General features: G+C 57.0%; 5 protein-coding genes and 1 long non-coding RNA gene across 12 annotated transcripts in view; 3 read left to right on the top strand and 3 right to left on the bottom strand.

The window, feature by feature from the left end:
* The window catches only part of IL11RA (interleukin 11 receptor subunit alpha), a 23,730-nt gene extending 969 nt beyond the window's left edge, over positions 1-22,761 (top strand). Inside the window, exons 2-13 of one of the 2 annotated variants that reach the window (XM_075078567.1) lie at positions 17,427-17,526; positions 17,867-17,927; positions 18,046-18,212; positions 18,402-18,516; positions 19,394-19,426; positions 19,827-19,990; positions 20,129-20,292; positions 20,408-20,549; positions 21,024-21,119; positions 21,314-21,413; positions 22,085-22,167; positions 22,273-22,761. In XM_075078567.1, the coding sequence (XP_074934668.1) occupies positions 17,427-17,526; positions 17,867-17,927; positions 18,046-18,212; positions 18,402-18,516; positions 19,394-19,426; positions 19,827-19,990; positions 20,129-20,292; positions 20,408-20,549; positions 21,024-21,119; positions 21,314-21,413; positions 22,085-22,167; positions 22,273-22,289 (1,242 nt within the window). In that variant the 3' untranslated portion in view covers positions 22,290-22,761. Of the gene's footprint in view, positions 1-17,426; positions 17,527-17,866; positions 17,928-18,045; positions 18,213-18,401; positions 18,517-19,393; positions 19,427-19,826; positions 19,991-20,128; positions 20,293-20,407; positions 20,550-21,023; positions 21,120-21,313; positions 21,414-22,084; positions 22,168-22,269 lie in introns of both variants that reach the window. The other variant, XM_075078566.1, reaches the window with a different exon arrangement.
* A 21,210-nt stretch (positions 22,762-43,971) lies between these two features.
* Positions 43,972-47,272, bottom strand: LOC142049991 (C-C motif chemokine 19-like). The gene is made up of 4 exons (XM_075078270.1): positions 47,096-47,272; positions 45,818-45,941; positions 45,385-45,481; positions 43,972-44,854 (listed from the first exon to the last, which is right to left on the bottom strand). Exons 1-4 carry the CDS (start codon positions 47,151-47,153, stop codon positions 44,834-44,836), a joined length of 300 nt encoding a protein of 99 aa, XP_074934371.1. The 5' UTR covers positions 47,154-47,272; the 3' UTR covers positions 43,972-44,833.
* Positions 47,273-55,113: 7,841 nt separating this feature from the next.
* LOC142050221 (C-C motif chemokine 21-like) lies at positions 55,114-60,327 on the bottom strand. Of its 2 annotated transcripts, none has more exons than XM_075078658.1 (4): positions 57,003-60,327; positions 56,264-56,384; positions 55,965-56,145; positions 55,114-55,650 (listed from the first exon to the last, which is right to left on the bottom strand). In XM_075078658.1, the coding sequence occupies exons 1-3, from the start codon at positions 57,067-57,069 to the stop codon at positions 55,980-55,982; spliced, it is 354 nt and encodes a 117-aa protein (XP_074934759.1). In that variant the 5' UTR covers positions 57,070-60,327; the 3' UTR covers positions 55,114-55,650; positions 55,965-55,979. The 2 variants fall into 2 exon arrangements, with proteins under 2 accessions (XP_074934759.1, XP_074934760.1); XM_075078659.1 differs by having other exon boundaries at positions 55,114-55,645.
* A 7,481-nt stretch (positions 60,328-67,808) lies between these two features.
* Positions 67,809-85,395, bottom strand: LOC142050222 (uncharacterized). Its single transcript, XR_012657959.1, has 3 exons — positions 85,241-85,395; positions 78,509-78,669; positions 67,809-77,885 (listed from the first exon to the last, which is right to left on the bottom strand). It is a non-coding gene; the product is annotated as an uncharacterized LOC142050222 (long non-coding RNA).
* A 6,805-nt stretch (positions 85,396-92,200) lies between these two features.
* On the top strand, positions 92,201-105,568 carry PHF24 (PHD finger protein 24). The gene is made up of 8 exons (XM_075079081.1): positions 92,201-92,620; positions 97,607-97,979; positions 98,899-99,084; positions 99,554-99,632; positions 99,722-99,924; positions 102,973-103,139; positions 103,366-103,467; positions 103,584-105,568. The coding sequence occupies exons 2-8, from the start codon at positions 97,611-97,613 to the stop codon at positions 103,678-103,680; spliced, it is 1,203 nt and encodes a 400-aa protein (XP_074935182.1). The 5' UTR covers positions 92,201-92,620; positions 97,607-97,610; the 3' UTR covers positions 103,681-105,568.
* Positions 105,569-121,993: 16,425 nt separating this feature from the next.
* On the top strand, positions 121,994-137,447 carry DNAJB5 (DnaJ heat shock protein family (Hsp40) member B5). 5 transcript variants are annotated; one of them, XM_075078694.1, is made up of 4 exons: positions 121,994-122,069; positions 128,177-128,421; positions 130,497-131,095; positions 135,418-137,447. In XM_075078694.1, the coding sequence occupies exons 2-4, from the start codon at positions 128,211-128,213 to the stop codon at positions 135,649-135,651; spliced, it is 1,044 nt and encodes a 347-aa protein (XP_074934795.1). In that variant the 5' UTR covers positions 121,994-122,069; positions 128,177-128,210; the 3' UTR covers positions 135,652-137,447. The 5 variants fall into 5 exon arrangements, with proteins under 5 accessions (XP_074934795.1, XP_074934798.1, XP_074934794.1 ...); XM_075078697.1 differs by having other exon boundaries at positions 122,031-122,181; XM_075078693.1 differs by lacking the exon at positions 121,994-122,069 and adding an exon at positions 123,673-123,843.
* Positions 137,448-138,466: the final 1,019 nt, after the last annotated feature.

Here is a 138,466-nt window from a genome sequence, read left to right as displayed (position 1 = left end):
GTCTCCATGGGGAGAAACTCAGAGCTGCAGCAACTCTCGGACGCGTTGCTGTGCCCAAACGAATGTTGGCATAGCCGGTGCCGAGCGCCCAGTGCTGGCTGAGCACCTTGGGTGCCGGGAGGTGCCCGCTCCTTGCAGGCTGCAGCCACGTCTGGCTGCTGCGTTTGCAGGAGGAGGTGGGGTGTTTGCACTCTGCCTCTGTTTATAGGAGGGCAGGTCATGGCGTGGCTACGTACAGGGCTGCACGGAGCCCACGGCATCCCAGCCTGGTGCGGGGCAGAGGAGCCTCACAGGGAGCTGTGAGCGGTGGAGGCCGAGCTGGTGGGGCTCCTAGGGCAGGGATGGGGACCGAACATAGCCACAGTGTCCCCCCAGCACCCACACACCCTCTGCACCACTGACCTGGCCCTTTTTGGGGGAAGTGAAAGGGGCCACGTCTCCTCCCCAGAGACCTGTGAACTGATCTTGGCAGCTGAAGTGGCATGGAGCCAGTTGTACACAGGGCTGCATGTCGCCAGTGGTGGGTGGATGGGGGAAGTGGGGTGCAGCAGGATGGTTGGGGAGGGGTCCCTGGGCCAAAACTCTGGGGGATGCAACTGAAGACAGAGGCTGCCTGCAGGAAGCTGGGGGAAGAGCAGCTCTGGTTTTGCCTTGCCTCCTGCTCCGTGAACTTCAGTCTTTTGGGAACCTTGCAGGGAGGGGAAAACTTGATTATATCTGATAAGCCACTTTTTCCCCATCCCAGAGAGCTGTCCTGGTGGCGGGGGGAGGAGGATGCTTAGCCGAGTGTGGGCCCTGTTTGTGAAGGATGAATGAATGACTCATGGTGCAGCGAGTCTCCCTGCTGTCTTCATCGTGGCAGCAGCAGTGGTTCCCTTTTGCAGCTGCTGGGTTTATCAGAGGCTATCATGCTGGGTGGGCACCCAGGCAGCCCACACCTGCATCCCCTAGCCTACAGGTACCCTGCCTTCCCTGCTGTTCTCCCCCAGCTTGCCTGGACCATCCTGAGTGGGAAAACCCCCAGTGGATGGCGATGGTGTGTAGCACCCTCACCTGCCATGAACTAGCTGAGCACTCACTTCAGACCCTCTCTTTCTGCTCCGCTCTTGTTCAAAGGCATCTCTGGACTCTTCCTGCTCACACAGGGTTCAACCTCCCTCTGGTTTCCTGCTGAATACGTTCCTGGAGAGCTTATTCCCCTGTGGGTTCATGCCAACATTGTGCTTTTAGTTCAAGACCTCTTCTCCCTCTCCTGTGTTTACCCAGCTGTATTTATAGCTTCCTTCTTAGGTTAAACAAGGCGAAGGATTCTTGCCTCCTCTTATCCCATGGGTTTGGCTCTGGAGGAAAACCCCTCGCAAGATGCTTCCCACAGGAGGGGGCAGGTGCCGGCATGTGGCTCTGCTTTCCTCTCTTTGGAAAATTTCGGCACCTCTCCCAGCTTGTTTCCCCTCTTCTTGTTCAGGCATGGGAGAGGGTGGCTCTTCCCCTGCCAGAGATTTAACCAAGGATGGAGCTTGGATGGGACAGGAGCTCTGCCCTACGGGTGGTGCGCTGGGGCCTCACTGGCATTTGGGATGCTGATACAAAGCCAGCATGAGGAATTAGCCCTGGGATGTCTGAAGTGACTCACTGAGATGTTTAGAGAGCTTTTGGTTTTTCTAAGTGTTCCTGTGGTTGCAACAGCATCGCATGTGTGAAGATCACCAAATCCCTCCAGCCGGGGTTGTAGTTACTTTGCAACCCAAGTTACTACCAGCAAATCTCTGTGCACCTCCTGATGATGGTTTTCTCCTCCCATCTGGGCTCTGAAGGTGGAGGAGGGTGCAGATGCCTTGCAGTTGTAGTTGAGTCGTCTTCTTCTACAGCCAGATTCCCATGGACCATTTCCATGGAAGAAGGAAAATTCCTCTGGAAATTAAAAGCAGGTTTGCAGTGTCAGGATCAGCATGTTAATAGGAATTATCTCTTGAGTCTGGCTGCTTCCCAGGCCTCTGAGTCACCCTGGCACGGGAGTGGGATGGGGTAAGCTTCAGGTTTTTTTGGATGGTCACAGCACCCACAGTCCCTGGAGCATGTGCCAGGCTCTCTGGTACAGGTGGAGGGCTGGGCTAAAAGATACAATTCTTCCTTCTGTCCAGTGGTATGAGTCTGGGACATGGAGAAAAACCCTGGCAAACATCTCCTCCTCCTCTGGTGTTTGGGGTGGGGGATGTCCAAACAAGTGTGTCAAGACCTGATTCGCCTTTGTCCTCCAGGACCATGCACTGTGGTCACATCTGACCAGTGCTTAAGCCTTGCCTCTTGCCCTGCAGCTTGCTCCAGCGGGGATTGGTCCTTGCTGAAAAAGCTTATGAGGAAGTTCCAGAAGGGTCTGGCCAGGGGGAGGTCACATCTGCTGATGCCCTGCTTGTACATGTTTCATGAAGCGAAACAGTCCTCTTCTTTTGGAGAGGACAAGCAGGCTGGAGGAACCTCGGGTGAGACCTGGCGTGGTCGTACATGGGGCTGGCCCATGCAGGTGGTAATGGCCAGGGTACTGCAGGTAAGACCATGCATCAAGCAGGAAAGGGGAGGATGCTGAAAGCATTTTGGAAATCAACCCAGGGCTCCCCAGAGACTGCTCGGCTCTGCTCCCCTCCTCAATACAGAGATGGCTGAAATAGAAACAGCCTAATAAAAATGGTTACAGATCCGCAGAGATTGCCTTATAGGGAGAGGTGGTGGAAAAGTTTAGGGCTCCTCCACCTAATGAAATCCTGATGGTGGAAAGAAGGTCGTTTGGGCATCTTCTGGTTTACCCCACCTCTTAAAGTGAAAACAAGGGATGCCAAGCCTTGTTGAAAAGCCAACACTGGAGACACACTGAGGGGAAGAGAGGGTGGGAGAAGCTGCCAGCTTTGGGGGAGCCTCATGTCTGCAGCAGCTTGGAGACAGTCTTCTGACTATGGCAGAAAGGGACTGTCCCCAGGTGCCATCCCACCTTGGGGAGCCCCAAATGGGGCTCAGGGCTGCTGCCTACCATCCTGCTGGCAGCCTGCAGGGGTGCAGATGTCCCTACAGGAGAGCATGTGGGAGGCTATGGGGCACGGCATGGCTCGAGCGCGTCCCTGCAGGCTGGTGCGGCGATGCCCATCCAGCTGTTTCCTTCACCTTCCTGTGCTTTCATCAGCCCGTTCCTTTGGGTTTTAAAATGCTGCATGCTTCCTCCTGGACAGACTGATAGCTGCAGCTAGAGCCAGGGACCTCACCAGCACCTCTTTGATGAAGGTCGGCATGGGCATCAGTGCCTCTTGAATTCAATAACACCGTGAAAGGCGAAATTCAGCCCTCGCCTTTCTGCAAAAGTAGCTAGGAAAAACGAAAAAGTGCTGTCATGTCCACTGTGGGCCAGCCCAGCACCGTGCCAGTGTTGCAACAGAGCTCCTGACAACTGTGCTGCAACAGCCCCGCGAAGGTCTCCAGGGATGGCTTGGCCGCAGTGGCCCAGCTTGGCTTTGTAAAAGCTGCTGTCACGCAGGGTGCCCGGGCCAGCTGGCATCTCCCCAGACTTTCTTGCAGGGCCAGGGCCAGCCCCCAGCCCCTGGGGAAATCTGCAGGAGCCTTTCCTTTGCTTTCCATGAGTTTTGCCCAGGGCCTCAAGGATTAGGAGTTGCTGGTGGACCCAACCAGCTATTGCTCCATCCTTGTCTTGCAAGGGCCAACACGCAGCCCTGGGGGGTTCCTCGGTGTTTTGGCTGCTTTTGATTTTTTTTTAGGTCCTGCGAGGCTCCCAGGGGGCTGTTTTGTAGTTCCTTTGAGGCTGGTCCACTCCATCCTGGCTTTGAGTTTTGCAGCTTTATGGCTGGAGTGTGGCTGCACCCAGGGAAGCATCCCTTTTCCATCAGCATCCCTGATCCTGCACCCAGCTCTGTTCCTCCTCTCCGGCCAGGGCTGTGCCCAGCATCCTTGTACCCCCAGCACCCAAAAAACAATTTGGTGCCTCAGGCTCCCTGTCTGCTGTGTTGCCCCCATGCAGCACAGGGGGCAGGTAGTGCAGGAGCAGGACGCGGCCCTCCTGGGTGCCTGTGACTGCACGGGGAGCAGCCAGAGTGAACTCTGGAGGGCCCAATCTCTGGGAGCATCCTGTTGGCCCAGCTCTTTGTCTGCTGCACATCCCCATCCCTCCTTCCCAAATGGAGGCTGCAGATATGCACCAGGCTCTCTGGGAGCTCCGACAGCCAGGAGGTATGCCCAGAGATGCCTTGGAGGGCTCCACTTGTCCAGGGAGGCACTGAGGTTTGGACTTGGAGCAGTCCGGGAGGAGGATGCTGAGATGCCTGTGCTCGGATGGAGGGGCAGCAGTGCATGTACTGCGCCTGGGATAGGTTAAGGACGTAAGCAAGGCAAGGTCTGTGGGGAAGGTCATCTTGGTTTTCAGCCCTGGGGTGCAGCTGGAAGGGCGAGAGGGGTGCTGGGGCAGCATATCCTGCTGCATCCCCAGCTGATGTCCCCATGAGATGTGTCCCCATCAGGGTGGTTAATAGTGAGCAGGTCCAGCCATGCATGGAGGATTTTCTTCCTCCAGTGCCTGAAAAGGTCCTCGATGTTTTTTTTTCACTTATTTTCACCATCTACCAAGGGCAGAAGGATAGTGCAGCAGCATTTAACCCTCCTGGGGCACACAGGACTTCAGCAGTGCTGCCGGCGATGTGGCTGCTGGCATCTCCATCAGCAGAGGCATTTCGGGGATGGTAGTGGAAGCCTCTCCACCATCCCTAGTTGCAACCAGAGGAGGGTGGAGCTGAGCCGGAGGCAGCTTTTGTGGCCAGCTCTATGAATTTCTAATTACCAGCCTGCCTTGCCACCATGTGAGAGGTTCCTGCACCTAATTTTTGGTGAAACAATCCATTTTTTTCAGTGATTTAATAGCGTGGGCAGGCTGCTTGCCGATGGAGAGCCAGCAGCCGGCACCAAGGAGCCTGTGTGCCGGGCTGTGGGCTGTAACCACCTTCCCCGGGCGACGCAGGAATGCTGACCTAATATAAAAGACATTTAAAGAGGAGTTTTGGACAGCAGCTCGGCTCGGATTCGGCTCACACGCACGGCTGCTGGCTGCAGTGGGGTCTTTCCATGCCCCGGCCAGTCCCAGAGACTAGCACAGGCAGATGGGACATCCCCGATGGGATGGTGCCCCAGTGGGCACCAGGGCAAGGACCCCTCTCGGCTGGACTTGGGTACAGCAGCTGCTTTATTTTCTGGAAAAAAAGGCTGCTTTTGGGAGGTCGTCGCAAGTTGTGAGCTGAGGCTGGGTTCAGCACCCGGCTGCGGCTCTCCCAGGGCTGGAAAAGCCGTGGCGTTTTGCTCTGACATTTTCCAAATGAGATGTTTTGATTTTTTTTTTTCATTTTATTTTATTCCCCGCCCCAAGGTAATGTTTGGAAGCCAAATTTAGCTCGATTTAACTCAAACCATTTTAAAAAAGTAAAACCACTGAAAACTAAACAAGGCCTATCATTTAGAACAAAATGTTTTGGTTTTTATTTTCCTTTTGGCATGAAAGACAAACTTTTTTTTCCATTTTCCTCCTGACCTACAAACAATTTTTTTTTTTTTTTTTTTTTGTTCCTCCTGGTTGTTCCCAAGACCGCGTTGTGCACCACGGCCAGGGGACAGGCAAGCCTCAGTGCTGTTCCCAGTGGGACGGGGGTCCTGGGCCGGATGCTTCCCCTTGGAGGCCAGCGTGGTTTTGCAAAGGCAAGCAGGAGCTGCTCTGCCTGCTGCCAGCACTGACTCAGCAGGAGCTCCTTGTGGAAAAGGGAGGCCCCTGGGGGTGGGATTTGGGATTTGGGTCTGTCCCAGCTCTGCTGGGATGATATGAGCCCCCGGGGCTGAGCCCTGCTGGTACCTGGGCTGGGCAGGGCTGTTCCACGGGTGCTGTGCCCTGCTGCTGGGTATCCCTGCCAGAAAGGGCGAGCTCTTGCATTGCCTTCTCTCCTTGTTTATTCAGGTTTAAAATTAATCTGACCTTCTCCCGCTCAGGCTTGTGCAAACACGGCGTGTCCCTGAGCGGGGAGCTCCTGCCAGACCAAGGGAAGCCTTGTCTGTCCCCAGCCTGTGCTGTCGCTGTCCTTTCTGGGTGAGGCTCCCCACCAGGACTGGGGTGTCTGCTCTCTCTGTCGGTGTGCCATCCCCCTCCCAGCAAAGGCACCTCTGGCCATAAATCAGGGTACGGTTAATCCTCCGGTGCAAACTGCCAGGAGGCTGGGCATCCGGATCTGGCATCTCTGGGCTGGGAAGTGGTGGCTGCAATGCCTCCATCCCCAGGCAGAAGCCCACACGCCAGAGCCAGCGGCTGTTCCCCCAGCCTTGACCCTATCTGTCGCCTGTCAACCCAGGCCTGCATCCTCCATCCTTTGCCAAATCTCAGCTCTCTGCTCTGCCTCACCCTGACCGGGCTGTTGGCCAGGCAGGAGTCGCAGAAGAAATGTTGGGGAGCAGCACCGGGGCTAGTCCTGGTGCAGAAGTGAACGCCCGGCTCATCCACCACCTGATTTTATTTTATTCCCCTCTCAGTGCCTCGCTGCATACCGCAGCCGTGCTTTTTATAGCCCCCAGCTGCAGCCTCGGCACGCTCCTGGCCAGCTCCCCACTGCGGCCCCGCTCGCTTGGTGCCAGCAGCCCCAGCCGGGGTGGGGACGGATGCTGTCCCTGGGGTCCCTGCAGCGGTTCAGCAAGAGGAGAGTGCGGGCTGCAGAGGAAGGCAGATAATTAAACCCTAACCCGGAGCCACGCTCCCGTGCCGGCAGAGGCGTTTAAAGAGCTGCATTAGTCACCCCCGTTGCAGCCGGCGCGTGCTGCGTGCCAGGTCGGAGGCAAGCGGCGGTGTCCCATCCCTTACCGTCCCTTCTGGTGCTGCCCAGGGGTATTTCCAGTCCGCAGGAGCTGCCAGCTCCTTCCATTAAATGTGGCCAGTTTGCTTCACTGTAGGAGGTGTCAGTGGTCCCCTCTCCACCCCCAGTTCCCCACCCCAGGCTCTGGCAGAGTTGCACTGCTATGAGAGAGGTTAGAGGGAGGTCAGAGGTTCCTGCCTGCTCCCCGGGAGCACTTTTACGAGCGCCTGGGGCTTGCTGCTGTGTTTCCACATCCCGCAGCCGTTTCTGTGGCTGGGGTGCTGCTATGGGGTCCGGAATGAGGAGGAGGAGGAGGAGATGAGATGTGCGGTTCTGCTGCAGGCTGTGTGCCTGCGAGAATCCCTCTGTTGGGATATGGGGATTGAAGAGCAGGGACGGGCAGCCAGCAGGCAGGGAGTGAGCATCCTAGCTAGGAAGCAGCGGGGGGGGGGCCGGCGGCTCCCTCCCCATGCTTTCTCCAGACGTGATTTCACCGCCACGAGGAGGGAGCACAGCCAAGGGATGGGCCCTGCTCGCCCCGACAGCACCCGGCTCGCTTGCCGGGGCGTTAGTCATTTGGGCCATGGCTGGGGACAGGGTGTGCCTGGGGTCCTCACAAATCAAGGGGTCGGGGGGCTCGGTGAGCCTGCACTTTTGGGATGCTTCCAGGGAGAAGAGGGAGGGATGGGGGCAGGGATGGATGGGGGGCTTCTGGGCTCGCAGCCCACTGTCCTCTCCTTGATGCCCTGGGGAGGAGGCAGAGGCCAGCAGTGAAGCCAGATGTGCACTGGCATCTCTGGCTGAGCAGGTGGGGCCAGGATGGGGCCACCTGTGCATGGCTGACGCCTGCGGCTGCTCCCTAACCTCCTGGTGTGACTTTTTGGAGCTGGGCATGGCAGCATGGAGGCAGAGGAGATGCTGCAGGGAGGCAGTGTCCCACTTCAGGGATGTATTTGGGGAGAAGTCCTGAGGAGAGGACTTCTGCAGAGGTTTGCAGGTCCCTGGGGATGGGGGGGATCCCAAGGTGTCAGGGAGCCACAAGGGACCCTGCCATGTCCCCTTGCTCTCTACAGGCACCAGGGGTGTTGGGTGCCCAGGGCTAATTTTAAACCTCAGCCGAAACACCATCCGGCTTGTTCTGCCTCTGGCAGGGAGGGAGGGAGAGGCCAGGCAGTGAAATACCAGTGGTGGTACCATGTGGCTGCTGCCAAGCAGCTGGTGCCAGGCAGCCTTGCCTGCATGCAGGCAGGGCAGTGGACAGAGGAAGGCAGCGAGCTGCGGGGGCGTGGAGGAAGGGATGTGCAGGGGTGCGTTTTCCAGAAGTGCCAGCTGTAATTTTAACCCAGCGCGGGTGGCTGGAGTGGGGGGCCTCCTAAATCTATTCCTACCCAAAGGAGCTGGGCTTCACCCCGTGAGGGCTGGGGTCTTGCTGGCAGCACCCCAGTCTTTGGGTGAGCCAGAGGTGGCCTGGGGGGCTGCGGGAAAGGGGAGCTGCTCATGCTGCCGGCCAGGTGCCGAGCATGCCGGGAGAGGGGAAAGCCTCTGAGACTCGTTCTGAAACAAGGCTGCCCTTTTATTCTCCTTTACGACTGCATTTTAATATCCACAAACACCCCTCCCTCCCCGGGCTGCTGCCAGCAGAGCCTGTGTTGCCTGCTCTTGGTCTGCTGAGAAACCCTGGCCAAATCCTGGGCCCCAGCACGGGGGAGAGGATTATTTTCCCCCCTTGTTTTTTTTAATATATGTTTTCTATAGCTCTAATTAGACAGGCTTGAGCTCCAGCCAAGCCAAACACACCTGGGGGAGCCTCGCCTTACAGACCCCATCTGCTGTGTCGGGGGTTCTGCTCCCCGCACAGCCGCTGCCTGGCCCCTTTATAGGAGAGGGGTCTGCTTTGGGGGGGGGAGGTAGGACCGCTCCCATGCCAAGCCACTGAGCAGCCTCCATGGGGGAGGAGAGCCCAGCAAGACAGCACAGGGAAATGGTGCAGAGGCAGCGGGGGCGCTCGGCAAAGCCCTGTCCCATGGCAAGAGCCCCGTCCAGCTTGGTGTTGAGGCACCTCGCCCCCTGCCACCAGTGCTGCTGTGGTAGCATAGGGCTCTGCACCCACCGGGGCAGTATGCTGTGGGAGGTGGGGTACAACGGGTGCCAGAGAGGTTTTGCTCTGCTGGGTTGAGCATGAGTGCATCAAGGCGTTGCAGCCTCCAAAATCTGCATGTGCCCAGGGAGGGAGGATGTGTGTCCGGGTATGTGTCGCGCTGTGGGACCACCTACCTGGTGACACCCACCCAGGGAGTTTTGGGAAAGCGAGCAGGGGACATAAATGTGCCAGTCCACCACAATGGCTTGCACTGACTGTCAAATCCATGCTGGGCTGAACTTCGGGTGCTTCTTCCCGTGACTGCTGGCTTTCTTGTGGGGCTTTTCAGCTGTGCTTTTATCCCTCTGGTTGTTTCAGGGGCCACTCTGAAGCCCCCATTGCTGGGAGGCTGAGGGGTCTGGTAGGTCCTACCTCACTTTTGTGCTTAGCTGGAGCCAAGGGAACTCTTGGGGGTCTCTGCTTGCCCACACTGGAGTCCCACATCTTCTGGGACAGGGGTGCCACACCCTGACGGTGTGAGGTGGGCCAGGGAGGACCAGCACCCTTGGGTGGCATCCATTGCCACAGCTCATCCTGGAGGACATTTCCTCACCCCTTCCACACACTGTCTCCCAGGGATGTGCAGGGGACAGCACTGTGCCTCCCGCTCCATCCCCACGGGTGGGTGCTGCACACAGTCCCCTCCTGCTCCGTCTGCCCAACGGGTGCGCAGGCAGCACTGAGCAGGCAGCACTGCAAACTACCCTCCCAGTGCCCAGGGTCTCACTGACCGCTCCGAGGAGGAGTTCCAGCAGCCACTACATCCTCCATCCCCTCGGCTGGTGGGGCAGAGATGTCTGCAAAGGGAAATACCAAGTGCTTTGGGATGCACCCTTCCGCTACACCCAAGCCCTTTGCACCATCATCACCATCTTGGGTCAATAATAACTGTAGTGGCAACTTAGAATATAAAAAGCAGGATTGAGCCTCATGAGGACCTGCTGGCTCCCCTCAGGTAATGGGCTGGACTGGGTGGGGGGTTGTTGTACAGGTTGGGACGTACCTGTGTGCCAGGCAAGTGTGCCAGGCTGGGGGGTTTCCCTGTGCATGTGAAGATTTGGGGGCATGGCAGCTGCTGGTCCTTGGTGCCTCCAGCTGTGCAGAGGGCAGCTTGAGTGTTTCACGAAGGATTTTGGAGTTGCCTTGGCCTCCAGTCAGAGCAGGCTGCAAAGGGAACATTTCGAAATTCTTTTGGACGAGGAAAATTCCACAGGCAGCACCCCTCCGGAGAAAGTTTGGGATGGCTGAAATGTTTGGAGTGAGAGGCTGCTTGCTTTTGTTTACTCTGAACTATAATGTTGGAGGTGGGGGGGGGAACCCCAAAAGGAAAAAAAGAGACAATAGGAGCCTGTAAACAGAGCTGGCCCCGAGCAGGGCTGGGGCGTCTCTCCAGCACTGTGGAAGGAGATGTGTCAGTATGCTCACTGTGTTGCCCTGCTTTCCCCCCCAGCTCGGATACATTCACACTTAATCTTTCAGAATTTGGTTGGGTTTTTTCCCCCAGCAGAAAATGAGCCAGTGGGTGTTTTTCCAACCTTCTCAACTCAGGCAGGGCACAGGCCCCATCCCCTGGCCCTGTGCCGCAGGCCCCAGCTTTGGCGGTGGGCTTCTGCCCCAGCTTTTCCCCACGTCTTGCCACTTCTTTACATCTCCTTTTGGCTTGGGGGCTGCCATCTGATTGACCTGACATGAGGCGTGGGCACAGATGCTGCTGCAGTGAAGTGTTTCCCCAAACTCCATTCCTGACATGCGCCTCACACCCTGCGGCATCCCCTGGGCTTCACCCCCTAAGCAGAGCAGGCAGGGTTGCCTCCAAGCTTGGAGAAGACAAGCCGTGGTTATCCCACCAGATGTCAGAGCCTGGCACCAGCATCCCCACTTCACAGATTGCCGAGTGTCTGCAACAGCCATCCTACCCCAAAGCAGGCAGAGTGCCAGCGGGGTGCAAAGGGTTAATGGGCTACCTTTTGGTGGTGGCTTTATTTGACTGCCCAGGTGGCCCTTAATGACACCTGAAATCCCTCTCCTGGCCCAAAAAGGATTTTGTTTTGCAAAAGGAGTGACAGCAAATTGCTAGCTGGGGGAGCGTTTGTGCCGCAGCACGGTGAGCTGTTTATTTTGGCCCTGCCGCCCTGCAGCGTTTTGGCTGACCCGGGCACCTTCGTGCCTCAGGGATGGAGCTGAGCCCAATGGCTCCCAGGCACAGCAGCACTGGGAGGGATGGGGGGAGCACCAGGCAGGGGGATGCTGTGGGGCCCCTCTCCTGCCTGGGGTTCCCAGCTCCAGGCTGGAGTTCTTTGGGAGCATCAGAAGCAGTTCAGCTTGCACGAGGTGCTCACATATATGTACATGCTCATATATATACGTATGTGCCCTACATATAAGGATGCATATGCTCTTCTATCAGCTCCAGGGCCAGCTTATGGGGGAGTTTGTTCCGGGGGATGCAGATGCTGCTGGGGGGATGCAATGCTGGGGTGCAGGCTGGTAAACAGCTGCCTCATCATGCTCGGAGCTGCGTGTGCACTGAAACCTCTGCCAGGCTGGGCTGAGTCCAGGAGCAGAAAAATATCCCAAATCCTAAAACATTCCTGGGACAGGAAAAGCCTTTCCCACCCTGCTTTAATCACAGGGTGGCCCATCTCCCTGCTGGCAGGTCCCACCCCTGTCCCTGGATCTGGCACTGTGCCCATCCCTGTACTGCGACCCTGTGCCGAAGACAGTAGGGATGCAGCCCCCCCATGACCCCATACCTCCATCCTAAAAATAATTTCCCAGCTGTAAAGAAACCCACTGGTGCAACAGCTACAGTGCTGGTGGGTTTCTTTACAGCCGGGAGATTATTTTTAGGAACTTCTCCGGCGCGTGGCTTCACGGGGGAAGCGTGGGGATGGGGGTGGAGTTGGGGGGGCCCTTCTCTCCCCCCTCCAAAAGCAGCGCTGCCAGCTGGCGTGGTGTCGGGGCTGCTGGCTGCTAACAGAGCCCTCGCTGTTTTGGCCCTTGCTGATGCCTCTGGTTACAATCGGGAGCCAGAGACTTCTCCTTCCCCTGGGATGGAGCAGGGGAGGGCGGAAATCAAGGCGTTGGGGTGGGAGTTTCCCAGCCAGGGTAAGAGCAGAGTCTGACCTCCACGAAACGACCAGCATGCCAAGGTGTGTGGTGGCCTGCCAGCCCTCCAGCACTGCCTCCTGCTAGCAGCTGCCAGCCCCACAGAGGAGAGGTGACCCTCAGGATTTGGGGTGGGGGGGAGTTGGGCTTGGCTTTGGACACCAGTGGGGCTGTGGTCAGCCAGGCATTGGCATTGCCAGAGGATGTTGGGGGGTGGTTGGTCTGGGTTGGATGGAGATGTGCATTGTACCAGGCTGAGCAGATGAACTGGTTCATTGGGCAGCACTGGGGTTAACCCTGTGTTTGGGCTGAGCGGGGTTAACCCCACTCCTGTGCCTCATTGGGTTTAGCCCCACATTTGGACTGTGTAACCCCATGATTGGGCTATGCTGGGTTTAACCCCACATTTGGGCTGAGCTGGGGTTAACCCCACTTCTGGGCTGCATTGGGTTTAGCCCCACATTTGGACTGTGCTGGAGTTAATGCTGGGTTTGGGCTGAGCTGGAGTGTAATGCCAGGTTTGGGCTGAACTGGGGTTAACCCCACTCCTGAGCTGTGCTGAATTTTGGACTGCATAACCCCAGGTTTGGACTGTGCTGGGGGTAACCCCACGTTTTGGCTGGGCTGGGTTTAACCCACTGCTGAGCTGAGCTGGATTTAACCATGCACTTGGACTGCACTGGAATTAAACCCAAGTTTGGACTGCCCTGAGTTAAGCCCCACACTGGGACTGTTCTGGGTTTAGCCCCACGTTCGGGCTGCATGCAGGACTTATTGGACTGCATTGGCCTCACAAGGAAAGGCTGCAACTGGTTTTACTTGTTTTACTGGGGTAATTCCAGTGTGCTGGGTTGCAGTGGCTGCAGTTGTGCATGTGTGTGTGCTGGCTCAGCTCAGCCTGGGGCCCATGGGTGCTTAGCACCCCACTGAAGCAGTGCAGAGGAAAGCAGCCCTTTTTGAGGTCCCCAAGGCCCCGGAGGGGCTGGGGACAGCAAGTGGGGCCCTCCCCTTGGCCTCAGGGAGCATCATCCCAGCAATGCCCAAGGTGGGCAAGGAGTTGCCCCTGGGTGCTGCTGGTGGTCCTGGGGACTGTGCATGGCCCCAGTGGCCTTGGAGGTGGTGGGGGACATGCTTCCCTCTCTGCCAGCACCCATTTCTGGGCTTTCTCCAGGGACCCAGCGACTGGGAGGGTGCCAGTGGCATTTAGGGGACACGGGTGGCTGGTTGCCAGGGACCATGCCGGCAGCAGGGTTGATGCTCTCCCCACCCCAAAGGTGCATGTTGATGCAATGATGATGATGGAGGTCACCAATGCTGCAGGGGTGGGATGCTGCTGTGTTTCTGGGAAGATCAGCATCCAAGGGGACGGACTCAGGCCACACCGCAGCTCCTCAGAGCGGGGCACAGTGCTTCTGCAGGGCTTCCAGGAGGAGAGGGGGTTAGTGGGGTGCTGTGCTCCCAACCCTACAGGTAAGCAAGAGGAGGGGAATTCCTGCTGCTTCAAAACGCCACAGCCATTGGCCATGGGACGTGTTTCCCACAGCAGGCACTGTCAGAGGAGGGTCTGGGGTGCGGGGCCAGGGATGCTCCCCCCACTGAGGGGTGGGAGTACAGTGTGATGCCATCTTTAGGGTGTTAGAGCTGGCCAGTGTCAGGCATCGCCCGTTGCAGACTGGCTTTTTGCAGGTGGGTGACTCTGGAAGTGCCCAGCATGCGGCGGGCAGAACTGCCAAGTGCTCTTGGGTTGCTTTATTTTCCACATCTCTATTGCAACAATGCTGCCCTGAACCACCCTGGGGAGAAGTTAGGAGGCACCCCAGCTTTCTGTGTTCAGTGGAGAGCAGCCCATGTCTCCCCACTGCCATTTTCAGCCCTGCAGTACAGCATTGTGTGCTTTTGTGTCCCCCCTGCCACCCTTGGCCCTGCATGTGGCTCATTCTCTTTGAAGAGCGACTTCAAATGAAGCAAAGCAAAAAAAAAAAAAATCCTCCAAAACCCACTGTCTTTCAAAGCACCAAGTGCAATGGAAAGTTGGCCTCCCCCAGGAATCTATGCTGGGCTTTGCCAGGCCACGGCGGGGCATGGTACAGAGTGGCTGTGCTGCAGGGACTGTCACACCCCACGTGGGCATTGGTGCTGGTGCACATGGCCGTGATTTTGGGGGATGTTTTGAGTTGCAAAGTTTCAGTTTGGACGCGGGAAGGAGCTCACAGCAGGATTTCTCCCTGCAGCTCCCAAAGAACTTTTGGATGAGCTAAAATGCCCAGGGGAAACAGCAGGGTGGGTGCAGAATGGAGAGTGGCACCTTGTGTTTGTGGCTTGCATCTGTGAGTGACATGCATAGCCTGGTCACCCTGGCCATGCTGGTGATAAGAACATCCCATGCCAAGAGAGCAGAGTCTGGCATCGCTGCGCTGTCTGCAGGGGCCAAGCCACAGCCCCGGGATGGGATGGGTCCCTCTGCCCCAGCCATGGCCTTGGGAGGTCACCCAGCCCCAGGCGAGCAGCAGACTCCTCTTGGGCCAGGATTAGCATGTGGGGAGGAAAAAAAGCTCCAATTGTTCCCTCTGTCCCGGCTCGGCTCCAGGACCACTGTGTCGGGACTCCCTGTCCCCAGCCTGTGTCACCACCGATACAAACATAGAGGGATGCTGTCTCCGCCTGTGTGCCCGTCCACGGGGGTGCAGAGCTGCTAAGGGAGGTGGCCTGGCAACATGCACACGTGTGCATTCATTTGCACGCCTGTTTTCCTCTTGGCGAGGAAGTTTGGTTACAGACAGTAAGGGGATCCTTTCTGGGCAGGCTGTTTTGCAGCACTGCCTGGCCCAGAGTGCCTGGCTCCTGGCCATGCCGCTGCACCCAGGGCGGGCGAGGGCTCTGGGTCTTCCCCCACTCTGCGGCTCCTTCCCCTTTTGTTTGTGGCCTTCGGGCAGGCAAGGAAGGGCTTGCCCTGTTTCTTCTCTCTGCAGTGATGCTTGGTCGTGGCTCGGTTTTGGCAATGCTCAGGCACAGGTCATTTACTAAGCCAGTGTGTGTGTCTGGGGGGGCTCGGTGCTGCCTTCCCCCATGCTGTGCTGGCAGAGCAGGGCAGCTGCCCAAAAAAGCAGGGGAGCTTATTGGTTGCTGGGGTGAGGATGGGGAGCGCTGGGGGGGGGCCCTGGGACAGAGGGTGCTGAAGGGAGGATGCAGCTGGGGACAGGATCTTCAGAGATGCCCTCTGCCACCACATAGGTGTCTGGGGTGCCTCTGGGTCTGTTGGCAATACCACCCACAGTCAGGCCAGCTTACACCGTTCCCTGGGGACATTAGCAGCAACTAGCTGCAAATGATGCCATGCCCCCAGCTTGTCCCTTGTCCATGCCATTCAGCATTGTGCCAGCAAGGTCATTTTTCCAGACTAGTCTTGAACCAGACAGTGTCCCTGAGACCTAGCAAACTCATGTCAGCAGTGAGCCAGTGCCAGGAATATATACCCCTGCCACAGAGTGGCACAGTGGGTGATGAGTGCAGCAGCTTTGTCTTCACCCTCCACAGCGTTTGCATGACAACCCAGGGCGGTTCGGAGAAGAAATGATTTTATTTTATAACTATTTGTCTCTCTCCACACTAACACACTCTCCCTTCTCCCTGACCCCCCCCAGCACCATCCTCTTAACTCTAGCCCATGTGGTATTTGGAGTTATTTTTGGTTGCTGCTTTTAAGTGTATTTTAAGGGTTTTTTTTTTCCATCACCAAAATATTTTACTTTTAAGCCGAATGTTCCCAGTTACTTACCGGCATATTTTTGGCAGAGACCTTTAACTGATGTTTCTTGGGAATGTTTCTATGGGTGGTTTAGTAGGAAAAGCTTATGACAGTCTCATGAAATTATTTATGTTTGGGGCTTGCATTTGAGGCTGCCTGGCGTGTTCAGGAGAGGCTTGATGCAGGGTGCCACACGCCTTACCTGCTGGGCTCGCTGGATTGCAGCAGCACATCACTCTTGTTTCCTTTGCCACGCAGCTTGGTCTGCAGCCATAGGCACCTGCCTGCTGGAGAGGAACTGGCAGCTGCTCTGGGGTGCCTTTGCAGGGCTGGAGCATCCCTCCCTGGACCTCCTCGCCTGTTGAACCAGAGTGACTCAGTGGCACAGATTTACCCCCACAAGCTGCAGCCTGTGCTTGAGGCTTGCAGGAGCTCACTGCCTCCTGTGCCCCAGCCCCTGCCTGTAGCCTGGAGCAGAGCCCAACAATATGTGTGTAAATAAACAGGCCTGCCCAATCATGAGGGCTGGGCAGGGGGGGTCTTTCAGGAAGAAATGGTTTAGCTGTCTCTGCCTGCTGGCGACAGGTGGGGCTGATAGGAACAAGTGTGACACTGCTGATATGGATGGTATGAGTGATGCTGGCTGGCATGGACAGGGTGACGCTGGCTGGGTAGGACAGGATGACCCTGGCTGATATGTGCAGAAGAATGTAGGCTGGGGTGGACACCTCGGGGTGATGCTGGCTGGGATGAACGGGGTGATGCTGGCTGGGATGGACAGGGTGATGCTGGCTGTGCTATGGTAGGGAAACCCCGGTCTGTGGCTGGGGTTGACCCATGGAGAGTTGGGTGCACACCCCTGACTCGGCATCCCCTGTGCTTCTTGCCTGAGACCCACTGGTGATCTCTGAATGGGAGGAAGGGATTTCAGGACTATTCTCCTGGGTCAAGAGACACCCAAATGACCCAGAAGGGCACAGTCCTGCATGGGCCAGCCCTGCAGTGGGTGCAGGGATGGGCAGTGATACGGGACCCCAGTCAGCCCCACTCTCGGTACAGTCTGAGCTCTCACAGGCCTACTATTCCTGGCTGTGTGAGCCTGTTCAGATCTCACTGCTGTCTCCTGACATGTAAATACAGGCCAGAATTTCTCCTCAGTCCCTTCCCACTCCAGCTGCACCAGTGCAGGTCTCTGGACCACCCCAGGTCTGGGCGCCAGCCAGGGCTCCCAGCACAAGACTGCAATGGCAAAGAGCCCTTAATTCCACCAACCCACGCATGCCTGAGCTCCTGGTCAGTGTTTGCCCTTTGCGCCCCACCTCCAGGCACAGGAACTCTTTAGCAGCCAGGGACCAGCGGCTGTGACAATGGCACAGACCCTGCCAGCTGTCCCGGCTGGGGTCCTGGCAGTATGGTCCCCATGCTGTCCACAGCAGGATGGGGCGAGACATGAGGGAGATGCGGGGTCCATGGTCCTGCAGGGATGCTCTGGGCTGTGGACCCTGCTGGCTGCCCTGCTGCAGGGGTTAACACTCTCTCCATCCCGCTCTGCCTCCTCCAGATGCGCAGTTCCATCCCAGGCCTGGGCAGGGTGATGGTGTTCCTTGCGGCAGCCTTGGCATCAGCCTCCCTCACGGTCCCTGAGGGCTGGGGAGAGGAAGGTGAGCCCCCCTTCCAAGCCCCTCACACAGCCCCCCATGACCCAGGCATGGGGACCCTGGGAACACCCCATTCCCCCCAGGTAGGCACAGACCTACCAGAGTCAGGGCACAGACAAAATGCAACCCCACGGTGATGGGTGTCCTCTGGCCTATTGCTCAGCCCCAACTGGGACCAGTCCATCCCAGTCCCCCATGGTGGTACCTGCATGAAGCAAGACCTCACAGCCAGTGTCCAGCTCCCCAGGGGGTACAGGCCCAGGTTGCCCATCTCTTCCCCCAGCCTTTGCATGAGGTGGCACGGGGTGCTAACACCCAACTGGGGATGTGTGTGTCCCTCCAGGTGTTCAGTATGGACAGGTGGGGACAGAGGTCACCCTTTCATGCACCGGTACCCATGCCAGGTAGGTGTTTTCCATGCACACTGGGGGATTTATCTGATGGGATGGTTTACAGGGTGGGCCTGGGGTGACTCTGCCGTCCCTGTCCTCTAACGCCTCCTGCCCGGTCTCTCCTCCCCAGCTCTCCAGTGCAATGGAGGCGGGCGGGTGCTGCGGCACTGCCAGAGGGCTCGGCCATCAGGCAGGGAGCCCTGGTGCTGCCGCACGCCAGCTTGGCCACCGCAGGAACCTACAGCTGCCACAGCGAGGACGGTGACCTCCTGCATGCAGTGTCCCTGCGGCTGGGGTGTGAGTAGTGTGTCCACGGGCTCGAGTATGGGGGGGTGGGCAGCCCCACCAGGATGGGCCAGCCGTGCCCACACCCCTGGCAGGTGCTTGCCAAGAGGGAACTTTGCAGTGGCATGAGGGTCCCTGCATGCCAGCTGGGCTGTGGGACCAGGGACCCCTCGCTGACCGTTGCTTCCCCCTGGACCCCAGACCTGCCGGGAGTCCCCTTTGTGTCCTGCAGAGCATCCGACTATGAGAATTTTTCCTGCTCCTGGACCTCCAGTGTGGAGACCTTCCTCCCCACCAGATACATCACGACCTACAGGTGAGGTATCCCCACAGGGCACGGGCTGGGGGCTTTATGCAGTGAGGCCCAGGTCCTGAACAAGTCCTGCTGGCCAGCTGGCCCATGCCCTGGTTTCACCTCCTGCCCCAAGGACCATGCTGCACACTGGAGCAGGTCATGTTTTGGGGTGAGCAGCACACCAAGCATTTGCTTGCTCCAAGGGGGGCCCCCCAGCAGTGTTGAGGGCAACACAGGGTCCCACCCTGCCAATGGCTCTGTCAGCACCAGAGGGTCTATAAAAGAGAAGCAGGTCATCTGCAAGCCACTGAGTGCTTCAGCATGCTTCAGGATGAAAGGAGCCCCGACAGCACTGCTGCTTCTAATTATCCCAACAGGCCAAATTAGCGGGCTGCTTTGAAGTCAGCCAGAGCCCATAAAGCACAGCTCTGCTGAAAGCTGCAGGAAAGGGGGACTGGGGGCTCATCAGGGAGGGGCCCGTGTGGAGCAACGGGAGTTTGGTGGGAAGCAAGGAGATTTGGATGCCGTAGGGTGAGGGCAAAGTCAGGTGCTGGAGAGCTGTTTCTATCAGCTTCTCTGCACCTTTGCTGCGGCTGCATGGTGAAACCCTGGGTGGACAAGGGGGGTTTTCTGGGAAGGACCCTCCTGGACACCCCACTGTCTTGTTCCCGTGGGACCCCTGGATCCTGCTGCCAGGCTACTCACTGGCAGGGCTGGGTATGGCGTTAACTCCATCCCCCGTTCCATGCCACCCATGTGCATCAATGCAGGAATGGGGTGCAGCAGAGCAGCCCCCCCAGGACTGGTGCAAAGACCCCTGTCCCTCTGGGTTATGGTTGGGTTGGCTTCATGCTGTCCCCTCATCCTCACTGTCTGCTTTTCCATCTCTTCATGTCAGGAAGAAGTCACTGACAGGTGAAGAGAAGCGGAGGTAGGACTGGCTCCCACCCTGGTCCTGTGCCCTGGGAACTGGCCCCCATCCCATAGTCTCTGCTGCTGTCCTGAGTGGGGTCTCCAAGACCAGGGCTGGTCGTCCCCATGGGGGAACCAGCTACCCAAGCCTGGGAGATGGCCTTGTCCCAGGGAGGGACCTTCCCAGGAGGGACTGTGGGGCTGGGATGGGGGTCACTTCAGTCACTCTCGGAGGGACATGCCAGGCTCTGGAGGGGTGAGGGCAGCTGCCCGGACCCTTCCTGAGCAGTAACAGGGTCTGCCTCCTCCACTGGGCTCTTGGGTTGGGGATGTCTCCACATGACACCACCTTGGTAGCACTGGGAAACTATGCATGGCAGGCAGCAGGGACATGTCACCACCTGCCTCCCTGTCTGCAGGAACAAGAATGGGCATGTGGGGCCGTGCCTGCAGGATCCATCCCGTCCTGGCACTTGCACAGTTCATGGGTCAGAGTTCTGGAGTTCCTACCGCCTGAACATCACTGAGGTGAACCCACTAGGCTCCAGCTTCCGCCTCCTCGACGTCACCATGCAGGCCATCAGTGAGTCCCGTCTGTCTGTCTGTCCATCCCTGTGTCTGTCTATCCCTGGGCATCCATTCTCAGGTGGCAGCAGGGAGCCCAGAACCCCTCTGCACAGCAGTGTGGTGTGACGAGGGCTCCCTGTCCTCTCCTGCGCAGTTAAGCCGGACCCTCCAGAGGGCTTGGTGGTGGAGCCCATCCCCCTGGCACCACGGCGGCTCCATGTGAGCTGGAAGTACCCCTCCTCCTGGCCCAAGGAGCCCCACTTCCAGCTCAGGTTTCGACTCCAGTACCGGCCCATCATCCACCGCTCCTGGTCTGTGGTAAGCAGTGGGCAAAGGAAGGCAAAGCCAACGTGGGAGCAGGGTGGGCACGGGGCCAGGGAGGGTAGCAAGGGGTGCACCCTCCTGCCCCACAGCTCCCCTCTCCCCGGTGCAGGTGGAGACAGTGAACCTCTCTGAGGTGATCACAGATGCCTTTGCTGGGCTGGAGCATGTCGTCCAAGTCAGTGCCAAGGATTTCCTGGATGCGGGGAACTGGAGCGAGTGGAGTGCCGAGGCCCGGGCGACACCAGTCAGAGGTGCGAGGGGGACAGGCTAAAGCCCCCAACATCCCTAACAGGTTGCACCATCCCTCCCCAAAGCCCCTCCAGGACCCTGGGCTGCCCCTCCCCAGCCCCTTCCCCATGCCACCCATTCCCCCAGATATCACACAGAGCAAGCCCCGGCTCCTGGGGTTCCTTAAAGTAGACACAAAATGCTGGTCCTGGGCACCATCCAAAAACTGGCCTCACGGTGAGAGGCAGCACTGCAAGGAGTCAAAGCATCTCCCAGTCTCATGGCAGGCTGCAGCTGTGCTGCTGCCACTTGGGGATTGCCCCCCACAGCCTCAGGGCAGAGTGGGGCTCCCATAGCACCAGAAGCACCCTGGGGGCATCCTTGGGCTCATGGGACCCGTGGGGCACAGGAGCACCCTTCTTTGTTCCTCTCTGTGGCTCCCTGGGGTGCTGGCCATGATTTTGGATGACTGATTCCCATCCCCTCTGTCCTTCCAGACCCAGCCACCACGGTGAGTGAAGAAACCACTACAGATGCCAGCCTTGAGAGCGTGGCTGAGGAGCCCTCCCAGGCTCCCAACCCTGAGCCCATCAGTGAGTAGAGCTGGAGGTGGCAGGCAGGAGTGGGGACGGCCCACAGGCAGCTACCTGCCTGGGCAGCTTGGCTGAGGGTTATGGGAAGGGTCTCTTCCCCATGCCCCTGTGTGTCTGGGATGCTGGGGTGCCTAGGAGCTTGCAGTAGGGTCCCCCTTTGGCATCCCTTGTCTGTGACAGTCTCTCTGTCCCAGACCGCAGCGATCCCCTGGAGAAGATGGCCATCCTGGTGTCCCTTGGGATCTTTGCCTTCTTCGTACTGGCTGCTGTTCTCGTCATCACCATCCTCATCTGGTAAGTTGGGTTCTGAGAGGAAGGGGTCTGTGTGATTGCTGTCCCCATCCCACTCTGGCCCCTGAACCCCAAGCATGGGGTGCCCCATGTTCCTCCAGCCTTTCTCTGGGATCCCTGCCCGAACAGACGTGATGCCAGCCCCTTAAGATGGTTCATGCTCCCCTTGCCCCCCTGACATTTCAGTGCTTCTTCCCAGCACAGCCCACTGGCTGCAGCACTGCCCAGCCTGCCTAGGGACTTTCTGATGAGCCCACATCTACAGAACCTTTCTCTGTATCCCCCAAAGACACTGATGCTACTAACATCACCCCAAAGCCTCCTGCCTTCCTGGGGACTCTCCTGCTCCATGGTCAGTGCAGAGACCCCTGCATATGTCTTTGTTCCGTGGGGGTCCTGCCCCTGGGCACTGCCCACTGGTCCTGTCCCCAGGTCCCCACATCCTGCCACTGCTGGGCGCTCCCTGCCATGCCGTGGCTCTGCTGTCTGTCCCTGTCCCCAGCCCAGCCCTGTCCGCTCTCATGACCAGCTCCTGCTGTAGCCCTGGAGCTGACCCGCTGGAGCAGCTGGGCAGAGCTGGATGGGGATGCAGAGCGGGGATCGGCAGGGATGTAGGCAGTCCCAGTGCCTGGGGGGCTGCTCAGGGTCCTCAGCCACTGCTGCTCTGTTCCCAGGTTCCGGGTGAGGAAACACAGCAAGGACGAGACCAAACCCCACAACTTCTTGGTTGCTGCCACCCACTTGAAGACGCTGCCGAGTGAGTTGGGGCACAGGGGGGTGACGGGGGGATGCAGGGGAGGGAGTGCAGGGGGAGCAGGTCAGTCAGGTCACCCTTCTGACCCCCTGCCCTCTCTCTCAGCAGAGGCTCAGATCCTGTAGTGAGCCCTGGCCGACCCCTGCTCCTGCTTGCCCACGCGTGGGACTTGATGCCACCTGGGTCACCCCATGGCCGTGGACATTGCCGGAACCCCCACACCCTGGGGGTGCAGGATGGACCTTAAGGAGAGAAGCTCTGCTCCCAGAAGCTTTGGGATGCCCATGCCCACCAGGAGCCACTGGAGGCACCTTGGACTCAGGGCAACGGGCAGCCCTGCTGCTGGGCGCTGCTGAACATATGGGGATGAAACACTGAGCCAGTCCCACTTCACTGCCTAGTGTCGAGCGGGACCATGGGTGCAGGCTCCCAGGGGTGTCGGGCATCAGTGAGCAGGGGGTGCTGAGCCCTGCCCGTCATCCCAACACCAGCCACCAGCAGGCAGAAGGGACAACCCCCCGTCCCTCTGCCCCTCACCCCCGTGCTGTGGCTGAACGGAGCAGTGACACCAATAAAGGGGATAGTATTGGCACTGCCCAGGCAAGGCCCTCTTGCAGATGGTGCTGGGCCAAGGGAGAGGTGAGTGGCACCGGGTGAGATGCCAGCTTGGGGATGGTCCTTTCAGGAGGTGCACGGGAAGCAGGGCTGGTCCCCAAACAGGTCAGCCCACTCCCCAGGAGCCTGGAGGGCCTGAGATGCAGACAGCTGCCTGGGATATCTCCCCTGCCCTCACCAGCCTGGCAGCAGGGACAGGACCCTCTGCACAGCCCCCCTCACTCGGCATGTGGCCCTCTCCCCGCGCCTCAACCCAGCCCCTCTAATGGCTTCCATCTGTTGGCACCTCCCGACCCCAGCGCTCAGCGCCAGCAGCCCAATGAGATCCAGATGGGGCTGGGTGGAAATTCAGGCAGCAGCAGCGTGGGGAGCATGGGGAGCAGAGCCAGCATGGGGCGGGACCCTGTGTCTGCCCTGCTGCAGAGATATGTCACTCCCGGCTGGGCCCCAGGGCTGCCCTTGAACCCAGGGTGCAGAGGGAGCCTGGAGCAGGGGTACTTCACAAAAGGGACCTCATGGGGATTGGGATGGAGGTGACTGGGGCAGGGCTGTGCCTTTTGCAGTAGCTTGTGTGCCCATGGACCCCTCTGCCCTCACTGGGTGCCCCTGCACTCCCACCCCGGGTGCAGGGGCGTGGGTGCTGCCCGTGCCAGTGCTTGGCTTTGCAGGGTCCCAGCCCCTCACTGCATCTGGTGAGCACAGTTGCCCTGGATGGGGGAGATGGGGGTCAGCTCTCAATCTACAGTGTGCTGCTGGGGTGGCACCATCCTTGGACAGGAGCAGGGATCTCCATGGAGCAAGTAAGGCAAGTCACCAGGCTGGGGAGGTATAAAGGGCCAGATCTTGCCTGGGGTTTTGGGCCCAACAGCCACATGCGATCTCACAGGTGCATCCCAGAATGTGCCAGCTCCAGCTGTGTTATGCTGCCATCACCTTGCTGGACTCTGTTCTCCATCATCCAACCCAGCCAGCACCCTTTCTGATGTGTTACAGCTGCCCTTATCTCCCCTTGGTCCCCAGCATGGCATGGGCAGCCCTTTCCACTTAAAAATCTGCTACGACCACCAGATCCCACTCCCCTGCCACTATGGGGGAGAATCAGGGCTGTGGTTGTCCATAGGATGCCATTGAACATGGATGATGTCCATCCCATTGCTGTGGATCCAGTGTTTGCAAACAGCTCAGTGGTTTCCAGACGCCTGGTGCTGGTTTAGAGGCTGACACCTGCTCGAGGCGCAGGTGCACAATGGCCAGAAAATGGGAGAGCGTGTGAACTGGCAGCTCTGGTCCCCATATCCTGCCTGCTTATAAACTTCAGAAAGTTCAGGCATGTTCCAAATAGAAGGGGGTTGTTTCTGGCCAGGGGGAGCAGAGACCACCGGAGCCTCACACATCCACAAGGGGAGGTGTGCCTGCATTGTGCAGGCAAGCTCAGGTGGGTATATGAGAAATGACTGGCAGAGGGGACCCATAGCTCTGTTGTCCCCATGTGCCAAGCCCCGTGTCCCCTTCCTTAGCTGGGGCTTGCCTGGCCAGGCAGTAGGGATACCCAGTTCTGGTGACCAGCGCTGCTTGAGGGCAGGAGATGCATATCTGGTCTTCATCACCACATCCTGCTGCCCATGGCCTTGGAGGGTGACCCCTTTGCTCTCTGATGGAAGCTTTAGAGACAGGATCTGACACCCATTTGGCAGCTGGAGAGACCAAGAGCAGGTGAGAGGTCTGCACACCACCATAAGTCCTGCCTGCCCACACTGGGTGTTGAGATGCCCCATGGCTCAGGTTGCTGCCGCAGCAGCCCGTAAATGTGACACATGGGCATTGGGGACCCCACAGAGGCAGCAAGTTCTGTGCTTGGTGGGGCGGCTAAAGATGCTTAGTGCTGGGTGGTGCTCTCCCAGCTTCCCAGGAGAAGGATGCCCTGGCACTGGACATGGGCGAACAGGGCTTTTCACTGGACCAGTGAAGATACAAGTAGAGGGCTGGGCTGAGCAGCAATCTGGGATAAAGGAGAGGGCTCTAGATGCCAAAGTCAACTTTGCCTTCAAGCCATGGAGAAGAAAAACAGGAAAAGACCAGGAGAGCAGTCCCAGTGCCGGCACCTCCCTGTCCCACCACGGGGCCAGGGCACTTCCTCCAGGCTTCAGGCTCTTCGGAAGCTTGCATAGCCACTGAACGAGCAGGAGGCTTCCTGCTGCAGGCTGGAGCTCTGCCTGGACGCACCCTGTCCAGAGTAGGCAGAGGCGTTTCCAGACTTGCCTTGCTGCCATATCCCACCCTCCCGTGGGCAGATGCTGTGCCAAGATTGCTGCGGGAGCTGGTACAAGCCAGGCCTGAGGATGCTGAGGCTGTGCCAGGTAGAGGCAGCCTGTGGGCTGCATCCATGAGGAGCAGGGATGGATCTAGCTCCCTGGCATGGGGTGGGAACCAGCCCAAACCCAGCAGGACAAACATGCAGGACAACATGGCCCCAGTCCTGCTGGGGGCACAAAATTTCCAGCAGGCAATGCCACATGCCAAGGAAGGTCCCCAGCGCTGACATGCAGACAGGCTCATGTCCATGCTCCATGTGTCGATCCTGTGCAGGTTGGCCCCATCCATAACATCTCTCAGGAAGGGGCTGGGGTGCACCAGCTGCCTAGCTGTGTGCACGGCTTGTTTGGGAAAGCAGTAGCCTGGGCCAAAGCCATTGTGGCAGGGCACCAGTTGCGGACAGTTGTGCAGTGGTGCCTGGGCTTCTGGACTGCATAGACCCTGCCAGATATCTGGGCTGGCCCTCAGGCCCCAGCCTCCACCTCTCCCTGCCTCGTTGCCAGGATCAGCCCTCATTTTGCAGGGGAGGAGGCAGGTTGCATAGGACTGTGAAGTAAAACAGTCTCAACTTACCTCTCATGGCTGCTCCTGCTTCCTTCTCTGCCACATCCTGAGCCAAGGAAAGAAGTAAAAGCAGCCCCAGCAGACCGTTGCAGCCATAGAGGCAAGGGAGAAAGGAAATGGTACGTATATGACCAGTGATTCAGGGAAGGATGCATAGACTGAGGGAAGGAGCCATGCAGATGTATAGATGGATGCATGGATCAGTTGGCAGAGGGAGGAAGGGATGGATATACTGGTAGATGCATGGATGAATGGATGGATAGGCAGTTTGGACACTGAAATACCATCCTAAGCATCAAATATGCTCATTATGTAGGGGCTGCCTTGTGAAGATGGCTGGGAGGCCAAGTGTGTAAGGCTGGCAAAGGGAGGCCCATGGGCAGAGCAAGGATGGAGTTTGGGAACAAGTCCCAGGTGTGACCCATGCACCCAGTTCCCATGGAAGTGGCATCACAGCTGACATGAGGAAACAAGTGTCTGAATTGTTACTGGTGCAGGTCCCGAGAGCATAAGGGGAGAGCTTGGGGCCTCTCCGGAGACATTGCATCCATCTCAGGAGCTGCTTCTATCACATTCTGTCTGGGCACTGGGAGTGGAGGAGCAGCAGGGACCCTGCCCCAGGGACACAGTGAATTCAAATGCAAATACTTTAAAAACACAGTGCTGAGCATTCACCCTGCCCTAGCTTTCATTTCACCTGCATGTGGGATATCTCTGCCTGGGGTCTTGCTAAAGGGTCCAAGTGCTCAGTCCACTGGAGATCCCTGAGATCACCCATACTCTGAGTCACCTGCCCCCCTTTCTAGTTGCCACAGGCCTGCAAACTCCTTTCCCATCACCAGCCCTTTCCTGAAAGACAGAAGGGGAGACCACACCTGCCAGACCAGATATGCTGGCATGCAGACATGTGGAGAGGGGAGAGGCCTGAGACATCTCTTCTTCCATTCTAGGCTTCTCCCTGCAGGAATAGGTTGTTTCTTTCTTTTCTAGCTGGGGCTGGTGCCCTCCCTGCCTCCAGGAAGCTTTTGGTCTTTCATGGCCAGGAAACACCAAGCACGTGGCCGCAGAGATGCTGGGAAACTAAGGCCAGCTGCTAAGGCCAGCACTGCTGCTCATGATGCTCTCAGGAAATGGCTGCTCCCTCCTCAAAGCAGCAGCAGCTCTTCAGATGAACTCACTGAGTCCAGGACTTACCCACAAGCTTTTTTGGCACTGCATACTGTTGTCCAAGCAAGAGTTCCCAGTGTTTCATGTGCCTGCAATGAAGTGTGGTGGTACTGATGGACACAGGCAGTCATATTGCTTTTCACAGCACTGCCCACTGCATATTCCTTGTGTACTGCATATCTTCTCTGCTGTGCAGTGTGAGGATCATATCTCCTCCATGCTGCCATGTCACTTGCTCAGAGGAGATATGATCCTCCCTTCCCCATGGCAGAAACTCCATCTTCTCCTCCAGCTGCCTCCAGAGCTGCAGGGACCGAAACAGAGCAGGAGGCACTTTGGGAGCTGCCCTGGGGATGGGCTCTCCTCCCATCTGCTGCACTTTGTGGTCCCCTGTGTCCACTGCCACATCAGCTGCTTCATCTGCAGGGACACACCAAGCAAAGCCAGGTTATGGACAGCGTGGTCCAGCCCTACACAAGAGCTCCTCAGCCAGCTGGGTGACTCCAGTGCTCCCCGGGTTTCCAGGATTGCATGGAGCAGGTGCTGAGCAGACAGACAGCCCCCTACTGCAGGGCCTTTCTCTGCATCCTGGAAATGATGGCCCAGAGTTAAATGTGACTCTGGGAGTCTCATGTGGCTTTGCAGGGTTATAACACCCGGGGTCCTCCCAGCATACAAACAACACTCAGCCTTTGCTCCACACTGGGAGATCCATCCACCAGACATGAGATCCACATACATGCTGGGCCCTGGCATAGTCATCTCTGCTGATGGATGTCAAGGTGTAGGGTACTAAAAGTGCCAGGTCTGAGCTACACCTGGGATCTCCTGGAGGATGCTGACTGATCCCCAGGAGGATCTGCTGACCTAGAGGGCATTGATTCCCAAGGGAATGTTGACCTGGTAGGCACCAATACTCAAGAAGATGCTGACCTGGAAGGCACTGATGCTGGGGATGATGCTGACCTGGAAGGGCACTGATTGCCAGATCAATTTTGGGGATGCCAACCTGGAAGGCACTGACCCCAAAGAGGATGCTGACCTGGAAGACAGTGATGGCCAGGAGGATGCCAACCTGGAAGGCACCAATCCCCAGGGGGCTGCAAACCTGAAGGGCACTGATCCCCCTCCCCACTGATGCTGGGCACTTGCTCAGCCAGGAACTGCTCTAAGGGCTTGGGCTGGGGATCCACACTCGGACAGACATCCGTGGCTGGCTGCAAAAAGCCGGGTGAGCTGCCTGCAGGAAGCTGATCCAGCACCACTTCTCCCAGTTTAGATTCTCCCCAGAGCTCCCTGCTGGGGCTGGAAGCTGCTTCCCAGCTATGGGCTGGGGGATTGTGGCCTCCAAGTCCTGCCGAAACAACCCATCCTTCTGCAGGCAAGAGAGATGCCCAGAGCCTATTTTCCCACTAGATGGCAAACATCGCCTTCAAAACAGCCTTTCAAGGAATTACTGCCTCCCCTGTGAGAGGAGGCTGAGAAAACCCTTCCTCAGGGCAAAGCCTTGAGGGCCAAGGGCCTGATGCTGCTTGGGAGCAGGGCTGAGGGCGGCAGGGACTCCTGGCGTGCTCCTCATCTTGTTTTTCCTGTCATTTCTTAAATCGTTGTCCTTTCCCACCTGTCTGGTTTCTTCCCAGTCCTGGAAGACCCATCCTTCACCCTGTGCTGGTGGGGATGAGCATTCCAGGCATGCAGGAGAGGCATCTAGTTAACCCTTGGAAGCACCTTGACCTTTCACAGCCACAAAGTGAAACTCTGAAGCTTTGCTGGAAATTAATTATGCCGTGGTTTGCAAGCCAAATAGGTGCTCGTTCCCTCTTGCAAGCCCTAGGTCCATGCACAAGCGATTATGCTGGGTATAACTAAAGCAGGAAGGGCTGAAGGCTGTGCAGGTGGATGTGCACACTTGTCTAAGATCTTCTGCCAGCTCAGGTGTATTTCTAGGCTTGTTTATATTTGTTTGAATTCAGCCCCAGATCTTTTAATGGTCTCTGTATGAACCTTTTGCAGAAGTTTTCTGAGCATTTTCTGCTGGCTCTGGCACTTCTGCAATATTGCTGTGTGGTTAAATATGATGTGTCATAGCTAATGAAGGAGCTAACTGTGGATGCTAAATGTTTAGTATGGACAAATCAAGCCAATTAGACAATGTTGAGAGAGAAGTGTATCACCTCAGCTCTGCCTGTCCAGAGTGGAGGAGAGGGTACAGCCCCAGCCTCTATGGGATCAACAGCTCCCAGCACGAGTCAAGGGTAAAGACCCTGAGTGCATCTCTTCCTGCAGACCCCCGAGACCACCATGTAGGTAGCTTCACCTGAAGGAAGAATGCAGTCTCTTAAGAGGAGGATTTTGTTTCTGAAACAAAGACTAGTGGCTAGAGGGGGGATGACAGCCATCTCTGGCACAGAGCTGCAGAACGAGAAGCAAATCCTGCTCAAAGCACTCCTTGGAGTCCCCCAACAGGACTCTTGGCCATTCAACAGCATGCTGCCTGCTTTTGTGGCACACCTGGGGCTCCAGATCTCAGCAGTGCTTGGACAGGAACGCCAGGGAACCCCAACAGCCAGGCTCCCAATGGCAGCCCCTCCAGAACATTAACAATCTAATGGCAGCAGCTGTTTTTCCTCCACAAAGTTCTCAGGAGCTCTGCTCCTGGCAGCATCCTCTGCCCTTGCTGCCTCCGCTGTTTCCTGCCCAGGGATGCTGTTTGGTATCATTTACACTTGGATGAGGAGGGTCCTTCAGAAGTCCTGGCCACTTCCTTCAGGAAGGGATTATTTCCTCTTCCTCCATGAGGGCTGGGAAGTCCCTCCTGGGGCTATTTATAGTCAAAAAGAAAAATGTGAAAAATGAAAGGAAGAGGGTGACTGGGGAACAGAAACCAAGGGAGCGGCAGGGAGCCAGTCTGCAATGTGTGGCTCAGAGCAGCAAGCCACTGACCCATCATGACAACCACTGAACCACAAGCAGAGCAGGTAGAAAGCCCTTCAGGCCCTCTCCAGCATAGCTGGGCTCTGTGCCAGCCCTTGTGTTGGCATGTGCTGATGTCTGGGCACGTGGAATGAGGGCAGAAGCAGTGACCACATTGATGGTGTAGGCTCTGGCGCATCCCTGTGGCTTGAGGCTTCCCCATCCCTTTCCAAACTCACAGCCTCTGGAGGCAGCAGTTCAGCACAGACATGGTTGCATTGCTCTTGAAGGTGGGATTTACAGATCCAGCAGGGTTTGACCCTTACTCCTGACCTAAGGGCACCAAGGGGTGGACAAATCCCTTTGCCTGAGGATGTCACATCTTTGCCTTGTCATATGCCTGATTCCAGATTTCCAGTCCAGGTCCTGGGAAGAGTTCTCGCCCTTCTCTGTAGGCTCAAGGCTCTGGGGTTTTCATCCTGTGTGGTTTTCACCAAGCAAATGCTTCCTGCCTCTGCATGCCATCTCTAAATGGTGACAGGCTGCCATGGCCAGCACGTACTCCCTCATCCCACAGTCTTACTTTTCCCCCCATCTCAGATCTGTGGAGGCTGGAGCCTGCTTTCATGTTGGTGCCAAGTGGTCCCAAGATAACCAGCAAGCCAGGGGCTCTGGAGCAAACTGTGAGTCATGTCGTCTCCTGCCTGTAGCAGGGTGACACCATCCACATCCCTCACCTGGTGCTGCCAGGCAAGAACATCTTCTAAGCACAAAGCAGCCAATGCTTCAGAGACACTGGTGGAGCTGCACTGACCTACTTTGGGTAAGGACCTGCACCTCTCTCCCCATGGTCTTTCATGGGGTCTTGGCCATGTGCATGGTGTGGGGCAGTGGTGGAAGAGGCAAAGGGACCACGCTGGGGCTGTGGGGCTGTGCATCCCCTTTAGTTCCTCCAGTAGGTGATGGATGAGATGCATTAGCAAGCAAGGGAGCTGAAGGCTCTGGGGAGATGATTTACTGGGTGCAGAGCTGAGGGATGATCGTCTCCAGACCCAGCTGACCTTGGTTTCCAGGCAGGTAAAGGCAATAACCCACCATGACACACCAAGAGCCCCGGCAGAAGCATCATGCAGAAACCAACACCCAGGAATGTACAGAGAAGAGCAGGGACCCTCCAGCTGCATCTGCACTAGGAAATCAGGTCTTCTGGGGAATGCTTTCTGACTCTGGGCCAACAGGCATGTGACAGCCAGCCTCCACCCTGTTCAACTCTCTTCACCCTCCTTGGCTGCTGGGAATAGCCTGTTGGGAATGATGCCCACCCTTTGGGGTCAACTGCCCAGGCTAGTTGACCTTGGCCAAAACCTGCTAGGAGCGATGCTGAGGTTGTTCCAGCACAAGGGGACATTTGCTTCAGTTACTGTCACCCGCACAGCCCTGATGCCCTGCAGAGGGCACCGCTGTGTCTTCAGGGGGCACTGAGACAGTCAAGAAGTTCAGACTCCTGCCTGTAGCGTGGCTAAAGATAACTGCTGAGTTAAGGGACCCATTGGGAGGATAAACGGAAGAAAATGCAGTACAAGTTTTGTGCCATCATTGCCGGGATGGAAGCCTGCTACTGCCCGACAGGAGGGGAGCCCAGCAGAGACCAAAGCCTCAGAGTGGAGGAAAGACGAAGGAGTCAGTGTTGTTGGTGGCTCAGATCCTGCAATGGGTTAGCGGGCTCTGCTTCCTGCGGGATTTTAGCTGTCTGCTTATTCCTCTTGCATAAGCACATTGGCTCTGCTCCAGGGCCAAGTTCTGCAGTCGATAAGCTCTTTCTCTACCCTTTCACATAACAATTCTTTAAATGCAGCAGTTCCTAAGCTGTGGTCTGAGGATCAATGGTGAAGACCTGACAGGTGATCTACAGACCTGCTTCACCTCTACAGTGCTCCCTGCTCTGCAGAGCTGGAAGCCCATAAAAGACTTAAGACCTGACCAGAGTCTGGACCCCAGAGGAAGGGTAGCAGTGCCTGAAGGGCCATGCTTTCATTTCCTTCTGAAGGCAGCCACTTTGAAGAAAAAACTCAGAACGGATCTGCTGCCTTCACTGGGGCACCGGCTGCAAAGGGAAGTGGAAGTTCCTGTTGCACAGGCCCCAGCACAGCCCACAGCAACCACTGCTGTGATTCCCCCAGTATAATAATCCCCATACCCTTCCTCAAAGCACAGCTGGGATCCAGAAAGTAAGAAAAGCCAAAAGGACAGTGGCACACAAGGAGGCTAGGCATCAGGATGATGTGCAGCAGCAGAAACCCCATGAGGTGCGAGGAAGGGGTGCTGCCCAGCCAGCCATCATGTTTCACTTCTGTCACACCGAGGAAAGCTCAAGATCTTGATGTCTCTAGGATCTGTACTTCTGATGTCACACATCTCTCCTGTGGTCCTCAGCTTTGCTGAGAGCAGCAAGGAGATGATGCAACCCCCATTGCCCCTCTGCTTGCTGTTCGTGCCAGGGAGGCAGGATGCAGACTGACAAAGTACCTCTCCAGCCATAAAATCCCTCACCAGCAAAGGACAAATTAGCATTGGCAATGCAAGGAGAGAGAGGTCAAGACTGAGACACGGGGGTTGCAAGTGTCCCTTCAAGGATATGAACCTGCATTTTATCACTGTGAATATTTATGCAAATGCACCCAGGGCTGCATAATCTGCAAACCTGAGCAGATAGTAAAAAGTGGGTTAAAGTGCTGGGTTCTCCCTTGATCATTTAGATTTACCTTCACTTTTTTCCTTGAAGACAGTTACCAGGCTGAGTTTGTGTATCTTGTACCCAATAAAGATATTAAAAGCCCTTTAATCTACTGCTACGTGATCAGCAGCTTATTTCACTGCAGAGGTAAATGGCACTGGTGTGAAACGTTAGCTGTGTGTGGCTTGGAGCTCACTGGAAAACATCTTTGATTTAGCTGGGAAGTATTCACTGGCATGTACTTGCTGCAGGCTGGACAGGCTAGCCTTGCCCCATCCCTGGCTGTAAACCCGGTGCCTTTCAGTGCCCTCACACAGGTACAATGGGCTGTGCACAACCTAGCGACAACCGGCCAACCATGCTGGGAGGGTGAGGGGTATTTTCAGGGTGTCAGAAGGGACAAACCCAGGGAATGGTACTAGGGAATGTGTCTGGAGCACAGATGAGATGTCAGCTCTGAAGTAATGCAGACTTACACGTACCAGCATGGGAGGTTAAAAAAGAGTAACAAAGACCCACCAGGATGGAGATTTTGGCTTCCTCCCATGTCCACTATGTGCTGTGCAAGTTCTTTTACCAAAAGTAGCAGGGCACATGTAAAGGTCTCCCATGATCAGCTCCCTCTGCCTCCCTGCAACCACTGCTGGTGCTGATGGAGGCTTGGGAGATGCTTCCTCCTTGCTCTGTGTTGTTTGAGAAGGGAGCTGCGTGGAGCAACACTTGTGGACCCATCCCAGCACACCACAAAGTCCTTGAGATAGTGTCTTTAGCAAAGACAAGCTTTATGTGACCAAAGTAGGTCTCCCCTGGCCTGGAGGAGTGTGGCAGTCTTCTCCTGGGATTTTAGGACAGCAGAGAGGGAAAGAGAGCACTGAAGCATGTGCCATGGCCAGTGCCAACACTCAGCATCATGGCTTGCATTTCCTGCACACTGCAAGGAATCTCAGCACTCAGTCTGCAGGGATGTTCCAGCCATGTGCACTCATCCAAGCCATGCAGGAACCATGACTCTTACAGGTGGTGTTCAGAGACTCAGACCTACACTGGACTCTGAAGACATTACAATCTCATCTCAATAGACCAGGCAGACAAAGAGTAGAATAGTTGATCTGTCACTCCATTACACAGGGAAGGAGGAGAGGGACAGTGGGTGACACACACAGACCATGGCAGGGACACAGAAGGATGAGCCCATTGTTGCAGTGGAGCAGAGCTATGCAGCATCATTCCACCACAGCCCAGGTGCTGCCAGGGCTCAGAGCCACAGCACGTCTGCTGATAAACTCTCTGACACAAGCAGGTGGCAATCTGCTCTGCTGGGGCTGCTCCTCCACCATGGGGTTTCTTTCCTCAAGATGACTATGAACCCTCTTGCCCCTCCAGAAGTGGTGTTGGGGATGCAGCAGCAGCAGCCACAAGAGATTTAGATGGAGGGCAGGCATGTCTCAGAGCAGCCTCTTACTTTATGCCCATCTCTAAGGTTTTCCATGTTCACCCCAAGCACCCCTCTCCCCAGAAATCACTCTCTTTTTAAATTAAAAAAAAACAAAACAAAACAAAACAAAACAAAACCCAAACAAAACACAAACAACCAAACTACAAAATACTTCAAATGTTGGAGTGACCCATCAGCAATATTTGACACCACAGTCAGCACCAGATGTGGTCTGGGCTGCTCACAAATTGTGTCCCAGACCTGTCCCCCCCCCACCAACCTCCCTGGGCAGCTGGGACCTAACTGTTTCCCTACTGTAAAAAGCTGGAGGGGCCCATCGTGGTGAGCAGAGAACGGCACAGGGACCACACAAAGATTGCCCAATCTCATGCATTGTGTCCTGAGCCATGGGCTCCCCTGGATACCCTCAGGCAAATTCGTCTCCACTTGTTTTTCTCTGCTGCCCCTTCCTGTGGGTCTCCAGGATGTGATGGCACACACCCACAGCTGGGAACGGCTCCATGTGACAGCTAGCCTTGGACTTTGCTTGCCTGAACAAAGTCAAGAAGAGGCTCTGCGGTGCCTTTCTTCTCCTTCCCGGTGGGTGGCTGCCTTTTTCTGCTGGCGGGAATTTTTTGGAAAGGCAGGGACATTTGGTTAAGCATTGCTAAGGCAGGGCAGGGAGCCAGGAGGACTGTTGTTCCCACAGGACGGGAGGTCAAAGGACCAGCACACTCCCTCGTGGATAGTGCTCATGACTCCTCAGTCTGCAGCCACTTCCTCAGGATGTGAGAAATGATAGATAGGTGAAGACCTCCTGGGGATGAAGGGCAGGGAGGACCCTCACTGGTACCCCTCAGCCCAGCCTTGCTGGGGGATGAAGGGTGGCTACAGCAAGCAGGGTGTTTGGAAAGGGCAACAACTATAGGGCTGGGTCCATCAGCGAGCCACCCAAGGACCCTGTGGAGCTGGTCACAGGTCACATGAAAGGTGGGAGCAGGTTAATGACACTCTCTGATGATTCACAGGAGCAGCAACATATCCTACAAGAATAAGTGGATGTAATAGATAAGAGGTGAAAGTGAAAGTTAGCAGTGCAAAGGGCAGGGGAGACCGTCCAAGAACAGCAGTGCTTGGTGAGGACAGAGGTTGTATCACTCTGGTTCTCTCTCCAGATGAGGCCACTACTAGATGCATAAGAAAAAGTGCAAGAAACAGAGCAAACTGCAGTCATCCTGCCCTGCCACTCTGTCCCAGCATCCAGGAGTCACTAGTGCAGGAGTTTCCCCAGGTGGAACTTGCATGGGACCCACGTGCATCCACCCATGATGGGTTTGTCCAGCCCCTGGCTGCGCCCCTCCAGCACTCTGTGCTGCAGTTTTCCTTGACTTATCTATGTGAAAAGGGCACTCCCACTTGCTTTAATCTTGCAGCCTGATCATTTCAGGGATGGACCCAGCTCATGTCATGCCTAGGGAAAATGTTAGCATGGGAGCAGCTGGCTTGGCCCTGGCAGTGCTGCAGCAGGCTACAAGGAGGATGTGTCTAACCAAGTGGGGTCTTAGGTCAGCCTCCCTGAAGCAGAAGGAGGCTTTAATAGACCTTCAGGATTTTTCTGAGGTGGGAGACCAGTGCATTTCTAAGGGGACCATGGTAGCATTAGGGAGCTCAGGCGCTTGGCGCACTCCAATGTTATGCTCCCAGCCTGCAGATGAGAAGTCCTGGACCTGCTGCCTAGGACCTCCCAGCAGCTTCTCCATGCAGTTTAGGGGCCTGGCTAGCACCGTGGCTGTGCTTGGAGCTGTCTGAAGGAAGAATCTGGCTGTCTTTTCTTTTCCCATCCTTCTGACTGCTATCCTGATGACTCTCCCCTCCGTTTCCTGTAAAAAAGCATCCACAAGCAAGTCCTTCCTTGGCAAGGCATGGAGCCAGCCTGCTTTATCAGTCATAGAAGAGCCAGCCAGGGACTTTCCACTCTTTGCTGCTGTGCACTGGTAGGAATACCAGCCTGGTACATCTTATTTCCTTCAGAGACTTTCCCGGCTCCCCTGCCCTGTGCTACCTTTGCACCCTTGGCAGCTCTGACCCTTCAGACTCCAGCTTTACTCTCTCTGATGGCTTTTCCTGACCCTGGTCATCCTCTGCCTGGAAATCCTTGGACGAAGTATCCCAAGGAAGACTGGGAAGGAAGAAGCTGCCTCTGGGGAAGCACAGACCCCTCTGCTCCATGGGGAAGCCCCAAAAGACCCAGCCACCATGGCCTTTGCAGGCAGCTGAGAAAAAGACTCAGGTGGAGTTCTATGTTCGACCCTTTGCCCGTGCTGGTCCCAATGGGACATGCAAGTGTGGCATGGAGCTGCAGACTCTTTTGACACCAGAGCTGTACCCAGATTCAATCTACTGGCTTTCAGAGAAAGTAAAATTATTGCAGAACTACATGCCTTCCATCTTCACACACACTGTCTGGAACAGGAGAGCAGTTTCTGGAAGAGAAGAAGAAATGCTGAACAGACTGGGACTGTTTAGACTGGAAAGCACTGACCCAGAGGCTTGTGTGAGTGCAACCAGAAATACCCTATGAGGGGCAAGATCCAGACCAGGAGAAATTCCTTTCCAGACTGAGCTGAAGGGGTTCTGGGAGCGGAGAGAGCAATGACCCTCCTGAAGCCCAGCCACAGCCCTCATAATAAAGCACCACAAGGTCACATTTGCAGGGGTTAATGCCCCACTGAAAGTAGTTCTGTCCCTGCATTTGCCTGCATCCAGTATGGGAAAGGCTGCAGCCTCAAAACTGATGCATTGAGGCAGAGCCCCTCTGGATAGCTGGACGCTTCTGCTCATCACAGACTTGTCCCAACTGCCAGCGCAGCCTGTGATGAATGGCCATGGCATGTTCTGGCATACCACAGCCCCTCAGCATTTACTTTAGACAGTTGCAGCACAAGGAAGACAAATGAGATCCAGAGAAACCCAACCTGCTGTTGGCCCCCTCCATCTCCATTTACAAGTCTGTTTTCTCCTCCAAAGGCACATATTTCCTTTGTTTAAGAGTGCGTGTGGCTTCTGGTCTTGTCCCAGATGTTTTCTGCTCAAGCCATTCCTTCTGTTAAAGCAGTGAGCATAGACACTTCAGATCCTTGGTTAAAACTCCCTTGACTCAGATATTTCAGACCTAGCATCAATGCAAAAAACACAGCCTCTATTCATCACTAATCAGGGGGCCAGGCAGTGCACATCTGCTGCCAGCCAGACTGTCATGGCTGCTTCCCACTCAGAAATCCTCAAAAGCTCACAAGAGCAGGGATAAATCACCAGGTGGAAAGGACTTCAGCTCTCTGAGCACTCTGGAGAGAAAGAACCCCTCAAGGGCTTCCCTGTCCCCACAACACCCTGAGTCCTGCCTCTGCTCAAAGCCCAGGCTGAGCATCAGGATACCGGTGATACAAGCAGCCACTCTGCTGGAGCATGAGGCACCGCGGCAGCTCCCAGCAGCTCTGCAGGGAACCCAGCCCTGCAAGGACAGGTGGTCTAGGAAGCACTTGGCAAGATGGGAACAGTGTGTCCTGCCAGCTAGCTCTCCATCTTCAAACCAGCCTTTATTTATCTCAGAGCAAAGCTCCACAGCTGCTTTCAAAAGGCATTTGATGCTAAGCTCTTTGGCTTCACGTTCACCCTGAAGAGCTCTTTTCCTCTTTCTCTTTGGGTTGCTTTCTGTTTTTTCTCAAACCTCAAACTCAAATTATGCTCGCAAAACAGAGACAAGGCTGCCAAGGCCCTTGCCAGGAGCGCACTACCATGTGGCCCAGATGTGGCAGCAAGGACATTGATTTTCACTGCTGGTGGTTCACACTATTCTATTAGCATCTGCACAGCCTACTCAGCTTCAAAGAGGGCTCATGGATACAACACAAGATCTGTTTCCTTTCGCCTGGTTTGCCAATATCTCCCCATGCTCCATGGCACCTTCATTGCATGGAGAGGTGCACCTCTCCAACAGAAAGGTTCCCAAGATCATGGTCCCTGTGACTTCAGGCAGGCTTCAGATGTATAGCATAACACAGAAGAAGCCCACTTTGCATGCTAGGAAACCTATAGGCCAGAATAACAAGGCTAAAATAAAATTAGGAAGGATTGCCCCAGGTCATCTAATCCATCTGGTGCTGAGCCAGGGCCAGCACTACTTAGAGCTTTCCGACAGGCAGCGGTCTAATGGTAAAAGTTTCCTGCAGTGGAGATTTAACTTTTCTTCAGCTGCCTTTTCCTGCTAAATGGAATTTCCCCCCTAAAGACTGACCCCAGGGACCTCTGTGGTTTCTTGACCTATTAGAAGTAAACTCAGAGAGTACTTTTTTCACTTTCTTTTTGCAGCATCCCTATGTGTACTTGGAGACCATCTTATCCATTCCTGGAACCAGGGTAAACCCAAACTTCTTCAGCCTGTGCTTGGAGGCCAGGTCATCCAGACCTCTGACCAAACTCACTGCTGTCCTCCACAAGCTTTCCAGGTGGGTGCACACCTTTCCAGAGCCCAGTGGTCCCATCCGGGACCACCTCTCCCACCAATACTGACTTAAATAACTCGTGCACTACAGGATCACTTATGAGTGATGCCCAAAATTCTCACTGAACAAAGCTCAGAGATAAATTAAAACAGTTGCCCCGCCAAGAGGGAAGTGGACAGAGCCTGGATGCAGTAGCAGCAAGCTGTGGGACATATACCCTCATTCTCATCCCAACAGCTGCAATGCAGTCCCCATTTCTCCCATTACCACTGCACCAGCTGCCAAGTTCAGCTGGAGATCTGAGCACCTCTTGGAATGAGGCTAACTCAAAAATGGCTCTTTGTGATGATTTTTTGCTTTAGTCTGCACTAACACAGTTTTAAACACCGGTTCTACATCACACAAGCATGCCAGGAGATGCTAATTTTTGCAACAAGCCACCCGCATTGGATTTGATACCAGCAGAGCTGTTTAGATTGAAATCAGGCCAAGGTGGAGAGACCTTCCCTCCTACCATCCCAGTCACACTGCAAATTATCTACTGCTCCTAGTGTCTGTGCTGAGATATGGGGCAATGCAATGCAAACAGGGCAGAGCCTCCCTACCCCAAGTAAGGAGTGCACAGCTGAGTACCAGCATCTCCAGGACCTGCTGCCCTGCCCAGGCCAACTGAATCCCACAGAATCAGCAAAGGGCCATGACACAGTACAGACACAGCCTTCAGAAACAGCAGGGATCAACCCAGTGGACTTCAGCCCTGCTTTTGCCCCAGGCAGGCAATGAAACCCACAGCCCTGCAGGCTCCAATACCGGGAATTCCCTGGGGTAGCTGGCCTTGGCAGGGACAGAGGAGGTTGCTGGAGCATGGTGCAGTAGCTGGGAAATGAAACCAAGCACTGTGAGAAGAAGGCAAATCTGTAGCCATAGCATATCCGGGACACTTCTGCTTTTGTTCTTTGCAATACAGTGGCTGTAATCCATCATTGTAAATTAATGTTGGCTGGTGCCTTTCCAAAAGCCACGTCAACTAAATAAAAGGTGAAAAACTGCAAGTTGCAGGATCTTTCAAGGAAACACCTTGATTTTTTCACCAAAGACCACCTTAGCAGCCCACAAGACTCCTGCTTTTCTGGAACATCATTCCCCCCAAGACAGTAGAAAGTCATGGCTTGCTAATTTAAACAAGATTAAGGAATGTGTATGTAAACACAGTTGTGTACTTGCAGTGTGGGGACAGTCAGTGCACAACTCAGCAGAGGAGGGGTTTTCCCACCCAAATATCTGCAAGAAAGAAAATCTTGCTTTCAGTGGGAAAGCAAAAAGCGAGATGTATTTGTGGAAAAGGTAGACTGAAGGCTGTGGACAGGAAACCTCCCAAGCCAAGCAGCCATACCACACCTGGCACATCTGTAGTGACACAACACAACTGTCAAAACCTTCTGGACAGGCACAGAATAACCACCTGGTTATTTGCCTGGGGCAAAATGGCCCAAGAAAACTGGGCAGAAACTGGGCAGACCAGGGCCAAAGAAACAGAGGTGAAGGGAGTCACCAGGATGAGAGGTTTGCACTTGATAGAGCTAAAGGAGGGTCACAGGAGAAGCCTCTGAGTCTGCCTTGCTGCTAGCAATCTTCTGGCTCTCCCTTGCCATGCTGGACAAGGAAAAGTTTTTCATGCTTATGGGTTTAATGCATCCCAGCCAGCCTGAGGTTGCACATCAACTTCCCAAATTCATGAGAAGCTCCAAAATCTTCTCTTCTTTGCTGCTGTCCTTCCTCCATTACCTATAGGCACAAACAAGAAGGAAAACAGAAGGGAGAGGTGGGGAGTGCCACAGAAATGGCACTAAGACTCCTATCACTGTCTACTCATTCATTGGGAGGGATGCGTGATGGGGAAGGTACTTTCCAGAGACTTCTGGCAGCTGGACAAATCTCCTATTTACTTGTCCTCCTGGTTTTGTCTTTAATCTCCAGTTTTTACTGCTACTGTGCATAAAGAGAAAATGGGTACATCTGAGGGCAGAGAGGTGGGATCCTCCCTCCCTTTCCAAAGGGTTCTTTGAGCCCTGGGATCTGGGCAAGGGTGTACCCCGCTCAGGGCTGAACTGACACTGCAATGAGCTGTAGCACCTGCAACTTGCAAAAGCACAAAGCTGAGTCCTACATGGGCACAAGGGTCAGACAACTTCTGGGCTCAGTTTGACTCCAGGGACTTGGGGCCAGGGAAAGCACCCTGGTCCCATGCTCCAGTCCTGTGGATCAGACCTAAGCAGCCAGATGAAGGAGGTGCAGGCTGGATGATACCACCAGGGAGAGTCCAACTGCAGGACAAGGGCAGAAGGGATGGCACCGGCTCTGGCTCAGAGCCCCACAGCCTGGCCAAGGGTGCTGGCATCTTCCCACAGGACAAATCTTAGCAGAAAGTGCCCAGACAAGCAGCACTCGTGATAACATGCTGGGAATGAAAGGGGAGCAAGGAGGGGCCTGAGGAGGAGAGATGCCAGTCCTGGATCCTCTCCATCACGCACACATGTTACTGTTCAGGCAAGAGCAAACAGCACGGTGGGATGAGACTAAAAGGGGCTTTTCCTCACCTGGCTTCCCACCCTTCCCAACTGTCCACATGTCCCATATCCTCACAAAAACCTGTGCAGGACCCTGGTGATGGAAAAAGCTCCCATGCACCATGTCTTTGGAAGCAAGGGTCACAACCAGTTCCAGTAAAGCCCGTGGAAGGGTTTTTATGGCACCAAGTGAGGCAGTGTAGCATTTCCCTTTGGTGTCAACTCTTGCTGCAGAGGGCAGAGGTGTGCCTTTGCTATGGACCTTCAATCTTAGCCTCTGGCTGGGAATGCCCATGCCAGGTTAGACCCTGATACTGCAGCAGATTGCGTCTGCTTCATCTTGTGTCCCTTGAATGCAGCCTGGGAAGCATCTGAGACAGCTTTCACTGTGCCTGAGAGAGACAGAAGTGCTCTCATGATCCCAGCGACCAGACCTGGCAGCCAGAGAACAATCCAAAGCATGCTCAATTTGCTTACATAGATGCAGTGTTGTCTTTCTTTCCTGACCTTGTGCACAGCCACCAGGACAGCAGATCTTTCATCAGCTCCCTAGGAAAGTTTTTCAGTTATAATGTCTTCTTAATCCACAACATGAAATACAGGTCCCAGGCATGGATAAAGGACTGCAGGTGATTCAACCAAGGCTCCAGAACACCTCACACCAAAGTGATCCCAGCACATACCCCCACACCTATTAAGGGCATGTCTGCGTTGTACTGCAATGGATCCTGATCCTGCCCCACGAACCCCTGAGGTTGCAGTGATACTAGGCTAAGAGCAGGAAAAACATGGCTGTGGAGAGAGAAACAGGAGGACTTGGAACACTTTTTACTGAAACTAGCTCTTGGCTGGGGCTCAAGGTTTTTGATGTGGCAGTGACTAGCTGCTTTCTCTGAGGAAAGTGGCTGCTTCCCTCTAAAGAGATCGTTGACATTTTGTATCAGAAGGACTCACTCTGTAGTTTACAAAGTACCGAGCCCTGCTGGTTTTTGACAGATTTCCAAGAGTTGGCCTCTTGAGTAGAGACAGCTGCTGAAGGGCTGGAGGAGGGACAGACAGCCAGGACTTGTACTGGGACAGCATCTCCTTTTGTCCTTACCTGTGGGGTAATGGCAGCCTGCTGCCAGATCTGGGACCTGGCTCACCACCCCCTTGAGAACCATGAAAGACAAGGACCTGGCAGGGTTCTGTGATGAACGGCTACATGGATCCAAGGAGAACGCGTTTACTGCTCCCAGAACAGATGGGCACCACGGGCTTTGCACCTATGCTGTTACAGGCAGCTTGGCCAAGCAGTCCCTCAAACCTGATGGAAGTAAATAATCCTGCTCCCAACATCCAAGAGGTCACCACAAGCTACTTCTCCCTCAGTTTGCCAAGAAACTGGGCCAGGACACCATGCTTTTTGCCAGGGTAGCCTCCAGCCAAGGATGAACCTCATGCACCTCAGCCTAAGCCCCTCTTACAGCCCCTGTCCTGCACAGGGACCAGCACCAGCTGCAGCAGCTCAGCCCTGGTGCAGATCCACAGCAAGCATCATCCTCCCCCCCAGCAGTGGCCCCTCACTGTGCAAGTGGCAGGGAGGCTTCTGCCCAAGCAAGCACCAGTTATCCTCCTTTCCCACACATGCTGTTTATCTTGGACTCTTTTCTCATACCAGCCTTCCTCCTCTGACTCCTCCTCCTTGGGATTGTATTGCTGGGTCTGTCACTATAGTTAATGAGCTGGGACAGAGCTGGTGTTCTGGGAAAGTCACGCCAGGAGACAGCTGAGCCCAGGGAATTGCCTGTGCACAGATACCAGAGAGGAGGACCTCAGAGGGGGGAACACCTGAAAAATAAATCCAGGCCACCTACCAAGGGAGCCATCAGACCAGGGGAGGAAAAGGGCCAGGCCTAAGCTTGCATTCAACTAGTCTCAGCAAAAGCCATTGGGTGCCTGGACATCCTCTGGCTTGGACATCCCAGCCACTGCACCACCGTGTATGTCATCCCCCAGAGGGCCTGGTGGCCATGTCCTTCCTGCCTTCAGGAACAGTCCCTGGGCCATCTCACTCCCAGCCTGTGCCCAGGCTTGCTGGCTGGCACCAAAGCCTGGCCAGGGACAGTGTAAATAATTTCACGATGTAACACAGTCACATTTCACACTGTGGTCTTTGAGGAGAGATCACAGTTGCCTGGCTGTTGGCCATGCAAACTCCATTCATGCATGTTTCGCCCATGCTTCACCCAAACAGAGCAGCTTTGTTCAAACATCACGTGGCATGGGCAAAAGGGCAGTTCTCAAGGGGACATAAGGCCACTTTGGCAGTGCCCAGTGCACAGACCAAGGAGACCCAAGGCTTGGCAGGAAAATGGCCAGATACTCCCATGTCATTCATGATGAGGGGCAGGAGTTGGTCAGCTGCCCTACATGCTTTGTCCATGGACATGCCCAGCAGCAGGTATCTTCGCCTGCCTCCATTTCCCCAAAAGCTCTTTCTCCTCCCTGCACCCCAGTTGGAAGCAATCATCAAACTGCCAGGGCAATCAGCAGACCCAGTCAGCCACGCTGTGCCTCAGCCTCCCTTCACTGCAAGGGCGACGCTCCTGTTTCCATGGCTCTTCATCCATGTCCCACACTCCTTGGGAGCTGAGAGCCAAGGAACTCCAGCCCAGCAGCTGCACTGGTGGAACCAAAGTGTTTTTGGCTGGATGGTGCAATACTGGTATGCTCCCTCCTACCCCTTCTCTGCAGTACAGCCCCCTGGGGTCCCACTCCAGCAGCTTGGCCCAACAGCAGAAGCAGGGCACCCACCTCACCAGTGTTAAGAGCTCCCAGGAGAGACCTGCAGCACAGCTGTTGTACAAAGTGTCCTTCACCCCTATGAAAACCCCTTTCCCCACCTTGCACCCCAGCAGAGCCCCCTTGCTGCTGCAGCATCACAGGCAGCACTGCCTGCACGCCCCACATGCTGCACGGGCCTTCAGGCTCAAACATGAGTCAGAAAAAACAGTGGGTTGTTGGCCTTTTTATTTCACAAAATCACAGCACAATAAAAAAGAGAGAAAAGAAGCATCTTACACCCGTAACTGTTGCATTGTACAAATCTAGCAGCAAATACCTGAGAGCAGCATGAATACTGCTTGTGCATCCCTGCCCAGGCAGGAGCACAGAGCAGGCTTTGAACATGGTGGCAGGCTGGGGGACCAAGAGGGGCAATGTCCCTGAGGAGTGCAAGGGCAGCGATCAACATTGTTCCCTACTCTGCTGCCAACATATTACTGGCTCTATTTCTACCTATGCAATGAAAGACAGGAGGGGAAACAGTGCAGGGAAATCAAGGCATGAGAGAGGAACTGCATCAGCCACAATATGTCCAAGGGCATCTAGGTTGTGCTCAGTGAGGGAGCAGCACAGTGCATGGCTGGCAAGGAACTTCTCCATCCCTCCCCTCCATCCCCATACTATCCCATCCCAGGGCAGCCATTCCCAGGGATGCAGAAGGACTGCAGAATGTTTGAGGTTGACGATGGAAACTAAAAGGATCAGACTGGTGCTGGAAGTCACAGCTGCTGCACCAAAGGGAAGGCTGAGACCCCTCCACACTCATCTTGCAGAACAGTCCTTCAACCAGTTCCAGGCTGTGAAGGCAGCAGAGGCTCTGGTACAGCAGGCCCCACTCAGCTGGATGTACCAGAGATAGAGGGAAAAGAGAGCGTGCAGGGCTCTGCGCAGCCCCACACACTAGTGTGAGTCCAGAGGAGGGTTGGCCCCATGGCTGGAGGTGGAAGCAGGTTGGCTGCATTAGCTTCAGGTTCACAGCTTGGGAGCTGGCCCCACTCCGGGTGCTGGGGCCAGCCACAAGCTTCTTCAGAACCTACTTGCCCTCGAGTATGGCCTGGGGAAATGAAAAACCCAGCTGTGATGAGTGTGATCCCTGGGGCAGCAGCCTCCCCAGGGTCCCTTCCCCATGGTCAGGATGGGGAATAAGGGATGACCTCCCCTGGCCAAGCCATGGTGGTAAAGCAGGAACCTGGCAGATCTTGCAAAGTACCCACCAAACTCATTGCAAGCCCTTCCCATGAAGATGCACAAGTTGCAAACTTCAAGCTTGCAGGACAGAAGTTGGTGGAAGGGGAGGGAGTGTTTGCTCCCAGTGCTGTTTGCTGTAGCACCTGTTGGGCTCCACCCAGGGTGGGAAACAGCCCCAGGACTGCATTTATTTGGGGTGGAAGTGGGATTGCAGAGGAGCCAAGCTGGTCCCAGTTGGAGGGAGGAGGGATGGAGGAACACAAAGTAACCATGCCTCAATGGAGCACGTCCCAGCTCTTCCCAGCAGCCCAGCCACACTGGGAAAAGCTTGTTTGGTGGCAGAAAAACCCAACCCAGGCTGCCTTCACTCCCAGTGAGCATGGGGCCAGCTCTTACCTTCCTGGCAAAGCTGGCATCCAGCTTCTCCTGGAGGCGAACCACCCATGGGGCTTCGAGAGGTGCACAGAGGTGCTTGCCTTTCATGGTGATGAACCTGCCAGGCCAATGGGAAAAAAATCAAGGTGAGGTGAGCAGGACATTCTGGGGATGCTCCAGAACAGCCCAAGGTCTCACCCACTGCCTCCTTCACTGCCCTCCTCCATCTCTACCTCAGCATGATTCTCTTCCCTGTCTTTTGTCCCAAGTTTTCCCCTCCTGGCAGGTCTGTCCTGCTCTGATTGAGCCTCTGATCTCCACAGTCTCTTCTACAACACTCCCTATTCCTTCACTCACAAACCCAGCTCAACATCCCTCCTCCAGCCTGCTCTACCTCCCTCCCTGCCTTCCCACAGGGTCCCTCCCTTGGCCATCACCATACTGGGGCTCTTACACAGCAGCCGGGATGTTGCAGCCATCCTGCACCAGCTGGAGCCGGTATTTCTGCACTATCCGCGATGGGATGGGTGTCTCACTTGTCCGCAGGCAGCAGTCAAGGACATTGTTTCTGCCATGAACTGTAGGAAGAACACACCATGCAGGCTGAGGTTGCTCTCCCCAGCTTGGCTGTGCCTTCACCCAGCCTCTCTGGAGGGTGCAGGGGCTGTGGGGCTGACACAGCGGAGTGGGGCAGGATGGTGCCGACCAGCAATACCTTCACACACCACCCCAGCTGCACATGCAGGAGGCAGGAGCTTTATTGCCCCCATACCCCAGTGCCAGGAGACCTTTGCCTCCTTCCAAAAGAAAGCAAAGGAGGTGAGAAATGGCAGATTGGTGGAGGGCAGCCCTTCTGCATGCCTGGGTCCCTTCCACACCCACAGGGCCAGCGCTGGCCAGCAAGCAGGGCAGGATGGGGGTCTTCATCCCCCCACTTCAGGATGCTGGTACACTGAAGATGCCCATTCCTGAAGGGCTGAGAATGGCTTCATCTGTACTTGCAGCTTGTTTTGCAGCTACCCCAGCACCAGCCCACCCAGCACCCATCAATCCTGTGACAGCTGAGGGACACAGCTGTCTACACTTCACTGTGGGTGAAGAGAGCTTGGTCACCCTCCAAGCAAATGCTTTAGTCACTGTTAATGCCCATCAAGGCTGGGAGTGTCCAGCGATGCCTGTAACCCCACGCAGCAAGGTGTGGTGCAACACCACAAGGTGTCTGGACCCCCCAGCTCCCCACAGGAGAACAGAGGGCCCGGTGTCACACACCCAGGCAGCTGTGACCTGTGCAAACCCCATGTTCAATGCCAGCAGCCCCTCAAACATGGGCTTTGCCCTAACACACACCTTCCCTCCTGCTCCCAACCCCACCACTTGCCCCCAAGCTGCCCATCCCAAAGAATGCCAGGGATCCTCCCTTGGTATGCTGGGGAGAATGGGACCAAGATAATCTCAGCCCAGCGTGCACAAGCTGGGCTAGGGCACTGGGAGGCAGGATTGCTCCACGGCCTTTTCCAAGCAAGTTTTCCAGCCCCGTGCCCTGCAGGCTCCTGCCTGGACTTTGGGCAGGACAGAGTCCCTCTGGGGCAGGTTACAAGCAGAGGACACAGGAGGTCTGCGACAGAGCCCCAGCCATGGATCCCTCTAAAAGTCTGCTGGACATGCAAAAGAGAGCAAGAAACTGGATACTCTCCCTTCTGCAAGAAAGGCAGCCTGGGAGGTTCCATCTTACCATCCAGGATACATCCCAGTGCCAGGAGACTGAAGCAGAGAAGATGCAGCCGCTGCATTTTGCTGCTGAGTCTGGCAGAGGATGGGCTGGAGGCAACGGTGCTCCAGGTGGGAGAGGTGAGCCCTGCACAGCTTCCCTGCACTCTGCCACTGGTGCTACCCACCACCTATTTATCCTTCCAGCCAGAGGCTTTCACTTTCTTTTAGAGAACTGGCCGGGGGTGGGGGAGGGGGGGGAAGGGAGTTGCAGCAAGACTTGCCACAGGCTAGATTTTAATCTTTGAGCAATTCCCGAATATCCCAGCTGCTTTCCCTGCAGCCAGCTGCTCTGTGGTCCCAGAGCCAAACATCCTCCTGTCCTCTTCACTGCCAGCACCCAAGGCACAGGGACTGCTTGTTAGGGTTAGAGCAGTTCCAGGGTCCCCTCACCCTGCAAAAGCACCCCATGGCCCTGGGCTAGCACATGGGGAGGTTTCCCTCCATACATTTCCCACCTCTGAGACACTCCCATTAGATATCGTATAGGGTCAACCCAGTGATGCTGGGGGGAGAATTTGCCTCAACCCCAATTTTTAGGTATATACCAGTACAGGGATGATGCCTGTCTTCCCCTGAGCACCCCTATCTGGTTATCTGGTTGCAGGATTCTGGCTGTCTCCCCCTGCCCTCCCCATTGCCTGTGTGTGGGGCACATCTGAAGCTGGTGGATGGAGGAGAGCTCAGCCAGCATGCTCCACTCCAGGGCCATGATCTCACATACCAAAAGACAACCTGGTTTTCAGGTGTCCTGGCAAATGGACTGTCCTGGTTTTGGCTGGGATAAAGTTAATTTTCTTCCTAGTAGCTGGTACAGTGCTGCGTTTTGGATTTAGGATGAGAATAATACTGATAACACATTGATGTTTTAGCTGTTGCAGAGCAGTGCTTACACAGAGTCAGGGACTTTTCAGCTTCTCATACTGCCCTGACAGCAAGGAGATCGGGGCTGCACAAGCAGCTGGGAGGGGACACATCTGGGACAGCTGACCCAAACTGGCAAAGGGATATTTCACACCATATGACATCATGCTGAACAAAAATCTGGGGCAAGTTGGCCAGGGGAGTGCAGCCACTGCTCAGGAGCTGGCTGGGCATTGTTCAGCAAGTGGTGATCCATTGCATTGTGCATTGTTTGTTTTGTATATTATATTATTATTATTATTGTTATTATTATTATTATCCCTTCCTTTTCTGTCCTATTAAATGGTCTTTATCTCAACATTTTTTAAATCTTTTTTCTGATTCTTTTCCCATCCAACTGCGGGGGGGGTGAGTGAATGGCTGTGTGGTGTTTAGCTGCCTGCCGGCTTAAACCACGACAAGGGCTCGTGGCCAAAGGCAGCTACAGAGCTCCCTGGAAACAGGTTTTCTCAGCACAAGAGCAGAAATCCCCCACAAGGCAGTGTGCATGCCACGGGGTGCCAGCTGCTCACCAGCTGCGTGGGCACTGCAGGGGCTGAAGACCAGTGCTCCCGCTGCAAGCTTTCACAGGAGCGCAGGGATGGGGGCTGTTTCTCCTTAGGATAGTGACTCACCATCGTGACAGTGCCACCTGCAGTCTTGTTCCTTAACCAGCCTGCTTCAGCCCTGGTACGTGCCATGTGGGATGCCAAGAGCAATGAGGTTGTGCAGCCCAGGGAAGGAATGGTGAAGGGGGTCTCACTGCTGTCAGCAGCTGCCTTGTAGGGGTTTGGAGACATGCCAGAGCCAGGCGCATCTTGGAGGGGCCAAGGGACAGGGTGAGAGGCAGCGGCAGTGGTTGCACCCAGGGAAATTCCCATAGATAGGAGGAAAAATATTTCCCCGCAGGGTGAACAAATTCTGCAGCAGGATCTCCATCCCTCCACCCTTAGCCTTGTTCCAGCTTTGGTCTGTCCTGGCACCTTGGTGCCGAGTGCTGCACAGTCCTTCCACAGGAGTGATTTCTACCTGGGGACAAGACACAGGGCTGGGACCCAGGGACCTCAGTGGGTCCCTCTGCCCCTCTCAGCAGTGGAAGATAGTGAGTTCTGCCCCTTCCCTGCTCCACAGTAAGAAGCAAGAGGACACTCCAGCCATGCCACCAGCCAAGGTGCTCCATCCCTGCACTGGCACAAGCCTCACGCGTGGCATGGTCTCCTCCATCCAGAGACCATTGCCTCCAGCCGCTCCTGTGTCCTGGCAAGCTGGTGCTGCGCCAAAGGGCTTAGGCAGAGGCAGGTGGGCAGGATGAGCTACACAAACAGGATGTGCCAGCTTAACTTCAGTCAACACCTGCCGCCTTCTAGCACTCACAAGCTATTAGAGAGAAATCTCGGCTGGCGGAAAGGAACTGAGGTGGCAGAGGATTAGTGTCAGTCATCAGCCCCAGCCTCCCTGCAGGTCTGGGGATCCACACTGGCTCTGGGACCCGGTCCTCACTTGATCTCCCTAGGGTGCTGCCAAAGAGATGCTACAGCAAGGAGGACAATGGCTTCTTGTTGCTGATGCTGGTGGCCAGACCTTCAGGTGCAGCTGGTCCTAACCCAGGGCTGCCTCCTCCATTGGGGCTGGACCAACAGCCTGAAGCCCCCTGCAAAGATGGGTTCCCAAAAGCAGAGCCCTGACTCACTGGCAAGGGATGCTGGGGGTGCTGCCTAATGGCAAACCCTCCTTGCAGTTTTGGTGGTTTTGGCAGCTACCAAAGCATGCCTGAGGACTGGCAAGGGGTGCTGTGTGTCCCATCCTGCGGGACCCCCCTCCAGGCACTTCTGGGGTTCTGGTCATCGCGGCAAGCAGCAGGGTGCTCTGCCACTTTCCTTACACAAAGGCCTCCCACCCAGTGTTGGCTCCCAGCTGGCCACACACTGAAAGCAGCATCTCCAGTGTTGAGTAAACCCCTTAACCCCCTCTGGCTGCAGGGGACACCCTGCCTTTCACTGTCCACAGTCCCTGTTGACACATGGGCAGGAAAGAGAGCCTTTGCCTCCTCCCAGCAGCTGTCTGGGTGCCAAGTAGGTGAAAGCACAGCTGCTTCAGTCACTTCTGCTCCCTAGAAGGGGCACTGGAGGATGAGGAAAGGGGCTTTCCGCTCGTGTTGTGAAAGGGGAATGTGATGGGTTTCCCCCCTCTACTGGGGTCAGTGGGATTTCTAAGAAGAGAGTGGTCATCTCTGAAGTGCATCCCTGCTACATGCAAGGAAGTTGCCCCATCCCATTCGCAGGGCTGAGCCTTGGGGACCAGAAGAGATGGCAAAGATGGGGAAGAGAGGATGTTTCAGGGTCCAGGCTCTTCAGAGGCACACACAGACAGTGCACAGGCCAGGGATCTGGTATGGTTTAGGAAGAGGGGAGAGCATCATGTGTGCTGACTCATTTAAACCTCATCCAGGGCAATTTGGGAGTGCAGGAGCTCCAGTCCTGAGGAAAACACAGGCAGTGCAAAGCATTCCTGAGCACTCATCCCTGCATAAGTCTCAGTAAAGCAGTTGTTTAAAGTTGAAACTGTGCAGGGGTAGGGTGTGTGTCTGTGATCCCCATAGGAAATATAACACATTGAAATCTAAATGGGTTATGTGAGTATCACTTCCATCCCCAGGCTCTCCTCAGGGAGCAGCAGCCACGCTGCCACCCTCCCAGAGACCTGCCGGCTGCAGGAGCCCCTAGGGCAGCTGCTCCCTGGGGTGCCTTGCAGTGCTCAGCTTTCCACCTCTGAGCTACAGATCTGGAAAGGGCAAATGGGGAATTTCAGCAAATTCCAGGCACAGCCAGTCCCTGAAGCTCGATCTGGCTGGGCTGCCTTCACCTCATTGGGAAATACTGGGCAGGCATTGCAGTTGTTTCAATTTCCCCTGCATCTCCCAGCACAAGGGAGCCTCCTGCACAGCTCCTATTGCAGCCCCAGTCCCAGTGCAGCATGGGTACTGGGGCCACCTCCAGCCCACAGGGCTCAGGATCCTGCTAGATCTCCTATAGCTGAGGGAACCGAGTCAATCTGATTTAAATGGAGTTAAGGAAAATTAAAAATCAAGCCATGACTTTGCCCCGTGGGAGTAAAGATGTCCCAAGGGTGTGGCTAAGAGGGATGCAGAAGGTGCCAATTCCTGCTCACTTAAAGGTCATCTCTCCCTCATACTCATTGCCTTCAGTGGCATTGATGTTGAAGTCACCACAGGTGATGGGCAGCACAGCCAAGACGCTTCAGCTGGGTCCCACTCAACTCCACCCAGGCAAGCACCCATCTCCCCAGGTCCCTGCAACGCACGTGTCCCTCAGCATTAACTCTGAGCTGCACAGTCTCCCAGATGTGTGCTTCCTGTAAATGTCAAATGTCCTTGGACACACTATGATGACACTGAGATGGCAGAAGCCAGGTGGGATGTCCCCAGCCCTGGCTGCTGGCCATCATGCTGCTTGTCTTCAGGGCTTGTAGGAGGGGATGGCTGAGGAACAGCTTAGACTCCTGTGCAAAAAGCAAGTACTTGCCATCTCCCATGAGGCTTGGCAGGAAGGATGCCCGGCGAGGCTGCACCCCAAACTCACCTGTGGACAGATGTAAAAGCACACAGGATGGACCAAAAGCCCTGAAGACTGCTGTCTTTCACTGCTGTGTTGACTTTTAGACTGACACTGGGCAGAAGAGGCTGTGGGGTTCTTGTTCTGGTGCAGCTCTGGGACACGGATGATGTTGGCCCGGCTGCAGGACATCCTCAGAGGAGGGCAGGTGCTCTTCCACCATCCGTTGGAGAGCTGTAGCCCAGGAGCAGGTCTGCAATCCTGAGTGGGATGGGAGGCAAGCGGAGGGACATGGGGGTCTGGGCAAGTGGGATGAGGACCATCAGCACAAGGACACACCTAAGCTGAGGGGCTCCACCCAGCAGTATGGAGAATGGGGGAAGGAGGGCACTTGGGAGCTACATGTAAGCAAAGGAAGGGTTGAGAAGAGGCTCTGTGCTGGGGAAATCTAGGAGAGGATGGATGTCAAGGGATAGCTGGGACTGGGAAATACCTTGGAGCAGGAAGCATGGGAGTCCGTAATGCCCCCAGCCGCTTCCAACTCCTCTCTGCCCACAAGACTGTGGCAGACCCCAGGAGGGCAGTGTTGGTGGAGAGAGCACCAAAAAACACCTTGGAGCCTCAGCTGGAAACCACAGCAGCTCTAACACCCACACAGCCCCAGGAACAGCCCTTGGCATCCGCAGGGCTGCTGTAGCATAGCCGGCTCCTGCTTCTTGGGAACAGCATGGGGCAGAGGGACAGACCCAGTGTACATGTCTCCAGGTGAGCCTCACTGGAGCTCAGCCCAGAGCTGCAGCCCAGCACAAGTCCAGAGCACCATCTGCACCAGCTAATAACTTGAGCTAATCGTTTGGCCTGGGTTCAAGACTTCCATTTTTTTGGCTGCACTCTGTGCTTTCTGTGCTGCCTAGCTACGTTCTGCTGTCACCAAAGCCTTTCTGCTTCGGGGTGGCTGAGCTCTCCTAACTTTTGCTCTGTGGTTTTCTTGACTTCCCTGCAAAATATCTGGGGGTGCTTGTACAGCCCTTGCACACCCATTGACCTAGCACACACTGCATCAACCCTGCCCTGTCTGTGCACGTGGGGCAAAGCAGCGTACCCCCTGCTGTGGGGTACGACTGTGTGAATCCTCCTCTGCTGCTTCACTGCAGTGGCATCACTAGAGCACCTTCTTCACCTCGCTCGTCTCAGCTGGGGTCTGTGGATTCTACTCCTCTGTGGGGAAGGGATTTTCGCCTCTGCTGCATGCTCCAGATAGTAGCCAGTAACCTCTCCCTTCAGCCTCTCAAAAGGGATCTCCTCAGAGGGGTTTCCCCAGTGGCACCTCACCCTGGCAGCACTGCGGCCACCTGCCTTGCCAGCAAGAGGCTCCCACTAACCCTGACACCTTATTTTCCTTAAAAGCAGCATTCTGTAGGAAAGGTGGAAGCCGCATACAAACACCCGTGTGTGTGTAAGCACAGGCACATGTGGGGCTGTTTCTGTGCATCAACGTCTGTGCTAAAACGCATGCCTTCCTGCACAGGTACCAGCGCCCAAGCGTGGGATGAACTCCAGTGCTCTTCCACAAGCCCTGCTTTTAGGGTAAAATTTAGGGTAAATTAGAGCACCCTGATGTATATGTTTTTTAACCTGTCTGAACCTAAGGACCACCTAGCATCTGAATGGGAAAAAAACCGCCTGTGTGATGTTTACATCTGCAGCCACAGAGACACCAGGATACATTTCACGTGCTGGCTCGATCCTGCCGTCTGCTCATGTTTTGCTGTTTGTGGTTGCAGACGTTTTCGGCTGGGCCTCATTTCTAGGGGGTTTTTGCAATCATTTCACAATCCTCTGACACCACGACCAGCACAAGGAATCCCACAGAAGGCAGGTCTGGCTTCGCAGTGCTGGATGCAGTGTGTCCCCAGCAAACACAGGGCTGTCTCCAGCCCTCCTTCAGACCCGACTGACTCCCAGTACGTGGGTGTCAGTTCCCAGGCTCCCAGCAAAGCCAGGGCCAGAGCACAGCATCATTAATAACTTGGTTTAATGCTGTTTTCCCAAAGTAGTGGGAAGCAGAGAGCCCCTGCTTTGAGCAAGCAGTTCTTGTCTGGGGAGGCTCGGCCGTGAGCAAAAGACGCCATGTACAAAACCATTTTGTACCCCTGTGTTTGCTGGCATCTCAGGACCTCTCAGTGGGGATGGCTGAGCAAACAGGACAGCTTCGCCTTGCTGGGCAACATAGCTGCAAGAGGCGGGACTTGCATGGTCCTGCTCCCCTGTCCCAGCAGCTCCCTGTCTCCAGGGATGCAGTGCCAAGGGGGGCTGCAAAAGCCAGGACCTGGGGGATGACAGTGTGGGGGGCAGGAGAGCAGCCCCACATGCAACCCTTCCCACCCCACCAAAACCCATCACAACAGCCAGAACGAGTGAGTTTTGTTGTAAAGGATATATTTTATTGTTTTACATTCTGTCCAAAAGCCAGTCCGGCAGACTGCCACATACTCCCATGTGGAGGAGGGGGCAGCACAGAGCCAGGTCAGCTCCTGTCCCATACTCAGGGCCAGTATCTTGGACTTCACAGTTTCCTTACACAGTCTTAAAATAATAGACCTAAATGCCTGCCTAATAAAGCAATCAAGCCAGATAAATGTGCTTGATAGAAATACTAAGCTACAAGCTTTAATCTAGCAAACACACAGCCTTTGCTGATACTGTTAAGCCTTGCAGATCCTATTATTGCAGTTATATGACTTAATAGACCTTTACTGACCAAAGTCCATGTCTGGTCTCTGCAAGCAGAGAGCACTGTGACTGCGGTACAGCCCTTCAACTTGCTCCTTCTCAGCATGCTGGAGGGGGTTTGCAAGCACAGGGAGATGCCATTTCCCTGCCAGCCCTGTCCCAGGAATCTGTTCTCCCTCAACTTGCAGTCTCACCTTATGCTGTCCTCCGGTTAGCGAATTTTCATTTTACTAAAGGTTTGGGATCAAGCTGTTCTCAAATGGCTGCGTGTCTGCAATGAGTTTTGCAGTCTTCCCCACCTGCACAGCCTCATGTACTGTTTTCAGCATGTGAGCTTTTCAGACTTGGGAAGAAAGTATATGAGAGGGGTTTTTTTCATAAAACTAAGCATTTGGATTAATAATATCTGAATCTCCGACAACAGCAAAACCAAGCGAGTTAAAAGAATAAATTTCACTAAAATGAAAAATCTGTTCTGATTTCATTGCAATTTTCTACCTAAGGAAAAAAAAATCAAAGGGATGAATACTGACTGTATTCCTCCAAACTACACTGCAACAGCATACTGTAAAAGCCAAAGGGAAAGCCTAGAACAGCCCAGACATACAGCCACCCTGTCACCCCTGCTGTCCCCAAACTGTCCCTCTCAGCTACTATTAATTGCCCTGCAAGGAAGTGCACAGCAAGCAGCCAGAGCAGGACCATGGGGACATGGGATCTGCCTGGCTCTCCATAGCCCTGCAAGCCAAAAAGGAGCAAAGAGATGACAGGGAAATGAAACGCAGCCATCATTTATTTGGTAGGAAAATAAGAGCAACCTTCCAGAGAAGCCAGCCTGCAGCATAAAGGGTACTCTGTGAAGCACAAGGAGCCAGAAGTAGAGCCCTCCAGGAATACTGAATGAAAGCACAGTCTTTAAATATAAATACAAATGTATAAAATCCCCTCCCAAAAAGTCATAGGAAAAGCTGCCATCCTGCCAGGCTACAGAAATCCCCTCTGGCAGGAAGGCTGCCCACTTCCCCCTCAGGGCCATGGCTCAGCTCCCACACAGGTCCAGGTCTCCACTGGCATGGCCATGGGGCGAGCAAGGACCTGGGTGCCTCCTGCTGCTGAGATCACCCAGCCGGTGCAGACAGTCCCGGCTGGGGGAATCTCTGCAGCAGGCACGGCCACGCTGAGGGGTCTGCGGAGCAGAGGGCAGTCCCCTCGGCCAGTCCCGTCCTCACCCCAGGGCTGGCAGGCAGGTGGGCGGTCTGTGGATGTCCATTGCCGGGCGGTGGGTCGGTCATCGGTGGGGAAGGAATCTGTTCTAGGGGAGAGGAAAGCAAGGAGGGGGTGGTGAGGTGGAGAGGGTCTCAGCAAGAGCACCCGCCCCAGCCAGGGTGCCATTGCCTGGCATAACATGCCTTGCCCGTCCCCAAGCATTGCCTTTCTTCAGCAGCTCCAGAAAGAAAGCTGATTTTAAGGCAAGCACAGACCAGAAGGGAGCTGTGTCCTAAGCACCTCACACTCCAGCCACAGCTGTGACAACCCTCCCAGGTCTGGCACCAGGAGCTGGATGCCCACCCTCCCACAGGGAAAGATCTGGGATGGGGGGCAGCAACCTCACCCCCCCCAACCTACCTTTTCAGGCCTGACTTAGACCTGCTGCCTCTTCTGCCGCTTGGGTCTGCCCCCAGGACGTGGGGAACGTCCCTTCTTGGGCTTCTTGTCATTCTTCACCTTGTTCAGGTTCTGTATCAGCTTCTGAATGGTAGGGTCATTGGGAGAGGCGCAAATTTTCTTACCCCTCTTGGTGATAAACCTGGAGGTGCACGCAGAAAGGTTTGCTGGGCGGGGAGGACAGGGGGGAGGACACAGGGAGGGACAGCTTGGCTGGAGCCAGACTGCTCCAATGGTCCCAGCCATGGTGGGGTACTTACACGACAGCACGCAGCATACATCCCGTCTCAGGTCCCTGGTGGCTGTAGGACTTCACCCACCTGTGAGGGAAGGGTTTCTGACTGTGCTTCAGGCAGCAGTCCGAGGCCGAGCTACCAATGCCTGGAGGCAAGGTGGAAAATGTGGGCTTTCAGACCTTCACCAAGCCAGAGCACTTTCCCAGTCCTGGGGGAGTACGGCATGGCTGGCTTGGTGTCATTCATGGGAGAGATGCTGGGACAGCACGTAGGAGTGGGAGCTCTCAACCCCAATACCCAGTTGCAAGTTAGACCCTGCCCTGGGGTTATGTGACACCAATTCATGTTGGAATTGGTTGTGAATTCGTAATGAATTAAAACAATTTCACTGCCAGCAGAGGGAAAACTGAGGCAGAGGTAGGCTCCTTGCAAAGGAACTGAACCTTGTTCTCCTGCCTGCACCATTCAACTTGGAGTTCTGCTGCCCGACCACCCACGTGCACACACACGCACACATGCTCTTAAGCCAAGCAAGAAAAGCAAAACCACACATCAAGCAGGCATGCACATACACACACACCCCCCCACACACACGACTGTACTGCAAACCCCACACCCCCAGCCATGTGCACACTCAAATGCGCCACAAATACCCCCCGTGCACTGCAACTGTACCACACCACTCAGCTGCCTGGAGCAGCGGAACACCCATCCCCTGCCCCATCCAACCCACAGGTGAGCAGGAGGGCTTCGTGCCCCTCACCTTGAGCCTGAGCCATGAGGAGGGTAGCAGCCAGCAGGAGCAGTGGCAGGAGGAGGCGCAGAGCCATGGTGGGTGCTGCAGGTGCTGAGCTCAGCAAACTGGGGAGCAGGACACACACTGCTGCCTTGTGCCGAGGCTGCTTCTATTTATCTCTGGACGCTTTGCTTTCGTTTTCGGCCAGCCTGGCAGGCAGCCCACCAGCCAGCAGAAGGCTGGGTGATGGAGAAGTGGGAGGGTGGGGGATTCCTGTAAGCTGTGAGCCCCTCTTTACCGACATGTCCTGTCTTGTTCCCAGCTGCCCATCACAGAAAGAGGTGCCAGGTGGGGGGCAGACCGGAGGCACAGTTCCCATCATGGCTAGATGAGTTCGTGGGCTCTTGTTTCCTATCTGGTCCTGCAACCTGCCACTACCTGCTCTCGGTGGGCTCGGTGTTGCTGCTTGCCTGTTTTTTTCCCCAGACAAGGACCCTGGCGGGTGGCCAAGAAATTAGGCAAACCGAGGAGTCAATCTGTTTTGCTTTGCCATCTCATGCTTTGCTCCTGAGCCAAGCCACCCAATCCATAGGTGAGAAGGGGCTCCAGGGTGACCCCACATCCCAGCCCCCTGAGCCTCCATCCCTGTCCAGCTGCCTCAGGGACCTCCCCAAAAGCTGAACACATCTGTAGGGCCTTGATGTGCCAGGGCTGGACTGCAAATGGGATTGGGAGAGACAGCACAGTCCATTGTGCATTGATGCTGATGCCAAATTGTGGGGAGCTGAGGACAAGTGAGGACTTCAACTGGTTGGAGGAATGGGCTGATGGGAACCTCCTGAGGTTTAACACAGACAAAATGTGAAGTCTAACAGTAGGATGGAGTGGTGCCATGCAGCTGGCAAGACAGGGGCTATGCAGAATTGGACACAGAGGCGCTGAACAGGAGCCCTCAGGGCACCCCTGTCATGGCAAGGTCTACCCAAAGAGAAGGCCAACGTGGCTAGATCAAGCCCTGAGCAACCTGGTGAAACACTGGTCCTGCTCTGAGCAAGGAATGGCTCCATGTTTTCATGTGCTTGCCAGAGCATGGTCCGGAAGAGATGAAGGATGGAAGTTTCACAACCACTTTGGGTAACCTGTTCCAGTGCTTGAAATGTTCTCATATTAAAAATATTTTCCCCCCTATTTAATTGGAATTTCCATTGCTGCATCCAATGCCACTGCCTCTCACCCTGCCCGAAGGCCACTCCAAGAAGAGCTGGGCACTGGTGTCTCTCCAGCCTCCCCAGGCAGCCAGCAAGGACCCCCCTTCACTGTCCCATCCCCAGCTGCAGCACCCCACCACTAACAGCCCCTCTTCGCCTGCCCTGGCCTCCAGCTACTTGGCCAGTCTTGCTCCCACTGCTTGTGTCAGCCATGTCCCAGGAGCCCCAACAGGACACAGAGGTGTGATGGGGACTCCCCAATGCCACTGGGGTCTGAGCCCTCTCCCCAGCTCCACTGCCTGAGCGCCGGGGTGTAGCCCCAGCACCTTTTACCAGTTCCTGATAAGGACCCTCATAAAGAGTTATCAAGGGCAATGAGTAAACCAGGAGGAGACCAAAGTCCCAGCTGCTGTAGAAAGCAGAGCTGTGATAAGATGCCCAGGCTCTCGCACCCCTCAGCAGGGAGAGGGCAACACTGGTGTCATGGTGGGGATGCTCACCAACAACTGCCCTGCAGCCCTCTCCCAGGCAAGGAGACCGGCAAACTGCAGTGGCTCGCTGCATTCCTTGGGGACAAGTTGGGTGCCTGGGGCAGTGTAGGATCCAGAGGTGCACTCCTGTGGCTTCCCCCATCACCTGTGCAAAAGAGAAAGGGAGCTCCCATGCTTGGGAGTACCCATATGCCCAGTGCCCAAAGGCAGGGATGCAGCTCCCCATGCACTCATGCAGCACTGAGGTCAATGTGGTCTCAGGCAGCCTCCCCTGGGGCATGCAGCAGGCACAGGCCATGGGCAGCAGCAGGTTACCTCTGGGTCCATCTCCCCAGGGTGTCTGGAAGCATGGGGAACAGGTCCCTGGAGGCATCCTATGTGCTGTCACCCATCCTTCCAACCCCAAAGCGCCAGTGGCATCAGGACAAGGCAAGAAAAGGAGACCCACACTGGCTCATACTGCCTTTGCAGCCTTTATTTCTGCAACTTCTCCAGGCAGCAGTGCCCAGCTGAGCACCTGGTTGAACCCTTGCCCTTGGCACATCTGGGACACTGTCCCATTGCAGATCCATGTGCTGGAGAAGGTTGGGGACCACTGATCCTGTAGCCATCCACCCTGGTGAAGTGTCTCCCAGAGCCCATGTGGTATGAGGACAAGGTATGTGAAGGGAGGGGAAACATGTCACAGGTTGCCCCCAGCATAGACCAGTCCAGCCCAGGGCTCACTCCACTCCTGAAGGAGCCCAGGAGAGCTCTGGGGTCCCGGTACAAAGCCTAGCACCCTTCCTTGCTCAGTCCCAACCCCAGCCATGGCAGCAGGCGCCTGGAAAGTCCCTGGCTCTCTGCGTGTTTTCAAGACACCGCAGCAGCATCCTCTGGCCGGAGGCCAGCCCCAAACACGGTCTGAGCTGCTGAAGAGGGTCAGGGCACGTGTTCCCTTCACAGGCATCAATCCTCAGCAAGCCTCTGGTTACTGCAATTTGCACCCCAAAGAAAACAGCCAGCTGAGCACGCCCTCACTTCAATCCCTGCAGGGAACATGGATTGGAGAGGTCCTAGGAGGGAACAAACTAAGGGCAGGGGTACTTGGCCACTGCTCTGGCTGAGCACTCAGACACACCTGCATGCCTGACCAGCAGTGCCTCATGGAAACTGGCATGGAGGTCCATGCCCCATCTCCCCTCCTGCCTCCCTTCCCTTAGAGCCCCCAGTTCATGCCTTTCTCCCCAAGTGCCATGCTCTATCGCCTGTGCCCCCAGCTCAGGAAGAAAGCAGGGAGCTTTGGCAACCAGAGAGGGCTGAGCACCCCTGTTTGCAAGCGGGTTACAAGGCAGACTGAACTTCTAGGATAGAGAGGAGCTGCCAGGGGTGGGGGGTGGAGGCAAGGCTTTTTAGGGCTCTCCAGCACCAGCAGCCTCCAGCAGCTGCTCAGCCAGGCAAAATTTCTTGCACGCACCCACATAAACCTATTTCTCACCAGCTTGGGGTCCTGCAGCCTCCAGCCTTTTCCCATATCTCAGAGGTACAGGATGGAGACAGACACAGGCAGTGGGACACAACAAGGCAGCATGACCCTCTGTGGTGTCTCACCTACAGGTAGCCCCCTTCTGGACCCAGAGTCTGTGTCAGACACCTTACAGAGCCTTTGAAACAGGGCTTTGTGCAGTGGTGCCTCCAGCTACTCCCCCATGCTCAGATGGACCAGCTCCAGCTCTCTGTGCATCCCTGTGCTGGAGGGACCTTCAGACTGTGGGAAGAGGGGAGGGTGTCCTAGGCAGAGACTACAGAGTTCCCATACATGGAGTGTGCAAAAACAGTGAGACCATAGCAAAAGTCACCAAACCACCTTGCTTGTGAACCTTCCCCAGGCAGTGAAACCACTGTGGGAGCTTGTAGGGACTCACTCAAGCCTCCATCCCAAATGCTTCCCACGTTCACGCCCCACACCCCAGCACCAGAGCCTTGAGTTTGCCTACAAATTACTTCCCTGGCTGCCAGCATCTCAGTTTCCTGGCATCTCACCCTGTAATGCCAGGAGATCCTCTCTCCTGACCTCAGAGCCCTCTGGTCATCCAGCTCTGTGCTGCCCTTCAGCTCTGCTTAACCAAATGGAGGGATTTGCTCCCCAGGTGACTTGGGGCTGGGAACAGAGGCTCCCTGGGTACGCACACGGACTGAAGGCATCAAGGGGAGCCAACGAGGGTGACTGGGAATTTCCAAATCCTTCTGGATGATGCCTCCAAGTTAAAGTCACTGCTAACAGGAACAGGGTCGTACAGCTCTGCTCAACCCTGCTGACCAGAAAATTCCTTCCTGCAGAGGCCCTGATTCCCAGGACCCAGCACCGAGGTAGTTTGCAAAGCCCAGTGTGGAAAACCCCCATGGCTGGGAAGGGGAGAGGGCTGCCTGCCAGGCACACCATATAGAAATGCCATATAGCAAAATGGTCCTCAGGAAGCAGGAAAGAATTGCTGGAAGCTGACGGCACACGAGCCAGGCAGGCTCCCCGCTGGATGCTGCACCATCCGCCGGCATTCAGTGAGCCTGATGGGAAGAGCAGGATGATCACAACATGCTGGGAAGGGCAGGGAAGCCAGCTCCCCAGGAGTCCCCTCCCTGTGCATGGGCGCAGAAGCCAGCTGGCCTTGGAGAGGGTCTTCGATCAAGAGACGTTCCCCCCACTCTGCACGAATGCCCCAGGTGGAAATTTGGTTTCTCAGCTGGGTGTGGGTACAAGGAGTTAACCCTTTGGTTGCTCAGCTGCTTTGGGGCAGTACAGGCTCGCCACTGGAAAAGCGCAGGGGGGTACTGAGTGGGCTGAAGAGGAACCTGAGCAGGTCCTGTGCTGCAGCAAGATGCTGTCCACCTACAGCATCCTCTGCGTGGCATGCAGCGCTGCCCATAGTTCTCCCTCAGATCTAAATGCAAGGAGATGGACAGGATCAGTGTTTTGTCTCCCTATGGAAAGCACGTGGTCAGAGCTGCTCAGCTCTCACCCTTCATGATCCAGGCATTACCCAACAGACAGGATCCTTTGGGACTGGGCTGTTGTGAGTGTGCACATTTGTCACTACGTCACCAGGAAATATACTGAGTGCTGAAAGGGGTGATAGCTCAAAGCCTGCCCCTCCATGGCACAGCAGAGACCTCCGTGGGGTCACCGAGGTTCATGGTGGAAAGGGGACACAATGAGAGGCTCCTGCTCTTGGCGGATTTGCTAAGCCAGAGAGAAGCAGATGCTGCAGGGAAGAGTGGGTCAACTGGTGTTTGCATAACCCTCCAGAAACTGGGCCCCTCTCAGTTCTTCCACCAACCACAGTCACAGCCCTCCCCCTTCCACTGAGGAGCACATCAATCCTCCATCCAGAAATCCCATGGTTCCTTGTACAGCAGTGTAAAACTCAGTGGAAACAGCTGGCGCCAACCCAGCCTTCACTGAAAGTGGAGATGTAACAAGTCATAAATCCTCTCATGGCAAAGTGAGCAGAAGCCCTCAAAGCAAGGCACGGCATGCATGCCAGCCGAGCCAGCAGCTCCGCATAGTATGGAACGGGTGGGTTGGCTGGGCTCTGTCTGAGCAGGGATGCACATACGTGTATGCTTTGTGCAAAGGCATCATCCTGGTGTGTGAATTCAGAGACTCAAGAAGCTGCTGGGAAAAAAGCTGGCTGAGTGTTGCAGGAGAGGAAACTATTCCTTCTCCATCTCAGTGCTGAGAGACATCAGACTTTGTACTTGACACCAGGCAGAGCTCTGCTGCAGACACCCAGTGTCCATCCAGCAGCCGGCTCTGCACCACACTTCTGGCACGAGTTCTGCTCCATGGGCTGGAGAGCCCAGATCCAGCCTCTAGAGCAAACAGCAGCTGGCACATGCAGCAAGCTTATCCAGACAGGGGAAACAGAGAAGGAGAAATTAAAGACAGTGAACGGAAATGAAGCAAAACATGAGAACACTCTGGAGAGTTTGCAGAAGATGTTAGAGCAACAAGTAAACTAGTAACTGGATATGCTTCAGCCAAGACTGAAAAACACCAGAGGAGGGCTCTGCTCCTGGTGGTGGCCCAGCCAGCTGCTCTAATTGGGGAAACAGCCACCCAATGCCCAGGCAGTGGTGAAAAATGCAAAAGGCAGAGCAAAAGCAAAGAGAAAGGAGGTGAAGCATCACAGGGCTAGATGCTGCCAGGCACCTCCTGACACCCAGCAGAGACCTGCCACATTGAGTGCCAACTTCATGGGCCACGAGCATCTGGACTTGGCATCAAAGGGAGCACTGGTGCCAGGAGGGCACCCAATGGCTCAACTCTTCCCAGCAGCCTGCACAGAAAGGAAAAGCTGCTGGAAGGCATGGAAATGGGAGCCGAGTTCCGCACTGCACAGGGCAGGTCTCATCCTGCCCAGATATAATGAAAAGATAGGAAGAAGTTGAATACTCCATACATAAACATAATTGGCCATTAACAGTAATACAGAGCAGCAGAGCAAAACAAAAGGGTCGTCAAAACCCTGCAGTAGCTGACTCCACCATGGGCACAGCACTTGAAGACATGAGGAGTGACCTGAGGGTCATTTTGGCCCATGGAGAGACAGGAGTGATGCAGAGAGGATGCCCTGCACTACCAAGGAGACTGACAAGATGCACAGAAACCGAGGCACACAGAGCGGGGACTGAGCCAGGTGCACCGAAGACCTGGGAATTCAAGAATGGCCATTTGACTTGGCCACCAAACTGGTCTCCAGGGGGAGGCAGAGGGGAAGAGGCACCCGCCAGGGTACAGAGAAAATAGTGTTTTGAGCCATGACTCTGAGATGCCGCAGCCGGACGGCAAGCATCACAGCTCTTTGGTTCAGCGGGTGGCTGCAGGTGGTGTGTGACGGACTGGGAGCAGTGTGAGGGGCTGGAAATTCCCTTTGGGGCTGAGGATCAAGCAAGACGGCTGTTCAGAGCATGGGAAGAGCTGCAGGGCCAGAAGCCGGGAGAGCTCCCGGCATCATCTGCCTGCCAAGGCTCCGGAGACACATCACAAGGATGGAGGCAGGACACACCAGCCCACTGAGACAGAGGAACTCTGGACTGTGGGAAGTACCACATGGGCCAAGGCAGATTGCTCATACATCTGCCCAGGTCAGAGAGGAAGGTTTGGGGCTCTTCTCCAGAAAAGGTGCCAACTTCCTCACTGTTTTTCAGCCAAGATCCTTTTTCCAGGGCAACTTGGTCTTGTGGAGTGAGAAGCAGCTCATCATTTATGAGTGCAGGACATGTGGGCCAGGTTCCTCCTGACCTGGTGGCATCCCCAGAGCAGCCTGGAGCTCACTAGGGACTGTGGAAATGCTCTGCAATACCCACAAGTGCCTCCAGTTCTCCATCCTTGGAAAGGATCCTGCCCATTGTGGAGCATAGGGTGGAGGGTTTATCTGATATTTCTTGTTTTGGGGTGTCCCTCATGGAAACTGGGTATTGTAGACATGAGAGAGCTTATAATCGCAGTTACTGTGAGGAACAAACTGTTGGCCATGGCCAACCAAATAGATGAAGAACTGCTTACTACGCTGTGGTCTGTCCCTGAAGCTTTGGGTTAGTAAATGTGCCTGATGAGTACTGCTGAGGGGCAAATCTGGTGGGAAAAAAGGTGTGTGCCTGTGAAGGCTGCACCCCAGTCTCTTGCCCCATTAGACACCTACTAAAGCTTCCCCAGTGCTATAAAGGGGGGGTACTGTATTGGATATGCCATATGAGACTATTTTAAAATCTCTTTATAAATCCCTCCTCATCCTTTTTTCAAAGCCTTATAAATTTTTTTTTTCTGAAGGGGTGACTCCAGAGCTAGATGGTGTCAGCAGTGGTCTGCTGGTGTACGAGTGCACAAGCATACGTCAACTCCAATACCCTGTTTGTGATTTCCCAGCATTAGTGCCAGCCACACTTTTTCTAAGTGAAAATTATTTTGGCTGCTGAAACTACTGAGACTGGACATACTGACGGACAGCAGGGCTATCTGGGTTGTGCTTATGGAAGAGGAATTGACTTGATCAATAATGACAGTGGGCTCAGTCAACGATAGCTCCTGGCCTGTGGTCAGACAGGATGAACATAACCATTGCTTCTGACCTTGATGTCTATCAAAATAAAGCTCCCTGACTATTGTATTTTGGCTAGCATGTGTGTCAGAAGGAGGTTGGCTTTTGCAGTCTGTGATTGCAGTGATTCCACCTGAGGCTTCCACAGCATCATGGGGAGAACTGGAGTGGGCTGGTGAACCTGTAACCAGGGAATAGAAAGGTGTTCATGTGGGATATGGCAGAGGTACTGGTTTTGGCTGGGTTAGGGTAATTTTTGGCACCTAACATGGGGCTTGAAGGGTTCGAGATAATGATGGATTTGGTTGGAGCATGCTAGACTGAATTTTAGCTGGTTTAGCTACTAATTGGAAGGCTCCTGTGCTTGCCATGAGGCTTGCTTGCCTTACCGTAGAGTCTAGTGCTCATTAGTGGCTGCTTTTTGCTTTTGCTGCTTGCCATACTGCTTGCCATCTTACTGTGCTGTGCCTGGGAGCACACTGATATCAGCAACGGCCAGGTGCCTGGGCTGGCAGATGGCCTGGGCATCGCTGCTGTTCCTGTGCTGCTGCACTGGGCAGGCTGGAACTCCAGCGTGAACTCAACTTGAAGGGACTGTGGCCTGTGAATAAGTCCACACCAGAGCAGGTACACCTCAAAGTGTCTGTGGCCACGGATACATCCATGCTGCAGCAAGTACACACTGAAGATCTGTGGCAATGTATAAGGCCATGACAGAGCGGCTATGCTGCTAGAGGGATTGCAGCTATGGGTAAGGCCACACTGGAGCAAGGACACCTCTAAGAGCTTGTGGCCAACCGATAAGGCCATGCCAGAGCAGGTTCTCCCCTGAAGGCACTGTGGCCCATGGAGATAAGTCTATGAAGGAGCAGGGGCAAGGGGAGGAGTTCATTGCAATGTTAAACCTGATGGTCTGGTCCACAGGGACCACAGGGTAGAGATTGTCATAGATGCACCTTTATCTTGTTGAAACCCATGGTTTGAATTGTGTGTTATGGGAATTGCTATAGCAGGAACCACCTGAACCAGTGGAGGACAGGCCTTACAAGAAGCAGTGCAAGTGCAGCAGTGACCTGACCTGAGCTGGCTTTGGTGCCCAGTAACTCCACACAGCACACCACCTCTCCTGCTGTGAGCGACCACCAGAACAGACAGAGCCCAAAGTCATGGACTGAATGAACTCAGTGGACATTTTGTGGACATTTCACATGGATGGTCCATGGACTAGTAGAACGATACCTGTGTATAAATCAAAGGATGGGAGGGAATGTGGTGGTTAATGAGGATGTATTGGATGGTGTGGGACCTCAACATGACATGAATGCTGTGCAATAAGGGGTGGAGAATGTGCTGGTATTATCTGGGATAGAGTTAATTTTCTTCATAACAGCTAGTATGGGGCTATGTTTTGGATTTATGACCAAAACAGTGTTGATAACATAGGATGCTTTAGCTATTGCTGAACAGTATTTGCAGTCTCAAGGCCTTTTCTGCAAGCTGGGGGTGAACAAGGAGCTGGGAGGGGACACAGCCAGGACAGCTGACCCCAACTGACCAAGAGGATATCCCATGTCATACAACGTTGTGCTCAGCAATAAAAGCCGGGGAAAAAAATAGGAAGGGGGGACATTCAGAGTTATGGCATTTGTCTTCCCAAGTAACCACTACACGTGATGAAGGTATTTACTTCATCAGCATGATGAAGGCTTTCCTGGAGATGGCTGAACACATGCCTGCTAATGGGAAGTAGTGAATGAATTCCTTATTTTGCTTTGCTTGTGCATGCAGCTTTTGCTTTACTATTAACTTGTCTTTTACCTCAAGCCACAAGTTTTCTCACTTTTACCCTTCTGATTCTCTTCCCCATCCCACCTGGGGACGGGAGTGAGCAAGCTGTAGGTTCAGCTGCTTACTGCGGTTAACCCATTACAGCAGATCAGATTATTTTTAAGTTAAAGCTGTGCTACCCCTGGGCTGTGATTAAAGGGTGAAGCCACTGCTGTGAATTGTTTTTGGGACACATCCTGCCCAATGAAGTATTAAGCCTGAGTCTAATGAGGCTCTGATGAGTGGGAAGAAATGGGAATGGGCAGCTAATGATCTGTCTCCGGAAACCTGTGGGAAGGTTTGGATCTGGCCTTGTCTCCCTGTTGAGTGAAGAGGGAAACCCAAGGGACATGGGATGGACAACATCTGCCAGAGCTGTGTCCTGAAGGGCTTCAGGGACTGTGGTATTTCTCTATACAATCAGGTATCAGATGGGAGGTAGTTTTGGGCAGTGGAGACAGTAGCACATCCCGAGGATGCTTTCCCTGCCTATCGAGTAATGCCAACCATATCATCTGGTCTTGTAAACCTCCTTCTTACTTCTGTAACCTTGCCTTGGTGCAGCCATGTGAGGGTTTGCAATTCTGGCAGCTGTCAAATGGCCTGGGGTGGAGCCCTGCACAGATGGGAACTGGGGCTGCAGAACTTGTGGTATTCTTGGAGGAGATAAATACCCCTTTGTGGCTGCAACCACAGTCAGTCACTTCTGGGGGACACAGGACAGGGCCTGGATTTAGTCTCATCTTGCCATCCCTGAGCTCCTCCAGACCTCTGCAACATGCGTGGTCTGCTCTGCTGCCAAGGCGCTGGGATGGGACCCGTTGAGGGGGTACGGTAGTGTATCTTCCCTTCCTCCTGATGCCTGAGCCAGGTACCCTCCAGGAGAGGCTTGCAAACTGCCTGGGTGACTTTCCCAGAGCTGCCATTGCAGGGTCTGCAGGGCTTTGGCAGGCAGATGATGCCGGGAGCTCTCCCGGCTTCTGGCCCTGCAGCTCTTCCCATGCTCTGAACAGCCGTCTTGCTTGATCCTCAGCCCCAAAGGGAATTTCCAGCCCCTCACACTGCTCCCAGTCCGTCACACACCACCTGCAGCCACCCGCTGAACCAAAGAGCTGCGATGCTTGCCGTCCGGCTGCGGCATCTCAGAGTTATGGCTCAAAACACTATTTTCTCTGTACCCTAGCGGGTGCCTCTTCCCCTCTGCCTCCTCCTGGAGACCAGTTTGGTGGCCAAGTCAAATGGCCATTCTTGAATTCCCAGGTTTTTGGTGCTTGGGTGATGGAGACAGCATGATGGTCTTAACAGGCAGGGCCTTTCTTGCATGTAGACACTGGATAGAGAGACATCCCTGTGCACTCAAAGCAGACCTACCTCTGGTGGCTGTGCCATTGGCTGGCTCTGCATATACCCATGGGGCTCTGCACTGTGTGCACTCTGAAGGTCCCGCTCCCCATCTTAGGACCAGAGGTCCCATCCCTGCCTCCCCCGATGGGTCCTGTCCTGACGTCTTGACAACAGAGCAGACCCTGCATGTTGCAGAGGTCTGGAGAAGCTCAAGGCTGCCAAGATGAGATTCAACTAGATCATGCCCCATGTATCCCAACAGTAATTGACTGTGGTTGCAATCAGGAAGGGGATTTTGCACCCCCAGGAAGACCACAAGGGCCATGGCCCTAATTCCCATCTGCACAGGGCTCTGCTCCAGTACCGAAGGTCTCTGTGAGAGTTGCCAGCATTGCAAAATAACAGCCTCGCTGGAGGGAGAGGGGGAAGATGTACAAACCAGCAGCCATTTCAGTGCCGAAAGCTCTGGGGATTCTCCTGCTCCCTTTGTATTTGCCTTGTGCTCCTACCCCTGGGAGCAGGACCATCATGGGTCTGCAAGCCCAGAGCCCAGCTCCCCCACCTCAAGCTGTGTGCCAGCTGCCCAGTGAAAGGGCCTTTGCACTAAGCCTGGAAAACCAAAGGCTCACCGCATAATGTAGAGTCCCTTCATGATCCAACAGCCAAAGCTTTGTGGACAGAGAGGGAAACTCAATGCTAGAGCTAAAATTGAGAGTAGGAGAAGTAGGGAACAGAGTTCAGAGCATCTCCTGCTGCTTCCCATGTGGGCATGGAGAAAGGACATAGTTACCCATTTTGCTGGCAGTGCTGCAGGGTTCAGAGCTGCAGGAAAGGGGCTTCAGACCCCACACAGATACCCCTCTATTTGTCTGATACCTCCAGTATCATGGAAAGAAGCACCAAGTGCTTTGTTGACAAAGCAGGATTTCCTCCGAAGCACCATCTGTATTTTCTCTTCCAAACAGTAAGATCCGCCAGCCCCACAGTTCTCCTTGCCAGAGAGGTGATGGAACTCAGGGGCAGGGAATGAGGGAACAAGCCTCAGCACGGCCCCACTGCAGTCTGGCAGAATGCCCTGAAACCCCCTGGGTTGCAGGACCCCCCTGTCTTCCTCTGCTCCCATCTGCAATGGCCCTGATGCTCTGGGGAGGTTGTCTTTCCCTGTCCTTGTGCCATGGCAGCACTAGCACACATAAAGATTGGTCTAAGCAGGTTTGGGGAGAGTGTTTGGAGTACAAATGCAAAGGCCAGCTAGCATGCCTACAACCGAAAGCACACATAAACCACTCTGATCTCCAGGTGAGGCTGGAACAGCCATGGTGACTGCTGACCTTGCACCTCTGCATGGCTCCAGCTTCTCATGCAAGTACCCTCCATTCAAGGCACCCACACCTCCCATCATCAGGCCTATCACACTAACTGCATCTCCTCCTTGCCTCTTGTTGAGTGCCTTTTCATCTTCTATCCTCGTGATATTAGCCTTTTTGCCTGGGACAATAGGTTTTTCGAGAACCTGTTGAAATTTGCAGTTGCTCATGTGTCACAGGGAATTAAAAGATTAAGTGTGTCTCCAGGCTGCTGAGCACAGAGCCACTTTGGCTAGAGCACTGCAAAGATAAGGATAATGCTCCAAACATCCAAGCAGCCCTTGGAGGTCAAGTCACTCTCTCTTCCCACTTGATGTTATCTTCTTTGGGACCTCCTGGGTCACACACAAATTTCAGGAAAAAATCCTGTTTTATTTAAAAATGTTCGATTACCAGAGATGTCTTCCAGCATGGGGATGTGCTAGGGGCTAAGTGTCTCCCCAGACATGTGCATGATCTTTCTGGTCACCCCTGTACCCCTGGCAAATGTTGGCATAACATTTTCTTCTAAATCTTCTGGAAATCCCCGCCGTCCTGAGACTTGGCCTGTGCCTGTGCTCTGCACGCTTTGTTGGAATAGACATTTTATATATGCTAAAGCGAGTGACGCAGGACATTTAGAAGAGCTCTTCTGGGGTGGCGCAGCCCATCTAAGATTGTCCTCCCATCAAGGACCTCCCTGAAACAGTGTGCAGTGTTCATCCACCTCTGCCACAGCTTCTTGTCTGTGAGACACCCCAGCATGCTGGCCCCAAGCCGCACAAGAAAAGCTGGGTGCAGAACACTGCAGCTGAGACCTGCAGCCTGGACCCACCACCAAACCCACCGGGGGATCAGAGCATCCCTCATGGCTCTCCATGCAGGCAGCAATGCCTCCCTGCCCCACAGCAGTCTCACAGTTGTCTGTGATCTGCACTGTGCAGGGCTAAGACTGGGCAACCCAGTGGTCTCCTGCAGCCTTAAACACCGTGTAAGCAGAGGCTCAGAGGAGCAAGAGACAAGGGGAGATGTGGCACCCACACTTTCCTCTGTCCTCAGGGCACAGCCAGGGCTCTCCAGCCCATCACTGGCTGCCAGACTGTCTGCTAGCCAAAGCCACTAGTGCACCACACACTACCAGCTCCCTTCTCTTAAGGATGCCCCCATAAAAAGCTGTCCTTCCAGTCCCTCAGCACTAAACTCAACACAGTGCAATTTCTGGGAAGCTTTGGATCTCACATGTGTTTGTCCTACTTCTCAGGCTCCCCAGCTGCCCAGCTGTTCCTTCCCATTTGAGCTAATCACAGAGATTAAGGCAAAGTCCCAGCCTGGAAGGTTTGCAAACAGCTCCAGCCTGTTTCTGCAAACAGCTTTTGCAGTCACACTCCTGCACAAAAGCACATGGGCTAATAAATCCCATGGCATCTGTGCAGGGAATTCCCAAAAAAGGCTCATTGCTAACCTAGCCCAGCCAGGAGCCAGCCCCCAGTTTAGGGACATTGCAAACCACAGGGCCACCAGGCGCGGGTCCTTCAAAGGGGAAGCTAAGGGAGGCACAATGCTGGAAAAAAGGTGCCCAGAACTGTCAGAGAGAAGACTTTTGTCCATTATATATCTCACCATGGAGCCTGGGTCTTCGTGTACCCTGTCCCCCCAAGAGGTCTGCCCAGCTGTCACCTCCATCCCCCAGAGCCTGACACCACACCAATTCCCTCAGCTGGGGTCCCCACCATACCAGCAGGGCATAGTAGAGCTGAACAGCCAGCCCAGGGCAGGGAGGAGCCTCCAGCCCCCAGTACCCCCAGTCAGAGTCCCCCTGTCCTCATGCTGCCCCGCGGCTGCAGGCAGTAGCTGCTGGATGGAGCTCTTCATTACTAGATTGACTCCAGATTTTTCAGCTTTCGAACAGTCGTGGCCAGGAGACTCCAAGCCAACATGACAGAGGAGCCTTCCTGCATCTCCCCAGCTGTTTGCTGAGGTTTCTGCAGCCACCCACTGAGCAAGTCGCTCTCCCTGTCAAAGTAAACAGGTTGTCCTGCCTCTGCTAACAAGCTCAAGGAATCACTTTGAACCCCCAGCCCATCTGTAGCCCCATGTTTCCTCTGTATGAAGCAAGCAGCTTGCAGCTGGCCTCGCTGTGACTGCACGGGGAAAGAAGGGGGTGCAGCCATCTGGGGGTCCTGATGGACTGCAGTATGTGATGGACAGTTGACAGACATGACCCTTCCCAGCCGTTCAGCACTGAGTCCCAAGGGAAGGACATGAGGGCAAGCTGGGGAGGAGAGAGAAGCCAGATGCTCCCATAAGAGGGGCTTGTGGTTGAAACACACTGTTTTCCCCCAGTGAGGCAGTGTGGTGAAGGTCCCCCAGTACTGCTGCTTTTGAGGTGAGGAAGATGTTTCCTTGGGCAATTTGGCCGCAAGAATGTGACAGTGGGCTAAAATGCACCGCCCTGATGCCCATATGCTGTGGGGACTCAGGGTGGCTGATGTGCCAACACCAGGGCAGGAGCAGAGCACACAGCCCATTCCCCTCGCAAGGCATAGAACCAAGCAAGCCTGTCCAGCTTCAGGCACTTTGAATAGGAAGGTCTGTCCTGCCATCCTTCCCCTCCCTGCCACCAGCCCCTTCATCCTCCCCAGAGCCAGCACAACACAGTCGGAGGGTATTTATAGCAAGCTCAAATGGCTGCAGACTTTTGGCCTCGCTTGTAGCCAGGCCAGGACCTTCTCTGCCTGCCAGTGAGTGTTTGAAGGTAGGCAATGGACAACGCTCACACTGTTGCAAAGCACAAATCTCAGGCTAAGCAATGCTAGATTTTGGCAGGGCACAAGGTAAGCAGGGATCCAGATGACCCGGGTGCAGGGAGCCTGCTGGGTGTCCCGCCTGTGGCATCTCAGCTAGAGAATATCCCATCTCCTTCTCGGCATGGCCGGCTGTTCCCAGGGCAATGTCTTCCAGGCATGACAGGCCAAAGCTTTTGCCGATAACACAAACAGGACAACTTGGAACCAAAATCTGGTCAGTTGAACCAGAAACATTGCTCAGATTTATGGAGGGAAGATTTTGAAACAAACAGCTTAATTAATTTAAGTGAGGAGCATAATCAGAGGAAGAAACAGGAAAAGTACTTTCAATTCTCCTTTCTTTTTTTTTAAGATAAGCATGTTTCTGAAAGGCACGTGGGTGAAAGGCATGGGTTTTCCAGCCAGGGAAGCTGCCAGAGGAGCACTAGGGACCCTGTGCTGACCAGACGACCCCAGGAACCCGCGGCACTGACGAATGTCCTCACTATGAACCGTGGTAAGAGGGGCGACTGTTTCTCGTTAGTAAGAAGGACAAAAGCATCGCAGAAAATCATAGGGATATGACCAGATTGAGAAGCTTTTTGGGTGACTAACTGTCCATGGATGAGGGGCAAGGGAGGATAAATGGAGCAAGAGGAAAGCACATAGACCTGATTTCCCAACTTCATGACATAGTGGGAGCGGCTGTTGGGCAGAGAGAAACTGCGATGGCCATACAGTTTGTCCCTTTTCCCACTGGTTTCTCCATAGCTGCAGCCCTCAGTATCACAGCACCTCAACCACGAAACCAGGGATCACCTATTGCTTCAGAAAAGTCTCTTGCATTGATGCCTCCTGATTTATTACTGCAGAGTCCCTGGAGCAATGGCGTACTCCTGAAGCAAAGCTCAGAACCGCTGGAACATCACTGTGTGTGCTGATAAATTGTGTGCACGCTCCCTCGCATGCTTTTGAGCCAGGCCAGCTAGCACCAAGCTAAGTGTATAGGGGTGAGCAGGGTCAGGGACCATCCTCGAGGGATGGAGGATGCGGCCTCTCTGTTCGGGGGCGAGAGAGCTTGGCCCCAGGCTGCTCCCTGCCAGCTGGCCGAGGTGCCTGGTGGCCTTCCCGCACATGCTTAATCAGTTCGCCTAGACCCAGTGGTGGCCTCATTAATCACTGACCGGCATGGGTCCCACCAGGGGTTGAGAGAGCCCAGCCAGCTTCCTTCCCCTGTGCACCCTGCACGTTCCCTGATTTACACCCTCCTGCCTCTGAAACACAGGCATAACCTTGTGCCCTGCTCCCATCCCCATGCAGATGTCAGCACCCCATTGCTTTTTCCCCAGGAAGGCAGCTCTGGCCCCCTGCCGCCCATACAGCTGGGCGCCCAGCCCCAGGGCATGCCCTGTATTGGACACCCTTGCCCCACGCCACTCTCTGACCCTTGCCCCACAGCCCTCTGCGTGAGGCCAAAGCGTTTACAAACACTTTCCAAGCAGCTCCATTAATTTCCCTTCTCTCATCTCCTTCGGAGCTGGCAGAAGAGCGTGTTGGGATGAGTCTGAATCCAGAAAGAAGTGCTAGAAATTGGCTTCATTTCTTATCCAGGTTTGTCCAACTCATCAGGCTGTTTGGTCCCACACTTCTCCACCAGCTCCAAGAGGCTTGTGCTCCAAGCCAGTCCTTGGCAAGACAAGTCACCTCCAGGCTCAGACTGGGTACTGGGGACTGCCTGGGCTCGATCAGGCTTTCCTCCCACCAAGCATCAGGCAGTCCCCCATCCCTCCTTGAGGCTCCCTCTGCCCAAGACCATTTTCAGCTGTTGATGTCCTCAGTCTCTTCCCACTTCCTTCACGGATCCACAAATCCATCTCATGGACTCGCAAACCAAACATGGACTCAATTGCAACCTCCCATCCAAAGCGGGGGCAGCAGTGGCATCAGACCAGGTTGCACAGGACTTTGCCCATCTGTGTCTTGAAATACAAGAGGCTGGAGGTCCTACCTCTTCTCCAGGTTCCTCTTCAAACACGTGACTGTCCCCATGAGGAAAAACTTCCCCAGGCTACAAGCTGGATCACTTTCTTTCATCTTCTTACACACTTACATTAAAAGTCTACCTCTGTCTTCTCAGTAATCTCCCCATAGATGTTGGGGATGTCTCCCCAAAGCCATCCCTTCTCAATGCTGGACAAGCCCAGCTCCTCCAGCCTCTCCTCGCTGGGCAGGATCTCCAGCCCCCGCCATTTCAGCGGCCCCCGCTGAACTCTGTTTATTAATGCCTCTCTTGTACTGGGGGGCCCGAACCTGAACGCAGTACCCAGGCATAGTGTAATGAGTGCTGATCAGAGGAGGATAATAATTTCCCTTCAGCCTTTCAGAAACTCAAGTGCATTGCTAAAACTATTGCTCTGGTTGGCTTGAAACAATGATCAGCTCCTGTGTGCAGCAAGAATCTGTGGGTGATGCCCAGCCCAGCACCAGCCCCATGTTTCTGCATTGCCCAAAAACTCACTGGACAAGGCAGTGGAGGAGACATTTTGCAGACAAGAAGTCTGGAAAAGGAGCAGGTTCCCTGGCTCTTTGGACTTCTGCAGGAACAGAGCAGCAGCAGGATGCATTTTCCACAGACTCACAAAGCCTACGGCCAGAGGGAGCCATCAGATCAGCTTGTAACAGCCCTGAGCCTTGCTGCCAGTAGTGTAGCTGCTCAGTCCTTGCAGTGTTTTAGTTCCTTGCTTGTCTTCTTGTGGATTTCATCTATACACATTTAATATTAATTTTCTACCATGCTGAATTTTTTCAGGTCCAGAACTGGTCCCGGAGGAACAGGCTGGCAGGTGCCACTTCCCTGCAGGTGGCTGCCTGTGCCTGGGATCACACACGCTGTCCCAAACCACCTCCTGCCCCTCCTCAGCTCAGGGCAACCTGCAGTCCCCAAACTGCCGCAGGGACTCCCACTTCTGCTACACTTCCTAGGGTACCTGTAATAACCTTAACAGCACAAGGCAGCACAAGAAACCGCAGCACAGCTTGCAAACAAGGTTACAAGAGATCTCTGAGTTTAAGTTGTGCAAACATCACAGAATCTGCAAAACAATGCAGAACGGACAAAGTAAGTTGGAAGCTATTCTGGAGACTTTGTTTTGTGAGACAGTTTGGCAAGAAGCAGCAACTAAGCGAAGTCAGGATGTTTTCCTTGTGAAGGGCAATTCACCAGACTGGTGATCATACCTCAAAGGGCTGCAGACAAGAGGAGAACCATTAACATCGAGTCCATGCGCATACCACAACGAGATGCTGTCTTCCAGCAGCAAGCTCACAGGATGCCCCCACGTCCAGGGAGTCCAGGGAGAAGTGACCTCTCTCCTCAAGCTGCTCACATTTATTCACCATCCCAGGGATGGAGGAGGCAGAGGTGGAGAGCTGGCCAAAATGGGCTCCTTCCCATGGGGTGTGCTCCCACTCCCCCTTTAACACCTCATGTGGGAGCTGCATCGGCTTTGCTTTACTCTACTAGGGCTTTTCCCAGAAAGAGCAAGCAGCCATTCTTCTGTCAAGATACTTGTAGTAACAGCCGTGCTGTCCCTGTGTGCCTGACTCACATGAAGGATGCACTGTGCTCCAGGGAACGTGGATGCCTGAGCAGGGAGATACCCAGCAGATGCCTGCCTGCCCAAGCATCTCCTGGGAACACCAGGGAAATTCCAGCTGTATAAGAAATAAATACCATTGCAGCTAAGATCCCTCAGCCCATTCTTTCAGGGCTCTTGGGTACAATTTATCTGGGCTGCTACTTTTGAAATACTTGCCCTCAGTGTATGTCTTCTAGCATCCCCTCTACTGCCCAATAAACTGGAAAGTATTTCACAGCCTTCCTTGCTTCTTCCCAAACACTGATTACAGATATTGCCTTCCTTTCTGTGTCTTGTGTAACAGCATTTCCATTCTTTTTGGAAACAGATTTAAAAGTTGAGGATGTGTTTTGGTAATAAAAGCTGCTTTGCTTGCTGCAAACCTCTCTCAGGGTACATTCAATCCCACTACGTCATTGATGAAGATATTAAATAGTACTGGTCCCAGTACAGACCCTTGAGGGACACCACTTTTTACTGGTTTCCACTTGGATGTTAAGCCATTGACTATAACTCTTTGGATGCAGCCCTCCAGCCAATTCCTTTTCCATCACTTTCCCCAGACCAAGAAGAGATTATGGCTGGTCAGCACCATCACAGTACCCTGAATGCCATTATCTCAGTACAGGTAGCACAAGCACATGTGCCTGGTGGCAGGAGCACTGCAGTTTGCTCCTGCAAAGATGAGCTGTACTGGCTGGGGGTCTCTTTTGGGCTGGAGGACATTAAGCTGGGAGGCGGCACAGCTGTCTGGCATGGTAATCCCTGTGGGAGGCCGCCCTGTGTCCATCTCCCTTGCAAGTCTGTGTTCCTGGGTGTGCTCCTGGTGTTGGTCATCCAAAGCATCCATGGAGCACCTCACCAGGGCTCCAGCCTCAGGCTCATAGCAAGGATCCCACGGACTAGGGCCGAGGATACCACAGTGAATGCAGTGAGGGGCACAGCCTGTGCCATGCCTAGGCTTGGGTCATCCTTGGATGGGTAAGACTTGGCAGGATGGGCAGCCTTGCACAGCACCGCTCACTGCTGGGACCCCTGCACCAACACAGGCATGGCCCCCAGCCACAGTTCCAGTCCTTCTGTGCCACATACATCTTTACAGCTTAAGGAGCTTCACAGTCATGCAGAGGTCCAAGGGAGCAGGCAGACCCCAGCTCTGCAGGGGCTCCTCTCTCCAGGGTCAGGTCCAAGTTGCTCAGGCTCTCAGAGCAACTGAGGTTCAGCTCTGCCTCACAGGGGTGACCATGCTGCAGGAAGGAAAAGGGAGAGGTGTGGAGCAGAAGGGTCATCAGTGACTGGTCCCCTGGGCCGAGTCAGCAGCCTCGCTGCAGCTGGAGGAGCTGCTGCCATGATAGTCGATGGGCATCAGCTGGGCAAAGGATGCATTGCAGGGCAGGGTATATGTTGGCCCCACAGGGATGTCCTGAGCTGCTGCTATTTGACCTGCTCTGTCTTAAAGAGGCACTTAGACATCAGCAAGGGGACACAGGTGCAGTGTGGCTGCAGGGGACCAGGCACTACCTGCAGGAATTTGGTGAGCAGCTGATGCAGTGTTTCTATGGACCACTGCACTGCCCTGGGGAAGCTTCACAGCTTTATCTCCAGCCGTTTTCTTGCTGTGTGCAACCAGAGCTTGCTGCACACCTCCTGCCTCAGCTCCAGCTTTGAGAAGACAGCAGGCGCTGCAACACGATGCTGGCTCCCGTCCTTGACCAAGCATGAGCATGGGGTGTCAAAGTCAGTCTGATGGCTGTCATCTCTCATTGGCAGGATCAAAGGTGGTCCTGCTGCAGGTCCTGCTGCCTTGCAGGCCATGTTGGAAAGGGCTAGGGGGACCACGGACAGAGGAGGAGGCAATAGCAACTCTCCCTCAGTCCAGGAGAAGGAGTATCTCGCACAGGATGTTGCCCAGTGATAGTGGCTGGATGGAGGAGCAGACCCCAGCAGGCAGCTCTCCAGCCCCACTGTCTGGCTTGCAGCCCCAAGTCTCTCAGCCCTGCAGGGCTCAGGGGCAATGAGGTCCAGAACGGACTGGCTCTGCCTGGGGAGTCCCACTGGTGTCCCCGTGCCACTGTCAGCAGGTTGGGACAGAAAAGTCCAGGCAGGGGTTGTTCACAGAGAGGCCATCATCTGCCCTTGGCAGGATCAGCTTTTGCCCTCCTGCCAGTTCAGCTCCCAGTCCTGTTGGCCAGGCTGGAAAGGGACAGGTAATCCATGGACAAAATGAGAGTGCACAGGGACTCCTCCTCCCTCCAAGGCAGCCCCCATCCAGCTGTCACACACGATACTCCCCAGCACTGGCTCCTGGTTGTCACAGGCAAAGCAGCATGGACCCTCCTGGGCACTGGTCTCCTCTACCCACATCCCTGCAGAAGCAGCCCCCCCTCAAAACAGCAGCAGGGAACCTGCCAGCCATGGCAGATGGCACCTCTTCCCATGCTAATGAGCCAGCAGGATTTAATTCCTGCCTCCCTTTAACACTCATTAGAGTGTCACTTGGCTATTCTTCTGCGTCTATCACATCTCTGCCGCTTCTGCTCAAAATGTTAATTTGGGGCTGCCTCTGGGGTGGCCATCATCCTCCCACCCCACAAAGGCTGCAACCTCACTATCCCCCAAACTCTGCATTAAATGGGTCTAAAGAGGAGGCAGGCACAGAGCAGCAAACCCGGCACCCATGGTATGGATAGGTGGAGCTGGTCTTAACACCCAGACTGGGTCTGGAATCAGGATTTTCCCACAGCATCCCCACCTTGCCCAAAATCCCACAGCCCCACCGTGGGCACAGAGCCGCAGAAAGATGCAGCCAGACCTACCGCAGCTTGCTGGGGGCCAGAAGTAGGTTACTTTCCACTGTGCATAGAAATGATATGATGCATATTCATCAGTTACGGTTGTGCGAAGATTACAGCAGTTGCATAAATTGCAGGTTTAGGGATCATTGGCTGCACTCTGTGACTTTCCAGGGCTTCATCCCCTGAAAAAGAGATGGGAATTGGAGTCACCTCATGAAAAATGAAGGTCAGTGTCTTAGAGAAATATGGTTTTCTTGACTGTACATTTTTGCACCCCTCAGGTGAACAATTCAGTGATATAAGCCTCTTCTCATTATTTAAAATTATATTTATCAGTTGTAATCACTCTCAATACATTTTCATTCTTAAAAATCAATTTACCAAATTCTTCACAAGTACGATGGAAACAAATTGAATTTGAAGCCCAGCCTCACAGGATCAATGCTAAGCAGGTTGCTGCATCTCCTTAAACAGGGAAAATACTCTTTCATGCAGCTGCCTTTGAGCACAGCAGAGCCCAGGGAGCCTAAAAGCTTTGAGCAGTGGAGAGGATTTGGGAATCAATGCTCTGCAATCACCCGTGAAGGCAGGAGCTGGGTGCGAAAGAGCCCCAGGGCATGCAATCCTGCCTCAGTTCCCCTGTTGAACGAGGCTCTCCCCAGCTGCTTGTCACCAGCCTGGCCATGCCACGGACTCCCCAGTGTGTGCCTCCTTGCCAGCCTGGCCACATGACACCAGCTCCCTCCAAAGTGACAACAGCATGGTAATTACTTCACCCATTGGTAAGACCCCTCTCAGGTGTCACCAGCCTTTCAGACGTCTTAAAATGCAACTCAGTAGTTTTCACCCAGTGCATAGATAGCTGTAAGTACCCCCAAAATTATTTAAGTTTTTCTCAACCACAGAGTATGAAGTTAACCCTGGGGAAAAATGTGCTGCAGTGTTGCTACCAGTCCACGACAGATGGGTCTCATCCAAAACTCTTGAATTGGCCATATCTAGAAAAAACAAAAAGTCCTGAAAAAGCACTGATGTGAGCAGGGTCTGCTTAATACAGAGGCTGGGCAGTCAGCCCCAGGCAAATACTCATTTCTGCTGTCTGCTTCCCTGCAGACACAGTGAGACCTCTCAGAGTTACCCCTACACTGTCAGCTGCACGTAGCAATGATCAGTCAAGCTACTGACTACTGAAGTCAAAATACTGAGCTATTTTTCACACTTTCAGGTACTGCCGAAGCAGATTCATCGCTACCCTGCAAACAGTCCAGCAGACAAAGTATTCTTGCTTTTCAGTGGGGGAGCAGCTGCACAGCAGTACAAAGCAACTGGAAGCATTTCAGTATTCTCATGTTTTGGGGTATCCGTGACCACAGAAAAAAACCCAGACTCTGTTCAGCCAAGCCATTCATTAATTTTTCAACCAAGAGAGAAGTTAATATCGAAGTGTAAAGCTCTTTGCTTCCCCAATTGTCTCATTTGAATGATATGGGACCCTCAAGAAAGACCATCTATTTCCCAGTCAAGTGCTCCAAGTGCCTTGGGATAACACTACAGTTCCCTTTTCTCGCTCCTGCAGCAACCCCTGTATCATTTGCTGTATTTTCTCATCTCTCTATCAACAGAGGAAGCTGAGGGAGAACTGCTGTTAGGAGCTATTCAAGAATCGCTTCCGTGATCTGTGCATCCTCACCAGCGCCAAGGAGAGGGGATAATAACTTCCCTCAATCTGCTGGCCACACTTCTCCTAATGTAGCCCAGGATGTGGTTTGCCTTTCTCGTGATGAGAGTGCTCTCTTGGCTCATATTCAGCCCAGTGCGCACGATAACCCTGGGCCCTTCCTATCAGCGCTGCCTCTTGGTGCTCACCTCCCAACCTGGCCTTATTGTACCTCGGTGCTGCACTTTGTATCACCCTCACTGAATTTCAAGGGGTCATTGCTCACATTTATTTAATCCCTCCCAGACTGAGGCTGTGTCAGGTGTCAGCCACCCTCACCTCGTGGCACCTGAGGCTTTGCTGAAGATTTATCCTGTGTCAGTGCTCCTGTTGCTGATGGCAAGCCCTGTGTCAGCCCCAGGGTGCTTCAGTTGTTACTGGCCACCCATCGGCTGTCGAGCTGTTGGTGCCCACCCTCAGACTCCAGCACAGTTTTCCCTTGGGAAAACCCTGCTTGCCCTTTATGTGCTCAGAAATTGTTTCAGAGAGGTTGTGCTCCATAATGGGTCTTACAGCAATTACCGCTCCCTTTACTGATCCACGCCAAGTCACGTCTTCCCTTCCCTGGGGAGCACAGAGCCCTTTGACTCCTGGATGGATAATCCCCACCACCAATCAGTCTTCATTCTGCAAACTTATAGCAATAGAAAACACAGAAAGCAGGGTCAGAGGCCACAAGATGTCTCTGTGCCCCCTTTGCTCTGGCTTGCCAGCCCAGGTGCTGGGTCTCAGGCTGTCAGCAGTGCCCTAAAAATCTCCTGCAGGATGAACCATCTGAAGTGTGGCACAGGGGAATGCTTTGGGTGATCCCAGCTGCAACGCTTCCGCACAGGCTGGAGCTTTGCATCCCAGCAGCAGCCTCAGCTAGTTTTATACAAAGACGCTAACAAAATTCAGGATATCTTGGTTTTGAAAGCACTGCATAATTGCAAGCTGTTATTGTCTGAAACCACATTTGCAAGATGCAATCTCAACAGACAGGCAGTTTGGGGAAAAGAAACACTTGCTCAGTGTAGGAGAGGTTCCTGCAGAGGGTACAGCCTCACAATACCCTTGCCAAGCATTCACAGGTCTTCTCCTCAGCTGCCCAAGCACCACAGTTTCAAGCACAGACCTGTGGGCAACATCCTACCCAAACTCCCCCCTGCCCTTGCCATAAGCTCAGGGTTTCTTTGTCCCATTTCTCCATATAGCCATGTAGGGTCCTTCATCACATCATCAGCCTCAGATAGCAAAGTCAACAGCAGCTTGCAAAGGGGCAGGTCTACATACTGCCCACCCTGAACTGCAATATCCAGAAATCTCTGGCAAAGCCTCCGTGTACCTGTTTCTACCCCACTCACAGCACTGCTGAGACTTCACAGCCGAGCAGACTGTGTCCTTCCATGTGCTTGTGATCCCTTCTACACCCCTCTTCCTCATCTTCCTTGAAAAGCAGCAGTCTGGGAAATGCTGGGTTTGATCGGGCACTGGAAAAGCCACAGTCATTGAGTGTTATTTCAGGCATGCGATTCAGTGAGGGACTAGAGCACCCCAGGAGAACAGAGGGATTCTGTCTTGAGCTCTGTAGCTATATTTCATCCAAAAAACCCAGTGACTTTGAGCAGGATCCTACACCTGCACAAGGTCTGACCAATGGCTTAGTGCTGCTCAGACAACGGTTCAAGTGACAAGTTCAGCCTTTCCCTGATGGACATCCCTCAGCCTAGAGAGGTGGCCACATGCACTCCCCATCACTATCTTTTCACAAATAGAGAATTCATTCATATCTTCACTCACCCAAACCCACCTGCACTCAAACTTCGGAGGACTTGTTGGGTTATACAAAGCTTAGACTGTGCCTCCTTGGTATCACTTGGCCCTGTGATCTGGATTTTGCAGTGCACCAGTTTTATGATGGATGGTACAGTCCTGTATGAAGTCTGGCCACAGACAGGCCACCCGGTCCTTGGGGACAAAGCAGGGAGCACCCACAAGCTGACTACAATTTGGAACACACCTCCATCTGGCTTGTACAGGAGGGCAGGCAGGTGCGGGCTGTCCTAGGTCCCAGGTCCTCCAGGGTGCCTGAGGGATGAGGATGGCTCAGAGGTGGAGAACATCCCTGCCAAGTCTACTCGGGTTCAACAGGAGACCAGCTCATGTGAGAGAGGCCCACTGAGGACATCTAAATACTCGTATGGTGCCCAGCACCCCTCCCCCTGGCCACAACTAGCCCCAGGGGAGTGTCAGGACTCATGGCTCTGCATGGCTCTGCCTGGCCTGGCAGCATCAGTGTTAACAGGGCTCTGCCCTGGCCCTGCCGTGAGCACACACTTGCCTGCGGAGCTGTGCTTCCAGAATCCTCCTTGCAATTACATGCCCTGCCACCATGCAGGCGAGTTATTAATATTTATTAGGCTCAATTATTCATGGCCTCTTTAGGATCCTGTTGTTTAAGTCCAGCTTGAGATCTCCAGGCTAGCAATCACAAAAGTTGCTTTCCAAAGGAATTACAGTAAATCAATTCTTTGGAGATGTTCCAGGCAGCTGTAAAACTCACAGATGGAGCTGCCCAAAAAGGAGCCTCGCACCCAGCCCTCAAAGGCCCAGAAGTACTGCATGGGAGCAAGTGATGCTCGAGCCCTCCTCGGGTGGGGTGTAGGGTCCTGGGACACCATGTCCCCTTTCCCTACCACCTGCACAAATGTCACTCTGGCCATCTCCTTCTGAAGCTGCAGGGGATAATGGTTTGGAGGTTTCTCCCTATCAAAAGGACACCTGGTAAGGATGGAGAACTAACCATGATGTTTGCAGCTGAGCAAGGCAAAGCAGGCAGCAGCCAGGAGGACATAGCCTGTCCTAGCGGCTGTGACAGGGGATGCCCTTGCTTGTCCAAGCTCCGGGCTGGTGCTTGGTCCATAGTTGAGAAGCCACAGGGAGGGTGCAGGATCCAGAAGGGACACCTCAGGGTACTCCCAGCAGGCACACATCTTAGCGCAGGGCATCCCACTGAGACATGCCCAATTGCTCTGTTAAAGCAGGGGCAGCAGCAGCTATCAGCACGCACACAGCCTGGAGGAGGATGATTTACCTTCCTGCCCTGTTGATGCCCTGATTTGCACTGTGGCAAGCTCGGGCGAGCCCCAGTACCAGACACTAAGCACACCAGCACCTCAGGTTGCACTGGAGGAGGTAGGGGGTCTGTCTGCACACCGTCTGCAGCAGATGCAAGCTGCCAGGGCCACGCTTTGCCAGCAGAAAGCCATCTGGACCACTCAGAGATGCTCAGCAAGGCTGATAAGCCAGGGCCTGGCACCACACTAACTGTGCCCGCCAAGTCATCTCACAGCTGCTTGCAAAGCCTGAGGCAGCACAGACAATCCTGGCACTTCCCCGGGAAAGCATGAGCCACACTCCCACACTGACCTCTGCATATGTGTCCAGCCTGAGGCTTGGAGCAGCCACCCTGCAGCCCACAGCCATCTCCAGCAGCTCTCAGCACCACAGAAATGTTGGGTGGGACGTGGGGCTCCCAGGGGACCCACATGCCACTGGAAGGAGCTATGGGGTGGGCAAGGTCCCCCCAGGGCATTAGGCAGACCACATGTCCCTGCAACCCTCCATGACGAGGGTGAGCAGACAGCCTCTCTGGTGGTGCTGGTTAATTCTCATTGACTACAATGGGAATTGGTGCATGGGGTGCTCACATAGACACCTGGGAGGGGAAAGAGAGATGCATGACAAACAGCCCTCTGCCTCCCTCCAGCCCCTTCCCTTGGCAAGGGCTAGTCTCAAGAGACCTGGGGGCTCTGAGGAGCAAAGCATGGCCAGGGTGGAGGTGCAAGGCCAGGAGGGAGCATGATGCGTGGACTCTTCTCTGGAGACCGAGAAATGCCCAAGGAGCAGCCTTGCCCACAGTGATTCATGGCTGAGCCGCATCGCCAGCGTGCAAGGAATGGAGCGATTCACTCAGCACAGAGGAGGAGGAGCAGGGATTTGAAAGGAAGCAGTCCTGCATGTTGAAGCTTTGGTGACGAATAGGCAGAAGGGACTGGCTGCATCTTCTCCAAAGCCAGGGCAATGGCCCTGTGCCACTAGGCTCACATGCCACTCAGGTGGGTTTCAGAGCCCAGACAGAGGATGCTGTGATGGAGGGGAGCTGGGCAGAGGCACTCAGATGCCACAGCAACGGCTATCCCACAAGACAGGATGCCAAAAAGGCCATGTGTCACCTTCAAAAACTGGGTTTCCCCCTTCCTCTGACCTGCCCTCCCCTCTCCCTGTGTCCCCCACGTCTCTGCAGCAGCTGATGCCTCCTGCCTGTGACACAGCCTTCCTTTGACTAAAATCTGCAAAACCGTGCTGTGCTCTGGGCTCTAGCTTGGCTCAGCATATAAAATTTTGATCTGTTAAATGGGTTTGCAGTGGAAGCTGGGTGAGCAGGAGTGGGAACACAGACCAGCCTCCATGGCCCCCACCCAGGGCAGCTCCCTCTCCTGCATGAGGTTGGTCACTGCCAGGAGAGGATGGAGGGGGGCTCAGACACAAGGGAGGGCTCATGCCATGCTGGTGCTGGCAAGGAAAAGCAGTCCGGGGCCTGTCTGATTGGTTAGGAAGTGCTGGAGAGGCCTGATCCAGCACACAGAAAGGCTAAGGGTGGCAAAGAGGTGGATTTGGAAGGAGAGAGAAGGGACCAGTGCATAGCTGGGGAGCACAGGAGACATGCAACCCAGCTGCAGAAAACAGGGCAGGCAGGTGCCAGGTGTGGGGTCCTGCCCCATATCCCAGGATGACGCCAGGTCAAGGACAAGTGTGGGCCATTGTCTCTGAGCTGCAAGATCTGCCTCACTTCACCCCCCAGCCACCTTTTCTTCCTCCTCCACCAAGCCACTGCGCCAGCTGGCTGCACCACTAGCCCGGCGAGCTCTGGGGACCATGGGTCGCCAGGTCCAGCATCCACCACCCACCCCTGCGCTCTCTGCCCGGGGATACAACCTGGGCCCCTTGTCTTATACCCCTCCCTCACCCTGCTGAAGAAACCGAGATGATCCTACCACCAACAGTGCCTCAGACAGACTCCAGCAGGCAGGGGCATTTTCTTTTTCCCCCAAAATCCTCTGAATCGCAGCAAGAGCCGTTTTAATCAGAGCTTTCTGCCCTGCAGGACTCCACGCGGCGTAATGAAAGAGGCGCAGACAGCCCTTTTACTCTCCCCTCCCATCAACCCTCTGCTTGGCCTCCTCTTCCTTTTTAATCCCCCCCTCCCCGCATTCCCACTCCCCCCCCCCCCCCCCCAGGCATTTCAAGCCTGCTTTGTAAATGTTTGAAAGTGATGCTGATGCAGTTGGTATGGCAACGCCAGGCTGGGGCCCTGCCTGAAACCCCAAACACACAATTAGCTGATTAAGAGGTGAGCGTGGGCCTGTGGCATGCTGGGGCTCTGCTGCTCCGTGGGGCTGTCCCCGCTCACACCATCAGAGATGCTCAGGGGTCCCCAAGAGGGGTGAGAGGCATCTGGTGCTGTGATGCAGCCCAAGGAGCATGCACAGCCCCTCACGTGGGTAAAGGTCTGGGTTTCCAGGCTTGGAGAAGCTGGGGACAAGCCTTTGCATGAAGCCTTCCAACAAGATGCTGCAGCATGGGAATGGGGCTGACGGAGACACCAAAAGCCACATGGAGGCTGCTGGACCTGTTTGCAAGCACCACTCCCCTGTCCAAATAGCAGCACCCAGGAGCCTTGTGTAGCCCCCAGCTTGGGTGCGAGTCACGCCACGTCCCACCTCCACAGTAGGACAGGACCCAGCCATGCCCCAGAAGGACGGATGCAATGGTGGGATTCAGTGCTCCTGGCTCTCAGCTCCACTGAGCCACACTTCCCTGGAGCCAACTGGGCTCTGCATCTGCCTCCAGCCCCAGAGGCTGCCTGCTTGCTCCCAGCCTCCAAAATGGGACACAGCAGTGCCCTCACCATCAGGGCAGAGGCATGTGGGCAAGCTCTGCCTCTCCCCTCCTCTCCCGGCCTCTCCTGGCCTCTCCCGTCCCGTCCCGTCCCGTCCCGTCCCGTCCCGTCCCGTCCTGTCCTGTCCTGTCCTCTCCTCTCCTCTCCTCTCCTCTCCTCTCCTCTCCTCTCCTCTCCTCTCCTCTCTTCTCCTCTCCTCTCCTCTCCTCTCCTCTCCTCTCCTCTCTTCTCCTCTCCTCTCCTCTCCTCTCCTCTCCTCTCCTCTCCTCTCCTCTCCTCTCCTCTCCTCTCCTCTCCTCTCTTCTCCTCTCCTCTCCTCTCCTCTCCTCTCCTCTCCTCTCCTCTCCTCTCCTCTCCTCTCTTCTCCTCTCACACAGCTTTATTGGCCATAAAGCAGCTCAGGAAGACAGCAATCATCCCCGTGACAGCCCCGGTTAGTGAAGTCGGCCTTCATTAGGCCTTTCCGTTCCACTTGAAAAGCTCCTCTGTGAGAACGCTTGACTGGCCTGCAGCAGAGATGGCACCCCTACGGGAGGATGTGGGGAGGGGTGATGCTGCAGCAGGGCAGACAGGCAGGCAGGGTGGGCAGCAGGGAGGGCTGGCATCCCTGCCCATGCCTCCCTATGGGGATGCAGGTGCTTTGGGGCTGGCACTGGGATGTTGCAGTTGCAAATCCATAGCCAGCACCTGTCCATGGTCCAGCCCCAGCCTCGACACTTCTGCCCAGCCCTAGGGCTAATCCAGCTCTCCAGAGTCCTGCAGTGTCCTGGGGAATTCATCCCTGCATCAGGCTCTACTGTTTGGGTACACCCATGTCCCTGCTTAGGGCACGGGGGTACCAGTCCCTGGAGAGCTGTGGGGCCTGGCGTGAAGCCCTCGCAAGGGACTCTCAGGTGGAGGGGAGAGGACAGGCTCGAGGGGATGGCTGCTTACTGGGAGCTGGCTGCAGTGGCCCTGTGAAGAGCGTCGTTTAGCTAATGCCTGCAAGAGTGCTCCTAGATTAGAGAGCTCTAAAGTGCTTGACTATTATGTGTCCGGAGGGAGGATCAGGGCCAGGCTTGGCGAGCTGCCACCACCAGGGACTGGGTCAAAAGACCCACAGCTCTGCCCCCTGGCTTCTCTGCAGGGACATGCCACTCGCAGGAAGGGCAGCCCACAGTAAGCCCAGGCAGCCACCTTCCTTCAGACCCCGGACCCTGGGGCATCCCTGCCCGTAGGAGGATGCATCGCCAGCTTCCTCCTGCCTGCTCTCATCTCCTTGCTTCCCTCACCCCAGCACATTTCCCTCGGCTACCCTTGAGGCATTTCAGCACCCATCCACACCTTCAGATCAACGTCATTTCTCTGCACCAGCTCCCCAGGTCCTGGCACTGGTCCCCACCAGCTTTTCCTCCTTATCACAGGGGTGAAGGCAGCTCACAGAGAGCAACATGGGTAAATGGCTGCATGAGGCAGCATGGTGCTGAGCACTTCACGCTCTCCCTCAGGCTCCCCAGAGCCCAGCCTTGTACAGGGAAAAGGGAACAGCCAAGCTGTGACTGCAGGACAGTAGCAGGGAGCAGACAGCAGCACACAGCCAAGGGCTCACCTGGAAATGGACATGCAAGAGGATGGATGGGTGGGATGCAGGCTGGATCTCCTCCTTCCAGCTGGAGAAGCTGGTGGGGTACGTTGTCCGCTCAGGGCTACACGTCCAGCAGATCTGGGGCTGCCACGGCTCAGCCCAGCAGACACAGGGACGCAGTGATGAGGCAGGGCTGTGTCAGACACTGGCGAGGATGAGGAGGAAGCAGCACTCAGCTCTGCACCAGGCCAGAGCCCTCAGTGGAGCTCAAACTGCCCTGGTCAGCACAATGTGCTCATGCCACAGAAGGGGAGGTTCGGTTGGGCTGGAGTGGAAGCTCAGCCCAAACCTGCAGCTGGATGAAGCGGAGGTGCCTCCTCCCCACACAGCCCAGTGCCTGGCCCTTCTCCGGCTGGGATTTTGGCTGCCAAACACACCCAGACAGACCTCAGTTGCAAACTCCCAGGTCCTGCAAAGCTGCAGGGCTGAAGATATATTCTTTAGGCAAATTCTGCTCCAGAGTTTTGTATTTGGGATTTTTGCGTGCTGGGAAAGCTGCTGGGGAGGGGACAGAGCCAGCCCTTGCACCCCAATAGTGTGCACAAGGCTGCTCGGTGATTATGTCCTGCAAGAGCTCTGCACTCCAGCCCCAGGATGGGAAGGAAAAACTCAGAGCAAACAAACACAGAGCCATGGCTGCAAGGCAGTCAGCCAGCATCCACAGTGTCTTAACCTACTTTGGGTTCATTACCACGCGGCTGCTGACAGGGGCCAAAGAAGGGGCTGTGTCCCTGCTGGGCCGCATCTGGCGGCTCCTGCTCAGGTCACCCTGGCCATCGAGGGCAGGGGGAGAGGCAGGACCTGCAGTCCCCATCTGTGTCCCTGTCCCTGTACCCGAGACCATGGCAGGGTGAATGTGGGGTGCAGGAGCCACAGAGCAGCTGCCACCCTGTAAGCAGTTTGCAGTGGCATCAGCACTGCAGCCCCCCACACACACACCTGAGGGGGACTGTGGGTGGGGACAGGAGTGTGAGTAGGAAGGTGTCAGAGCAGCATGGGGCAAGGGGCTGCTCCAGGGAACTGCCCCGCCAAGGGAAGCAGGTTGAACCTTTTGTGTTGGGGGGCACAGCCCCCCTCCACCATCAGGCTCAGGCTGTGGGGAGCTGCAGGCTGTGGGGGCCAATGGCTGAGCTGTCAGGGTGTGGGAGCAGTGGAGGACAGATGTATCAATGGTTGGGGGTGTGACAGGCAGTGTCAATGAGCTGTCCGCGATGGTGGGAGCATGACAGACAGCTGTCAGCATCATGCATGGCACCTGTGGTGATGACCAGGGGCGTGACAGACAGCCACTGAGCCCGTGTGAATCTCCAAGGGCAGTGACGGACAGCCATCGGTGGGCATGATGGACAGTTGTCAGTGGATTTGAAGGACAGCGATCAGCAGGTGGCCTTGGGACAGCCATCAGGAGGTGTCCTGCTTGGGTGCTGGTGGAGAGTGGGATTGTGTCTGCAGCTGGGATCAGGTCCATGGGTGGGATCCTGAGCCCCTTCCCCTGCGCAGAGCCCATGCAGCCTGAGGGCACTGGCTGGGGCAGCTAGAGGGAGCCAGGCATGGTCTCCCTCACTCACAGGCTCGCTCCTGCACTGCTTCTTCCCAGTGACTGGCAATGCTTTGCCATTCTCTGCCTGCAGTCTTACACAGCAGCCCATCAGGCAGCCAGTTTTTATCCCATTTCATGCTGATTTTGGCATCATCCCCCCCTCGTGAACCAGCTGCCATGAGGTGTGCTGATGCCTCTCCGAACCCTCCCCGCAGAGCATCAACACTATTATCTCCATCAGCCAAACTTGTAATCTCCTGAAAAAAAAATCTTGCTATTTTGACAAGTTCTGTTTTCCATCACCCCCCACTGACTGGCAGGAACGCCAGCTCGCGCAGGCGCCCCACCACTGCTCCTTCTGCTTCTTGGCAGGAGGCAAAGGTTTGAGTCCCCCCCCCCAAAGAGCAAACCCTTCGCCCTGCAGCCCCCCAGGGTGCTGGTGACTTCAGGGCTGTAGGCCGGACGGGAGCCAGGATGAGCCAGGGTGGCACAGGGTGGCATTCCCAGGCAGCAGGCTCCAGAAGCAACCGCAGATGGTGAGCCCACACGCCGCGTCGCTGCAGCAGCCAGTGACCTACACGCGGGCGTCATGCGAGATTTTGGGGGGGGATGGGGAGCTGACGAAAATGCACATTCCTGCTGCAGCTCAGCTCTCACCTCCACCCCTGACGCCCTCCTCCAGTAGCCCAGCACTGCCAGCTCCGCCAAGAGCTTTCCCAGCCTGTTGCCATCACGGCTGTTCCAATGGGTACCCAGCCATGCTGTGGCTTTTCAAAAAGGGGTGTCAGGGCATGGGACTGTGTCTTCCTTCTTCCCAGGGTGTTCAAGAGCATCCTGCATCCTGCACAAGGTAGAGGTTTCTGGATGCCCCTTGCAGGAATGGGTCTGGGCTGTAGTTCTCTTTTGGTAGGACACCACATCTGCCAGCTGGTGCCTGGTGCACCCAAGGGCTAGTGAGGAGCTGCCATCCCCCAGGCTCAGTCAGCCCCATCCATGGAGCCTTGCTGCAGCAGTACAGCCTGGCCATGCTACAGAAGGCACCACAGAGCACCAGGGCGGATGGCAGTGGGACCCCCACGCCCCTCAGCAGTGTGGGCAGGAGCAGAGCTGGAGCTCATCCTTGCCTTTGCTTTTCCAGGAACTGCTGCACTCAGCCACAGGCCAACAGGGCAGGGCTCTCCCCACAGAGGCACTTAAAGCTTTCACGGCCTGCTGGCACACTCCTCCTCCACTGCCTCCCCCTTTCCCCAGTCCTCTGGGGCCAGGGTTCATCCATGGAGATATTTTCCTCTGGCCCAATTTACATTTGGCCTCCACTTTCTCCAACCTACATGCATCCCACCTTGCTTCTCGGTCCAAATAACTCAAAATGTGATTCACCCTAAAGGGAAGCATCCTTGGGGAAGGATGCAGCACAGAGAGGTACCCCAGGCCAGGCCAGGGCGACCAGAGGCTCCCTGCAAGGCTCCCACAGCCAATGGAGCGAAGCAAGACAGGATATGACAGCTGCAAGCATAAAGCAGATAAATCCTGTCTGCACCCAGCTTTGCACATCTCCACCCGGCAGGGAAGGGAGCTGCAGACCAGCTTAGGTCCTGGCACCACAGCCAGATGCTACTCAGCCCCCGGCTCTGCCTGTGGGTGACATGAGCTGCGGATGGTCTCAGCTCACTCCTTGCTGAGACGTGAGAGAGTAGGAAGGAGCTGTAATGGAGGTATTGGTATTGTGGCACCAGTGTCAGCACCCACAGATCTAGGGGAGGGCTGGTACGAGGTGCGAAGTGACTGGGCCACTAGCTCCAGGTCTGCTGGTAGTCACCCCAGCCTGGAAAGGGACAAGGGACCAGCCTGGGACCACTGTGTGGCACAGACTGTAGCAAAAGCAAACTTGTCCCAAATACAGTGCTGGGAGCACCCATGAGGCTGCCCTGCCCCAGCTTCTTGCTCCTGGGGAGGCAGGGCCCTGCAGGGTCTTTGGACGCTGGGTCCAACACAGGCTGCACACATACACACAGATCCTCTCTTCCATGGGGTGGCAGGTCTGCATGGAGCCAGCCAGGCCCTGCCCCATGGAGGGCACAGGGGCTGGCATGGCTGGGGTGCCAGGCTGGGATGTGGTGTTCCCTCTGCAGCAGCATCCTGGGGGCAGAAACAGCACAGGGTGGGCAGGGCACAGCATCCCTCTCCTCTAGCCAGGAGAGGAACCGCTGTATCCTGCCTGACCGAGGGGCAGGGCAGCTCTGCAGCCGTCCCCACTGCCCAGGCCCCTCTGCTTTGACCTTCAGAGATAATGACAGGCCTGGCTGGAGCCCCATCCCAGAAGGGAGTCAGGGGGCTGAGTCACCATCTCTACCAGACTGGTGTGGGGCAGCTGGTGCTGCACGTGGAGCAGATATCCCACCTTCGGAAATGTTGTTATAGGGCTGTGCCCTCCTCTCCAGCCCAGCATTCTCCCCCTGCCCCACCAACTCCCTCGCGCCCTCAGTGAGCCCCCAGCCCCGCTGCAGCCCTGCAGTTCACACCCAGGTGGCATCCAGTCCTGGGGACCAGGAGAATTGAAACGCCTGGTGCTGCATTGCACCAGGCACACAGGGCGGCATGTAGCCAGGAGTCACCATGCTCCCGCTGCCCCATGGCATGGGGAGGGCAGCCTGCCTGCAACACTGACTGGCAGGCAATAGGTTAAAGAGGTTGCAGGTAGCCTGTGGTGGGGCTCCAGGCCTGGGGAAGACCCTGGCCGGTGGGCAGGGGAGACCATTGCTCCTCCACAGATGCAGCCCCATCTCTGTAGTCCTTGAGGTTGTCTCAAAGAAAGGCGGTTCATCCCCAGGGGCCAGAGGAGACACAGGGAAAGCTTTTATTGGTATCTCCCAGCCAACGTCAGCCCGGTTAAAAAAATGCTTCATGTCTCAGAGAGCTGTTTAACACAGCTCAGGCAGCAATTGGTACAGGGACAGCAAACCAGGCTGCATCTGCTCAGCCCCAGTCACAAGCGCCCTGCTTCCTCCGTGTGTGTGTGTGTGTGTGTGTGTGTGTGTGTGTGTGTGTGTGTGAGAGTGAGTGTGCGCTAGACACAGGCATCCGCTACCAGCATCTCGCTGTCTCCTGCATCCTCCGGCAGCAAGCACAGGGCTCTGGCTTTCTGGGTACCAGCCTCGCTGCTCCATCCCCCGGCGGGGATTTGCACGCAGGGTGCGGGATGCAGTGAGTACCCGTGGGTAGAAAGGGGGTTCGTGGCCAGAGGCACTGGCAATGGGCATCGTGTGGACAGCTTTCTAGGGCTCGCGCTCCCCAGACGGACCCTGACCCTGGTAAGTGGCTTTTTTTTGGCAGTGGTGGCGCTTCGCCCAGTGCACGGCGTGGGCTGGCCACAGGTTGTGACACCCATGGGTGGGTCCCCTTGCTGCCCCCGGGGTCCTGGGGAGGGTGACTGGGACTCCTGGGATGGGGTGCATGGGAGCAGGGATGCAGATGGGGTGGGAGGGTCCTGTCCAGGTGTCAGGGTCCTGATGTGGGTGCAGGGGAGAGGGGCTGGGGAGGGAGATCAGGAGGAGAAGTGGGGAGTTGGGTGGGAGCCGTGTGTGCTGCAGGGGAAGGGACTCTGCTGTCACGGCATTTTGATCCCCCTCTGCGAGATGGAAACGTGTGACACACCTATAAAATCTGCTATGGTGCAGCAGGACGGGCAGTCTGATCTGGCAGGGAGCACAGCCACCAGCTTGGTGTCCCAGAGAGGGACACAGCACAGCTGAGGCTCTGGCCACCCCCCCACCCCAGACCTCCCTGCCAGGCCCCTGCAGCCATGCAGAGGAGGGAGGGTACCATCAGCCACAGAGCCCCCTGCCCTGTGGCAACCAGGTCACCTTGCAGCAGCAGCCCCAGCAGCGCCACAGTCCCAGCACATGCCATCTGCCAGGGAGAGGGTCAAGAAGACGCTGCTGGGCCCCTCTGAGCACCCCCAGCCATCTCAGGGAGGTGGGATGTGAAGTCCCCCAAGCACAGCCTGCTGCCTGCACTCCTCCGCCCCTCCCTCGCCCAGGCAGGCAGTGGCTGGCAGGGTGTGCAGGACTGTGCCGGAGCCACAGCAGCTCCTCCCAGCCCTGCTTGTGCCCTTCAGACCTAGCCCTGGGACCAGGCTGCCATGGGCCCTGGGGTCCTCAGGGTGTCCTCCCCATCAATAACCCATCCCTCTGCCCCCAGGTCCCTAATGCTGCTCCCAGGAAGGTGCAGCACTGCAGGGTAAAAACACTGGGAGCCTGGTGAGGGCACGGAGGAAGCCTGGTCCACAGGGAGTCCATGGGGACCGGGCACATCCATCCCCACACATGGGGAGCCTGGGAGGGGGTCCTGCTTCTGGTGCACCCTTGCTGCATCCTCTTGAGGGTGGGTGCAGGGGGTGCCACGGATCCTGCTCATGGCGTGCACCAGCCCAAGCACCTGCTGACCCTTGGTTTGCTCATGGGGCTTTGCACCGAGGACACACCATGGGGCAGGCAAGCATGGCTGAGTGGGGGACAGGCAGGGAGGCAATGGCCAGCCCTATGGGCCCTATGACTCCACGCTGCCAGCTCCCTGTGCCACCGCTGCACAGCACAACAGCCTGTCCTGCACCCACAGCCCCCGAAACACATCCATCCCACGCTCTCAGCTTCCCAGCCACCACTCCACACCCACAGCTGCTACAACATCCCTGCACCCAAAGCCACCACCCACACCATGCCCAGAGCTGCTGCAACTCCCCAGCCCGCATACCCCCCACCAGGCCGTAACACCCACCCCATGCTGCCAGCCACACCACAGCACATCTACCCTGTAACACATCCACCCCGTAACGCATCCACCCCATGCTGCTCCCCACCGCACCCATCCTGCACTCCCAGCCACCACAACATCCTCACCACGCTGTGATACACCCACCCACCCACACACGTCACCTGCTGCCCTGCACCCACGACCACCCTCACAGACAAACCTGTCACCCCGTAACACCAACAAGAGCCACGGGAGCTCCCTGCTCTCACTGCCACAGGGGAGAGGAGATTTTTGGAGCCATGCAGGGATGGGTAGCTCTGCTTCAGGATGGTCTGCTCTGCTTCTTCCTCCTAGGGTGCCTCCATGCTGGCCACCAGCTCCATCATGCCAGTGCCCCCATCCTGTCCCCCAAGACAGGCTGATCCCCATGGCAGCTGCACCAGCCTTGCTCCATGCCTCAGTTTCCCCATGCAGAGAGCTGTGTGGGGCTGAGAAAGAGGAGTCCATGCATGCTAGGGGGGTGAAGTGCTTTCTGGCTCAGTGTTTTGCTGCAGGGATGAAGTAGCAAGGAGCAAATCCCCACCAGAACAGCACAGGGAACAGGTGCTGCTCAGGAGACAGGGCAGGGGTGCAGGGGGCCAGTGCCAGTTCCAGAAAAGGAAGGGGGTGGGAAGGTGCCCAGCACCTGCTGTAACAGCACCCGGTGCCGGCAGGGCTTGGCAGAGCTGGGCGTTCACAGGCAGCTCCGGTCCGTACCCAGATTTAGCTCCTTCATGGGGGCGACCTAAAAATAGCCCCCAGATTGGCATCCAGCAGGAAGGTTGACACCCTGGCACCTCAGGCCAAGGTGAGCTGGGTGGTGGCACCAGGTCTTGACTGATGGGCGCCTTGGAGCATGGCCACAAATAGCAGCAGAGGCACCTTCCCCCTGGGAACATCTGGGGCTACTCAGGTAGCAGGTGCTATGGGGCAAGGGTGCCGCTGGTACCCCCTCCCCATGTCCAGGGGTCCCTGGGAGAAGGGGGACCCCCCACACCTGGCAGAACCCTAAGTCAGGCCAGGCTCACTGTGGGGGTGATGACCCAGCCTGCACAGCCGATGAGTCATGCAGGGCATGGGGAAAAAGGGGTCCTGGAGAGTACAGAGCAGGTTTGGGGAATCTAGGGAGCTTTGGGACCTGTGAAAACGCAGCAGGGGCTGGAGAGAGAGCTTGGAGTGAGGCCATTCAGCCCCTGGATGTGCAGGCAGTATCCAGTCATGCAGCACTAGCAGCAGGGAAGCCAGCAGAGCTGAGAACAGACACAAGCTGAGACAGGAGTGACAGCCCCCATACTCCAGGCACACAGAAGCCGGTGGCATCGAATGTGGCAGGAGACACTCGGGATGGCCATGGGAGAGGTCAGGAAACAGGGAGATGGGTTGGGATCTTCCAGCAGCAGTGAGAGGCAGGGGGGCGACTACAGTGTGAACACACAGGGGAACCTCTTGTTGGGGGGATCCATACACCAGCCTCCCCGTTGCTGCCCAGGCTGCCTTGCCATGGGGCAGGGTGGCTGGGGATGGGCCACCCAGAGCCCCGCAGCACTGCAGAGAGATGCTGCCAGCACACTGGCGATCAGGATCACCACTGTGGCTACTGGGGGACTGGTGTGTTGACAGCTGGGATCCACGCCCCTCTTTTGGCTCACCTCCATAAGCCCAGCCTCTCTGTGCTCTCTCCTCCCCGCTTCTACCAAAGCCTTTGGCAGGATGAAGCCAGGATCTGGCCCACGCTCGGTGATGCAGGGACCTGCAACGGGGGGGATGTACCTGCGGTGCCCCCAGCTCGCTGGCTTGCAAATCCACAATGCTGCCCAGCAGCAGAGCTGATCCTGCACATGGCTGATGGGATCCTAAACCTCCCAGGCAGGGGGTGACAGCATGGCAGGGAGGCAGAAACACCCAGGTGTCTTCCCGCTGCAGGCATAGACACAGCGATGCTGTTGCTGCAGCTTGGACATGTGCCTCCAGCTCTTCCCTGCTCCCACATTTGCAAAACCCCAGTAGCTGCAGCACGCCAGGCACCAGCCCCAAGCCAGGCAAGGGGGCCAATGGGTCCAAATACCCCCATCCACACATGCCTGCTGCCAAGACCCCCATGCGTGGGATGAGGCCCACCTGTGTTGCACACCTGGGCTCCATGCGTGGGAATCTGCATGCAGATGGTCCCATGGGGGGGGGGGGAGGTTGGGAAATCACATGCGAGTGCGCGCAGCAGTGTTTGGGTTTGCATGCCTGCGCGTGCGCGTGCACGGAGCCCACGCAGCTCGGGGTCGTGAGGTGAGAGCGTGGGTCTGGGCGTCTGCGGGTGTAGGGATGAGCAAAGGGCAGCGAGCTGCTGCCTACCAGCACGCTCTGCTCGGCACCACTGATGTGGGGCAGCTGTAATTACCCTGCCCAGGCTCCCTGCCACAGCAGTGCCCGCAGCGCTGTGTCCTCCTGCAGCCGCAAGATCCCGGCATGTGCGCGTGTGCTGCTAATTATCCCACTACCTGAGGACTTCTCTGCTGAGGCTGGCAGGGCGGGAGATGGCTGCTCCGATGTCCCCCAGCTTGCACAGGCAGTGAGTGCTGCCTGCTGGTCTTGGTTGCAGCATCGTCCATAATGCAGCCCCAGCAGGGCACAGGGGCAGTGCCAGGAACCACAGAGGGTGATGCTGTGCCCCACGCCGCTGGAGACAAAATCCTGCTTCTCCCTAGCTTCAGCCCACCCCCATGGAGACAGACCCTGACATGCTATTACTTTCCATTTTACCCTAAGATGGTCTTCCCTCACTCCTGCACCTAAATCCCCTTCTTGGGACCAATGAGCCTCAGACCCATGCACTACTCCGTTTCCCTCCAGCACCCTCACAGCTCTCCCTTGGCTGGCCCAGCCTCTCTACACGGCTCCTTGCAGGATGCAGGATGCTCAGCCATCAGGGCAGCAGCACACACACATACACACAAGCACATGAGCCCAAGAGAGACTGTGGGGTGGACTGAAATTTAGGGAAGGTAGGAGACCCAGCACCAGCTCTGCTATGACCCAGCCCTGGGAAGAGCTGCCCGGAGGAGACCTCTCACCCTTGGCTGACCAAAGAGGCTTTTTCCAAGGCAGAAAGGAGATGCATGCAAGGGGCAGGGTTGCAGCTGGTCCCAATCCCTCTGGGATTTATTGATATGGTGCAGAAATGGCCTGGATGTGTTCCTTATTAAGATGGAGCCCATAGAGAAAGGATAGGGGCGGCAGGGTGTCCCCAAAACAGCTCCCTGCTTGCTGTCCTACGCCCCCACCAACACTCAGACCCTCCGTGGCCAGATGTCCACATGGCTTTGGGTCCATCTCCCCGTGGCCACCATGGATAAGCCCAGCACCAGCTTGCCAAGGAGCGCCCACTTCTCCCTGTCCTGAGCTGGGGGAAAGCCACCGGGACACCTTTTTGGGGCCAGGGCCATGGTGCAAGAGTGGGGAGCAGCATTGCACCCTGAGGCCTTAGCACTGATGACCTTCCTTCCCCCTTGCAGAGCCATGGGGGTGTTGATGTCCAGGAGGCAGACGGTGGAGAAGGTGCAGAAGGTCAGCTTGGCCGTGTCAGCCTTTAAGGACGGGCTGCGGGAGCAGCCGTCGACACGGCGGCGGGCAGAGGTGGGGGGCACACGCCGGGGGACGATGGAGCAGGAGGTGCAGGAGGGAGAAGAGGAAGCATCGTCAGGACCTTCCCAGCCAGAGGAAAGCAGCGCCAGCAAGGTGGCCTGGGAACGGCTGCGGGATGGCCGGGGCGTGGAGCCGGAGGAGTTTGACCGAGCCAACAGGTTCACGCCACCTGCCTTCATCCGGCCCAAGCGGGAGCTGCATGATGACGAGCCCCCCAACATCAGCCTGGAGCAGCGGGAGCAGGCGAGCAGATGGAGCGTGGGGATGGGGAGGGAGGGATGGGGACAGAGCTGGAGATGAGCAGGGGATTGCTCAGGGATGGGCAAGCATTCCTGGTGCCTGCTGGGCAGTGACAGCCTCCCCGGGCACAAGCACCATGAAGGTGGCTCGGTGGGGCAGGGGGCCAGGGACTGGGCTGGGCAGCTGGAAGTGCCACGCAGGGAGGGTGTGACTGGTCCCTGGAGGGACCCTGGGCTGTGTTGGAGAGGAGAGGTCACTGCTGGGTACAGACAACTCCAACTCTGGGGAAGGGAGAAGGATAATTTGATCTACGTGTTTGTCAGCCTACAGCCAGCCAGCCTACAGCTCAACCCTTCCATCCACGCTTGTGACCCTTACAGCCCAGCCCATCTACAGTGCAACAGTTTATCCACCCATGCCTGCAATCCTACAGCCCACCTATCCACACCCATGACCCTACTCATCCATCCACCCACCCCCACAAGCCAACACCCCAGCCTACCTACGGCCTTACAGTTATCTGTCCACACCTACAACCAGCCACCACACATCAGCACTTCTACCCATCCACACTACAACCCTAAAGACCGACCAACTACAACCCCACAGCCCGATTATCCGCACCTACAAAGCTGCACCCAGAGAACCAACACCACCACAGACCCACCAGCCCTACAGCTGGACCCATCCACCCTCCATTCCTCCCCATAAACCCATCCACCCTCCTCCAACCCCACCAGCCACATCCCTTACAACCCCACCACCCACCTATTCCCTACTCCAGCCCCACACAATCCCACCCTCCCATCCCCTCTGCCCCGCAACGTCCTTCCCACAACCAAAGCACCACCCTGACCCTGACGTGAAGAAGCCAGCCCCTTGCCCACGCTGCCCCTCTGAGCAGCTGGCCATCTCTCCCCAGGTCCTCAATGACGAGATGTGCGAGATCTGCGAGGTGTGGACAGCTGAGAGCCTGTTCCCCTGCCGCGTCTGCAGCCGCGTGTACCATGACGGCTGCCTGCGCCGCATGGGCTACCTGCAGAATGACAGCACTGTGGAGGTGACGGAGACAGCGCATACCGAGACGGGATGGAGCTGCTACTACTGCGTGAGTGCCTGGCATCGGGGACACTGGGCTTCTGCTGGGGGGTGGATGCTCCCTGGGGAGCTGTGCCCCACACGGACATGAGCAGGGTCCCATGTTGCAGCCTAGACCAGAGCGATGGGGGACCTGCTGCTCCCCAGCTCCTGCCACCCGCCTTGGCCTGGTGGGGAGCCACCAGCAGGGAGGGGACAGTGGTCCTTTGCTGCCTCCCCACCCTGGCAGCCAGACCTTGGTGAGGAGACATGGCACCAGGGGAGGTGCGCACGAGGAGGTGTGGCAGAGCTGGAACAGCACCCAAAGCCCAGGAGCATGAAGCCACCCCGCTGTGTCACCCCTGGGTGACACACGGCACTGTCCCTCTCTGCATGCCCACACCCACACTCCTTCAGGGGATCCTGGCACTGCAGCACGGCTGGGTGCTCACATTGCCCCGTGCCTTTCCCCCATGGCTCCTCCCTGCCCCCCACCACAGGACAACCTCAATCTCCTGCTGACGGAGGAAGAGATGTACAGCCTGATGGAGACCCTGCGGCAGTGCAAGATCATTCCAGGTACAGACCCTCCCCACGGCGGGTCCTGGGTGGCTGGGGAGGCAAGTCGCCCCTCCCTGGGCACCACGCAGACCATCTGTCCCCTATAGAGACCTGCCTGACCCTGGACGACTTCCTGCACTACAAGCACCTGGTGCACAAGCAGCAGTTTGAGCAGCCCATGGCTGAGGCGCAGGAGGAGCAGGCGGCCCTGCAGTTCTCGGCCCTTGACCCTGACAAGAAGGGGCACATCGAGTGGCACGACTTCCTCTCCCATGAGTCCATCCAGCTGCTGCAGAAACTACGGCCGCAGGTATGGTTGCGGCACCCACAGCCAGCTCCCACAGCCAGCACCCACGGCCACAGCACCCAGTGCCAGCTCCCACAGCCAGCACCCACAGCCAGCACCCACGGCCACAGCACCCACGGCCACAGCACCCAGCGCCAGCTCCCACAGCCAGCACCCACGGCCACGGCACCCACAGCCAGCACCCACGCCACGGCACCCACAGCCAGCACCCACGGCCACGGCACCCACAGCCAGCTCCCACAGCCAGCACCCACGGCCACGGAACCCACAGTCAGCTCCCACAGCCAGCACGCATGGCCATGGCACCTAGCGCCAGCTCCCATGGCCAGCTCCCACGGCCAGGGCACCCATGGCCACGGCACCAGCTCCCACAGCCAGCACCCACGGCCACAGCACCCACGGCCAGCTCCCACAGCCACAACACCCAGAGCCAGCTCCCACAGAAATGGCACCCACGGCCACAGCGCCCAGCACCAGCTCCCACAGCCAGCACCCACGGCCACAGCACCCACAGCCAGCTCCCACAGCCACGGCACCCACAGCCAGCTCCCACAGCCAGCACCCACGGCCACAGCACCCAGCGCCAGCTCCCACAGCCAGCACCCACAGCTGCAGCACCCACAGCCAGCTCCCACAGCCACAGCACCCAGCGCCAGCTCCCACAGCCAGCACCCACAGTGGTGGCACCCAGCGCCAGCTCCCACAGCCATGGCACCCACGGCCACAGCACCCACAGCCGTGGCACCCAGCGCCAGCACCCACAGCCAGCACCCATGGCCACAGCGCCCACAGCCAACTCCCACAGCCAGCACCCACGGCCACAGCACCCAGCACCATCTCCCACAGCCAGCACCCACGGCCACAGCACCCACAGCCAGCTCCCACAGCCAGCACCCATGGCCACGGCACCCACAGCCAGCACCCATGGCCACGGCACCCACAGCCAGCTCCCAAGGCCAGCTCCCACAGCCAGCACCCACAGTGGTGGCACCCAGCGCCACCTCCCACAGCCGTGGCACCCAGCACCAGCTCCCACAGCCGTGGCACCCAGCGCCACCTCCCACAGCCAGCACCCACAGCCATGGCACCCACAGTCAGCACCCGCAGCCATGGCACCCACAGTCAGCACCCGCAGCCAGCACCCATGGCCACAGCACCCACAGCCAGGTCCCACAGCCAGCACCCACGGCCACAGCACCCACAGCCAGCTCCCACGGCCAGCACCCACGGCCACAGCACCCAGCGCCAGCTCCCACAGCCAGCACCCACAGCCATGGCACCCACGGCCACAGCACCCAGCGTCAGCACCCACGCCAGCACCCAGTACCAGCTCCCACAGCCAGCGCCAGCTCCCACAGCCAGCACCCACGGCAACAGCACCCACAGCCAGCTCCCACAGCCAGCACCCACGGCCACAGCACCCACGGCCACAGCACCCACGGCCACAGCACCCACGGCCACAGCACTCAGCGCCAGCTTCCACAGTGGTGGCACCCACAGCCAGCTCCCACAGCCAGCACCCACAGCCATGGCACCCACAGCCATGGCACCCAGCACCAGCTCCCACAGCCAGCACCCACGGCCACAGCACCCAGCGCCAGCTCCCACGGCCACAGCACCCATGGCCACAGCACCCACGGCCACAGCACCCAGCGCCAGCACCCACATCAACAGCACCCACGGCCACAGCACCCACGGCCACAGCACCCATGGCCACAGCACCCACGGCCAGCTCCCACGGCCACAGCACCCAGCACCAGCTCCCACAGACAGCACCCACGGCCACGGCACCCACAGCCAGCTCCCACAGCCAGCACCCATGGCAACAGCACCCAGCACCAGCTCCCACGGCCAGCACCCACGGCCAGCACCCACAGCCACAGCACCCAGCGCCAGCTCCCAAGCCAGCACCCAGCGCCAGCTCCCACGACCAGCACCCACGGCCACGGCCAGCACCCACAGCCAGCTCCCACGGCCAGCACCCACGGCCACGGCACCCACAGCCAGCTCCCAAGCCAGCACCCACGGCCACGGCACCCACGGCCACGGCACCCACGGCCATGGCACCCAGCGCCAGCTCCCACGGCCACGGCACCCAGTGCCAGCTCCCACGGCCACAGCACCCACGGCCACGACACCCATAGCCAGCTCCCACAGCCAGCACCCACAGCCACGGCACCCAGCGCCAGCTCCCACAGCCAGCACCCACAGCCACGGCACCCAGCGCCAGCTCCCACAGCCAGCACCCACGGCCACAGCACCCAGCACCAGCTGCCACAGCCAGCACCCACGGCCAGCACCCACGGCCACAGCACCCAGCGCCAGCTCCCACAGCCAGCTCCCACAGTGGTGGCACCCACAGCCAGCTCCCACAGCCAGCTCCCACGGCCAGCTCCCACGGCCAGCTCCCACGGCCAGCACCCACAGCCACAGCACCCACAGCCACAGCACCCACGGCCACAGCACCCATGGCCACAGCACCCACGGCCAGCTCCCACGGCCAGCTCCCACGGCCAGCACGCACGGCCAGCACGCACGGCCAGCTCCCACAGCCAGCACCCACAGCCACAGCACCCACGGCCACAGCACCCACGGCCACAGCACCCACGGCCAGCTCCCACGGCCACAGCACCCACAGCCAGCTCCCACAGCCAGCACCCACGGCCACAGCACCCACGGCCAGCTCCCACAGCCAGCACCCACAGCCACAGCACCCAGCGCCAGCTCCCACAGCCAGCACCCACAGCCATGGCACCCACGGCCACAGCACCCACGGCCAGCTCCCACAGCCAGCACCCACAGTGGTGGCACCCACAGCCAGCTCCCACAGCCAGCACCCATGGCCACGGCACCCACAGCCAGCACCCACAGCCGCGGCACCCAGCGCCAGCTCCCATGACCAGCACCCACAGCTGCAGCACCCAGGGCTGGCTTCCACAGCTGGCACCCGTGGCTGTGCCACCCAGGGTGGGAGATCCCCACAGCATTGGGGATGGGAGCAGGGGTTTCCTGTGGGGCGAACACTCCCCCTTCCCCTTTCTGCCCCCCCAGAATGCCCTGCTGCGGCTGCTGACGGCCAAGGAGCGGGAACGAGCACGGGCAGCCTTCCTGGCCCTGGACCAGGACGGCAACGGCTTCATCGGGTATGGCGAGTGCCGCCGGGCCCGGCACACCTGGTTCCGCAAGCACCAGAAGGAGACGCCCTCCTGCAACGTCAGGTATGGGGGCACCCACCCTGGGGTGGGGGTGACATCCCTACCAGCGCTCCCACCACAGCCCCGGCACCCACCGACAGGGCTTGGCGTGCAAATGGGTGCCCCCCGCTTCCTGCCACCTCCCCCTCCATGGCCCTGCAGCCCTGCCCGGTGCACCCTCTTCCCCCTGCGCCATCGCCATTTGGGGGTGCACAGAGGGGGATGAAGAGCACCCTCCTCCTCCCCACAGCATCAGCCACGTGGGGCCCATGTCAGAGAGCAGCCCCGCCAGCAGCAGCAGCGGCAAGAGCCAGGAGAAGACCCCGCTGGTCACGGAGCAGGAGGAAGCCAGGTGAGCCGGGTGGTTTGGGAAAGGGGGAGGGGTGGGGGAGCGATACCCCCATTTTGGAGGAGACGCCGGGGGAGCAGCGGCGTCGGGGCGGCCGGTGAGCCCGCGTCTGCCCGCAGGCTCGTCGACTGGCCCGGCTTCCTGCGGGAGAACGTCGCCTACATCCTGGCCGCCCGCCCCAACAGCGCCGCCCTCCACCTGCAGCCCCCGCCCTAGCCCCCAACAACGCCATCTTGGGCAGCGAGGCTTCTCCCACCACGGAGACCCGCCCCGCCCTCCCCTGTGGGCGGAGCCGGACGCCGATTGGCTGGCCGGGAAGCGGTCACGCTGCCTCCTCCCCCTACCCCCACTCCGGATTGGCTGTGAAGAGGATGGGTGCCACGGTCTGATTGGCTGAGGGAACATGTGTGGCTCTGGGGTCAGTGATTGGTGGGAGGGAAGTAGGGAGGGGCAGGGAGTGACCCTACTGCCCTCCCACGCCCCACAGACCCCAAGGCAGTGAGGGGTCCCGTGCCCGGGGGCGCCGTGGGACGCACGGGTGCCCCTCGCCCTCGCAGGTCTCGCTGCGAAGAGGGATCCACTGTCCGGGGACGCTGTGGGGTGCACGGGTGGCCCCCACAAACCCCATTGCAAGGAGGGGTCCAGTGCCCAGGGACACCATGGGGTGCACAGGTATCCCCCACAGACCCCACTGCAGAGAGGGCTACAGTGCCCAGGGATGCCATGGGGCCCATGGGTGTCCCGCACAGACCCCACTGCAGACCCCTCTATCCAGTGCCCAGGGACACCTTGGGGCACAGGGCAGGGAACCTGTTGCCCCCATGACCCCCCAGTCCCACAGCACCCCCTCACCCACCAGCACCTGGAGCCACCAGGGACCTGTCCCCAGGGACCTGCAGCCAGAGCAGGTTCTGTCCCTTAGCAGAAGTGGGGCTCGCCCTGGTCCTGGAGCCAGGTGTGGGTAGTTACAGGGTGAAAGCAGAGCCCAGAGCAGTTGTGCATCCTAAGCCTCCCACAGCGCCATGGAGCAGCATGGCTGAGCCTCTGCATGCTGCCAGCCACAGCCCCTGGGGATCTACAGCAAGCACCGGCTCAGCTCATCACCATGGTGAATCCGCGGGGGGAGGATGTGACTGACCCCCACTTGGCCTCTTCCACATCCCTGCCCAGCTCCAACAGGGGAGCCATGTAGGTCCATCATTGCACCCACAGCTTGTGGCCGTGTCTGGGCTCAACCCTGCCCTGCTGTGGACCAACCATTTAATGCCAACAGTGACAGTGTGGGAAGGAGCACCCAGAACAGAAACCACCGGGGGGCAAGAGGGCAAGCTTGTATATACAGGAGTGATCTCCTGCATCCCTCATCCCCTCCTGTACCACTAGTCCCACGGGATGCTGTCCCCCTGCTTAGCATTCCCTTCCCGCACCAGCCCCACTCACTCCCACTCCCTTTCCAGCACAGTGAGCAGGCATCCCCACCTCACTGAGGGCATTAGTGCTCACAGCGAGGAGGAGGAGGCAGACCCCAGAGCAACCCAGGCTGTCAGCTGCAGGGATGAGGCACTCACTGGGCAGGGCTGATGGCCAGTGGCCCTAAGGTGGGTGCATGCACTCAGCCCACAGGTACAGGAGCAGGGACCGAACCCCACACATCCCAGATGGGGGGATGCCCAGGTCCTACGGCAGCCCCAGCAGCTGCCCCCTGCCCCTCTGACCCCATCCTCATGGTGCTCTCAGCCTCTGCCTGCCTGGCGTGCCCTGGCTTAGCCAGAGTGCCCCATGGCGTGCCCAGACCTGAGATGCATCTGTGGCAGCCCCATCACTCCCTCACCTCCACCCCCCCAGTGTGATGGGGGCACCACCCCGCTCAGCCCCCCTGCCCCACCCAGGGACCCTCTCCAGGGACTCTCCCCGCTGCAAGACCGGGAGATGTGCCAGTGCTGCGACACCTTCCTCTACCGCCCAGGTGTGCCAGGCCAACGGGGATATTTCAGGTGCCAGGTCCTAGACAGGGCCGGAGCCATGGCCATGGCAAGGAGGCGGACAGGGGTGTGTGGGTCGTGATGCCCGCTTTGTACTGAGAAGTGTCCATTAAACAGCTGTGTCCAACTAGCCTCCGGCCAGTGTACTTACAGGGCTTCTGGCTTCTGCTGAGGGGTTTCTGGGGACCACACAGCTGCCAGTTGTCTTTAACACCCTGCCCCAGCCTTGGGTCCCTGTCCCATCAGGCAGGCTTGGCCTCGCATCCCTAGAGTGTCCTGCAGCAGCAATGGGGGAAGCGAGGGGGTGCACCAAGGACCATGCAAACTTGACATGCCCCACATCTTGCCAGGAAAGCAGACAGTGGGGAGAGTGCCCAGCTGGCCCCATAACTACCCTGGCCCCTGCAGCAGGAGGGACACCCATCCACTGGAATGAGGCTACTCCTTGGGTGTGGAGGCATTGGAGGCTGCAAACAGAGCACTGGGCACAGGGGATGGCTGGACGCTGGGAACAGGCTGTTTGCAGCAGTGCTGGGAAACCCAAAATAATGCCACAGAGTCACCAAGGGTTCCTGGGAAGAGGTGACTGGAGAGTGGTCCCCATGGCTGAGGGCCTTGCCAGTAGCCACATCCATGAAGATCCCAGGGAAAGCTGTGGCTTTTGCTGGTGGCACGTGGTCTGTGGCAACCAGGCTACTAGCAAAGGGGGCTCACCTGCCTGGGGGGTCCTTTCTTGAACAGCGCCTGTGCTGCAGCAGTGAGGGGAAGGGGGCTTGACAAGTGGATATGGGGGGAAATTAGGAGGGAGAAGCTGCCCTGGCAGCATCCGTAGGGTCTATAGGGGCTCACAGCTTGTTGGCAAAAGCTGGACTTGGATATTGCAGCTCATTTCCATAGCTGCCATTGGGTCCAGACCACAGTGGTGGTGTCCAGCTGACCCCCCCAGAGAAAATCCAGCAAGTGTTTCAGGCCCTGGAAACTGTAAAAGCTCGGAGGAGAGGCACCCATCACCTCAGGGAAGAGGATGGACACCTAGAGGAAGGAGTAGCTGGCCAGTGGTTTGCATGCCTGAAGCTGGGATGCCACTAGTGGGTGATGCCCTGGGGTCTCCCTGTGGAGGAAAGGCTCAGGGAATCCCTTGCCTGAGCAGATGATATTAATTGCTGTGTTATTGCTCCAGCTGCCAGAGCTGGAGAGTGAGCTGGGGCAGAGCACAGGTCCTGGGGACCATGGGTTTGAAGCAACTGCCGGCAGCACTCCAAACCCACGCTCTGAGCACCCTGCAGGATCCAATCTTGGAGAGCAGAACCCCGCAGACCCTGATCCAGCCCCACTCTGCACCCACCCCTTCCCCTGGGGACAAGGTGTCAGCGGCTTTCCCAGCCCCAGCCTACCCTGCCACCCCCTGCAGCGGCCTGGCACCTCTGCCTGAGCATGCAGCCAGCTGGTGTCCCCAAGGACCTGCCTAACAAGGGCCGTGGGTGGTGGGGCTGGCCCTTGTCCTGCAGGGCTGTGCTGTCACCACCACAGCACCAGCTGCCTCGCACACATGCTCTGCCTGCAGCTGCAGGTCCCAAGCGAGTGCCTGCCATGGGGCAGAGCATGCCCCAGCCAGCTGTGTCTCTGCACAGACATCCTCGAGGTCTGGGCAGAAGCCAGAGGATGGGGTGAGTCAATGGGCAGGGTGCTGCCCTGGTATCTCTTAGCTGTCACCTGCTCCTCTGAGACTGGTGACCTCAAAGACTCTGTCCCCAGAAAGCCTGCATGGCCTGCAAACCGCCCTCCTAAATGCTGGTGCAAACCTCCTCACCACCCAAATGCTGGTGCAAATCTCCCCTGAACACTCATGCAAACATGTCACCAAACGCTGATGCAAACCTCTCCCTGAGTCCCCCTGAACGCTGGAGCAAACCTGCTCCCAGCTGCTTGTGCAAACCTCCGACTGAATGTTTGTGCAAACCTTCCCCAGAATGGTGTTGCAAACCTCCCCAGTGAAAGTCCCAGAGGTGCCAAACCAAAGGATTAGGATGCTTCTGTGGGATTTACAGCTGGGGCAGGAGCCAGCTGTCAAGCCCACCCCTGACACCTCGCAAGGAAGGAAATCCCAGGGTGTAAAATTCATTCTGCAGCCATAGTGTCTGTGCAGCCAGTGTGTCCGTTGCCCCAGGTCTATCACTCACCTCTGGGTGCCACACAGTGGGTGCTGTGGTCCCCGTGGGGCTGCTCCCCAGTGGGGGTTCCCAGCCCCAGAGGTCCAGCCCAGCATCAGCCAGTCTGGGGCCTGGGGCTCCTGGGTGCCAGGTCTGTCTTGTGTGCTATGTTTTGCAGCAGGCAGCGGGTCAGGGTATCGGCCACCCTTCACCGAGGTGGCCCTGCCATCTGCAAGGGATCCGGAGGACCTCGTGCTGCCCGCCCTGCCCGGCTCCGGGTGTCTCCGCTGTCCCATGGGGACTCCGGGGGTGGTGGTGGGGTCAGCAGTGCCCCACTTTGCAGGGAGGCTGCACCCTCTGCTGGGACACATGGCCATTGCACAGGACTGCCACCCACCCCAAAAACCTCTGATTGCGGGGAAGATGGGTGCTCGGTTTTGTACCCTAGGGTGCAGGATAGCAGCCTCCTCCAAGCCCGGGCAGCTCTGCATGTTCCCAGGGCATCCCCTGGGCTTGGCCAGGGGCCATCAGGTCTGATGTGCCCCAGACGGGGTTGACCACGGTGTGCCCTGCACCAGAGCCAGCCCACCCTGGGGAATGTGTGCGGGGAGCTATGCTGACATGGGGCGGGGGCGACAGGGGTGACCCACTGGGCTGAGATAGTGTCACCACAAGCCGTAGCACCCGGCCATCACCAGGGCAAGATACCAGAGCCCCATCCCATCAGTGCCAGCAGGAAAAGGGGTTTCTCTGGGCAGCGTGTGGCAGTGACAGTGACAGCCACAGCTCCTGGAGGCAGTACCACCTTGGTGCCTTCGACCCTCCTTCCTCTTCCAGGCCAGAGCAGGAGTGGCCATGCAGAGTGGGGACAAATGTCCCCATTTAACAACATCCTCCCCACCCCAGATGTGAGCAGGGGAAGGAAGGGGGGAAGATGAGGGGATTTGGGGCACAGAGCTGAGATGAGGAGGTTGGACTGCCCAGAAGTGACTCCCACCCCTAGCCAGGGTCTCCAGAGGGACCAGTACCCTTTGGTGAGACCTCTGGGTGGACTGAGGGGAGAGGAGGCTGGGGAGAGATGCGAGGGGCCGTAAGAAAAGTGTGTGTCTCCTGAAGAGCAGTGACCACAGGGTGTCGCCCCTGCACCATGCCAGGAGCAGGCAGTGCCACTTTCGGACCTGCACACTGCACAGGGCCATGCCTGGCCACCACGCCGGCGGCAGGGGCATGGGGTGGCATGGTGGAGTGGAACAAAAGCATGCCACTAGGCCGTACTGGTGGAGCGGAGAGGCTGGCATCACAGCGCCGGCCATGTCTCTATCTTCATGCCCACCTTCTGGTCCCACAGCCATCAGAGCACACAGAGGAGGGATGCAGGGACTCATTTCAGTCCCCAGAAAGCATTTGGTAGGGTGGTTTGTGACTCCCTTCTCCTTCTGCTCCAAACCCAACTCTGACCCCAACCTACATCCCATAGCACCCTCCTCCTCTGTGTTTATCTCCCTGTGGTGGGCAAGTGCTGGGCCACGCACCCCACCTCAGCAGCCAGGACTCAACCTGGGCAGCCCCCAGCTCCTGCAGTCTGGGGTGGGCTCCATCCTCTGAAGCACCCAGGAGCTGGAAGATCGTTGGGGAAGAGGGACAGACCCAGGGCTCTCTTGGGTCTAGCACCCTGTTCCCATGAGATACACAGGGAGCCGGACCCCTCTCCTCTCTGTGTCCTGTGGCAGGACTCCTGGGCACCCCCTCCTCTGCACAGAGCCACTGCATCCCCCTAACAGCTGTAGGGTCTGTCCACGCCCAACACCGCCACAGAGCTGGGAATGATGCTCAAGCGATGGAAATGCAGCCAGGCGTTGGGTGTGGTGACAGGGGTAGGGACAGCGCTGCCCACCAGTGCCAGCTGGGACCGGCCATACATGGGTCCACAGGGCAGCCCAGAGGGAGCCATATGGGACCTGAGTGGGAAATGGGGTCCCCTCCCAAGCGTCTGCCCTAGCACACTGCCAGGAGCAGCAAGACTAGCTGCCTCAATAGGACACATCCCCGCACAGGCACTCCGTCTTGGAGGTGGTGTGCTCCTCTCCTGGGAAGATGCGCACGGCCTGTGCCACCCATGGGTGCCCACGCAGGGGGGCTGTGTGCGGCTTCCTGCCGGCATGCCGAGCTGCCGGCTCCCGCCACCCCCACGTTGCTGGCTCGGCGGCCCTGACACAGCGCTGGGCTGCCAGACGCTGCCTCCTGTTGCCAGCATGCTCACTCCCGCTCTCCTCCCCGCAGCACAGCTGTGCGCGGGGACACGGGGTGCTTGCGTGGTGCAAGGGGTGCAGAGGCGGCCCCGGGATGAGGGGGGGAACGGCGTGGTGCTGAGCACAGTGAGCATCTTGCTCCCTGCAGCATCTTTGCCGTGACTCATCCTAGCAACCCACGCAGCACCAGGGCAGGGTGTCCGGGTCTTCTCCTGCCTCAGTGTAAGGCCACATAGGAGCAATACATTAACACCACAAGCCCTGGGTGCCTCCCTGTGCCTATTGCCCTGGCCTTGCAGTGGGACCAGGAGGTGGCACCTGGGATGGTGGCCCCAGCCCTGGGCTCCCTGGGTCTCCCATGTCCTACTGTTCCCCTCTCCACAGCCACCTGCGCCTTGCTGGCCCCTAAGCAGCTACTATCTAGTGCTGGGGCTGGCATGGAGGGGGCCATCAGCTGCCAAATATGGTGGGGAGGCAAATGGTTTGGGGTGCAGCAAAGGTTCTTCCTTCTCATTTCAGCTGCACAGCTCCAGGCCCCACGGCTGCTGTTGGAGCAGATGCAGCCGGTCCCTCCCGGTAGCACAGGTGCGGGGCTATAGGGTGCCATGCATGTCTCAGTGCGCCCCAGCACCCATTCTTGCACAACACGTGTGCTGCACACCCCAGCATCCCCTCTCCATCTGGGATGTGCCCCTGAACCTGAAAGCCAGCACATGCGGTCCCCTCTGCCCCCCCACACCTCCAAGTCAAGGCACCTGAAGCAGACACTGGTAACCAGGCATCAGTCCAGGACTAATCTGGGAGACCCACGGGGCCAAGGTGTACCCTGGCTGGCCAGGGAAGAAGGAAGGCAGCCAAGCTACCTGGAAAGCAGGGATTTGGACCCAAGCCACCCCAGAAAGACAGCACCGTGCTTGGCACTGGCAGAGGCACCAAGCCCACAGCTGGATGGGGACACAGAGCCCCGTCTGGGTTATCTGCCAACCCACCTGGCATTGACGCAGCCGCTTGCTCCCCAGGCCAGAGTTTAGGGGCTCTGGCAGCAACAATGGGGGTAGTAAAGGGGGAGGCACCTCGTTTCGGCATGGGGCACCCTGCGACCTGGCAGCAAAAGGATCCGGGGGCTGGAGTGACTGATCCGTGAGGAGCCGCACACAACTATATCTGTCTCACTTGGCTGAGCGATGACTAAGGGAAGGACAGGAGAGCAGTCTGCACACCGCCAGGCAGAGGAGGAATTATTCAGGCTGGAGCGCGGGGGTGGAGAGAGGGGGGCTGGAAGGAGATGGGTGGAGGGAAGCTGGAGGCTGGGTGGGATGTTCTGGCAGCGCTCTCCCTCTGTGCCGGAGGGACACTGGGTACCAGACTGGTGAGAAACAGCACTGTGGGACTGGGAGCTGCCGACTCACTTTTTGGGGAGAAAATACCTGCAGTCAAACGGGTGTCCTGCCTTGGCCCCAACCCCACAGCCAGACACTGGCTCACTGCCTCGGAGACCGGCCATTGGCACTGAAGGACAGCCAGCATCCCCGATGCACGGAAAAACGCCCAGCAGCTGCCTGCACAGGGCAGGTCCCCAGGCATGCACAGCCCCATCCCTGCCCTCCTGCGACACGCCAGCAGCTGGACAGTGGTCTATGTGTGGGAGCTATTTCTGATGGTCTCGGGGCCATGCTGCTGCCACGCTGGGGCCCGCCCCATGCCTGTGGATGGGCTGCACCATGCTGTGCTGGGCCAGCTGCTGGGGGTCAGGCAGGCACCAGCCTTGCAAAAATTCACCTCAGTGTGCACAAGGTGAATTTCCATCGCTGGGGAGAGAAAGGTGGTAAAAATACCCCACTATGTGGCATATCTCCTGAGCTCCGGCCCGCACAGCAGTGCTCTCGCATAAGCACCTAGTGCACAATAAAAATGAAAGTCAGGAGGAGGGAATGCTAAAACCCAGGGGCTCTGCATCCTCTAGGGTCAATCCCTTCTCCCAGGAAGGAAAGGACCACACCACATAAGCCATTCCCACAGCCAACAGGTACCAAACCTAACTCCTGGGGTCACCCTGTGCTTTAGGGGCTGACAGTAGGATGGAGAAGAGCAAGTCAAGCACGTGGACTCACGAGTCCTGCTGATACTTCAGCTGTGCCACCCTGCCTTGTTGACCTGCAGGTTGCAACTCTTCTCCCTGCTCGGCAAAGATTTTTGCAGTGTAACTGGGGCACAAACATCCCAACTCACCTGGCACATGAATCTGTGGGAGCCGGCAGGTTGCTCCTCGTATGGGGAGCAGAGCCGAGGATCCTGTGTGCCCTCCAGACCTTCCAGCCCAGGAGGATGTTTGCAAGGGGAGCCCATTTCTAACTCAGAAAGCCACAGAAACTTGCAGCCAAGACTGCCTCAAGGGGCTCTGGCTCACTTCAATGGCACAGAATGGAAATGTGGGTGTTATGGTCAGGGAGTGGGGATGAGGCTGGGTATGAGCCCCGTCAGTTGAACATCTATAGGCTACAAGAGCAGGACCACAGCCCAGGATGGTGCAGGAAAGGAAATTAAGGAAGGGGCTATAACCCTGCGTGATTTCATGCCCATGTGTTCGACAGGGCTTGTCAAATAACCCTGGCTTCTTTATTTGATGACTATAAATCCAGTTGCTAAAACACCACCATGGATATAGTGGGCTGCTGCCAGGGCATCCCTCCAGCACAACTGAGCTCTGAGCAATGCCGGGGGATCACCTAAAGCCAGCAACCCAGCAGGACCCACTCCTGGGAACTGCCACCCATCACACCAGCTCCCACGGGCAGCGACACGCCTGTCACCGCCCGGCCCCCTCCAAGCTGCCCAAGCCCAGCAGGTCCCTGGCCTGGCAGCGAGGTGGGATTCAGAGGACATTGCATCACCCCGGCTTCATCTCCCATCTCCCTCATCCTCAAAGCAACCTGACATCCTCTTCCAACACCCTCAGCGTAGCCTGGCAACAGCAGTACCGGCATGCAAACGGCTGCACCGGCATGGAAACAGCACTACCAGCATGGAAATGTGGCTGCTGGAGGAGAGATAAAAAATGTGAGGCGGATCACCCATTGCCTCAGCTGTCTCTCTGCTTCCTCAAGCAGTAAAGCTAACCTCTCTCCCCCAGGTACTTCCAATGGGTTGCAGGTGCTGGGTATGAGAGGCTCCTCCAGCCTTATCTTCATTTCTCCCCATTGCCCAATATTGCATGAGATGAGTCAGTGGGTCTCAGCCCAGGTCTCGCAGGTCCTGACACCCAGAAAGCTGCGCCAGCACGCAGGTGTCCCTTGCAGGTCCCCTGTGGAGGGAGACCCAAACCCCACCCTTAGTGCTTCCACAGCAAATACCTGGTTTGAGGTGCATAAATTTGGGTGGTCCAGGAAAATGGTCCCTCTGGTTTTTGGCTGCCAAGGACTTTTTTCTGGAGCCAGTCCCTCTGTCTGCCGGAGCAGGCTGGCTGCTTGGGGCTATCCCATTCTGCAGGGGTGAGGAAAGGCACTGCCATCCCCAGGCAGGGGATAACATCCCCACGCTGCCCTCCTCACCCTGCGTCCCCAGCAGTGGGCAGGGAGGGCAGCTGGAGCATCCCTCTCTCCCAGGGAAGGAGATCCGGTGGGGGCATCAGAAATTACACAATGCTGCGCCAAGCAGACGAGGCAGTGAGTGAGGCGGGGGCACACGCCAGCCCCCGGAGTGAATTCCCTGACGTGGCAAACATCTCCCGAAGCCCCCTCGACACCCACCTGCACACGCAGGCAGGAGCCCACACGCATACGCAGGCAGGAGCCCACGCGCCGGCGCACGCCTGCCTCTAAAGGAAAAGCCTCACTGGAGCTAGTGCTGAAATAGTGAATTGCCTCATTCATTCACCCTCTCCGGAAGCTATGCCCATACATGCAAGCATACGCACAGGAAGGCATGTGCGGCAGACACGTGCGCCCACCCCACACCCTCCAGGGGTCCCCCCCAGCCACTATCTTCACCACCTGCTCTGAAATGCAAGCACAGTCCGGCCGTGCGTGTCCCTCCACACGACCCCCAGCTCTGCAGGTGGGAAACCCTGGTTGAAGCAAATTTTGCATGTGACCCCTTTCATGGCGTGATGGGGTGACTCACGTTCTCTGGGGGGTGGAAGTTCCTCTGCCACTTTTTTGTCCCAAATCCAGAGACTCGCATGTGGGAGATGCCCCCTTAGCACACAGCATAAGCACTCCCAGCCATGTTTGCCCCCACAGCTCGGAAAAGACCTTTCTACAGGGGATGCAGCTGTAGCAAAGACTCCTCAGCATGGCCAGGCGGGTCCCCCCAAAAACTTGAGCAGGACCTGGCAGGAGCCGTGCAGGGCACAGCACATGCATGGCATGGGGACATGCACGTGCATGGCATGCAACATGTGTAAGCCCAGCGCTACATCCACATGGTCTGTGCATGGACAGAAACCTCCATTTCTAAGCTGGAAGGTCTGGCCTGGAGTTGTCACCTGGCAAAACTCCCCTGGGACGCACAGGCTCGCAGCACACACTTGTGTGCAAGCCTGGGCAGACACAACACTTGCCCACACGCATGTGCACATGCTCCACAGTGCATGGCTCTGCAGACCCCATTTGGCGGTTTGGCACACACAGGGCACACACAGGCATGGCCAGGCAGCAGTGGGGCAGTGCAATGCCTGCAGCCTGCCTGCCTGCTCCCTGGTGCGACCCCGCTTTGCTGCTGTGTCCTTACATAACTCCAGCCAAGCGTGGGACAAGGCACCGCACCGAGCCGGGAGATGGAGCGGATTCAGCTAATTTCTTTTCCTAGAATAACTTCTTCATTTAAGCCCTGTGAGGTGCCCGAGAAAACATCCCATCTCCACCCCCCACCCCCTCACCTGGCAGGCTCCCAGCAGCACCAAGCCTTGGTGCAGCCGCCGCAGCCAGCACGGCATCGGCAGCACCCACGAGTGCAGGATTGCGCCCTTGCCAGGGTCCCTTTCCTGTCCTGGTGCTCACACCATGGGTCCTGGTATCCAGGATGGTCAGCTGTCATGGCATGTCCCCCGTCCTATCCTCCTGCCCCTTGTACAGGAGGGAAATGCTGATGTACCCACAGGCACCTTGGGACCTGCGGGACGGGCACCCTGCTCAGTTCCCCCTCTAAACACTGCTGCAGACACGTGCCAATGTCTACGTCGGACAGGGAGGGCTTCTTGCAGTGGGGACTGTTGCCCACATCAGCAGGACCCAGGGATGTGGGCACTGGACCATGCACCTTGAGGAAGGAAAAGCATCAGCATCCACAGCCCAGAACCTGTGCCCTGTCCCTACCTGCCCCCTCAATGGCTGCTCTTTCCATTTGACTTTGAATATTATTTTTCCTCAAACTTATCTAGAATTTGAGATGAGACACAGGGGCTTGCATCTGCCCAGATTGCTCTTCCTTCACAAACACAGGCCATGCAACACCACCCCAGCCTGAGCAACGCATTGAGGACAGCAGTTTGCCAAAGAGGAGCCCTACCACTGTCACAGTGTGCGGCAGCAATCCCAGGGCTGGTGGTGCAGCTCAGCCCCTCTCCCCAAGCCCTGCACATTGAGCACTCTGTGTTTTTGTTCCCCTCCAGCAGCAGCAATTTCTCCTCCCCGCCTCCCTCCCACTCCCCACCCTCCTTCAGGCTGTATATTCAGTACCTCTGCCCTTACTGAAGGTTGAAGCAAAGCAGGGAATTAGTTTGGGACTGCATTTTCTTAAGCGTTACTTCTTCCATCCCCTTCTCACGCGGAGATGCTGCTGCTCTCCTCATTTGCTCCCTAATTACGTGGCTCTGTAACTTTTCCCTTTGCTCACTCTCTTCCCACAAATTGGAGGGTGGGGTTTCCAAAGCCTGGCTTTCACCTTAACTCACCCACCTCCCAGCCCGGGATCGGATGTATTTGCTTTGCGAAGGTCCTGCCAGAGACAACCACAACCCCCTTTATCTGGGTGCCTTGCAGCAGCTCTGGGCACCACATGCCAGGCTGAAAACTCTCTGCAATCCTCACCATGGGCAATGGGACATGGCTTTGGGAACTAGAGCCTCAGTGCTCCAGATGTGGCCCCAGAGTTGGCCAGCTGCGCACAGCTTCCAGACACCTTCACATCCCCAGGGGTCTGGCTGCTCTGGAGCCCCAGCTGACAAGGCTGCTGGAAAGCACTGGTGCAAGCTGGGGAACAACCAAACCCCCCACCCTGTCCATTGGTCTGGGCTGAGAGGAGAGCACAGGGGTCTCTCCGCTCTTTCAGCTCTTGGGGTGTCCCCTCAAGTCAGTGTTTCAGAGAGAGATGTGGCAAGCACAGCCTGAGCCCAAGTGGTGTTACCAGACCTGAGTGATGCAGGCAATGAATGGGAGCCCTGAGCATGGAAGGAGCAGGAGAGCAGGTTAGTGGATGCCTTCAAGGCCACCCAGGCAAGACCAAACTCCTTTCCCCAAGGAGCAGAGCAATGCATCCAGCAAAAAAAAACATGCACAGAGCAGCCACTACAGACATCTCTGCCATGCAGAAGAGGATGAATGTGCCCAGATATCTGAAAGTGCCCAGATACCATGGTGATGGGCACACAGGGAGACCAGGTTAAACAGAAACCTCCAAGGACTGCCCTCTGGGCCAGAAACATGAGAACACTGCTTGACTTGCAGATGGTGACCCATAATACACTGCTAACCACTGGCCACTTCATACACCACCCCTACCGCCAGTCCCAGTCCCATCTCCCCATACCCTGTCTCCAAGCGAGAAATGGGCAGAGAGGAAAAACATCCTTGCTCCAGCCTCCATCCGGGGCACCAGATGCTCAGCCAGTCCCAGCCAGCATCCCCAGCTCACTCACTCCGGCATCCCCTCCCAGTTCAACCTCAACAGTGGTGGCTGTCTCAGGCTCCTGATAAAAAGCTCCAGGCGAGGCTGTTCCCTGCCAACTGCAGGCAGTGACCTAGAGATGCGCAGAGCCACCACAGGGCTGGTATAGTGCCATACGGCCGGGCCAAGGGCTGGCAAGCACACAGCACCATGAGAATAAGCCAAGATGCCCAGGGCCAGGCAGCCCCACATGTCTCCATTTGCTTGCAAAGAAAAGACTGGAGCACCTCAGCATCCTCCAGCACTCGGGGTGCTTGGAAGTCTTCTTTTCCCTTCTTCTGTACAGGGATCTTTATGGCTTTACCTACTTACCATCCATAATCCTGATGGACCAAGGAGGTGGGATGCTCAGGAAGCAGCAAAATCAGAGGGGTTGGTAGTTATGAGCTATGGGTGGGGAGGGAAGCAATGCAGCACCACTGCGGCACCAGTGGAGTCCTCTGCCCCCAGCGTAACATTGCCTGCATCCATCTGAGCACCACCTACCATTGGGCCAGGGCGGTCACAGGGAAGGAGGTTTGGGAGGCAACAGTGAAGAGGCAAGACCAGAATAAAGGCAAGCCCTCCTGTTCTTTCAGAAAACTCTCTTTACCAGACAACCGTCAGGTCATTTTGGGTTTTTTTCTGAGAGGTCACAGATTTGGTAGCATCACAGAGGTAGCAGTCAGCTGGGTACCACTTTGCAGTCTGAGTAACCCATCACATCTTGCCACTGTCAGCTCATTTGGCAGATTAAGAATTAGAAGACAGGCAGATCTGCAAAAGGAAAAGCATCAGATGGACACACTCTCAACAGATGCAGCAGGGTTTGTCTCCAGCCCAGACACCCCCCACCCCCAGCTCCGACCTTCAGGGCCACCATCCCTGCTGGGAACACCCCTGGATGCCCCTGCCCTGGAAAGCAGGGACTCGGGATGTGTTTCAAGGCCAAAATTCCCTAAGCGATGGGGTGGCTGGAAAGAATGGAAGTGCTCAGTATGATTGGCACCCAAATGTAGACTGGAAATAACTTGGTTAAAATGTAACTTGGAGAGAGCCATCCCCAGGCGAAACCATCAAGTGTTAGAGGACACCTTTGCTGAGGAAAGCAGGGCAAATGCTGGAAGCTGAAATGGAGCCAAGACAAACTTCAGCGCATGTCCTCCACATGCAGACAGGTTCCCAGGGGTGACCGACACTATCTGGGCTCCCAGGGACAGCTGGCGTCCCTTCCAGGGGGACACACAAGGTGACAGGTAGGTACCAAGGAGGATGCTGGGGGCTGCAGGGGTGCTGCCAGCTCTCAGCTACCATCGCTTTGCCTCACAGGGGAGCATCTCAGAGTTCAGACGCTCCAGATGCAAGTCCCAAATCCTGCTAATCCCTGCAGCAATGCAGGGCAACTCACAGAGCTCCAGCACCCACCAGTTGGGGTGGGGACATCGCCTCTCCTCTTTCACCTGCTTGGCAGGGTGCTTGCAGAGATGGCTCCCATGAGGGGCTTCCCCAGCCCACACACTCTGCATGCCCGGTTTAGATCTCTGTGTTGGTCTTTCAGAGTAGGAGCCAGAGGGGTAGGTCAGGAGGCAGGATCTGCCTCCTGGTGGAGCCTTGCTCTTCCCCAGGCTCTGCCCCAGAAAAAGCACTGCAGCATCCCCAAGCTGCTCTTTCCTCTCACTCGCTCTTGCCCTCAGGTTTTGGCCACTCTGGCAGAGCCCGAGCACAGGTGGGGACAGCAGGGGACTGGAGAGGATGGAGTCCTTCCACGCATAGCTACCCACTGCCGCACAGAGCCGCTTGCATCTCCCCTGCACGCCCAACGTGGGTGGCAGGAGAGCCCCAGCGCGCTCATCTGAGGGGGTTTGTAAAGGTCAGCCTGGGAGGAGGTCTCCGGCGAAGGCGGCATGCCAGCACTGGCTGGGAACCACTTGAGAATAGAGGCGGGGGGGCGGGGGGGGAAGAAAATTTAAAAAAAAGAAAAAATAACCCAGCTGGCAGCTGCCAGGAGAGGAAGCGGCAGGTTGAGACAAGGACACGGCTCATTATGCCACCCCCGCAGGTGCAGAGCGCCGAGCGGACAGCTCTGCCACCAGCAGCACACTAGCAGGGTGGATGCAGTGGCCGGCATCCTCAGCCCCAGCCAGGAAGACAAACCAAACACCATTACTATGGCTAATAGTAATGACCTCCCTCCTCCTGCCTGCCCTTGGAGACTCTGGTGAGAGGCAGCAACAAGGGTGCACAGGAGACACTGCTGAGAAAACATCCTCCAGTGCTGTCACTGTTGTTGGGGATTTTCAAAGTCAGCCTGGATAACAGAGCAGCCCACTCTGACCTCTGATACTGCTTGGAGCATGAGACATCCTGGGAGCCACTCCCATCCAGATCATCCTGTGCTCTGAGGCATAAGCCCACTGCAGGCTGGGGCTACCAACAAAGTCATGGTGCCTGGGAGCTGGTGAGAACCACTCAGGTCTGGTGGTTTCCTCAGGGGACATGCCAGGGTCTGAGTGAGCCCCAAGGACGAAGGTCCCCATGTCCTCAGGACAGAGCTCACCTGCACAGGCAGCAGTTTCAGCGGGAACTAAGACCCAGGCCAGACCTGGAAGGTCACCCACTAGCATCTCCTTGGAGATGCATCCACCCAAAGCCACATCCAGGCTAGCAGCAGGTGGGGAATGAAGCTTAATCCCATATAAAAAAGAATTTTTTTTCTTGCAGCTTTTTCCTCATCCTGCATCTCAGGGTGCTGGAAAAGGCGGGCGGCATCTCCAAGGAACAGGCAGGAAGGAGAGACAGCGAATGCGTGGGCGCTGCTCTCGCCGTGGAGAACAGAGTACAAACCCCAGCGCTGCCAAGCCCGGTTGTCCTCAGATGCATCTCCCCAGCTCTCCCAGCCACAGTCACCAGAGGCTTCCCTGTGCCGGGGAGATGATCCAGATCCAGCTCGGAGGAGGTGGCGGTGATGGGGGAGAGGTCTCCTTCTCAGTGGTACAGTGCCCACCAGGAAAGTGCTTTGCAGCTGGCACTCAGGTTGCAGAGCTTGGTGGCTTCGTCTGCTGCTCCCACCTTCAGACACTGAGTTATGATGTTTTAACAGAAAAACAGCTGGGGCAATGCTCCCCCACCTGTCCATCCTCTCTGGGATGGAGACCCATGGCCAGAGCCTTGGGAGGGTCTGACACTCCAGGGGAACACGCCGTGCCGCTCACCCCTGCAGCCTGGGGCTTGCCACACCAGACCCATCATCACAGGGCTCACCACCCCTCAGTGGGTGGGTTTCTCCTCCCAGGAATTTGCTTGATTGCCTTTTGACCCCAGACAAATTTCTCACATCTTCCCCACATACCTCCCCACATACCTCCACCCAAGGCCACCATTTCCACAGGTCCATCCCAAATGGCTTCGCGAAACAGGCTCGTGCCCTGAGGTGCCCCACTGTGGGAAGGGAACCCGAGGAGCAACCCCTCCCGTCTCGCCTCCCCCTGCCACACGGGGTCCTGTAATTCCCCGCCATGCCTCCCTCAGTCATCTCTTCCCCCAGATGGAAGAGAGCCAGTTTATGTAATTGTTCCTTCTATGGAAACGGCTTCGTACCTTTAATTATTCCTGCTACCCCTCCCTGCGCTTCCTGGTGTGTCCTTAAAAGGGTGCGGACGTGCCGGGGCTGGCGGACAGGCTGTGAAGGAGGAACAGTTTTGGTTAAGACACCTGCTGCACCCTGGGAGGGTGGTCCTGTCCTGCCCTGACCCCCCACCCCCCGCCCAGCTTTCAGCAGCGGAGGGGCCGTATCCAGCCCCTGGACCAAAGCCTTGTTTTTGCCCAGGCAGGCTGCACACCAAGCAGATCATTTGTGAGCGCACGGGGTCACGGCTGACGCCAGCTCCCCCCCTCCCCGGTGCCCCCCCTGACGATGAAAGGCCAATGACAGGGAACAAAGGGGATTTGCAAGGCCAGGAGATCAGCCTCCCCACCGCTGCTGGGGGCTCGTGTCCGGCCAAACAAACACGCTGGGAACCGGGCAGGGGAACAGCAAGCGCTGCTTTAGCATCACGATGACTCAGCCACTGTGCGCAGGGTACAGGGGAAACCCCGACTGCCCCGCTCCGAGGGGCGCCATGAACGCTTCCATGGGGGGGGGGAAGGTGGGAAAGCGTGGATGGCGGCGCATGCTGGGCCCAGGGAGGGACGGGGACACCGATGCTGCGGCCAAACCACAGCACAAGCCCAGAAGTCGCTGCAAAATGCCTCCTTCCATCGGCCTCCTCAGCCAGGAGGAGCGCGGGGTGGGGCATTACAAAAGCACCCGCGTCTCACGGCAAACATGATGCCAATGGCCGCAAGCACTGGCATCACTGCTCAGCCTCACCGCGGCTCCTGGCAGGACGCCATCCGGGGAGGGACCCTCACCCTGCACCGGCGCCTCGGCCCCTTGGCACAGGGCTTGTCGTGCCTCGCTGCCGGGCGGGATGCTGGAGTGGCCCATGGGGGACACGGTGGCCACCTGAGCACACTCTCTGCGTGAGGACACGTGACACAGCTTTGCGGGGCAACTTGCTGAGACAGGCGAGCCGCTAAGCCAGGATGCACTGGGCAAGGGGATGGGGGCCCAGCCTCACACAGCCCCACGCCTCCCATGGGACCGGGCTCTGGGGTCCCGCGGTGCCTTCCTGCGGGGAAAATGCAGACCCATACGAGTCCCTCCCACCCACGCCGGGGGGCCGGGTGCCTCAGCCCAGCCCAGCCCAGCCCAGCCCAGCCCTGGCGGGGCAGCCCGGCTGCAGGGGGCGTCGTGGCAGTGGTGGTGCCGTCACGCCGTGTTCCGATGGGCGGGGCACCGGGGAGCAGACGGACAAACACTCTCACGCGGGGGCACTGGGAACCGCGACCCCACCACGGCAGCGTCACCCCCCAACGCAGCGCAGCCCCCACTCCACCCCCCACGCCGGTCCCGTCCCCTCCCCACCCCACGCATGCCCACGCGTGACCCCGTGAGCGAGGGGACGTTTGACGCGCAGCGCCCGGTGACGTCACGCCCTTCCAGAAAATTCCCCCGGGGAACCCGCCGCTCCAAACCCGCGCCCGACCAATGAGAGCGCCGCGAGGGGGCGGTGCCTGCTTGAACTGGCCAATGGGAGGAGGAGATAGGGAGGAGGGGTGTGGAGGGAGGGTCTCGCCAGCACCCTTTACTCGCCTCGCCCCGCCTATCTTGCTGGGGGAGCCAATGAGCGGGGGGCGGCGCGGCGACGGACAGCCTGCTGGCCGAACAGGGCGGGGCGCGCGCGGGCGGGACTCCCCTGACGTGGCGGTCGGGGGGCGGGGGCGGCTCGGCGAGCGCGCGGCGCCCGGGGACAGCGCGAGCGGTGAGTGCGGGGGGCGGCGGCGGCGGCGACGGCTGTGCCCCACGGACCCGCCCTACAGACCCGCCCTACGGAACCGCCCCACGGACCCCACGGCGCCGGTGGCGGCCTCACGGTGGGTCTGGGGCGCGGCCCCGCCCCGTGGGGTGACAGGGAGTCCCTGTGGGGCTGGGTGTGTCAGTACCCCAGCCCTGTGGGGTGACAGGGTGTCTGTATGGGGCTCGGGGGGTGATCAGTCCCCCCCCCCCGTGGGGTGACAGGATGTCCCTGTGGGGCTCGGGGGGGTCAGTCCCCCCGCCCCGTGGGGTGAGAGGGTGTTGCTGTGGCGCTGGGGGTATCAGTCCCCCCACCCCGTGGGGTGACAGGATGTCCCTGTGGGGCTGGTGGCATCAGTCCCCCTGCTCCGTGGGGTGACAGGGTGTCCCTGTGGGGCTGGGGGGCCAGTCCCCCTGCCCTGTGTGGTGAGAGGGTGTTGCTGTGCTTGTGAAGGCAGGGGAAGAAGGGATTGTCGCCTCTGCCCCAGTGGAGTGGCAGGGTTTCCTGGTGGGGCTGCGGGTCAGGGTTAGCTGTTCTGCCCTACCTGGTGTCACTAGGGTGTCCCCGTGGGTCTGAAGGGCGTGGGAGGAGGGAGTTAGTCCCCCTGCCCCATAACAGTAACAGTGCATCCAAGTGGGGCTGGGGGAAGGGGTTGATCCCCCCTCCATGGGGCTGTAGTACATCCCTGTGGGGCTGGAGAGCGTGGTGAGGCGAGGGTTAATCTCTCTCCCCTCCAGCTTTGGAGGGAATAAGGTGCTCTGTTGGAGCAGTGTGGTGTAGCCAGGAAGGGGTTAAACCCCCCCTCTACCCCCGTTGGGGTCACCAGTATACCCCAGTGGGGCTGAACTGGGTGGTGAGGAAATGAGTACCACCCCCACCCCACCCAGGTAACAGTAATGGGGTTGATGGGCCAGCAAGGAATGGGTTAACCCCTGTCCTCAGTCGGGGTGACAGTGTCCCCCAGGAGAGTGGGGAGGGAAGGGTTAACCCGCCTTGCCCTTGGGGCAGACAGTCGGTCTGAGTGGGGCTGGGGTGGGTCAAGGGGTCACCCCAGGCAGGGGCTGACACCCCTGGGAGGGGCACACGACCCCTCCCCACACAGGTGACAGCTCCTCACTGAGCCCCTAATTGGGGCACCCCTAAATGGGGCATCACGTGTGGGATTTTGGGGGTGTGTGTGTGCTTAACCCTGTCCCCATGGGGGACCCTACATGGGGAGGCACTGGGGGGGGGGGTGTCTCAACCCTGCCCCCAGACTGGTGTGAGCTCTCCAGTGGGGCTGGGCAGGGGGGACCCTACATGGGGAGATGCTGAGGTCGTTTGACCTCATGCAGCAGGCAGCACCCTGTGGGTACGGAAATGTGGGACCCTCTATGGGGTGGTGTCGAGGAGGTCTCGACCCGTGCCCACGCAGGAGGCAGCAGCCGTGGGACTGGCAGCGGGGGCTGTGCCGGCAAAGGCAGCGAGGGGAGGGTTAACCCCATCCCCACGCAGGTGCCGGCACCCCAGTGGGGCTGTCGGTGGGGAGGGGGAGGCGGGCGGTGCGTGTGGGGGCCCGGGGAGGGGATGATTCATTGCCGGTAGTCATGACATTGCTGCCTGGTTGCCTGCGCCTGCCAGCCGGCACGGGCACGGGTGGCTCTGCCTGCCCTGGTGCGCTGAGATCCCCTCCAGCTCCCTGACTGAACCCGGGACACGCTGCCATGCCGGCCATCCTGCTCTTCTGGAGCCGCGCCGAGAGGTAATGCACCCACTCCGGCACGCATCCCGGATACCCCTGGCTCACCCACCCTGGTGCTCGGTGCCCGGCGAGCTGCTGGACCCACAACCCCTGGGGAGGCAGCAGGATCACCTGCCTGGTGTTCTGCTCACTGAGGGTGGGCTGCATGAGCTGCACGGTGATGCCCCGTTTTGGCTGCCCAATTTTGGCGTGGGGCATCCGGAGAGGGTGCTCTCGGTGCCCTGTGAGTGATGGTGACGGACCGGGGAGAACACGGTGGCACTGGATTTCCTTGGCGCGCCTGAAGGTGACTTCTCAGAAGTAGGTTTTGCGCCGCCGGGCTCGGAAGAGGCACCATCCTGGTACCCCACAGTCACCGGGTGGGAGCATGGTAGTCGGACCCCTTCTGCTGGGGGACTGCTGCCGGCACCCGGTGAGGGGGATACAGGGACCCCCGCGCATCCGAAGGGGAAAGCCGGGGAGGTACAAATTTGTTAACGTGACTTTTTTTTTTTTTTCCTCCACATCACCGCCGCCCTACTTTCCTCGCTCCCCGATTCGCCTGGCGAGTGCGGAGCCCTGGGCGTCAGCAAAGTCGTTTTTGGGGACGCTGGGGGGATCCTGGCTGCGCTCCCTGCTCCTTGGCGGGGGCTGCGCGGGGGACGTGACAGGAACAGGGTGGCTGGGGGCCTTGCGGCAGCAGGGAGGGAGGATGCTGGAGCTGACAGCAGAAGTGTCTTAATCCAGCAGCTTAGCGAGAAAGAAAGCGTCAAGAAACCAATTAGAAGGAAAATTACAGCTCAGCAAGTGATTCCATTGAAGGGTCCCCCGTGTGTGGCTGGGAAGCACACAAAGGAGGGCAGCTCCCCGGCAGCTCCCCGGCAGCACCGCGTTGACACCCGCTTGCCCCCCACCAAAGCCCTTTCGGAGCCATCCTGGGAGTGGAGCTCAGAGCCAACCGTGGCTGCCGGGCTGGCGAGGAGCTGTCTCTTCAGTGCGCCGGAGGAGCTGGAGGGGGAAGCTTGCCACCAGAGCATCGCTTGGCGGCGGCGGCGGCATCCCCGGCACGAGCCGGCACCTTTCACCCCACCATCCTCCTGCCACCCTCCAGTGCCTCCCAGCCGGGCACGCAGCACCTGCCAGCGCCTGCGGACAGCCGCGATGTTTAAAATAAAACTCGAGCCTTTAAAAATGACGGCTTGGACTCTGAATGTGTTCGTAAAGTTTCGGTAAGTGGGTTTCCACCTCTTGACCTCATGTCCTCGTTAAACCATCGGTGCCCGTCCCCAGTGTTCCATGGTGACCTTGCACCCCAAGATGGAAAAAACCCAAAAATCTCCCTGGTGCTGCTGCCAGGGTGGGTTTGTTCTCTGAGATGACTGCTGAGCACAGGGATTATGTCAAATGATCGCTATTCAGCTGGCCCGCTCATCCAGCGGTTGCACAGGCTGATGTCATGTGTGGGGCCGGAACAATGATTTGATTTTTTATTTAATAATTTTTTTTTTTTTTGGTGCGGTTGCAAGAGGAGGACGGAGGCTGGGCAGCCTCGGCAGGGCTGGGGGATGCTTGTGGTGTTCTCCAGGGCTGGTTGGTGGCCATGGCTTGTCCAAAGGCATCCAGGCTGGGAGGGCACGCAGGAACGGCTTTGCATGCCTGAAATGCTTCCTGTGGTGCCTCCCCCCCTGCTCCCTGCTCCCGAGGGAGTTAAATGGGAAGGCAAGAGAGGATGACTGAGCAGAAGGGGGAGAGGAGCTGGTGGCAAGGCGCAGCTGATCCCGGGAGGTGGGAGGGGGGGGAGGGAGGTAGGCTCTGCGGGGACAGAGTCGTGTTTTACCATCATCGCGCATGTGAGCGTCACCTCCCAAGCGTGCCTTAACCCACCAGGTCACCCGCCGGCGGCTGGTCCTCGCCGGCACGGTAAACCGCGGCACGGGGATGCGTTTCGGTACAGAAATCTCCTCCCTGACCCCAGCTGAGTAAGGGGTCCCTGGCCGGGAGAGCATCCCCAGTGGGCATCCCCACCCCGGCCAAAGACCCCTCAGCAGTCAGGACTGGGGATTGTGTGGGGGGGGTGACCATGTTTTGCTGCGACGGGATGTATTTTCATGGGAAGTGCTGTGTGGTCTCAGCCGGGCGAGGGGTCCTGGTGGTGTGGTCAGACTGGGCTGTGTGGGGCCAGAGCCGGGCACTGTGGTCCCCGGGGGGAACATCTGAAGGTTTGCCACCTCTGTGTCTCTTGAGCTGTGTGCGACGGGGTTGTGTTCAGCGCTGCCTGGTTTGCCCTCGCTGTGGGAGGGTTGGCATCCTCCAGACAGGGGCCAAATCCTGCTCCAGGTCCTGGTGCTGGTCTCGGGGAGCCCCTGCCCCACACTGGAGGCTGCTGCTGGGAGGGGAGGCACTAGGGTGACCCGTGGCAGGGCAGATTGGCAGGTTACCTCTCACACACCCCACATCGGTTGCCTGGAGTCTCATGCAGGCCCCCGGCCCCATGGGGAGGGCAGATGGGGAGGCAGAGGCATGCAGGGGGTAGAGCGTCCCCCAGCGCCTGCGTGGGCTGGGTGCCGGCGGCAGCTCTGCACGCAGGAGTGGGTACAGAAACGTGCTGGCATACAGGAGCTGCCGCAGGAGATGCTGTCGGATGCTCTTTACGCCCCCAGGGACATTCTCCTACCTTTTCTGTGTTCCCCTCTGGGCTGCCTTGTGTGTCCGTGGGTGCCCCAATCTTCCCTCGCTAAATCCTTCAGAGGTGTCTTGGGTGCCTCAGCCCCCTCCCCACCTACAGCAAAGGACCTTCTCCGTGGCTGGGGTAAAAAAGAGCAGAAGTTGATTGTTTGAATCAAGGTGGCCAATTTCTAAGCTCCCATAGCTACCCAGCTGCAGAGGGGTTATTGCCTGAGGCATGACCCAAGGCAATCTGATTCTTGGGATGGGTGCCAGGGGCTCAGTGCAGTGCTCTGGATGTACACCCCAGAGGTGCCTGGCCACGCTCATCTGGGCTGCTGTGGTTAAGGGGGTCCCTTCCTCCGCCTACTGGGAGCTTATGGATGGAGCTTATGGGAACATCTGGTAACTTGTATTAAGGTGAAGGAAGGGGCCAAGGCTCACACCCCAGGCAGAAGTCCATCTGCTGGAGGGGTGCGGATGGGCTGGGGCTGCCCAGGGGCCTTTGGAGCAAGGATGGGGTGAAACCTGGACCGTAGCAGGGAGCGGTACGTGGGCAGGAGGGTTTAACGGAGAGTGGAGGGTCTGCTGGGGCAGCACCTGGAGAAGAGCAGGGCCAGGAGCGAGCACTGAGCTGCACTGTGTGAGGCAGGGTGGGCTCGTGGGACACAGGAGCTCACTGTCGGAAAACCAAGCATTGAGAAGCAGCGGGAAGTGTCCTTGGTCGAATGTTGGACTTGCTCAGCCTCTGCTTGGAGGAGCTGCCCTCCCAGCTGGTCCCTGGGTCTCTGCGACTCCAGCAGCATAACTGCGGGTTGAATTAATCACCCGTCCTTTTCCTCCCTTGGTTTACGGCCACCAGATTTTCCATGCTTTGGTATAAGCATGGCCCTGGCCTTGGCCCCTGCACAGTGGCGGCAGTGAGCCCTGGGTTTCTGGCTTACTGCAAGATGTAGCTGAAGGCTCTTGGGGAGTGCAAGCCAGGCTAGAAAGTGGGTTTTGGGGTTTTTTTTCCCCAACAAAAAAATAAAAAAGCCCTCCCACCATCACAAGATGTTTCTGTCTAACGGCTTCGTTCTCTCTTTGCTAAATACAAATTACGGCTCTGACATGCCTGAGGCGCTAATCTCCAGCTGAATGCCAATTGCATTCAGGAACAAAATGTTTGAAGTTCCTTTAAGGTGAAGGCGGCAGCACGGTCCCTCCTGCTGCTTTCAGCCTCCAAAAACCTGCTGCCATCATCCTGACTCCTGTCCCAGGTCCCTGGCGGGGAGGGAACTGGGGCGGGGGACAGGCACAGGCTGACGGCTACATTTAGACATGGCTCAGCCCTCGTCGCTGGGCGGGAGCGGGGGGACGGGACAGGGACGCAGTCTTGGCCTGACGTTAGCAGTGGCGTGGCCCCTATAATAACGCCGTGCCCTGACTTGTGCTCTCCTTCTCTCAGTCAGCCTTGGAGATGAGTGTCCCTGTCCCCACCGTGGGGCTCGGGGGGTTAAAACCGGAGCCAGGGCGCATCCTGGCGCCAGGGCTCTGACCTTGGGTGGGAAGCGTGGACTTGAGCCGGCTCTGGTGCTGCTGGCCGGTGGGACGCGGGGAGCATTGGCTCCGTGATAAGTGCGTGCTTGTCCCGTCCCCAGCTGCCCCAGTGCGATATTCATCTTACGGAGAGCTGTCTCTCTGCTTTCAGGAACAAGTACTCAGCTCCCGGCAGTGTCGCCGTCATGGGGAAGGACTATTACAAGATCTTGGGCATCCAGTTCAGTGCCAATGAGGATGAAATCAAAAAAGCCTATCGGAAAATGGCTCTGAAGTATCACCCTGATAAGAATAAAGACCCCAATGCTGAGGAGAAGTTCAAGGAGATTGCGGAGGCTTATGATGTCCTGAGCGACCCCAAGAAACGAGCCATTTATGACCAGTACGGGGAGGAAGGTAAGGGGGTGAGCGCTGCTTGCTCAGAGGTGGGGTGCTGGGTTCAAATCGGTTTTTATAGGTGAGGGAGCATTTTCCATGGGGACAGTTGTCCCCATGGTTCACACCTCAGGCTTGAAATAGGGCTTATGGCCACAGAACCAGGGAGGGCAAAGACTCTGCGGGTGCCAGATATCACCTCTCATCCTGCTCCTCCCCGGGCTGCTCCGCTTTTCCAACCTGCCACCCTGCTTTCTGGGGCGGCCAGGCTCTCCCTGCCTTCCACCCCCAAACCCCAGCAGTCAGCTGAGACGGTGGAAGTGGAAGGAGCTCACCTCCTGGGTCATACCTGGGGTAATTTGTGAGCAACCCTTTAATTGACTTAAATATCCCAGCAGAGGAGTGTTCCTTTTGCCCACATTCCCCTCAGCATTTGGGCACTGGTCCTGCTGTCCTCCCTGGTACAGGCTGACCTTCAGGATTCAAAGCTTTTCCCAATTTAAGTAATAGGTCCTTGTTTTGAAACCAAGCGGTTGCTGTTGTCTGGTGGTTGGCACGGAGGAGGAGGAGGAGAGCCGCTCCACCGCAGGCGGCCTTATTAGTCAAAGATGGGAGAGCGCAACCCCATTCGAGGAGAGCACTGAATAGCATCTGCATTAATCAGCCCAGGGCTTGGGTGCTTGAAAGAGCAGGAGGTCTGGCAGGAACAGGCTGCTGGGTGGAAGAGGCAGCCTCTCTCGCAGGGCCAGCGGGCAGGTGCATCCCCTAATGAGCCACCAGCAGAATTAACCAGTGGTGGGTTAATTCTTGACCCATTAGTTATGTCAGGGCTATGATGTATGCATTGAGGAAGGGTGATGTGCTATGGTGTAAAATGAGATCAGACTGTCTCAAGTGGGAAACCAGCCGTTCTCAGGAGGTGCCCGAAATCAGACCCCACTCAGGCTGGCATCACGGGATTAAAGGTGAAACCTCCTTGCTCTGCAGTCTGTTAGGGATGGGGGCTTGCCGGGCATTTGGTGAAATCGCCCCCTTGTCGCAGTGGGACAGGGAGTCCCAGCACAGCCAAGCTCCACCAGACCAGTCACAGTCCACGGTCCCCCACACCTTTCATTTCCCATCAGATGCTGTGACCAGCATCTTGAGTGGCTTCTGGGTCCCACACACTGGGGTGAGCAAGGCGAAACCCCCCACCCACACAGAGCACTAACCTCATCGATCAGAAGAGACCCCCTGAGACTTTTCCGCTCTGTGCTTGTCCCCCTCCTGTCTCCACTGTGGGGGGCTGGCACGAGGGACAGCCCGTCAGAAATAGCCCTTCACTGTTACTGGCGTGCCCTGAAAATAGTCCTTGAGCTAGGCTTGGCTTAACCCTTCCTGGCCCCTCCTGGTCAAAAATAGCCTTGCAGAGCATGTGTGACCTCTTTGGGGGGCCACTTGTCATGTGCCTTGGCTGTGTGGGACTTTGGGGGGTTGCAGTGACGTAAGGCTCAGCCTGGGACCTGGCAGGAGAGTTTCCCATGGGAATGGCTGCCAAAAGATCCAAACCTTGAGCTTACCTGGCATGTTGCATGGTGTCTATAATGGGAGCTGACCTCCACCTGCTCTGCCACCCAGAGTCACAGTCGCTCGCTGAGCTCAAAGCCTGTTCTCACCTGCTGGGCATGATGCTCCTGCACCATGGCCATTGGTGCAGCCAGAGAGACAAGGGCTATTTGGGCAGGAGGGAGCTGGCCCATGGGGAAACGTGGAGATGGGCTTGTCAGGAAATGTTTTAAATGAGAAGGCCATGGGCTGGGTGGAGAGGACCAAAAAGGCACTTCAGTAGCAGTAGCAGTGACAAAACCTGAAGAGCTTTTGAGATGGAGCTTGCTGGGTGTAGGGGCATGACTGCGCATCATGGGATGAGGTGGTGCCTTCCTGGTCCATGCTTTTCACAGGTGGCTGGGCTGGATGGAGTGACCTGCACCCCCAGGAGGTGCTGGAAGGGCTGCCTGGAGCCAGTAGAGACCACACTCCCGCCTGGAAAGTGTGGTCCCAGCATGGCATCCACTGGCACGCAGCATTCATGTCTTGTCTTCCCCTTTCTCTTCCAGGTCTCAAAACTGGAGGTGGCTCTTCAGGTGGCTCAGGGAACACTTTCCACTACACCTTCCACGGAGACCCCCATGCCACCTTCGCATCCTTCTTTGGAGGCTCCAACCCTTTCGACATCTTCTTCACTAGCAGCCGCTCCCGAATGTTCAATGGCTTTGACCAGGAAGACATGGATATCGATGATGATGACGACCCTTTCAGTGCCTTCAGCCGGTTTGGCTTCAACGGCATTAACGGGGTTCACCGGCGGCACCAAGACTCCCTGCACATGCGGAGGAAGGTCCAAGACCCACCCATCATCCATGAGCTCAAAGTGTCCCTGGAAGAGATCTACCACGGCTCCACCAAGAGGATGAAGATCACCCGCAGAAGGCTCAACCCTGATGGCCGGACCATGCGGACTGAGGACAAGATCCTAAACATTGTCATCAAAAGGGGTTGGAAAGAGGGAACCAGAATCACATTCCCCAAAGAAGGGGACGCCACCCCAGACAACATCCCTGCCGACATTGTCTTCGTCCTCAAGGACAAGCCTCACTCACACTTCAAGAGGGATGGGACAAACATGGTCTACACAGCAAACATCAGTCTTAAAGAGGTGGGTACACGTGGGAAATTCCATGGGGTGGGAGGTGGCGCTGGGTCGTGGCACTTGCGGCCAAGATGGGAGTCAGTCCTTGTCCTGCGCCGATGAGGAAGGACCAGGTAGGTCACGAGAGACACGAGCAAAGACCTCTGCCGAGAGGAGCACAGAGGCTGACTCGTGCTTGGATTTGGAGATGCTCAGCCTCGGTGCCAGGTGTAGGACACAGGTGCTGTGGTCCCTGCTGAACGCACCTTGCTTCTTGAGCTGATACAGGTGGCATTTACCTATTTTCTCCCTTCCCCACATGTCCTTCTGTTTTAGTATAGGGTACTCACATGTGGAAGAGAGCCCAGATCCTCTGTAGGAAGAAGGGAGAACCCAGTTTGCTGGCATGAGTCTGGTCCCTGCTTGTTCTCTTAGCTGACCCTAGTGTGGCTTATTTACTGTCTGCGATAGAGCTGGGTGCCGCTCCCTACGGGCAGGGAGCAGGGTCATGTGGAGAAAGGGGGCACCTCGCCCTCGCTGTGCAATGCCTCAGCTGTTTTGTCTTGGTTCTGGCTTTCCTAGATAAAGAACTAAATAAACAAAATATTCAGACAGCGAGCAAAACGCAAAACATCCATGCTGCCAGCCCTGGAGGTCACAGCGGGGCTGGGTGCATCAGAGTCAGCAAGCTGTGCAAAGGTGGGAGAGGAAGGGGAGATTACCTCAGTACAAGATGTTCCGTTCGCCGCCACTGCTGTATAACTACCTTTTAATAAATCCCAGCTGGCAGCTGCATTTAACATTGATGTTTTTGGCAGCTGCCATTTTCTGTTCCTTTCAGACTGTAGACGTTGTCTGTCTTCTTAATGAGCTGATTTTTTTTTTTTTCCTGAAGACAGATTTATGTTCTCAAATGCATTTAATAGAAGTAAGCTCAATGGACCAGGCCTGAGGTAGGGAAACGTGAGCTCATTTGCCTGCCAGCGAGCTGGGAGAGCTTTGCAATGGCTCCGCGTCCCAGCTGGGGCTGTGACCGGGTGTACTGGGGACAAGGAGCAGCCGTGCGGGTCAGGCGGAGCTGGGTGCTCCTGGAGCAAACTCAGTGCAAGTCAACCTGCAGTCTCAGGAGCTGAATTTCCTTCACAGTGCAAAGTGCAGGGGTTTATTCCTGTGGTGGTTGGCTCCCCTGGCTGCTCCAGAAATACTCAGGAAAGGCTGCCTTATTTATGGAGCCATGCATGCCATATCTCAGATGTTTCCTTCTGTGCATTCCCCTGTCTGTAAAATTAACCCCAGGCTGGCTGTGCTGATATTTGTGCGCTGCTCAGGCTGGAGGGACTCTTGCCTGGAGTTGCCCTTTGAGCAGCAAGCAGAGAAACCTGCTCCACCCCACATGCTATTGCACCAGAAGTGCTGGTGCTGGGTGCCTGTGATCGTGAGCAAGGCATGTGTGCTGGCGTTTGGTTTGCACGATGTGGTCACAAAGTGGAAAATTGCTGGTTCGGGCAAATTCCTTGTCTCTTTGTGCTGGAATTTCTGGTCTCTGACCTCGCCCACCACAAACCCAATGTGCTGGGTATCCTCAGAAAGCTGCCAACCTGGCTGCCATCCGCAACCTGCTGCTTCCCAGGGCAGGGTGATACTTGGCCGCTTTTATCTTCCATGAGAAGTACCTTAAGTACTCTGGAGCATGAGCAGCTGCCAGGAGCTCCCTGACTCCATATGCCATAACCTCAGTATGTGCTGGAGCACAACCTCTTCATCACCTGAGCCTACAGTGGTAGCCTTGGGTGCTCTTCTTGCACCCTTCCTCCTTGCGAGGCTGCCTTTTTTAGTCTGAGCTTTAGTCTTTTCTGGTGCCACGAGAGCAGCACAGCACAGTGCCAGTAGGCAGAGCTGGCAGGTTGTGGGTGCCATGCTGGAGACCGCTTGCCGGCAGCCTGCTGCCACGGGGAGCAAGGAGCCTTGTGCTCAGGCTCGGGGCACTCAGGAGAGCATACTCCTCCTCCTCCTCCATCCCACAGACCCCTCCACAGAGCAGCCTGGAGAGGCGATGCCCTTACAGTCCTCATGTCCTGGCCCCGCTGGGTGCCGCATTGCCCCAGCCAGCACGGCCCAGGGTGTCTGTCACCTGGCTTCTGCAGAAGCCAGAGGTGTATGAGGGCTTCCCCAGGGGCTTGTAGGCTGCAGGGAAGTGTCCATTCCTAAGATTACAGGCGTGCGTCGCTGTGGGAGGCTGAGGGAGGGAGGAGTGACACTGCTCTGCTGGCAGCTACCTCTCTGGGGAGGCAGATCTTCAGGCAGTGCTGCAGGCAGGGGCTTGCACCCGCCTGGCCGCCTGCCTAACGCCTGCCCTCGGCAGCCGCCCGCTTTGCATCCTTTACCTGGCGTCACCTTCCTCGAAGCATCCGCGCGTCAGTGCCTGGCTGGGATGCGACTGGTGGCAACGTCCCCCCCTCTGTGGCTTCACTGCGAGCGGAGGAGGACCCAACACTGACCTAGATAAAGCTCTGCTCTCACAGCACAGCGCTCAGCTACCAAACCCGGGGTGATTTCATCCCTAGGGATAAGTCCAACCTCTTTCTAGGATGCAGGGCAGCTCCCGCAGTTTCTGGTGTTACTTCAGCAACCAGTTTCCCAAATGCCAAGGAAATTGAGCAAGAGGAATGAAAAACAGGGACATACGGTGAAGGAGCAATTGCCTCAGATTCTTGTGTCTTGGCTCTAGGAAGGAAACATTAAGATCCTGTCTGCTTTCACTGTTGTCACCTGCTCCTGCTCACATCCTTCTGCTTGCCCCATCCACGTGCTCCCATAGGGAGTTCCTGTTCTCCTTCCCATTTTGTGGCTGGAGATGTCCTTTCCCTAGCACATGGACCCGTGCAGCCCTCCACAGCATGTGGCAGTGGGCACCGATGAGCAGGAGGGCTCTGGCATCCTTGGCCATGCATTGATGGGGGGAGATTGTCCTTTAGTTTGCCCCCAAACTGCTGGAGATCCAGCTGAGCGCCTGCTGCTCGCACAGAGCTGGCGATGGGTGTCCTGCAGCCAGAAAAACTCATCCCTGGAGGACACCTGTGCCAGAAGGAGACCCCGTACAGATGAGCTATGCCCCATCTTCCCTGTTCTCCACTCACCACAGCCCCCAGCTGGCTCTGGCATGGATCCCCCCGTGATTGCCCTGGCGCAAAGCCCTGGCTCAGCCGCAGAAGCTGCAACCATCAGCCCTCTGCCAGTGGCCAGCATGAGAAAGGATGCTTCTCCTGGTGACTCTGGCTGCTCTGGCACCAGAGGCTTTTCCTAGGGAGGGGAATGCAGAACATCCCCCCCATCTACCCCAGAAACAGCAATTGCATCTTCCTCCCCTCCCTTTGCAGGGGGTTTTGGGAGGTCTGGAATCCCCAGGACCCGGCTCAGAGGGCAAACCTGCACCAGCCCCCTGCCTGGAAGCTCAAGGCTTTACCCCCAGCAACCCCCACCCCCCACCCCTTCCAGAAGCATCGCTCCGCAGTTCTCTCCCTCAGCCCTTGCTGAAAGCCTGGAGACGATCCTGCCCACGTGTACGCCAGAGCTGTCTGAGTTATTTAAGGACACAAGGATTTTCTTGCTGCATTCCCGCATCACGTGGCTGGCTAATGCAGGCCGGCTCACGGCTGCCGTGGCACCCACCACCCCGGCTGCTGCTGGGGGCTAGGGTACAACAGGGTGGCACTCACAAAACCAGTGCTTGGCTTTGCAATGGGGATGGGTGGCAGGGACCAGCCCCTCCGGGACCCCAGCTTCTAGGAAAGCTCAGTGCTGTGCCATGACTGTGCCACCGTCCCGTGACAGTGTAACCTTTTGGGGACTGCTTGGGGGGGACGGAACATGGGCTGTGCTATAGATAACCCCCAGCGCCGGGCAGAGCTGCTGGGCTCCGGCGGGTGACAGCTGATGGACCACAGCGGCATCTGATGATCTCAGCTGGATTTTCGGCTGTCCGAGGCTGGGTGATGAGGCCAGGAAGGGGCTAAATTTAGCCTGTCCTGTTGCTGCCAGAGGCTGGGCGCTTGCTGGTGGTGCCTCCTGGGGAGCCCAGGAGGTGGGGAGTGGGGTCCTTCCCCCCATGAGGCTGGGGCACCCCTTTCCTGGGGCACCTGCTCAGCTCTTGCAGCCCAGTTCATGCTGGTTAGACTGGGCTGGCACCAACAGAGTCCGGGGCTTGCACTGGTGAGCATCAGCTGATGCTTTTGGGCTTCATCTGAACAGAGCTGGGTGGTTTAACCTGGGAAGCAGCCGGTGGGGGGATGCAGTGTGGCTGTCGGGATGCCTTGGGGTGTCTGACGGCGTGTCCCCTCTTCTCCCCCCAGGCCTTGTGCGGCTGCATCGTGAACATTCCCACTATCGACGGGCGGGTGATCCCGCTTCCCTGCAACGACATCATCAAGCCAGGGACAGTGAAGAGGTTGCGCGGGGAGGGTCTGCCCTTCCCCAAAGCCCCCAACCAGCGAGGAGACTTGATCGTGGAATTCAAAATCCGCTTCCCAGACAGAATAGCTCCCCAGACAAGACAGATCCTCAAGCAGCACCTCCCGTGCTCCTAGAGCCCGGGGACTCTCCTGCAAGCAGCAATACTCCAAATGCACGTGCCGCAGCACTTGGCCCCCATGGAGCAGAGGTGCCACAGCACTTTCAAATGCAAAAAAAGACCCCTCACACCACTTTCCTTCCCCCAAAACCCCTCCCAACCTACCCTACATCCGTCCCTCTCCCTACCCATCCCTCTTGTCCTGTTTTTTCACTCCAGCAGCGGGGAGGCTTCTGCCCATTGCAGCTCTCCCGGCTGCCAAACTTTTTATTTCCCCAGAAGTCCAGCTTTTCCACCTCTCACAAAGAGCACTGTGGGCCCTTTGCCCAGGATGGTACATCATGATGTGGGTTTTGTTTTTCTTTTTTTTAATGTCACCTGCTTTTCAGGCCACTTTTCCCACAAGAGGCTGGACTTGTCGGGGTCCGGCGCAGTGTAAATAGGACTCCGCAGGATCTGGTATCCCCACTGTTAGTTTTTCTCTTCCCCCCCTTTGATACTTGCTGCTGTTCGGGGTCCTGGCTGTACCGTGGTGCCGATTGCTCCTGCCCATGGTGGCCCCCTCAACCCCGTAGCCAGACTGTTTCTCACCTGGGACCATGGTACCGATTCTGACCACGGTCCGCTCTCCTGTGCCAAGCCTACAGCCGAACCTTGGCTGTGCCAAACATGGGGATGGTCCCGTCCGGCCCCCTGCCCCTGTCCCTGGTGCCTGTGGGCAGCAGCTGCTTGCACCCGCTGCCCGCAGAGCCCCAGCCAGCAGGAGGGGCAGGGAAAGCCCAGGGTGGAGCTTTCTTGTTCAGATGTGTTGAGTGTGCATTGCCGCTTGTTTTTTAAGTACATATATATATAGAGCTCATTAGATAAACTCCGTAAGGGTTTTTTTTATTTTTTTCCTCTGCCCGTTTTAGGGTTCCTGGTGTGATGCACCCTGACTTTTTTCAGATGGGGATGGTTCAGCCACACGAACATCAAGCCCATTGCAGGGCATGTGTGGGTGTAGCACAAATCTGGGTGCAAACGCAGGGCCAAGCGTGAGCAGAGCTATGGGTTTTACTAGTGTTTGAGTTCAACCTTAGGGTTTTTAAGAAGAAAAGAAAGGTGCACGTGTCTATTTTTCTACAGGGTCGATTCATTCAGGAGGGGTTTCAGGGCGTCGGGGTGGAGCTGGGAGGCGCATGAGGCAGTCTGCTTGGTGGATTTGTTTTCAAATGCTGTATTTTTTTTAAAACCTTTGGATTTCCATCAGGAGAATTTTTATATTTCTTACCTTACTCTGCCTCGTGCCAGTTTTTTCTTTTGCTGGGAAAGGGATCCTACGGAGCAGGAAGTGCGTTCAACCTGGTTTTCTACAGCTCCTCTTCCACTGCAGCACCACCAAGAAAAACCCCTGCCAAAATATTCCATCCACCCTGGGAATCCTTCTCTTTAAAGAGAAGTTGCTGACTTGAAATGGCATCTTTTGTGGCGGGGGTGAGCACAGAGTGTCCATCAGGGCTGGGTGTGCAGTGTATCAAGGGTGAGGAGTGCCATTAGGCACTGCTTAATTAATTACTCAGTTTGGCTGGCAAGGGGATGCTGCCAGTTCCCTCCGCTGGTTCCTGTGGCGTACGATGTAGAGAAACCTGATGGACACCGTGAGCGAGAAGACAGGCCAGTGCACAGATGCAAGCTGCTTTGTTTTTCTCGGTTTCAATGAGACCTGAATGTTTTGTAGTGGGTTTTTTTTGTAATTTTTTCTTTTCTTCTTTCTTCTTTCTTTTTGTAATGTCAGTATTGAGAAAAAAAAATAAATAAAGCCGTTTAAAAAAATTTATACCTCCTCGGTGTGTGTTGTGATGGGAGACAGAGGGCTGTGCTGGCGCAGGCAGCAGGGACAGGGCTCTGTGCCAGGGTCATCCCCACCACAGGGCTGGCCTGATGCCTGGGACCTTCAGGGCTAGTCTGGTGCCCGGGAACCTTGAGGAGGGAAGGATAAATCTCTTTGATTTGTCTACTTGGTGTACAGGACCTTCAGGGCCTGGTAACAATGGGACAGGAATGAGTAAGCAGCCCTCTCAGCCACAAAGAATGGCTGCTCGTCTCATAAAATGGCGCCGGTTGTGCTGCCCCCATTGCCAGGGGTCGGGAGCAGGGGGATGGGGGCTCTGTGTCCCCTCGGGGCTCCGGGGATATGGCTGACATGGGCAGCAGGCGCAGGGCTGGCTGAGGAGGGCCTGTGGGCTTGGGGTGCTGCAGCTGGGGATGGGACAGCAATGGGGAGGCTCCTTGCTGGCTGCCTGGGGGGCTGGAGAGACACTGGTGCCCAGCGCCTCCCGGAGGGGCCCTGGGCCAGGGCGCAAGGCTGCAGCACACGTTGCACCCGGGGAAAGTCCTGCTGATACCCTGAGTTCGCCTTGAAGCTCGCAGCAGGGGCAGCACATGAAGGCAGGCAATGAGAGCGAAACCCATGGTTATTGCTCCTCCAGAGTGGAGGACAGAGGCAGACAGACCTCAGATGGGGGACATGGCTCACTGTCCCCTTCCAGGTGAGAGCTAAAGGCCATGGAATCACCCTGCCACAAGCTAACCCTGAAGCCCACAGAGCAGACAGGGCTGGGAGCAGCTAATGGGCTGAGCAGACTCGGGGTGGGGGGGCAGAGCCAGCACACCCCGCACCCCACTCCGCCATGGGGGCGGACAGTGCTGCTGGGGATGCTCATGGGATAGGGGATGGCCTTGGAGCAGGAACACCCATGGGGAAGGGGTGCCATGGGGCACGGGATACCCATTGAGGAGGTATGCCTGTGGTGAGGGCAGGGAATGAGGCCCTTGGGGGAGGGGAAGCCATG

Source organism: Phalacrocorax aristotelis, chromosome Z (genome assembly GCF_949628215.1).
Source record: "Phalacrocorax aristotelis chromosome Z, bGulAri2.1, whole genome shotgun sequence".
NCBI lineage: Eukaryota > Metazoa > Chordata > Aves > Suliformes > Phalacrocoracidae > Phalacrocorax > Phalacrocorax aristotelis.
This window is presented reverse-complemented; position numbering and strand designations above follow the sequence as displayed.

Bases quoted from the DNA above. Each gene is read 5' to 3' on its own strand.
- DNAJB5 (XM_075078693.1), top strand. From the start codon at position 123,806: ATGCCGGCCATCCTGCTCTTCTGGAGCCGCGCCGAGAG. The intron at 123,844-128,176 runs GTAATGCACCCA...CTCTGCTTTCAG, and splicing joins TTCTGGAGCCGCGCCGAGAG to GAACAAGTACTCAGCTCCCG. The intron at 131,096-135,417 runs GTGGGTACACGT...TTCTCCCCCCAG, and splicing joins CAAACATCAGTCTTAAAGAG to GCCTTGTGCGGCTGCATCGT.
- LOC142050221 (XM_075078658.1), bottom strand. From the start codon at position 57,069: ATGGCTCTGCGCCTCCTCCTGCCACTGCTCCTGCTGGCTGCTACCCTC. The intron at 56,385-57,002 runs GTGAGGGGCACG...CCTTGCCTCCAG, and splicing joins CCTCATGGCTCAGGCTCAAG to GCATTGGTAGCTCGGCCTCG. The intron at 56,146-56,263 runs GTAAGTACCCCA...GTGCACCTCCAG, and splicing joins TGTATGCTGCGTGCTGTCGT to GTTTATCACCAAGAGGGGTA.
- LOC142049991 (XM_075078270.1), bottom strand. From the start codon at position 47,153: ATGCAGCGGCTGCATCTTCTCTGCTTCAGTCTCCTGGCACTGGGATGT. The intron at 45,942-47,095 runs GTAAGATGGAAC...TTCTTCCTACAG, and splicing joins ACTGGGATGTATCCTGGATG to TTCATGGCAGAAACAATGTC. The intron at 44,855-45,384 runs GTAAGAGCTGGC...TCATTTCCCCAG, and splicing joins ATGCCAGCTTTGCCAGGAAG to GCCATACTCGAGGGCAAGTA.
- PHF24 (XM_075079081.1), top strand. From the start codon at position 97,611: ATGGGGGTGTTGATGTCCAGGAGGCAGACGGTGGAGAAGGTGCAGAAG. The intron at 97,980-98,898 runs GCGAGCAGATGG...ATCTCTCCCCAG, and splicing joins GCCTGGAGCAGCGGGAGCAG to GTCCTCAATGACGAGATGTG. The intron at 99,085-99,553 runs GTGAGTGCCTGG...CCCCCACCACAG, and splicing joins GATGGAGCTGCTACTACTGC to GACAACCTCAATCTCCTGCT.